Source organism: Hemiscyllium ocellatum, chromosome 7 (assembly GCF_020745735.1).
Source record: "Hemiscyllium ocellatum isolate sHemOce1 chromosome 7, sHemOce1.pat.X.cur, whole genome shotgun sequence".
NCBI classification, from domain to species: Eukaryota; Metazoa; Chordata; class Chondrichthyes; order Orectolobiformes; family Hemiscylliidae; genus Hemiscyllium; species Hemiscyllium ocellatum.
The window spans coordinates 93,451,659-93,593,644 of NC_083407.1; the positions used below are offsets into that span (position 1 = coordinate 93,451,659).

Here is a 141,986-nt window from a genome sequence, read left to right on the forward strand (position 1 = left end):
GTGCATGATTGGATGTTTGCAGGACCATGGATGGTTAGAAATCCTTTTTGTTATTACAGATGTTGTTTAACTACGTTCGAGGGAACTGCTGCTCATGGGAATGCGGCTGTGCGGTTTGGACTGGGATGAATTAAAAATACTGGAATGCAGTCACTGACAACTTATTTTAAAAATACTAGAGGGCAGGGATGATGCTGGTGTCATTTTTTAGCTGAGCTACAGACACTGAAACTGATACTGGTACAATTGTTACTTGTCAAGGATCTGCATAAATTGAAATAAGCTCGCAGCTTTAACAACAGGATTCACAAAAGGAAAAGAGAGAGAGAGAGAGAGAGAGAGAGATGAAAGGTAAACTGGCCATGGTACTGAGGTAGAGTGAGCCACCTAAGTCAGGGAGAGGGGTGTGAAGAAAGACTTTTTCACCCAGAGGGTGCAAGGAACCTGGAATGCACTGCCTGGAAGGGTAGATAAGGAGAGTAACCTCCCAACCTTTAAAAAGTGCTTGAATGAACACTTAAAATATCATGACATTCATGGCCATGGGCCAACTATTGGTCCACGGAGCTTTGGAGTACAGATTTGATAGGACCTTCTGTACTGCACAATTCTATAATTAATGTAATGTCAGACACTATTTCTCACAATAATAGCTGTTTTGAATCCTAGAATCATTTTCATTTCAACCTTAATATTGACTCCCATTTCTTGCAAGATGGGATGGAGGAGAATTAAAAACAAGAAATGGGAACTATATTTCAAACTCACCAGATACCAAACCTGCCACCTTTCTCATGGTGGGGGTTGTAAGCTCTATGGCCAGCAATGAACAGTCTCGAAGACGCTTGGAGGTTCTCTGAAAGGCCCAAACACCATCCCTGGGAAATGAAAATGAAATGGTCAGAGGGAGCTCAGAGTGAAAGCCCAAGTCTAGGTGAGTTTCCAGGCTCAGTAATCTGGCAGAAAGTTAACCTTAAATAAATTAGAAATGAAATTAAATCTATGGCACTGAATGACATAGGGTCAGATGATGTGGAGTTGGTATGGATGGAGTTGAGGAACCACAAAGGCAAAAAAACCATAATGCGAGTTATATACAGACCTCCCAGCAGTGGTCAGGACCAGGGGCACAAGATGTACCAAGAAATAGATAGGGCATGTCAGAAAGGCAAAGTCACAGTGATCATGGGGGACTTCAATGGATTCGGTGAATAATGTTGCCGGTGGATCCAAAAAAAGGGAATTCAGGATGGCTTTTGGGAACAGCTTGTAATGGAGCCCACAAGGCAGCAAGCTATTCTGGACTTAGTGCCATGTAATGAGCCAGACTTTATAAAAGATCTTAAAGTAAGAAAACACTTCGGAGGTAGTGATCATAATATGGTAGAGTTTAGTCTGCAATTTGAAAGAGAGAAGGCAAAATGGATGTAATGGTGTTACAGTTAAATAAATGTGATTACAAAGGCATGAGAGAGGAACTGAGGAAAATTGACTGGAAGCAGAGCCTTGTGGGAAGACTGTAGAGCAATCATGGCAGGAGTTTCTGGGTGTAATTGAGGACACAGTACAGAGGTTCATCCCAAAGAAAAGAAAGATTATCCAGGGGGATTAGACAGCCATGGCTGATAAATTAAGTCAGGAAATGTATCAAAGAAAAAGAAAGAACCTATAAAGTGGCCCAGAGCACTGGAAAATCAGAAGATTGGGAAGACTACAAAAACAAACAGAGGATAACAAAGAGAGAAATAAGGATCAAATATGAAGGTAAGCCAATAATATTAGATTAGATTACTTACAGTGTGGAAACAGGCCCTTCAGCCCAACCCGACCCATTCCCCTACACCTAACACTACGGGCAATTTAGCATGGCCAATTCACCTGATCTGCACATCTTTTGGATTGTGGGAGGAAACCGGAGCACCTGGAGAAAACCCACACAGACAGGGGGAGAATGTGCAAACTCCACACAGTCGCCTGAGGCAGGAATTGAACCCGGGTCTCTGGCGCTGTGAGGCAGCAGTGCTAACCACTGTGCCACCGTGCCACCCATTAGAAATGGGTTTAATAAGTTTCTTTCAATATATAAGAAACAAATGAGAGACAAAGTAGAAATTGGGTCACTCCAAATTGATGTAGGAAGGCTCATGTTGGGAGATAAGGAAATAGCTGAAGAACTTAATAAATACTTTGTGTCAATCTTCACAGTGGAAGACAATGATTAATATCCCAACAATTAAGGAGAGTCAAGGGGCAGAGTTGTGTATGATAGCCATTACAAAAGAGAAGATGCTAGAAAAGCTAAAAGGTTGAAAAATTGATAAAGCTCCTAGCCCTGATGGGCTACATGCTAGAGTTCGGAAGGAGGTGGCTGCAAAAATAGTGGAGGCGTTGGTTGTAATCTTTGAAAAATCACTGGAGTCAGGGAAAGTCCCAAATGATTGGAAAATCTCTGTTGTAACCCCTTTGTTCAGGAAAGGATCAAGACAAAAGATGGAAAACTATAAGCCGATTAGCATGACCTCAGTTGTTGGGAAAATTCTAGAATCCATCGTTAAGGATGAAATTTTTAAATTCTTGGAAGTGCAAGGTCAGATTTGAACAAGTCAGCATGGATTTAGGAAGGGGATGTCGTGCCTGACAGACCTGTTAGAATTCTCTAAAGAGGTAACAAGTAGGTTAGACCAAGGAAACCCAGTGGATGTTATCTACCTAGATTTCCAAGAGGTCTTTGATAATGTGCCTCACGGCAGGCTGCTGAGTAAGGTGAGGATCCATGGTGTTCGAGGTGAGCTACTGGCATGGAGTGAGGATTGGCTGTCTGACAGAAGGCAGAGAGTTGGGATAAAAGGTTCTTTTTCAGAATGGCAGCTGGTGACAAGTGGTGTCCTGCAGGGTTCAGTGTTGGGGCTGCACATTAATGATCTGAATGAGGGGATTGGGCACATTCTGGCCAAGTTCACCAATGATACGAAGTTAGGTGGACAGGCAGGTAGTTCTGAGGATGTGGGGAGGTTACAGAAAGATTTAGATAGTTTAAGAGAGTGGTCCAAGAAATGGCTGATGAAATTCAGAGTGAGCAAATGCGAGGCCGTGCACTTTGGAAAAAAGAATACAGGCATGGACTATTTTCTAAATAATGAGAAAATTCATACAAAGGGATCTAGGTGTTCTAACCCAGGAGTCTCTGAAGGTTGACTTGCAGGTTGAGTCCATGGTTAAAAAAGCAAATGTAATGTTGTCATTTATCTTAAGAGGGTTGGAATGTAAAAGCAGTGATGTGCTTCTGAGACTTTATAAAGCTCTAGTTAGGCCCTATTTAGAATACTGTGTCCAATTCTGAGCCCCACACCTCAGGAAGGACATTCTGGCACTGGAGCATGCCCGGTGGAGATTCACCCGGATGATCCCTGGAATGATAAGCCTAACATACAATGAACGGCTGAAGATCCTGGGATTGTATTCATTAGAGTTTAAAAGGTTGAGGGGAGGTCTAATAGAAACTTACAAGATAATGCATGGCTTAGAAAGGGTGGATGCTGGGAATTTATTTCCACTGGGTGGGAAGACAAGGACTCGTGGGCACAGCCTTAGAATTAGGGTCAATTTAGAATGGAAATGAGGAGACATTTCTTCAGCCAGAGAGGTGGGCCTGGAATTCATTGCCACCAAGCGTAGTGGAGGTCAGGACATTAAATGTCTTCAAGGCAGAGATTAATAAATTCTTGATTTGGCAAGGAAATAAGGGCTACAGGGAGAGTGCGGTTAAGTAATGTTAAAATGCCCATCAGCCATGATTTTATTAGATTCCCTACAGTGCTGAAACAGGCCCTTCAGCCCAATTAGACCATGCTGACCCTCTGAAAAGTAACCCACCCAGACCCATTTCCCTCTGATTAATGCACCTAATACTATGGACAATTTAGTATAGCCAATTCACCTGACCTGTACATCTTTGGATTATGGGAGGAAACCCATGCAGACACGGGGAGAATGTGCAAACTCCACACAGACAGTCACCTGAGGCTAGAATTGAACCTGGGACCCTGGTGCTGTGAGGCTGCAGTGCTAACCACTGATCCACCACTCCATCATGGCAGAGTGGTCTCGATGGGCCAAATGGCCTTACTTCCACTCCTATGTCTTATGATCTAAGTTCTACTCCATTAGGTAAAACACTGGAATAGTAACACCTGAAATGATGTGCTCATAGCTCTAGATTTTCCCCTCACCCTTCCTGTGTGAGTTATGAGAAAAAGTAGTTAAAGATGAACTGAACCTTATCCCATTCTTTCACAACATTTGCATTGGGGTTTACAAGGCTTACCTCCCATAATAGGCAGTTTTCAGCTGAATAAAATGTTAAAAGTGTGATTCCTGATCCCGACTCACTAACTCCAATCTTAGTGGAGCTGGGTTTAACTTAACAGGAAGGGGTGGTCGGAGTACTCAGCAACCAACCTGCAACAAGGAAGCAGGATAGCTTTTTAAATAGTAGAATTGGAGTCTAATTTATGTGTGCCATTTTAAATTGAACTCTAGATTTGACATCTGGGAAATCCGAAGGACTGTGGTATGCCTGATGTAACAAACTGCCCACCTAGTGTATTAACCTTGGCAGTGTCCCCATTGCCACAACCAATTATTGCCTTTCAGTATTTCTGATCTGCCATAATCTTGAGCATGTCCCTTCTTCTCACCATGTTTCCCCTCATCCTCCAAGTGTGGTCTCTGTTCCTACCCCATCCCCTCCACCAAGCCTTTCCACCTCTAACTTTGCCCATACCAGCCCCGAACCTCTTTCAGATGACTGAAACCTCCCTTTCCAGCTTGCACACTCAAAAAACTGGAGGAGCATCATGATTTCTGGGGTTGGAGAATGTTATTGCTTTGGTTTGAAATTAGTTTCAAGCTCAGGCAGACTGTCTGAATGCTAATGAGGGCTTTTGTTTAAGTTCTGTGATATTTGATGCCAAATTCTGACAGCATTCTGAGGATAAGGTGTTTTCCGTAACCATGCATCAAAACTAAACACATCTCATTCTGTCAACTAATTAAGTTTGCATTTCACAACATTGACCTAAACCTTAATTGTGAAATGAATGAATGAACGAATGAGTGAATGTGGAATTTACAATGAGAAAAACAATACAATATAGTGAAAAGCTTTTCCACTGGTTGTCATGATCTAGTTCCATTTTGAATAGTTTAAGGATAAGAAAAAATGAGTGGAACGATACAGCTTAAAGAGAATCCATATGCATTGGATTCATTATTAAGATGACAAATGTCCATGGTTAGAATGTTTAAGCAATATGCATTAATGTACAGACTGCATATTAATGTACTGTTTGACTCAAAATGGCATTAATATCTCTAATTAATAAGTGATGGGATAATTCATCAACTGAACTCTTCCCTGAGATGTTAGTAATGGGAACATGGAGTTAAATCAGCCAGCAGGGCCTAACTCCACATTTTATGCCTGATTGTTAATTATTCCCTGTTGCACGGTATCCATTAAAGCCCTTGGCTTTCTGTTCTATGTCTTCTGCATGCAGATGGTTGCACAATAGTCTGGATGCATGGAGAGCTGCATTCCCATGTGAGTCAGTGTCTTTGGAAAAGAGAAGGTAAATAGAAAAGAATGATTCATAATTTTAAAACAATTATTTGTAGGATGTGGACATCACTGGCTGTGTCAACATTTATTGCCTATCTTTAGTTACCCTTAAGAATGCAGCGATGAGCTGCCTCCTTTAGTCACTACAGTCCTTTGATGTAGGTATGACCACAATGTTATTATGAAGGAAGTTCCAGGAATTTGGTCCAGTGACACTGAAGGAACAGCAATAAGTGACCTGGAGGGGAACTTGCAAGTGATGGTGTTCCCATGCATTTAGTGCCCCTACCTTCCTAGCTGGTGATGTTTGTGGATTTACAAGAGGCCTTGGTGAATTTCACCTGCAGATTTTTGTCAAATATGTGATTTCTTGTGAAACTGGACACAACAATAAATTCTAGAGTGTAGTGCTGAAAACGGATAGCAGGTCAGGCAGCATCAGATTCCTGCTGAAGGGCTTATGCCTGAAACATTGATTCTCCTGCTCCTCAGATGCTGCCTGACCTGCTGTGCCTTTCCAGCACCTTACCCTCAACTCTGATCTCCAGCCTCTGTGGTCCTCACTTTCTCCTACAACAATGAGCTCTGTTAAAGGAGTTATGTCAGTCCACTGATAAACTAGTTGGTGTATCATCCTGCTACATTGTCAACATTTCAGTCTTATCCATGTTTACCTTAGATGTTGTTTCTCAGCACTGGCTGTTGATCAACATTAAAACAATAAAATATTTATTTTGCACCTTTTAGGCATTCAGGATTTGTTAAAGTGCTTTGCAGCCAAGAGATGCTTCGAGAAGTGTCCCAAGTGATGTAAAGAAGGAAGCGCAACATTTGTATACAGCAAGACGCCACATATGGCAGCTTGAAACATCCCTGCCTTGTATTGCCTTACATTTTTATAGTTTAACACTTACAATTAGAGTAACCAGGCTTGTATGAAGGGTCCTGATGAAGAGTTATGCCCAAAACGTCCACTCTCTAGCTCCTCAAATGTCTGACCCTCTGTGTTTTTTTCCAGCACCACACTTCATGGACTCTGACTTCTCCAGTATCTGCAGTCCTCACTATCTCCTATCAATACTGTCTTGCCATGCCATTTAGCACAGACACATAGTCAGGCAGCCCACCCTTGTTGGCAGCAGGCCTCAGTCCAATGCAGTCTTTGCTCAGGGTGGTCAGAGACAGGATCCTCTGCTTTAAACAAGTAAGGAACCAAATGGCAGACAACACACAGCCTATCTTGACACTTTCTACTCTACCGTGGGCTATTTTGCAGCTGGAGTGAGGGAGATGCAGAGGAGGAAGATGAGAGTGGGTGGCACAGCTATTGCTGTTCGTGTGGGTGGGAAGGTTTTCCATGTGAGGGAGCAGCTAGTACAGAGGGTGTGTAAGATTAGCGATGTTACAATTTGGAAAGGGTGGCAGTCACATGCATAAGTGAGAGTGGCAGAGCATGTGCCTTTGTGGAAGTTGGGTGCACGAGCAGAGATGGAGCAAAATTGAGGTATCAGTGAGCCAGTGATGGCACTTACCCTGGAGGGTGGAGAAGGGCACCAACTTTCTTCCTGCACTGCTAGGCATTCTTTCAGATGGTGGAAACTGCTTTAACGTGGGCAGCGGCCTAGGACCAGATCTGGACAGGACCTGGTCTGGTGTCATTGCCTCCACTGCTGGGCCTGGGGGAGGAGAAAAATCTAACTTTTGCACCAGCAGGACCTCCAGGACCCCGCTGAGGAATTGTTCCTGTCTGCCATGCCTGGGACAAATGTCAGGATCTGTGCAAAGAAGCTCCAGTCTGTCAGTGCTCGTCAATGGCCTTTTCAACATGGCTCCGGGTGCCATAATCCCCAGTGAATGGCGAGTTGCTCCAGGAATGGTGTGATATCAAGATGGGGCTGAAATAGGGTGTGGCTCTCACCGTAAAGGCTCAAACGGCAATTAAAGTGACGACTTTGGTAAAATACAATGAAAAAACTTGCTTGGTGTTGTGGTGAGAATCACTTCACCAAATGTTGCGTGACTTTCATTTAGCCACAAAATGGTTAGGTTCTTCCCAGGGTTTCCCACAGTCCCTTAGCATTGTGCCAGGATGTAAACTCACAACATAGTGTCTCAGTGGTGAGAGTTAGCAAAAAAGTCATGGTTAATCCATCAGAAAGGAATGTTAAATTCCTTTGACTACATATCCTGAAGAACAAATCAATGCATCATATTGATTTCTGTAACGTTCAGTCATCATTTTCCACAGACATTGATCCAATCATTACTTGTACATTTATTGTTTATTTGAATCTGAAGTTGATTGAAGCTCCACATTATTGGTTTGGGCTTTCCTATGAGCTCATGTGGACAACGCAGCAAGTGAAACCTAATTGCAGGTACTGGTGGAAGTGGCAATTATAATTCTGTTGCAATACTATTCATTTTGTTTTCCATTCAGACCAAATGTGGTCAGATTTTGGAAACCACAGCAATGTTGTCGGCTTGTTTCACAAGGGTTGTCTAGTGAGACTGCATAATCCCTTCCTGTCATTCCTGTAATAATATGGAAGCTTGTTTAGAAATTCTGGCATTCACCTCCTTACTCACTGACCAGTTTTCCAATGTTACTTGTTTTTTCTGCTGACATAAATCATGTCCCTCGAGTTTATTCCTTACATTCCTAGGTATTTCACTTTGCTGCAGTATAATTCCTCACTATTTGTATCCTTTACAAATAGTGTAAGCCTTTCCTGTGTGAGTTTACAGCACCATCTCCTTTCTATACAGTATTTAGTGTCATAGGGTCATTCAGCACGGAAACAGACCCTTCGGTCTAACTCGTCCATATTGACCAAATTTCCCAAACTAAACGAATTCCATTTGCCTGCATTTGGCTCATATCCCTCTGAATGTTTCCTATCCATACACCTGTTCAAATGTTGTAACTGTACCCCTATCTACCACTTTCTCTGGAAGTTCATTCCATATATGTCTCGCGCTGAGTGAAAACGTTGCGCCTCATGTCCTTTTTAAATCTTTCTATTCTCACCTTAAAATTATGCCCTCTAGTTTTGACAGCCCAACCCTTTGGAAAAGACCTTTGTTATTCGGCATACTTATTCTTGTCATGATTTTATAAACCTCAATAAGGTTGCTCCTCAGCCTCCTACTAGCTAGTGAAAAAACTCCAGCCTAGCCAGCCTCTAGACATAACTCTAACCCTCCAGTCCCAGAAACATCCTTGCAATTCCCTTCTGCACCCTCCCTGATTTAATAATATCCACCTTAGAGCAGGGCGACCTCACCCAACATCCTGTACAACCACAATGTTGACGTCCCAAATCCGACAGTCAAAGATCTGAGCATTGAAGGCAAGTGTGCCAAATGCCTTCTTTATCAACCCATCTACCTGTGATGCAACTTGCAATGAACCATATACCTGAACCCCGAGATATCCTTGTTCTGCAACACGCCCCAGGGCCATATCATTATGGTAGTTCGGTGGTAGACTCATTGCAGCAAACCTGACTGGGCCAGGCAAATGGGACTGAAGTTAAAGGAGAGAGCAACGATAATAATGGGTTAACTTAAAGGGAGAGTAAACCTAACAGTGCAATTGTCTGAAATGATTCCCAGAATGGTGGTTTGGTGGAAAAGAAAGGGCCGAAATGGAATTTAAAGGATAGAGGCTTGAAGGACTCCAAAGCAAATTCCTCATTGCTTCTAACTGTCTCTCCAACTGATCCATTCGATCTGGTAAGATTCGCATCCAACAGCATTTATGGCAGATATAATCCACAATAACCCTTAAACTCTCTTTAAATTCCACATCTGACATGAAATACATATCACTCTATTAAAGGCCATTCTGGCACCTTCACAATCTATAGACCCAGAAAATAACACCGTCTTATTCCTTTACAAACACAGCCCCAGGTTAAATTAATAGTTATGGCTTATATTTTAAGTTTAATCAAGGGACATGTCTCCAAAAACAGATAACCAAGAAAGAACCCACTCTACTCACTACTGAAGATTCACTGTAGGCCACACTTAAACAACAATTAACTTATATTATTATGTGCTGTGAACTTTGCCCAACAGTTCCTCCAAGATCAGTTGTGAATTTCACTGTTTATTCATTTTCCCAGATGACTCTGATGTCCAACAATACATGAATTCAAACAGCAAAGGCATTGTCAGTTTCTTTCTCTCTTTCTCTCCTGCACTGACGTCATCATATGCTTCCTTTGTCTGTTCTTCTCCCTTTTAAAACTGCTGTTGTTTTGACTTTTTTCCCAAAGTTCCAAAACAATGCAACAGCATATGAAATAGTAATCGCTGCTACTGGAATTTGAGGAAATCACCTCCAGCCCCTAAAATATCTCAAAAAAGGAGCAGCCTTTACAGCCAGAAATTTTTTCCATCCTCTATCTTGGATTACCCAGAATCCTTGTGAAAGGCTCAAAATTCACTCTTCTATCTTTTAACAAATCTTTTTCTGAATGAAGGTTTTGGAGAATGTGCAGTGCAAAAAGGAATGGATCCCAGATGTATTTGTATTCTTTTGGGCACAGACAGCACTGTCCTCAGATATTGAATTTGAAAATATCAAAAGCTCTTATTGCATGAGCAATCCATGAAGGCCTTTGGATTGAAGTTAAACATCACTGCAATGTCGCAAACAGTATACAAGAAATTGATACATATCTATATATATAGTTAGAACAAGCACATTAAATAGCCGCACAAAGATGACTGCTGTAATCATGTGGCTAAACATATCAAGAACCATCCAAAAACATAGCAGAAGTCAATGTTGGCCAGACCATCTGCAATGCCGTTTGCCTCCTGATAGGCCTGATTGCGAGCTATAGTGTTAAAATCTGTAACAGAGATGATTATTTCCAAAATAAAAACCCTAAAAGTAAAATGAAAAGTTGCCTCATCCAATAAGAAGATTTGTTGATGGCTTTTCACTCAATAGTAAGATTCTTGGTAGTGTGGATGAGCGGAGAGATCTCAGTGTCCATGTGCATAGATCCCTGAAAGTTGCCACCCAGGGTGATAGGGGTGTCAAGAAGGCATCCGGTATGTTAGGATTTGATGGTAGAGGGATTGAGTTTCAGAGCCATGAGGTCATGTTGCAGCTGTACAAAACTCTGGTGCAGCCGCACCTGGAGTACTATGTACAGTCCTGGTCACCGCATTATTGGAAGGACGTAGAAACATTGGAAAGGGGACAGAGGAGATTTACCTGGATGTTGCCTATTATGGAGGGAAGGTCTTGTGAGGAAAGGCTGTGGGATTTGAGGTTGTTTTCATTAGAGAGAAGAAGGTTAAGAGGTGACTTTAGAGAGACATAGAGGATGATCAGAGGATTAGATAGAGTGGACAGTGAGAGATTTTTTTTCTTCAGATGGCGATGGCTAACACGAGGGGACATAACTTTAAATTGAGGTGTGATAGATATAAGACAGATGTCAGAGGTACGTTCTTTACTCAGAGTAGCAAGTGCGTGGAACACCTTGCAACAGTAATAGACTCACCAAAGTTAAGGGCACTTAAATGATCATTGGATAATCATATGGATGATGATGGAATAGTCTAGGATAGGTGAGCTTGTTCTGAAGGTGTAAGGGGTACTGTACCTTAAAGAAAGTTGAAAGCTAGCAAGGACTTAGAGAAGCACACAGAGTGCTGGAGAATTTACAAGGTAACTTTTGGTTCAGAACAGCTAGCACTGGCTGGGTTGCCTGGAGACAAAAACAAATTCAAATTCGGCCAATTTGTTTAAATTATACCTCAAACTTTTGAATTCAGGATATTGCCAACATTAAAATAAAACGAAACAAACAGATGCTTTGGGGTTTAAGATTGGGGAAAATTGAACAGTTGTGGGGGGGGGGGGGAGAGAACTAACAAGCCACCAATATCTGCAGATGACCTGTGGAATAACTCTCTTAAAAGTACCTTTATCTATCAATAACCTGTGAAACAGAAATGCCTAAGAAAAAGAAAAGACGACTGAGGAAGATACAAAGAGAAGATACAAGAAGTTGGTTGGTTTTGAAATTTGAATTTTTCTGAAAATTTTACTTGGGTGTTTTATCAGAAAAGTATTGTTGAGGGGAAGATGAAAGATAGGTTTAGATAAATGAATAAATAGTTGTTAGTTAATTATTCTGTGTTAGACTTTAAAAAATTAAAGTTGCTAATATTTGCTTTAAATAGTGACTTTTGGGATAATTCTTTGCCTCTTGAATTTTAACAGATTACAGCACGGGTTAAATCATTTCTGTGTTGCAGGTTTGAATTAGTGGGGAGGCTTATCCCATGTCATAACAGGCTTCAGATTGGTTTCACAGGTCAGCACAACATTGAGGGCCAAAGGTCCTGTATTGCGTTGTAACGTTCCATGTTCTATATTCTATTAACCTCTGGAATGGGCCAGAGACACAGTTGGCAAGGCATTGTCTTAATCAAAACTGCTTCTCTTTCTCTAAAGGACTAGGTCACATTAGTCCCTCAGGACTGCATCCAAACAGACAATTTTAGAATAGTCAGTTTAGGGGTAAGTACTGCCCCATACAATATCTCCACTTCTGGCTACATTGGAAAAGCTAGAAGAAAGTGAGGACTGTAGATGCTGGAGCTTAGAGTCGAGAGTGTACTGCTGGAAAATCACAGCTGGTTAGGCAGCATCTGAGGAGCAGGAGAATCGACGTTTTGGGCATAAGCCCTTCATCAGGATGAAGCGTCGATTCTCCTGCTCCTTGGACTGACCTGTTGTGCTTTACTAGTACTACATTCTTGATGACAATGGAAAAGCCTCTGGTTTGTTAAAAGCAACCAAAATCTTGTATTTATGCCCTCTGCAAGTATAATGTTCTTTCGTCAAAACAGTGAAGCCAAGTTATATTTCAGCAGGACTTTTTCACAAGACATTTGAAGAGAATTTTAAAAAGAAGGTAATTCTTACAACTCCTCAACAGCTAAAGAGTCAATCAATCAACCCCAAAAGGAATTCTAGACTGCTAAACTCCACCTCAACAGCAAGAACATTGATAAACTGATATCTTTGTTTGATGTGGCTTGCATCATTGCTCATTGCATAATCTCTTTATCCTTTCTGATTTTATCTCTCCCTGCATGCTGGTATTGTTCAGTAACCCTTTCCATTCCCCAACCTGGTGTCTAAGAGCAAATCCTAGTTCTGGTTTAACTTCTCCACAGCATTGTTGTGGTACTGACAAAGCCAGAGTCGACAAACACAGAGGGTGGGATAAGTGTGCCCCTGCTGGCTAAAGAGGGGAAATTTAAATCACAAATGACTTAGTCTCAGAGGATTGGGAAAGTTGTCACCATAATACCCTTAATTCAAAAAGGGAAGGAGACAAAATTAAGTTACGAGACCCAATTATAACATGTCAGATTCTTCAGAAAAAGGATAGATGCTGAGAAGTTGTTTCCCCTGTGGAAGAATCCAGGACCAGAGAAGAGTAGGGAGATGCCCATTTAGCAGGGTAATAAGGAGGAATTTCTTTGCTCAGAGGGTCATGAATCCGTGGAAAACCTTACTGCAGAGGCCTGTCGAGGTGGGTTGTTTAGTTAATTCAAAGCTGACACAGGTTTTCTTTTTACAAATTAGCAAATGAACCAAGGTTTAAGGGGATAAAGCTGGAATGTTGATTTCAAGGTGATCAGATCAGCTGTGATCCAATTGAATGGCAGATGGACTGAATGGCCTACTTCTGTTCCTACAATTTATGCCCCTTAGAACAAGTGGTGAAAGTAGGGAGAGATATTTGTTTTAAAACCCACAAACCATCATGGTGAAAACCTTCTGCGTGAAACGTTTAACCCTGACCACATCGTCCCCAGGGCTGTCTTGTGGGTTAATGAGGTATCACCAGAAAGGAATGGCTAATGACCCCAGTGTGAGGCCATCAGACCGATGGTGGATGATGTTACAACACAGCACATATATCCACTATGGCCATTAATTAGTCTTCTGAAGATTTACTTCCATTGCTTGGAACACTTATGATTTGGAGGTGCTGGTGTTGGACTGGGGTGGACAAAGTTAAAAATCACACAACATCAGGTTATAGGTTTATTTGGAAACACTAGCTTTCAGAGTGTTGCTCCTTCATCAGGTGGTTGTGGAGGTTAAGCCTTTGCCTCCACAACCACCTGATGAAGGGTGGTTCCAAATAAACATGTTGGACTATAACCTGGTGTTGTATGATTTTTAACTGGATCACTTAGAAAGGGATTCCAGTACTGTCCAGACAGGATCTTCAGAATAGTCATGGCTTATACTCCAATTCAGTCTGAGAACCTAGCATACAGTGAGAATGTTTGGAGGGGGAAATGGATCAGCCTCCTGTCTCCTCAAGTCAGGAAGCAGGGAGACTCTGAAGGAGTGAAAACTGATGCTGAGGAAGACAGAACTATGGCAAGGGAAATAAAAAGTAGAAAGTGCTGGGGAAACTGAACAGGCCTGGCAGCATGTGAGGAGAAAGAAAAACAGAGTAAACATTTCAAATCCAATGATGCTTCTTTCGATATTTAGCTATCTCAGAGATATACAGAGGCACCATGATGAATGACCCACACAGCACAACCACATAGCCTCCCATGTTCCTGCTTCCCAGAGACTTTACTTCTTAGAGATGAGACCTGTGCATAACCCTATAACTGAAGGCTGATAGAGTCACAGAGTCATTCAGCATGGAACCAGACCTTTCAGTCCAATTAGTCCATGCTGAACATAATCCCAAACCAATCCAGTCCCACCTGCCTGCTCCTGGCCCATATCCCTCCAACCCTCTCATATTCATGTACATATTTAAGTGTCTTTCAAACATTGTAACTATGCCCGCATCCTCCACTTCCTCAAGAAGTTCATTCAACAGGTGAACCACCCTCTGTGAAAACTAATTGCCCCCATGTCTTTTTTAAATCTCCCTCCTCTCACCTTAAAAGTATGCCCTCGTCTTGAAATCCCCCATCCGAGGGAAAAGTCACTAACCAATAATGCTTTATGTACTCCTCATGATTGTATAAACCTCTGTAAGGGCACCTCTCATCCTGTGCTCCAGTGGAAGAATGTCCCAGCCTTTCTTTATAACTCAAACCTTCCAGCAACATCCTGGTAAATCTGCTCCAAACTTTCTCTAGCTTAATAATATCGTTCCTATAACAGGGTGACCAGAACTCAACACAGTACTCCAGAAGAGGCCTCACCAATATCCTGGGAGAAAGTGAGGACTACAGATGCTGGACATCAGAGTCAAGAGTGTGGTGCTAGAAAAGCATTGCAGGTCAGGCAGCATTGAGAAGCAGGAGAATCATCAGGAATGGCTTATGCCCCGAAATGTCGATTCTCCTGCTCCTTGGGTGCTGACTGCCTTGCTGTGCTTTTCCAGGACCACACTCTCATCACCAATGCCCTGTACAAACTCAGCGTGACTCCCCAGCTCCTATACTGAAAGGACTGAGCAATGAAGGTAAGCGTTCCAAACATTCTTTTAACCACCCTGGAGGGATTGTTGCCTCTCAAAATATATGAAAAGGAATGCAATACTGTTAGTGGTATCACCAGATTGCACATGACTAGTGGATTCTGGAAATTAATGGTGCATTTATTTACATGTAAGGTTTTTACAAAATGACACATACATGCAGCCAAAGTGAATTTTGTATTCTTGAACCTCTCACTTGCTACCATCATGTCTGAATACTCCCTCAGCAGCTGCAGCTCACCTGGTGAAAGCGTACTTACTGCTTTGTCACTTGGCTGACTTTGGCAGTCATCATCTGATAGCTCTGGGACTACGGGACCCTTGAGCTGATGGAAGTATTTGGAGTGTCAATAGGTTCTGAAGAGATCTTTTAAGGCCGTGTCTTTGTCTCAGTCAAGCCATTGATTAGAAGGCACATTTCGGATATGAATTGCTGTTTGGGTGCCTTTCCAAAATTTAGAGTGCAGCGATCCTGCTGGGGATAAAGTGAGGGGATTTGTTCTCCTGCCTATAGAGTTTGGAGCTTCGTATGCACGTGCATATGTAATGCGTTGAGAAGAGCATACAGTCTGTTCTAAAAAATGTGGTAGTTCCATTCCTGTGTGATCCCATATTTTAAGAAAATCACGTAATAGCAGCACCAAATAAACCAATGGGGCCAGAATTGTGTTATAGGCAATACACTTAAGGAAAGTTCACATTCTACAAATAACAGTCTAAATTCTTCAATTGTGTGAAAGCCAATTCGCATTGAAGAAATCTGTGTTATAGCAGAACCGACTGTAGTCACATGGGAAAATCTGCTCTGTCCACGAGCCTAAATCACTTCTACATTTCAGGCCTGACTTGATGCTTAGCACCAGAAGAGAGGGTTCTGCCCAAAGTCTTTCTTCATTTTTTAGCAAATTCCTGGATGACCAGCTCCTGATAAGAATGCAGTTCGTGAAAACTTTATTTACTGGACAGATACAAAGGAAAAAGACAATATGACCTCCAATGGGCCTGACTTTCCAACCTCCCACACCACACTCCTCTGATCCTTGGTTCTTGCTCAACACTGTTACCTCGCATCTACAGACAACGTGATATTAGGCCCCAGTTTGGTCCAAGAGGAAGGATTTACAGGGAGTTTCAAAAAAGGAATGTGAAATAACTCCACAGAGGCCAGTATCCCATCACCAAGTCACTCTTACATGTGCACTGTACTTGACACTGGCCCAGCATCCTCTGAGGCAACTCTCAGAATGAACAGAACCTCTGACACTCCTGTTTATCTCTGTCGGCTAGGAGTCCATGATTGGAACAGATTAACAGCCCCAATCAGGCGACTCATATTATATGAGATCCATCTGGCTGACCTTGTTACAAGCAGTACATCCATCCTCCTCTTTTTCTTGTTGTCTCTCCTGTGGCATTTTCACAACGGGTCCAGTTCCTTTGCACAGCAGATGAGTAAGTTACATGCAAATCCTAAAATAACAGAAGAGAATGTTCTAAATTATGGCTCATGCTACAAGGGATATACAAACTGTTCTGGCACCAAATACACTCTAACCAGATAGCAATGGTCATTTTATTACGTATAAGTTGATCTTCTTTGGTGAGCAATTCAGACAAATCCATTTAGATTACATTACTTACATTGTGGAAAGAGGCCCTTCGGCCCAACAAGTCCACACTGACCCTCCGAAGAGCAACCCACCCAGACCCATTCCCCTACATTTACCCCTTCACCTAACACTAAGTAAGGATGGCAATTTTCCTAGTCCGAAGGGCAGGTAGATTTTACTGATGGTCTCATGCTTTGCGATCATCATTAGACTCCTAATTTAATTAATAGCTGGCTCTACACAATGATAGTACTAAGTGATTAAGTTAAGAAAATATAATATTTCTACTCATCTAATTTATTATCTTCAGTTAGTTTTTACTTTCCCAGTGTATTGATACATTTTTAAGAGTTCCCATTTATTTTTGAATAATATCTTGGAGACCACAACCGATCCAGCTACGTTTAAACTTTGGGGAGCCCTGGGAAGGGTTATGTAGGGTCAAACACTGTGGAAAGACCAGGACACTACTATATCCTCTGATCTGCAAAACCATGCCCCAAATCTTTCTCTCCCCATTTTGCTGAGTAACTTGCAGTACATGGTCCCTTTTAGAACAGCTGATTAGATTTCTATATGCCAAATACAAACAAGCAGAGACCATATCAGTCCTGGGAGATTTATGGAGATTTTACTTCCTGAACCGATACAAAGGAAAGGAAAATATACACTCCAATTTAGTTTTATTCATTCGGGGGATGTGGGAGTCACTGGCTAGGCCAGCATTTATTCCTCATCCCTAATTGCCCAGAGGGTGGTTAAGAGTCAACCCCGTTGCTGTTGGTCAGGAGTCCCTTGTAGGCCAGACCAAGTAAGGATGGCAATTTTCCTAGTCTGAAGGGCAGGTAGATTTTACTGACAGTCTCAGGCTTTGCGGTCATCATTAGACTCCTAATTTCAGAGTTTCCTTGGATTCATGTTCCACCCTCTGCTGTGACAGGATTCAAACCGAGGTCCCCCCCGATCATTAGCTGGGTCTCCATATTAAAGTCTAGTGAAAATACCACTAGGCCATGACCTCCATTTTCAATTAGGATCCTGCAGATGTTCAAAAATCCCTCTTTGGATGAACTCGTGAGTCTCCCTCTCATCTTCCACCAGCACTTGATCACCCATTTCAGGGCAACAAATCAAAATAGGTTAATTTTGAGGTTAATGAGGTTAATGACAGGGATGTTAATGACCAAGAGGTTAATGACAGGGATGTTAAAGGCTGCATTGCCTTAATCAATTTTGGAGTCTGTCCAAATAACTCTATATTGAATTAATCTATGTACTGAACTGGCAAACTGCTATGTTCAAATTTTGTTTAAATTATTTAATTTTCCACCACACTCAATTAAAGTTCTCTTTATCGTTGACCTTTTGTCACCTATGGTCCACTCCAGTTGTCTTAACCATTTCCATGCTCCCTTTCATCAGCCTGAGTCAGAATGGCAGATTCAGATTTTATATTTTGCAATTGGCCAATGGTTCCTCCATCGAAGCCAAGGCTGTTGGCATTAACTTCAGTTAACTATCTGGCATTAAGACCTGAAATCTTTGCCAGATTAATGTGAGCAGTACCCAAGTTATGCCTTCTGACACCCACAAATATCCAAATTCTGATGAAAAGACGCTAGACTTGAAACATTAACTTTGCTTTCTATCTGCAGATGCTGCCAGACCCTGCTTACTTTCATCAAAAATTCCAGATTTGATTTCAAATCTCCAGAATCTGCAGTTCTTTGTTTTGTTAAATCCGTGTGTCTTTGCCTTCCACCAATCAAGGCAGCGTCAGGGATCTGAGTTTGATTCTACTCTCAGGTGACTGTGTAGACTTTGCATATTCTCTCTCTGTCTGCATAGGTTTCCTTTGGATACTCCGGTTTCCACCAAAGATGTGCAGATTAGGTGCAATGGCCATGCTAAATTGCCCATAGTGTCCAGGGACGTGCAAGCTAGGTGGATTAGCCATGCTTTACAGTTTACAGATATAGGATGGGGGGGGAGGTGGGATGCTCTTCGGAGATTCGGTGTGGACTTGATGGGCTGAATGGCATGCTTCCACACTGTAGGGATTCTATGATATCTCCCATCAGTACCCATGCTTGTTCAGCCTAAACTCAGACTAAATTGAGCTCCAGCTCCCAATCCTCCCTCACAATAATCACTCAACTTCACCTCCATCACATTGTCTGTCTCAACATGACACGTCCCAAAACACTAATGAGCTCTTGTTTTTAATCATCTTATAAATGGATTGTTCTAACCCTTACTATCTTATCAAAGAGTTATACCCATAAAACTCTTTGAAGGATTGCCATACCATTGAGAAAATAATCCACAAAGCAGACACTTTTTTCAATGTCATCCAAAAACTACAAATTGCTGTGAACTAAAAGGCTAATTATGTCTTTTACTCCAAGGACAGCGTCTGATCAAGTGCTGAAGGTGTTATGTCAAATGGAACTGGAGCCTGTGTCTGTAAGGCTTCAGGTGTATAGCCTCTCATGCTCTGAAAATAGCTATGTTAATAAAGATGTTAAAGTTCACTCATGGGAGTGTGGACAATATTCTGCAGTTCCTATATACATAAGACTCTTTGAAATACATTCACGTCTTTCAAAAATCAATGTTGGAGACAGAATCAGCATTAAGATACACAGTACATACCAAAGTCCTGCCAAAATCCACCCATGCTCCCTAGCAATTATTGTCTGTGCTTAGACTATCTTTGTTAAATTATGTTGCTTTTAAGATGCCTCTGTCCCACATTAAATTACTGCATTGGGGCATATTCATTGATTTGCTTGAACCAATATTAATGTTTTGACTAGTTGCTTTCTGACATAGTTTGTGCAGAGCCTGAAGTACATCCTAGAAAGTCCACACAACTTAAGAGTTGTAGCTTTCTTACAATGATCTGTTTGTAAACTGGGAAACTCAGTCAGGAGAAGGAACCCACAGGTCATGAACAGAAGGACTCCATTCTTGGGCCATTCCATATTGAGTTAGCTAGTGCTGAGTTCAGGCATGTTGAGAAATAGATCATTATTTTGCCCTGATTGTGTCATGGACTTCCAAGTTATCTGTAGCAGGCTAGAAATCTTTGGAGTGAACTTTTCCATGGATAATCCACCCTTCATACTCAATACCAGTTCTAACAACTCAACCAATTTCAGGTTTCTATTTTTTACACAGCCTGTGTTTATCATCTTTCTGACTGACTTTGAATAAGGGGCAGTTTGATTGAGAGTTCTGTGTAGGTAATTGGTTGTCTTTATGGTTGATGAGAGAGACATTAATTGTTCATTAATTTAAATTATTGAAAGCTTTATGAAGAATTTTATATATATATACATATATATATTAAAAAATCTAAAAATAGGATTTGCTTCTTAAATCAAAATGAGTGATTGTAAAGCTGTTGACATTTGCAGTTTTCAAATGGACACAATCCTTTAGTTCCACTTGACTTTTTGCTTGTAATGGACTAGACTGCCTAGTCTAGTCAGCCTAGGCTGCCTTTAGATGTGAAAAAAATCAGAACATTAATTCATGTGTTACTCCTCAGTTCTAATTCCTTTTAAATATTATTCCATCGATCTGTCATTTTAGTCGAACTGTCCCGATTCTGTAAAGGAAGTATTTTCATTGAATTCTTTCCACTATTAATCATACTTTACACAATAGTGTTACTGTTCGCAATGTTCCTCTCAGCTTGTTTATGTTTTGATTCACTTTACAAGTTCACCTATTAGCTTCAGACTTTCTGCTACTTCAGATGTTATCATCAATTTAGTTTTGGTCGACTGACCTGGTCCTAGCTTAATCAAGGGACAGTCTGTTCAGTTGGAAAATTTGCTCTTCTTTATTCTATGATGAGAAAATTTGAGAACATGCCAAACTATATAGAATCAAGTACAATTTCAATATTCACAGATTTCACCAAATTGGGATGACAGGTGATACAGGGAGAAAGTGGGGACTGCAGATGCTGGAGATCACAGTTGAAAAGTGCAGTGCTGGAAAAGCACAGCAGGTCAGGCAGCATCCGAGGAGCAGGAGAATCAATATTTCGGGCGTAAGTTCTTCATCAGAAATGATGAAGAGCTTATACTTGAAATATTGAGTCTCCTGCTCCTTAGATGATAGGTGATACGCACAAACTCTGGAACAGGGACACATTAACAAACCTGTAGCATATTTGTGAAACAGACAAATAAATGTGAATGCAAGCACCATTTTGGTGGAAGCATAAAAAAAATGTGTTTCTTGGGCAACAGTGATCTAAACAGCAGCCTGGCCAGTGACATCCACATCTCATGACATAATTTTTTAAAAAAAATCTGGGGCACAGAGAGAGTCAAAAGGATCTTACATATATGGAATAGACGTTGTGGTTCTGTTCGCCGAGCTGGAAATCTATGTTGCAGACATTTCGTCCCCTGTCTAGGTGACATCCTCAGTGCTTGGGAGCCTCCTGTGAAGTGCTTCTGTGATGTTTCCTCCTGCATTTATAATGGTTTGTCTCTGCCGCTTCCGGTTGTCAGTTCCAGCTGTCCGCTGCAGTAGCCAGTATATTGGGTCCAGGTCGATGTGCTTATTGATTGAATCTGTGGATGAGTTCCATGCCTCTAGGAATTCCCTGGCTGTTCTCTGTTTGGCTTGTCCTATAATAGTAGTATTGTCCCAGTCAAACTCATGTTGCTTGTCATCTGCATGTGTGGCTACTAAGAAATAGCTGGTTGTGTCGTTTCGTGGCTAGTTGGTGTTCATGGATGCGGATCGTTAGCTGTCTTCCTGTTTGTCCTATGTAGTGTTTTGTGCAGTCTTTGCATGGGATTTTGTACACTATGTTGGTTTTGCTCATGCTGGGTATCGGGTCCTTTGTCCTGGTAAGTTGTTCTGCAGCACACCGGAACTGCAAAAAGAGGAAGAAGAACACCTCTACAATGTATTCACCAAAAATGCAATTTCATCAACAGATGCCTAAGGGAAAGACAACGGAATGAGGACATGCCACAACTCAAAGGACTAGCCACTTTACCATACATTGAGAACATTTCTGAACTGACAGCCAGACTACTACGACCACTAGGACTCATAACAGCACACAAACCAATAGCCACACTCAGACAACAACTCACCAGGACAAAGGACCCGATACCCAGCATGAGCAAAACCAACGTAGTGTACAAAATCCCATGCAAGGACTGCACAAAACACTACATAGGACAACCAGGAAGACAGTTAACGATTCGCATCCATGAACACCAACTAGCCATGAAACGACATGACCAGCTATCCTTAGTAGCCACACATGCAGATGACAAGCAACATGAGTTTGACTGGGACAACACTACTATTATAGGACAAGCCAAACAGAGAACAGCCAGGGAATTCCTAGAGGCATGGCGCTCATCCACAGATTCAATCAATAAGCGCATCAACCTGGACCCAATATACCGACCACTGCAGCGGACAGCTGGAACTGACAACTGGAAGCGGCAGATTCAAACCACTATAAATGCCGGAGAAAAGATCACAGAAGCACTTCACAGGAGGCTCCCAAGCACTGAGGATGTCACCTAGACAGGGGACGAAACGTCTGCAACATAAATTCCCAGTTCGGCGAACAGAGCCACAACAGTGAGCACACCCGAGCTACAAATCTTCGCACAAACTTTGAATATGGGATAGACAGTTGGTGAAGTACTGACACATTGTCTATAGGACTTGTGGTACTGGGAACTCCCCAGATACGTTCGAGAAACCACGCCCTCCACCTCCTCCAAGACTTCCGTTTCCCCGGCTCCCAACACCTCATCTTCACCATGGATATCCAATCCCTCTACACCTCCATCTGCCATGACCAGGGCCTTCAAGCCCTCCGTTTTTTCCTCTCCAGACGTCCCCAACAGTACTCTTCCACCGACACTCTCATTCGTTTGGCCGAACTGATCCTCACCCTTAACAATTTCTCCTTTGAATCCTCCCACTTCCTCCAGACCAAAGGGGTAGCCATGGGCACCTGTATGGGCCCCAGCTATGCCTGTCTCTTTGTTGGCTACGTAGAACAGTCCATCTTCCGTAATTACACCGGCACCACTCCCCACCTCTTCCTCCGCTACATTGATGACTGCATTGGCGCCACCTCGTGCTCCCGCGAGGAGATTAAGCAATTCATCAACTTCACCAACACATTCCACTCTGACCTTAAATTTACCTTGACCATCTCTGACACCTCCCTCCCCTTCCTGGACCTCTCCATCTCCATTAATGATGACCGACTTGACACTGCCATTTTTTACAAAGCCACCGACTCCCACAGCTACCTGGATTACACCTCTTCCCACCCTACCTCTTGCAAAAATGTCATCCCGTATTCCCCAATTCCTCTGCCTCTGCGGTATCTGCTCCCAAGAGGACCGGTTCCACCACAGAACACACCAGATGGCTCCTTCTTTAGAGACCGCAATTTCCCTTCCCACGTGGTTAAAGATGCCCTCCAACACATCTCATCCACATCTCGCACCTCCGCCCTCAGACTCCACCCCTCCAACCGTAACAAGGACAGAACGCTCCTAGTGCTCACCTTCCACCCTACCAACCTTCGCATAAACCAAATCATCCACTGACATTTCCACCACCTCCAAAAAGACCCCACCACCAGGGATATATTTCCCTCCCCACCCCTTTCCGCCTTCCGCAAAGACCGTTCCCTCTGTGACTACCTGGTCAGGTCCCCACCCCCCTATGACCCACCCTCCCATCCTGGCACCTTCCCCTGCCACCACAGGAACTGTAAAACCTGTGCCCTCACCTCCCCCCTTACCTCTCTCCAAGGACCTAAAGGAGCCTTCCACATTCATCAAAGTTTTACCTGCACATCCACTAATATCATTTATTGTATCTGTTGCTCTCGATGCGGTCTCCTCTCCATTGGGGAGACTGGGAGCCTCCTAGCAGAGCGCTTTAGGGAACATCTCCGGGACACCCGCACCAGTCAACCACACCGCCTTGTGGTTCAACATTTCAACTCCCCCTCCCACTCTGCCGAGGACATGGAGGTCCTGGGCCTCCTTCACCGCCGCTCCCTCACCACCAGATGCCTGGAGGAAGAATGCCTCATCTTTCGCCTCGGAACACTTCAACCCCAGGGCATCAATGTGGACTTCAACAGTTTCCTCATTTCCCCTTCCCCCACCTCATCCTAGTTCCAAACTTCCATCTCAGCACTGTCCCCATGACTTGTCTGGACTTGTCCTACCTGCCTATCTCCTTTTGAACCTATCCACTCCACCCTCTCCTCCCTGACCTATCACCTTCATACCCTCCCCCACTCACCTATTGTACTCTATGCTAATTTCTCCCCACCCCCACCCTCCTCTAGCTTATCTCTCCACACTTTAGGCTCTCTGCCTTTATTCCTAATGAATAGCTTTTACCCGAAACGTCTCAATTTCGCTGCTCCTTGGATGCTGCCTGAACTGCTGTGCTCTTCCAGCACCGCTAATCCAGAATCTGGTTTCCAGCATCTGCAGTCATTGTTTTTACCTCATTCTGTAAGTAGTAACTGTTCCTCCAACCCAGAAGCTCTGGTCTCAACTCCCACTGTCACACCTGTTCACCATAGAAAGAATGGTCTTGATGGGGTTCAAACGGATTGCTAATCATCTGGCCAAACCTTTCCATACTTACCAAAGGGTATGATTTGGAGATGCCGGTGTTGGGGTGGACAAAGTTAACAATCACACAACACCAGGTTCTAGTCCGACAGGTTTATTTGGAAGCTAGTGCATATAACCTGGTGTTGTGTGATTTTTAACTTTGTCCCGATGGGGAAAATGGACAAGAAGCAAAGAGAAAATGGTTGTTATAAGGTCATAAATAGGGAAACTTGTTTCTAGTGGAATAGAATTTTAAAGCAGAAAAATTACTTTAATCATATATAGGACCTTGGTTCCATCCCATTGAGTGTACTGTGAACATTTTGGACTCTATGTTATGAAAAGGATACAGAAATATTGGACAAGGTGCAAAAATGATTCAAAAGGATGGTATTAAAACTGAGAGGTTAAAAATACTTGAATACATTGAGCCTTGGGTGAATTGTAAACCATTTTTGTTGCAAAGCTCACAATTTTCAAAAGAAAATCTGGATAACACATTGATAGCAGTCATTAGGTCCAAATGTAATTCATCAAGGAGAAAATGGGACTACATTTTTTTCAGGTCAAGAGTGTATTATATCATCAATATTATCTCCAAGGCAGTAAGATCACACTGAGCCAACAAAAGCAAACCTTGTGTTGATTAAGTCAACAACTAATAGCAGGATGTAAGGCCACAGGAATATCCACAACCCACTCACCACTATTGGAGGTCAGTAACGTGGGAGTGGACAAATAAGGACAGTGGGAGTAAATTAGGGCTCGTAAAACTTTGAAGCTCCTTATTATCTCTTGATATAACCTTGCAGAGCTAAGTGAAGTTATGATGGATTATATGAAAACTGGTGTCAGTGTCTTTCTGTCATCGGTCATTGAATTGCCTTCTTTTGCAAGGCTGTTGCAAGTTCTCCAGTTCTTCTTTTCTCACCTCCTTCCTCTTTCTGTACTTTGGGAAGTGAAATAATTAGGGCGTGCTTCCATAGGTAACAGTAAATAAGTTTACCTTACAGGGACGGCTGGATTCCTCTCAGTCAGAATTGGCTTCACCCTCACTCACAACTCTACAGCATGCTTGTGAAAGTATAAAGTATAGAATAATAAAAACTGTAGGTTGATGACAGTTTTCCCAGCATAAAGGGAAACAGTCAGTCCAGGATTCATCACACATTGATTCACCTCACTCTCGGCTGTTTGGGAAACTCCCCCCACCAGAAGGGAATTGGAAGAAACTATTGAGTCACTCACAGTCTGTCTTGTAGCATGCTTCTAGGAATTAGCTCAAGCGTGGCATGACCTGGTTGAGTATAGATCAACTTCCAGCTCACTCAACTATGCTCAATAATTGATTGTGAGCAAAACATCAAACAAGGCAAAAAAATATAGACAACATGTCATTTTAGACATATTTCACTGTTTCGCTTTTTCATCCATTAAGCATTTTAGTGAGTGCGTTCTGCATTTACAAGGCACATATTTGCACCTTGACATTTTGATATTCCATAAGGGACGTAGCCTATAGTGTTGTAAAGAAAGAACGTATTCTGAATGTGTTTTCTCCTTGTTCAAAGGCAAAACTCAAGGATTGCAAGTAAAATGATTATCAAGGCCCAGCAGAAATTGATTTGACTGTCATCATTTCAGGTGTTAACATACTGGTTCAAGATAGATAGAAAAAATGTAATAAACAAAAAAAAACGTTTCTTAAGTTACACTTGTCATTCCTAGAATGTAATGAGTAGTGGATAAATCACATGGAACTGAATCCAGTGTGGATACATTCCCAACTCAAGACCAAAGCCTTAGTTGTTGAATTGTATTATTTCTATTGGGAATAAATATCACTATGTTGTGTTCTACAAAATTCTACATTTCCATTACTATCAGAATAGCTGTATGAGTTACCGGGGAATGAATAATCATGAATCACAGACTTGATACTGCAGAAACCAAGGATATTGGTTTCTGACAGCTTTCATTGTCGTAGATTGAGCAGTTGTTTTTCTGAAGGGATATGACTCGCCTTTCAGGACTACTGTTTTGCAATAGACTGAACCATGTGCGCAATGAGTCAGTCTAGTAAATACAGGCATCAGACAAATTTTAGCTGTGAGAGCAGTGAACATACTTGCTCTTACAAGAGTCACATATACCTTTCTCCCAGAACAAAGTCACATTCAAAACGTTTAACTAATCAAAGAACATCAACTGACTCTCTCTCACACAAGCTAGGGAAATAATGGAGAGCTGGAGTTTGCTGCTAACAATTGTATAAATTTCTACCCTGATACTTGAACTGAAGGACATATCCTAGAACTGTTTAAAAGATGATTAACAGAAGAATATAAGAATAGGGAAAGTAGAAGTGGGATCAGATCATGTAGCCCATTGAGCCAGTTTCACTATTCAGTGCTGTCATGGTTGATTTTCTGCCTGAGCTCTGGCGTGGACAATCAGATTCTAACCTCATTTCCATCTTGCTCCAAATATAGGCAAAAGAGCTAAATTCAAAAGGAAAGGTAAAGGCAATTGCTCTTGATATCAAGGCAACATTTCACTGAATGTGGCAGCAAAACATCCCAACAAAACTGAAATGAATAGAAATCGGGATAACCTCTCTACTGGTTGAAGTTATACCTAACACAAAGGAAAGTGGAGTGACTGTTGCAGGCCAGTTATCTCCACCCAAGGACATCGCTGAATGATCTCCTCAGTGTTCTAGGCCCAACCGTCTTCAGCTGCTCCATCAATAACCTTGCCTCCATCATAACATCAGAAGTGGAAATTTTCACTTACGACTGTACCATGTACCAGCACCTTTTGTGATTCTTTAGTTAATATAGCAGTGTTTGAGCATATGCAGCAAGGCCTGGACAAATTCAGGTTTGGGCCGATAAATAGCAAGTATCATTGACACCATGCAAGTGCCAGGCAATGACCATCTCAGACTGGAGAGAATTTAATCACCTTCCTTTCATGGTATCACCTTTGGTAAATCGCCCACTATCAGAATCTTTGGGATAACTACTAACCAGAAACTTAATTGAAACTAGTCCTATGAATGCCCGTGATGACAAGACCGGGTCAAAATGTCCAATAGAAACTTCATATCTTGAATCAGCAAGGCTGTCCACAGTCTACAAGGTACAAGTCAGGAGTGTGATTGAATACTCTCCTAATGTCTGGATGAGTGCAGCTTCAACAACACCTTAGTAGATGGGGAAGACGTTGGACAAAGCAGCCCATTTAATTGGTATCAATTCATCACATTAAATGTTCACTTTTCCACCACTGACCACTGTATGCTATATGTAACCTGCACTACAGAAAATAACCAAGACTCCTCCAACAATACCTTCCAAACTCATAACTTTTACCAGTTAGAAGGACAACAGTTGAGAACACCTCCTGCAAGTCATTCACCATACTAACTTAGAACTATATTATCATTCCTTTGTTATTGTTGGGTCAAAATCCTGGAACTCTCTTGTTGTGAATGACCAGACCACATTGACTGCAGTGGTTCAAGAGGTGGCTTACCATCAGCTTCTCGAGGGTAACTAGGAATTGGTGATAAATGTCAGCAACATTCATATCCAATAAATTATTTTTTTTAAATTCACGCACTGTTGTGTTGTGTCTCATGCCTAATAAGCAAAATACCTCAAAGAAACATGCTCATGTTATGATCAATGTATTATGGCTTATGACTTGATGGTACAAAGGGCTCATTCTCCATCTCATAGGGGCCATTTGAAGCATGACATACTGAGGGAAGAGGGTTACATTTTATGACCAAATTGCCAAACACCAGCCAAGTCACAGTAGGGCCTGTGATTCAATAAATATGTTGATACCAGTAACTGTAATAAAGATCTCTTGAGTCTTTCAGCATTATGATACCCATATCTCATTCTTATGTTATGGAAGCGAAGTTTTACCGCATCAGGTACAAATGCTCTGTTAAAAGAAAAAAGTTAGCTGCTGGCATATGGTTGCCCCAACTTCTGATTGTGTTCACCCGTGAGCTATTCGTGAGAGTTCACAACTCACTAGCTTAATGAAAATGAGGTACCCTGAGTCTATCGAGGCAGAATAATTTCTTCTTTTGTTCTTTTTCCTGTGTTCTTACATGCAATACTTTGATTCCAATAAGCCTTTGGTGAGATGTGGTTAAGATATAGACTGTTATGTTGCTCTATTTCATAATAATAAGAACAACACGTATCATTGCAGTCAAAACACATTCCGCTTAATTATCTTAACCGTGTCTTCTCAAAGAAATGATAAACCACACATGGTGTTCTTTTCACAAACTGACTGGCTTGTTTTTGACATTACTTTCCACCTGGAAACTTTCCAACAGCAAATTTTGAAATTTGGAGATTTTAGTCTGGGCTCCTGGCATGCTCTGAGCTTGTTCTTGTTTGACGGCTCGATTCCATTTGCCCATTTACTTTGTGATTTTCTATCATGGGCAGCGAAGGTGGCACTCTGGTCCCGATCTCTTCCATCATCGAGCAATCATCAACAAATGCATTATTAAAAGCAATGATGCTTCCACAGACGTATGGACTTAAAGACAATGGGTTCTGTTGCTCATAACAACAACTGACATTAATCTAGCTGTTAAAGTAGTAAAACATCTTCGTGGACTCATGCACAAGCATTTTCAAATAAACAGTCACACTGAAATGCTTAAGGGGATATTACGATACAGGGCTTTGTCAACTAGGTAGTTTTGTTTTACTAAGGTGAAAAGGAGGGTGAGAGAAATAGAGATGGAGAGTATTGGAGAAGGGTTCCACAGCTTAGATAGCGTAGAGGTACGGTCATCAATGACTCGGTGATTAAAATCAACATCTTTCCTCTGCCAACACGCTACATCCCACTACCGTCAGTCACCTACACCCCAAGTATAGTATAAATGCTGTCTCCTTCCACACCACTTCAGCTCTGATGAAGAGTCATCTAGCCACAAAATGTTAGCTTGCAGTGTCTCCATGGATGCTGTCTGACTCGCTGTGAATCATAGAGTCCCTACAGTGCGGAAACTGATCTTTTGGCCCAACAAGTCCACGTGGACGCACTAAAGAGTGGGTCTTTCAACCCAGACACATTCCCCTATCTACTACTCTACATTTCCCCCTGACCTAATCCACACATCCCTGAACATATGGGCAATTTAGTATGGCCAACTCACCTAACCTGCACATCTTTGGACAGTGAGAGGAAACCCACACAAACAGTCGCCTGAGGCTGGAATCAAATGTGGGTCCCTGGTGCTGTGAGGCAGCAGTCCAAACCACTGAGCTATCACGCTGCCCCTATTGTGATCACCAGCATTTGTTGTTTTCAGCACACATTCCAGCATCTGCAGTAATTTGCAGATTAAAACCTGATTAAAATCTGATATGCTGAAAGGGTGAGAATTAAAGGAGTTTAGGGATCTCAGAGGGTGGAGTGGCTGGAAGTGACTCTAGAGGAGTGAGGTATTGAACTCAAGGAAGAGAATTCTAAAATCAAGACTTTGCTTAACTGGGAGCCAATTTTCTGCACACACTGAAAGGATTTACAAATGGGACTTAGTATGAGTTACTCTTGCACTGAGACAGCATGGATATGACATCCTGAATGATCTCTGTACTGTATCCATAGGCTGCTGCAATTCAATGAAAATAGCTATAGTAGTTGTCTTGCCTCACAGAAATATATGCATGTAGCATATTGAGTGCTTTTAGTGCATTTTATATTATTGCATTTGTGTGTCCTCTAATCTATTTTTGCCTTCTCTCTCAACATATTTTTAAAGAAAACCAGTGTTACAGGTTAATCTTTGTTTTGCCAAGGTACAGTTCTGCTTGTGGTAGTCCACAGATTGCAAATAGCATTTACCTTTGATAGTTGGAGAATTGGGCACAGCAGTGAGAGTGAGGGAAAGGGGATTGTGATGTATCATGGCGAACTGGTCCAATTCTGCTAATTTAATGCTCCCATTAAGGTTGAAAGTCACCTCTCCACACTTCAAAGTTTTCTCTGTAATACTTGTTAAATTTGTGACATTCTTATTTTGTCACTTCCCCTCCACCCAGCATGTTACAGCCAGGTGCTAAATATTTATCATGTGACTTGATTCATCGCCAGCGGTGAGTGACTACACCCCATTCCCACACATAGTGTAGCCAATGTATATCTGTGTGTACATGTGTGTGTGCATGTCTGTCTGTGTGTCTATGTGTGTCGAAGTTCTTGTATGCGAAAAGCTGTTCAGGTTGCGATTGTATTGCCCCCGAGTTTGGGATGAGCTGCCTTTTGTTTCTGACAGCACACGCCGTGCGAGGAGAACAATGCACCAGTGTTAGAGGTAGATCGGCCAAAATTAGAATTCAGCTCCTAATCCAATAATAACAAAATCAAGCCTCCCATTTCCTCAACAATTTAACACCCACTGAACTTGGCAGCAGTGCTTCCCTCAGTTACTGTAAATGTTGGAAGTTCAAAACACATTCCAGATGAAACTTCGCATCAAGTTCAGCCAAATCCCCAATCAAAGGCAAGGAAATTACTTCATAAATCGTCATGTGTAAATATTTTCAGAGATTTTTAATCAGGATAAAGCTGTTTGTAAGCTTTTCAGAGCTGGGGCCTGCATCAGCGCACATTCAATTCGCACAAATCAAATAACCAATTAATCCTCCAGTTTATAACATGCGCTGAAAGAATCCAGAACTCATTAGTGACCCACTTACTCTTTCCTTTTTAGTTATCCATTCATGGGTTTTGGCATCACTGACAAGACCAGTATTTATTATCCATTCCAAATTGACCTTGAAGAGTTGATGCTGAGTTGCCTTCTTGAATACAACAGGGTGGCTTGCTACAAGAGCAGAAATTGCCAGAGAAACTCAACAGGTCTGATAGAGAAAACAGTCCTAACCAGTCCACACCGACCCTCTGAAGAGAAACCCGCCCAGACCCCTTTCTCTCTGACTAATGCACCTAACGTGATGGGCAATTTAGCATGGCCACTGTGCCATCTTAGCAAAAAGGCAGCAAAAGAGGGCCATAAGTAGACAATAACTGGCAGTGTGGCAGGAAGTCCAAGTGGGGGGTCTTCCTTATCAGGGTGGAGGCAGGGTCCTGATCTATAGACCTCCTACCCAATTAAATGTGCTGCAAGGAGGGCATAACGTCACTAGTACAGACATAAAACTACAAAGCTGCTCTAATGAACTTGTCGTGATGATGCTGCCCCTTTAACAAACAAATGCTGTCCTTGGTTTTTCAAGAGTGGTCGTAAAGGCAGTAATACCGATAAGTTTGGAATGTCTACTTGCAAACAATGGCAAGGGAGTGGCCAGTTCTCCAGTTCAGGCTTTTTTTCTACTTTGGTTTAGTTTTAGCAGGCAGTCAAAAAGCTGGTGGAGATCTAGAGAAGCAGCTGGAGTGAAAAGCTGTTCCATACTTCAACAGAGGTTTCTTGCCGGAATGCTCTCTCTCTCTGTTTCTCTCTTTCTCAATATCACTCTCCCTCTCTCTGTCTCTCTCTGTTTCTCTCTCTCTCTCTCTCTCTCAGAAACCTCTCCTGCCATCAAGAACCTGTGTTTGAATTTACCTTTTACCAAGGGGTGTGTTTATGGGATGTGGTGGGGATCCTTTGCTAAGTTGCGATAGAGTCGGTTGGGTTATCAAATAAGTTGTTATTCTAAATTTTGTTTTCTTTTGTTCATGTTTCATCCATATCGTTTAAGTAAATTCTGTTTTGTTTAAAGTTAAAAAACACAGAACACCAGGTTACAGTCCAACAGGTTTATGTGGAAGCACTCGATTTTGGATAACTACCTGATGAAGGAGCAGCGCTCAGAAAGCTAGTGCTTCCAAATAAACGCATTGTACTATAAACTGGTGTTGTGTGATTTTTAAGTTTGTACACCCCAGTCCAACACCGGCATCTCCAAATCATGTTTTGTCTAAAGCTGAGTGGTTTGACCAGCTACATCTCTCCTGAAATATCCACTCAACATCTGCTTAAAAATACTAAAACATTAGGGTCTAGGCTACCTTCTTAAAATGTTTTGAGGGGGTCTGGCCTGGTCCATAACATTGTATATTCATGTATTTGTTTTTAAGTCATTGGATACATAAACATATTAATTTCTACTTTGATCAATGAGCTGGTGTATTTTGAAAATAAGGAGGTCACATACTATTTGGAAAACAAGAAGGTAAGTAGACATTTAAAAAGAGCATAGAGCGCAGACACACAAATCATACAGTATAGTATCACAGGTTAACAAAGCCATCTCATTACAGACAGGCACGTGGGGGTTAATTTCTAGAGACTCCCCCCATGGAGCATAAACAGTAAGGGGTGTATGTCAGCCCTCGGGCTACTGACTGTGTGGAGTTTGCACGTTCTCTCCGTATCTGCGTGGATTTCCTCTGGGTGCTCCGGTTTCCTCCCACAGTCCAAAGATGTGCAGATTAGATGAATTGGCCATGCTAAATTGCCCGTAGTGTTCGGTGGATTAGTCAGGGGTAAATAAAGGGGGTGGGTATCTCTTCGGAGGGTCGGTGTGGACTTGTTGGGCCAAAGGACCTGTTTCCACACTGTAGGAACCTAAACAAACCTAAACAATTGACCTCCTTCTGGTGCTGGATGTACTAGATCATAGAGGAGCAATCTTAACTCTCTACTATCAGCAGGAAAGCAGAGTTGAAGTTTGTGGCTTGTAGTTAAAATGCAATGTTTCCATTTCTCACGCTATTATTTATGGTACCGTGGGTGGTTTAGGCCATGGGTACTGTTACTTTTGCATACAGAAGCCAGTTTTCTGTTTTCCCAATTTACTCCATGTGATATCAGGAACAATTGAAGGTGTTGGATGCTGCAAAGACCGTGAGCCCTGACAACATCCCAGCAATAGTACTGAAGACTCATGTTTCAGAACTTGCTGCATCCCTAGTCATGCTGTTCCAGTGCAGCTCCAACACTGGCATCTCTGCAGAAAACACAGGTATGGCTGTACACAAAAAGAAGGACAAATCCAACTTGGCCAATAACTGATCCGTTTGTCTACTCTTGATCATCAGTAGAGTCATCAAGAGTGCTGTCAATCAGCACTTGCTTAGCAATAGCCTGCTCACTGATGCTAAGCATGGGTTTTACCAGGACCAGCCAGCTCCTGACCACTTACAGCCTTGGTTTAAGGAATAGAATTTCAGAGGAGAAGTGAGAGCGACTGCTCTTGACATTGAGGTAGCATTTAACTGAGTGTACAAGAAGGAGCTCCAATAAAACTGGAGTTGATGGGAATCAAGGGAAAACTTTGCTGATTGGAGTCAGACCTGGCACAAAGGAATATGGTTGTGGTCGTTTGAGGTCAATTTCTCAGCTCCGGGATATCTCTGCAAGTATTCTTCAGGGTAATGTCCTAGGTGCAGCTGTCTTTGCTGCTTCATTAATGATCTTCCCTCCATCACACAATCAGAAGTGTGGATGTTCTCTGATTCACTTACTAACACCCTATCTCTAACCACCTTGTTCTCTCTAACATCAGTGAATGAAGTATGACCTTCCAGATTCACACTCATCTTTCCCACAGTTCCACATTGGAGGTTGCTATGTGAGTCTACCTTCCTTTCTACAAAACCTACAGCCCTAACCAAATATGCATTCTCTCAGGCTGAAAATATTATCCACTATTTTTGTATAAGCTTCTTGTACTTTCTGTAGCCTTTGCCATTGTTGAATGCATTTTCTTCTGGCTTTGCTTTATACATTACCAGCTCAGGGAGGTTTCATCTCTGACCAGAATATGCCCAATAAAGGCTTGTCTCTTGCATATTATTCCACAACTTATGAAGTCCCCTAAAATTTCCTTCTCCTCCTTACCTATGTGTTGTCTCTTGGTAACATCATTTGCAGACATCTTATACAGTGGGCAGATGATATCCAGTTTCACCTAACAAACACACCTACTTTGGACAAACTAGCTACCAGGACACATGAACATCACATGAGCCACAAAAAGACTTGACCCACTCTCACCAGTAACCTTACATACAGATGCGGAATGACACCACTTCGACTGGGACAACACATCTATCCTGGGCCAAGCCAAACAGAGACATACACGAGAATTCCTAGAAGCATGGCATTCCAACCAGAACTCTATCAACAAACACACTGGCTTGGACCCCATTTACACCCTCTTGGAAAAAGAACCGGAAATGACATCACCACGGGAAATGTCATCAAGACCGGAAATGATGTCATCAACCCAAGGAAACCTAAGCACATAAGTAGAAAGCAGGTCAATAACACCAGTGCTTCAACAGAGTCTCACTGATGATGTTACCTAGTAAGGTGACAAAACGTCTGAAAATGAAACTTTCAGCTCAGCGAGCAAACTTACATCCAGTTTCAACTCTCCATCATTTCTCCCGATCCGACCACCATCTCTATGCTGCTAGATTATTTATCTAATTTACAGCCTTGATTGAATTGGAACATTGCATCATTACCAGAAATTTAATTGGGCTCCCTGGCCATTGTTTGAGACTGAACCAGGCAGTTTCTAACTTCCGACTTGTCCCTGAGTTGAGCAGCTGACATCACACAATGCCTAACGCCAAGGCTGATTTCTTTAACTTTTTACCATTTCCTCTCTCTGTTCCCACTTGAACTCATTTAAGTCTTGAAACACTCATCCATGATGTTGCCACCACTCTATGGATGATGTCACTTTTCTTCCTCCCATCCTTCATGCCATGTATAATTGAGCTCAAAATCTCTGTGGTCCATATCCTATCCCATTCTAAGTCCAGTTCACCCATTAGCACTGTCCTTTATTGACTTAGATTGGCTTTCAGTTACTCCAAGTTTCAATTTTAAGAAATGCAACATAATGTTTAAATTCCATCTTAGCCGCCTCCTTATCTCAGTAATCCTTTCATTTTCTATAACCTTCCCAGAACTCTCTGTCCTTCTGACTGCAAAATCTTGTTCACCTCCTTCCCTATTTTCCCCACTATTGGTTGTCACAGCTTCAATCATTGACTTCCTGGACTCTACCTTAATCCCTTTCACCTTTCTTCCTTAGATAATAAGATAAGAGATAGGAGCAGGATTAGGCCATTCAGACCATTGAGTCTTCTCTGCCATTGATTAATAGCTGGTATGTTTCTCAACCTCATTCTCCTGCCTTCTCCCTGTAACATTGATTCCCTTACTTATTAAGAACCTATCTATCTCTGTCTTAAGGGAACTCAATGACTTGACCTCTGCTGTAATGAGTTCCGCAGACTCATCACCCTCTGGTTGAATAAATTGCTTACATATCAGTTCTGAAATGTCATCCCCTCACTCTGAGGCTGTGCCCTCAGAGCCTCATCTTTCCTACTAGTGGGAATATTTGTTCACATCCAGGCCTCTCAGAATTCTGTGAGTCTCAATGAGATCCTCCCTCATCCTTCAAGAACAGACTCAGAGCCCTCAACTGCTCCAAATATGACAAGACCTTCATTCCAAGAATCATTCTTGTGAACATCCTGCGGACCCCATTCAAGACCAGCACATCCTTAAGGTGGAGAGAGGGTAGTAGTGGAATGGTGATTCACAGGCTGGAGATCCATGACTAGTGGTATTCCATACTGGGATATCTGCTGTTTGTTTACATAGAAATAACTTGAACAAAATTGTAGATGAGTAGGTCAGTAAATTTGCAGATGATACAAAGATTTGTGGAATTGTGGATAGTGTAGAGCATTGTCAAAGGATACAGCAGGATATAGATCAGTTGCAGATATGGACAAAGAAACAACAGAGGAGTTCAATCTGGGTAAGTGTGAGGTGTTGCACTTTGGGAGGTCAAACATTAAGAAATGTATGCAGTTAATGGCAAGACCCTGAAAAGTATCGATGTACAGAGGGATCTTTGGGTTCAATTCCATAGTTCCCTGAAAGTCAGCACACAAGTCCACCCTTCCTCCTGCAAAAATTCTATCCTGTATTCCCAACTCCTCCGCCTCTGCCATATCTGCTCCCAGGAGGACCGGTTCCACCACAGAACACACAAGATGGCCTCCTTCTTTAGAGACCGCAATTTCCCTTCCCACATGGTTAAAGATGCCCTCCAATGCATCTTGTCCACATCCCGCACCTCCACCCTCAGACCCCCCCCCCCCCCCACTCCAACTGTAACAAGGACAGAACCCCCGGTGTTCACCTTCCACCCTACCAACCTTAGCATAAACCAAATCATCCGCCAACATTTCCGCCACCTCCAAACGGACCCCACCACCAGGGATATATTTCCCTCCCCACCCCTTTCCACCTTCCGCAAAGACCATTCCCTCCATGACTACCTGGTCAGGTCCACACCCCCCAACAACCCACCCTTCCGTCCTGGCACCTTCCCCAGCCACCAGAGAAATTGCAAAATCTGCACCCACACCTCCTCCCTCACCTCTATCCAAGGCCCTAAAGGAGCCTTCCACATCCATCAAAGTTTTACCTGCACATCCACCAATATCATTTATTGTATCCTTTGCTCCCGATGCGATCTCCTCTACATTGGGGAGACTGGACACCTCCTAGCAGAGCGCTTCAGGGAACATCTCCGGGACACCCGCACCAATCAACCACACTGCCTTGTGGCCCAACGTTTCAACTCCCCTTCCAATCAGCTGAGGACATGGAGGTCCTGGGCCTCCTTCACCTCCGCTCTCTCACCACCCGACGCCTGGAGGAAGAATGCCTCATCTTCCGCCTCAGGGCATCAATGTGGATTTCACCAGTTTCCTCATTTCCCCTCCCCCCCCACCTCACCTCAGCTCCAAACTTCCAGCTCAGCACTATCCCCATGACTTGTCCTACCTACCTATCTTCCTTTCCACCTATCCACTCCACCCTCCTTTCTGACCTATCACCTTCATTCCCACCCCCATTCACCTATTGTACTCTATGCTACTTTCTCCCCACCCCCACCCTCCTCTCATTTATCTCTCCACTCTGCAGGCATTCTGCCTGTATTCCTGATGAAGGGCTTTTGCCCGAACCGTCAATTTTTCTGCTCCTCGGATGCTGTCTGAACTGCTGTGCTATTCTAGCATCACCCTAATCCAGAATCTGGTTTCCATCATCTGCAGTCATTGTTTTTACCTGGATGGGGTGGGAAAGAAGGTGTATGGCTTGCTTGCCTTTATTGGTCAGGGGAATGGAGTACAAGAGTCAAAATGTCATGTTGCAGCTTTATCGGACTTTGGTTAGGCCACACTTGGTGTATTGTATTCAATTCTGGTTGCCACATTACAAGAAGGATGTGGAGGGTTTGGAGAGGGTGCAGAAGAGGTTTACCAGGATACTGCCTGGATTAGAAGGTGTGAGCTATAGGGAGAGGCTAGAAAAACTTAGATTTTTTTCTTCAGAGCAGCGGAGGCTGAGGGGAGACTTAATAGAAGTCTGTACAATTATAAGATGCATAGATAAGGTCAGAATCCTTTTTCCAGAGTTGAGATGTCTAATACTAGGGGGCATGCATTTAAAGTGAGAGGAGGAAAGTTCAGAAGATACATGAGGGACAAATTGTTTACATGGAGAATGATAGGAATCTGGCACTGCCAGGAATGGTGGTGGAGGCAGACACAACAGGGGCATTTAAGGGACTTTTGGATAAATGCATGAATACACAAGGAAAGGAAGGACATGGATCAAGAACAGGCAGAAGGGATTAGTTTAGTTTGGCCTCATGTTTGGCACAATGTCTTGGGTCGAAGGGACTGTTCTTGTGCAGTTCTGTCCTATGTTCTATCCTTTCTTAGATATGGGGCCTAAAACTGCTCTCAATATTCCAAAAGCATTCAGACCAGACTCTTATACAGCATCAGCAGTGCATCTCTGCTCTTGTATTCTAGCCCTATTGAACTGAATAGTCGTATTACATTTACCTTCTTAACTGCCAGCTGAACTTTCACATTGACCTTATTGGAATCCTGAACTGGGACTCGCAAGACTTGTTGTGCTTCAGATTCCCAACATTGACTCCTGCAGAATGCAACTAGTCAGAGGCTGCCATCCTGAAAAAGACCCCTTCCTCCCTATGCTCTGCCTTCTGCCAGTCAGCCAATCTTCTATCCATGCCAGTACCTTGCCCCTAACACCATGGCTCCTATCTCATTTATCAGTCTCTTGTGCAGTACATTGTCAAAGGTCCTCTGGAAATCCAATTAGATCAGGCCGACTGGCTCTTCGTTGTCCAACTTGTGCACTATCACCTCAAAGAAATCAAACAGATTTGTCACTTATGACCTCCCCTTGACAAAGCTGTACTGACTCAGTCCTATTTTACTATGCATTTCCAAGTACACCGTAATCTAATCCTTCCTAACAAAACCTTCCAAAACAATTACTTCCTTGACAGAGCTTTCATCAGCTCTCCGATATCTTCTAGTTCAGGGTCCATTTGTTTCTGATCAAGCTTTTTCAAAACAATGTGGCACGCTGATTCAAACTTGATGCATGAATGAATGCAGGTTTGTTGGCTGCCCTAATATTTACGTGAGTCATCCAAATAAGTCATTAAGGTAATTTGTTTCGTACCTTCAGTGATGATTACCATATTGACGGATTGGGAAGATTTTCTTTTTGATGTATATGATGCATTAAGTCTCATGGCTTCATGTCCAGACCTGATTCAGGAAAGTACAGCTTTACTTAACACATACCATTGTTGCACCATTATCCAAAACAGCACTAGTTTTCGAGAATAAAGTATCACAACACTAAGTTGTATGCAGTCAGAACTTTTCCATTTTATGTCTTCAATTCATCCAAGCACCTTCATCAATAAAAGCAGCTGCACTACTTTCTGAAGTTTTCATACTTAGTGGCTGACAGAAGATTCTTTTTGCTCAGAAGGGAGCAGGACCTTCAGGAAATGTCTGTATCACTCTTGCAAACCCACACAAAAGGCTGACACATCTGCAGTGGCTTAGGGCAGGACGGTGGCTCATTGGTTAGCATTGCTGCTTCACAGCGTCAGGGAGGTGGGTTTGTTTCCACCCTCGGGTGATTGTCTGTGTGGAGTTTCCTCCGGGTGCTCCGCTTTCCGCCCAAAGATGCACAGGTTTGGTGGATTAGTCATGCTAAGTTACGCATAGCGCCCTGGGACCAAAAGTTAGGTAGATTGCCCATGGGAACGGCAGGGGTATAGGGTGGGGGTGGGAGGGGGTGTGTGAATCTGGGTGGGATGCTCTTCAGAGGGTCAGTGTGGACCCCTTCCACAGTGCGATCTGCTTCCACACTGTAGGACTTCTAATTGCTAACCTTATGTTGTCAACGTATTATACAGTGAGTTCAGGCTTTTAACCGTTGACAGTTAGCGAAGCACCTTGTCCATCTCCATGCTGTCAAACCCTGTAAGCATTTTGAAATTTCAATGATATCCCCTCTCACTCTTTTTATCTCTAGAGCAGACTCCCAGACATATTCCTTCTACCACGCCATTCCAAAGCTTGAAACATGTTGTGACTTCCTTTGTGACATCTGTGAGAGTGTGTGACAGCTGTACTTGGTCAGGGTTCCAGTACAACCACCGCTGCTTTAGAGTATGTGACACCAAAATTCCAGCTTGCAATGTCAGTCTCGGTCCCAACACACACTTTGAGCTGTTGTAGAGAACACAGAAAGGGCTTTCTAGAATGGAGCTTCTGCATTTTCTAAAAGGAAAGCAAAACACTGGGTCTGAAATAAAGTCAGCAAGTGCCTTCTTCTTTCATTCTTAGTTCTCGACTGTTTAACATCTACTTCATGAAAAACCTGGAGCAGACTCTGTATTTGCAAAACCACACTTTCACATGGCTTGTGTCAACATGCTTTTCTCCTGAGTTTATTCTCTCCCAAGAATATATTAGGAACTTGTCGAGCTGTTTCTCACATGTGGTGCTGTCTGGCAGCTATTTTAGATAAAATTTGATCCCTCAATCAGCAATGTGAGCGGCAGATTGTTCATCAGCGTTTTGGTGAGGGGAAGTTGCTAGTTGGAATAACACATCACATTTCCAATCCTCAGGTAAACAACAGACAGTAGAATCTTGGCCATTCCGTGCTGTTCCACTATGCAAAACATAGATTATTTCTTCAAGTTTTTGGAAGCCAGATAAACACCTGTGATCTTATTGAATTTGAGAGTACACCCACTGATTCAAACAGATGCAGGGTTCTGAAGAAGGACCCAAAATGTTGTCTCTGCTTTCTCTCCACAGATGCTGCCAGACCTGTTGAGTTTCTCCAGCAGCTTCTGTTTTTGTTTCAGATTTCCAGTTCTTTGTGCTTTTTTGCTGAGATATAAACCAGTCCTTGTTATAATATCAGGTGGAATTAGGACAAGCAGGACAGTTCATAGAATGTATTTGGATCTGCTAACTGGCTTGTAAAATCTGAGCTATGTTACTAGCAGATACACCATTTACTTCCAAACACTCAGAGTGCAGCCAGATATTTCGATAGGTTTGATCAGAATGGTTTTGGGGTAAAGACCTTCAGGCTTATTTTCATTGAACAACACAAAGACAGAAGATATTACCAGTTCTTGAATTAAATGTTATTTGTTCACCTTCAACACCTCCTTTCATCTCTCGATGGGAGTCTTTCATGTTTTACTGAACACAATCTGTACCACCCAGGATGAAGTTGTCCAAATAATACAACCGAATACAGCCCTGCTTTTCTTATTTTGAGAGATTGCTACCTGCCTGATGAAGTTGAAAACCCACTCTGGCATCTGTGAGATTGTAGCTCCAATATTTACAAACGGGCGGTCGAGTTGCGGGGAAAGGGGTCTTGGAGGGTGGGGTAGTGAGGGAGGAGATGAGGACACAGGCTGAAGGAATTCTGAAGAGGGGAAGGAAGGTGTGGGGTGGGAGGGTGTGTGTGTGGAGGATGGGAGAGTGTGGGTAATGGCAGGGCACTAGGGGCAGGGAAGGTGAGGGGATGAGGTGCTCAGAGTGGAGAAAACTGTATAAAAGCAGTCATGCTGTGAATGCACTGGGTCGTACAGGAACTTCATTTTCAAGTAATGTTACTTAAGTGACATGGTGGCTCAGTGGTTAGCACTGCTGCCTCACAGCACCAGGGACTCGGGTTTGATTCCAGCCTCGGGCAACTATCTGTGTGGAGTTTGTACATTCTTCACGTGTCTGCGTGGGTTTCCTCCCACATTCCAAAGATGTGTGAGTTAGGTGAATTGGCCGTGCTAAATTGCTCATGATGTTCAGGGATGTGGAGGTTAGGTGCATTAGTCAGGGGGAAATGTAAGGTAATAGGGTAGGGGAATGGGTTTGGGTGGGATACTCTTTGGACGGTCCATGTGGGCTTATTGGATCAAACAGCCTGTTTCCACACTGTAGGGATTCTATGAAAATATGTGTGATGCGCAGGTTTTATTTTTGCTGGGATGGTGTGGGGGTGGAGGGGTTCAGATGGGGAGAGCTCATTGTCATATTTTTTATCTATTTCTCACTTGGCAGCAGCCAAACCAACAGCCTGAGTAGCAGGGGCAGGAGAGAGACGACCTGTGGCACTACACTGTGGCCAGGGAACCAATAAGACAGAATGTGACAAGTGGACTGGAGGAGGGGTAGGGGCTGTGAGTTTGAACAGAGAAGGAGCGGTCAATAATAGGGGAGGGCGGATTAAACTCCTTTGAAGAAACTGGGGGAGGCACGCCTGCTACTGATGACCCACAGGGGGCACCACTGGGAAAGATGATCACTCTGGAGATCCTAAAGCTTTCTATCATGTCTCCTGACCCCTGAGGATCTAATGCAGTAACAGTGAACCTTGAATTCGGTACTCCCATTACCCTCTCAGAGTCTGATTTAAATACGTTAATGAATCTTCTCCATGATGCATCACCACTTGCTACCATCTAACTTCTACCCTGTTCCTCGATATTTGATTTGATTTGATTTACTATTGTCACATGTACTAAGATACAGTGAGAAATATTGCCTTGTGTGCTATCCAGGCAAACCTTACCTTACATAAGGACATCAGAGTAATAGAACTGAATGCGGAATAGTGTTACAGCCAAGAGAGGGTGCAGAGAAAGATCAACTCTAATGTATGAGAGGTCCATTCATAAGTCTAATAACAGCAGGGAAGAAGCTGTTATAGAGTCATAAAATCATACAGTCATACAGCATGGAAAATCCTTGTCCATGCCGACCATAATCCCAAACTAAACTCATCCCACCTACCTGCTTCTGCCCATATCCCTCCAAACCATTCCTCTTCATGTATCCATCCAAATGTCTCTTAAATGTCTCTACATCCACCACTTCCTCAGGAAGTTTGAACCACCCTCTGTGTACAAACTTTGCCTCTTATGTCTTATTTAAATCTCTTTCACCTTAAAACTGTCCCCCCCCTCGTCATTGTTGAATCTATTGGTATGTATCTTCAATGCCTGATAGAAGAGGGTGGAAGAGAGCATAACCAGGATGGGAGGGGTCTCTAATCTGTTGGCTACTCTCCAGACAATGGAAAGTGTAGACAGAGTCAATGGAAGGAAGGCTGGTTTGTCTGATAGACTGGGCTGTGTTCACAACGCTCTATAATTTCTTGTGGTCTTGGCAGAGCAGTTGCCATACCAAGCTGTGATGCAGCTGGCTAGGATGTTTTCTAGGGTGCATCTATAAAAGTTGGAAACAGTCATTTAACTTGATTTACTATTGTTGTCACAGGTAGCAGGGTACATATTCCCCCCATTAAAATGACTGAGGGTGCATGTGAGTCACAGTGGGGACATGAGTTCTGTATTTAACTGTCTAATCCCAACCTCCCCTGCAGTGCCTCTGCTGCAGCCTCAGAACCATCTTTGCAGATTCTCATTCTACATCTTCTAACACAAACCCTCTCGCTGATTCCTCTCCCCTGGATAATCACCCCAATACCTCTTCACTGACCATCTCCTCAGAACTATTCTCCCCACACTCTCACACACACTTACCCTCTCCACACTCATACTCTCACACACACTCACCCCCCCACAATCTCACACACACTCATCCCACCCACACTCTCACACACACTCACCTCCCCCACACTTTCACAAACACTCATCCCCCACACACACACACTCACCCCCGAACAATCTCACATACACTCACCCCCCCGCACTCTCACGCACACTCGCCCCTCCCACACTCTCACACACACTCACCCTCCCCACAATCTCACACATACTCACCCTCCACACACTCTCACACGCACTCACCCCCCCCACACACAGTCACCCTCCCCACACTCTCACACACACTAACCCTCCCCACACTCTCACACACACTCACCCTCCACACACTCTCACACACACTCACCCACCCATACTCTCACACACGCATTAACCATCCCCACACTCTCACACACACTAACCCTCCCCACACTCTCACACACACTCACCCTCCCCACACTCTCACACACACTCACTCACCCCCACACTTTCACACACACTCACCCTCCCCACAGTCTCACACACACTCACCTTCCCCACACTCTCACACACACTCACTCACCCCCATACTTTCACACACACTCACCCTCCCCACAGTCTCACACACATTCACCCCCACCACACTCTCACACACATTATCCCCCCATACTCTCACACACACTCACCCCCCACACTCTCACTCACACTCATTCTCCCCACACTCTCAAATGACACTCACCCTCCCCACACTCTCACACACACTTCCCCCCCCACACTCTCACATGCACTCACCCTCCCCACACTTTCACACACACTCACCCTCCCCACAATCTCACCCTCCCTCACCCTCCCCACACTCTCACACACATTACCCCCCATACTCTCACACGCACATTACCCCCCCATACTCTCACACACACTCACCCTCCCCACAATCTCACTCACACTCATTCTCCCCACACTCTCAAACGACACTCATCCTCCCCACACTCTCACACACACACTCGCCCCCCCACACTCTCACACACACACTCACCCTCCCCACACTCTCACACACACTCACCCCCCCACACTCTCACACACACTTGCCCCCCCACAATCTCACACACACTCACCCTCCCCACACTTTCACACATACTCACTCTCCCCACAATCTCATCCTCCCTATCATCTCACACACATTCTGTGTGCGCTTACCTGGACCCCCACCTCAGATCCTCGTCTCGAGACCCTAAACCTGAGATCCTCTCCCTCGATGCCTTCTCTTACTCAGATCTTCTTCTCAAACCCTCTTTCTTTGGTCCCTTGCCTGGAAACACTCTGTATACCCTCTCACCTGTTATGCACCCCCTCCCAGACTGTCTGTCCAGGTTCCCGCCCTAGTTGTATCTCTGGTCTCCCTCTTCCAGATCCTCTCAGACCAGAACATTTCCCCAGACCCTCTCTTCTGGATGTTATCACTGAATTCTCAATAGGACTCTCTCCCTGAAATCTTTTCTATACACGGTGATAGTTTACCATCAAGACATATGTCTGTAAGTGTGTATGTATGTAGGAAACTGTATGGAAGTCTGCATGGAAAAATAATTGGTATTGTCAGTGTGAATTTAATACTAACTAATTGCGACAGTGAGAGGACAGGGAGAAAACAAATCTGATGTTTGATCCACAAACATGATGTTGACAAGTGTGATGTATATATCTATATATATATAGACTCACTCATGGTGAATCTATATTTAGCCAACTTGTATAAAACCAAGCAGAATCCATTATGGGCTGGTCCTGTTCCAGTTTATCAGTGCAATAAATCAACCATATCGAGTTCCTTCCTTGCAGAATGGTGACTAAATGTGGAAATTTATAAACTCTGCTTTTCTGTCCATTTGGCAAAGCAAAATATTTTCCACTGGCTTTCAGCCTCTTCATCTGTGTCTTTACTCACTGCATTGTGGTTAGTTTTATTTCAATAACATTTCCATTTCTGAAATAATTTCATCCGCCAGCCGTTTGGGTTCCTTCATCCGAGTTCCGTCATCCTTCCTCCTGATGTGCATTCTTCTCCTAACCCTCACCATAACCCAGCAACAGTCTTACTCCCTACAGTGAGTGAAGGTCACCAGACCGCCCACTCATATGCTGCTTTCTGCAGTAACAAGCCAATGGCTGTGCAACTAGACTGCTCACACTCCTAATGCTTGGCACTAGTCAGGTTATCCATTGTATGTCAGATTCGCCTGTCCTGAGCACACAGAGCATTAAGAATGTTGAATATGACCCAAACAGGCTGCGAACCCCAAAAGTCCCAACAGAGAGACATTGGGTATTTTACTAACATGTATTAAGCCCCCACAATATAACCTGGATCCCATGTTAAAAGTCATTGGGATGGATCTTGAACTTTTTGGCTAAGTGTGAGTTTGTCGTTTTTTTGGGGAGATTTTTCACCACTGGGTTTTCTCACCATGTCTTACCAAACTCACTGCTCTTATCCCTCTCACCTCATTCCAGCCTCATCTTAGCACAAGTCAGGAACAACTCACCACTCACCAGACATCTCGGAGTTGACCGACATCCCTGGCACTGGCACAGAGAGTGGCGAATCTACGGACTTGGTTGCCACAGAGAAGGCTGTGGAGGCCAGGTCATTGGGTATATGTAAGATTGAGATCGTTAGGTTTTGATTGTCAAGGGGATCAAGGGTTACAGGGAGAAAGTGGAAGAATAGGGTTGAGAAACTTATCAGCCATGATTGAATGGAGGAGCAGACTCGATGGGCTGAATGGCCTAATTTCTGTTCCTACGTCTTATGGCCTTATATTTATAATGGTGTTGTGTACTTGGACAAGAGCTGTCAGACAGGAACCCCAGATGGGGCAGATGACAAATATTTGATGCCTGGTTTTCTAGGACCTGGAGAGGCACAAACAGGACACTATCTTTGCCCAGGACCACTAGTGGAGGTCATGAGCCTCCAAAGCCAGTCCCAGGTTGCTACCAGGGTCAACACAGTCTCTGCCATCTGGAGGGATATAAGAAGAAGATCAACGAACTTCTCCACCCAGCCAACATAAGTGCCATTGTCTTCTGTCCGAGACCTCACATTCAAGCTCTGTCTCTGCTATTGTACCCGCCTCCAACTCAAGCCTTTCTTCCCTCCCTAACTGGCATGCACCTCAAACCTCAAGACCACTAGTCCTCTGCGCAGCCTACTCTTCACTTCTCACTTGCATGGTAAATAACAATGGTGCCACCTCCTTTCGTTTCTCTTAATATCCTATCTTTCTCTCTCTGTCTCTCAATTTATGATGGAAACAGCCTGCAATAGGGAAAAGGGAGTCGAAATGGACGACGACCACCCAACACTTGACTCCTCATGCTTTATGTGGAGGGTATCTTGTCTCTGATCACCTTGAGTAGCTGGCTGACAGTGATCCTTAACAGAGGACTACTGACAAACATGGCAAGTTTCCCAGCATTTTGTTTGCACCAAATAGTATGGCACTGTGTAAACCTTGTGTCTCTGTTGGGGACGGGGATTGCATGAGCACCCAGTTAGGCTCAAAGAGAGTGAGCTTGAACAGTTCAAGCAAAGAGATCATAATGCAGCCTAGTCCAGCCCATGAGGTTGGTGCATGTGTCTAAGCATAGAATCCCTACAGTGTGGAAACAGGCCATTTGGCCCAACAAATCCACCCAAAAGTATTCTACCCAGACCCATTGCTCTACCCTATTGCTCTACATGTCCCCTGACTAATGCACCTAGCCTACATATCCCTGAACACTATGGACAATTTAGCATGGCCAATTCACCTAATCTGCACAGCTTTGGATTGTGGGAGGAAACCTTAGCACCCAGAGGAAACCCACGCAGACAAGGGGAGAATGTGCAAAGTGCACACAGACAGTCACCCGATGTTAGAAACAAACATGGATCCCTGGCGCTGTGAGGCAGCAGTGCTAACCACTGAACCACCGTGCCACTGAGCACACAGTGTCCTTGGAGAAACATCACAATGATAGTCACAGGTGCAGCTCAATGTGTAGCTTTGAAATGCAGAAGCAAAGCAGAAGTGTAAGTGGACTGAAGATGTGCCATAAGGATTTTGGTACATATCGGATGCCAATGTTTGTGGATGCTGGGTGCCTGTGCCCAGTTGCAAAGAAACATGCCCTGAAATGTTGATGCCCAGTGTCCAACAAGGAACAAACTTATCTCAAGAGGGTTGGAATATAAAAGCAGCGATGTGCTAATGAGAATTTATAAAACTCTGGTTGGGCCCTATTTGGAGTACTGTGTCCAGTTTTGGTCCCCAAACCTCAGGAAGGACATACTGGCACTGGAACGTGTCCAGCGGAGATTCACACGGATGATCCCTGGAATGATAGGTCTAACATATGAGGAACGGCTGAGGATCCTGGGATTGTATTCATTGGAGTTTAGAAGACTAAGGGGAGACTTAATAGAGACGTACAAGATAATACATGGCTTGGAAAGGGTGGACGCTAGGAAATTGTTTCCATTAGGCGAGGAGACTAGGACTCGTGGACACAGCCTTAGAATTAGAGGGGGTCAATTCAGAACAGAAATGTGGAGACATTTCTTCAGCCAGACGGTGATGGGCCTATGGAATTCATTGCCATGGAGTGCAGTGGAGGCTGGGACGCTAAATGTCTTCAAGGCAGAGATTGATAGATTCTTGTTGTCTCGAGGAATTAAGGGCTATGGGGAGAATGCTGGTAAGTGGAGTTGAAATCCCCGTCAGCCATGATTGAATGGCGGAGTGGACTCGATGGGCCGAATGGCCTTACTTCCACTCCTATGTCTTATGGTCTTATGGTCTTATGGTCTTAAGCCAACAAGCTGAAGTCTTGATATGGAAGTCTAATCTCTGACTTCCATATCAAGAATTTTTGATGTCCATCCTGCTCAGTGCATTTGGCAAGATCAAAGGTTGAATATCAATGAGGGATGAATTTTGGCATTCAGGAGGATATCATACGCCCCCTTAAGTAGCAACTTGCCTCTGTCTAACAACAACTCACCACACTGCTCAGCGAATGGATAAGTGAGTTGCTACTTACGCCAAAATTTGCCTCAGCAAAGTTCTTGCATGATTTTGCCACAAGTCTTTTGATAACTCATGTTGCTCAGGCTCCTGTAAGATTCAGTTTATTATTTGTGTGCAGGAAACTCAGCAGTGAAATGAAAATGGGAGATCTCAACCCCTGAGGGGTAGTGCCTTGCCGAGTGCTCCCTATGCGTCTACATAAATGTTGGCACCTCCTTGAACTCCCCAATGAAGCTTTCCAGCTCCACTCTGAAGATTGACATCCCGGCCTCTAACCCCATTCCAATCACATAGCCCCTTACCAAGTGCCCTGCCTTGTTTGAGCTACCACAGTCTCCCCCTCACACACCCATCACACAGTCCAATTGTTAGGCAAAAGTTCAAAAATTGGATGATTAGGTCCTGTCTCTAAGGTCACAAGGACTTCTGCATCTCCAAGCCTTATTCAGTCCTTTGTGTTCTACCACAATCTCCTGTCCTTGCACCCTCCTCTCTCATATCTTATTCTCTCTCTCCTCTGGCTTTATCCCACACTCTCCCCACCCCCATTCTCTCCTCTTCCCTACATTCTCCCCTCCTCCAGAATCTCCCCATCCCCACACTTTCCCATTTCCCACACTCTCCCCATCACCACATTCTCCCTTCCTTCAGGATCTCCCTTTCACCACAATCTCCCCAGATGCCCCTCCCCACTCCACAATTTCTCCTTCCTCACATTAACCCCTCCTCCACTCTGTCCTCTCCTCCACACTCTCCTCATCTCTGTACTCTTCTCTCCTCCAGAACTCTCCTTCCCCAGGCACTCACTGTGAGGGGAATGGGGAAGAGTAGGACAGAAATGAGGGTGATGAGTAGGATAGGAGGCTATGATGTGGTTGAGGGAGAAGTGTGAGTGTGTTTGAGAGAAGCACATTTAAACTTTAGCATATTCTTGAGATAGCTTGAATATGGGCTAATAAGGGGGAGTCAGTTTGCTCAGTTAGCTCAATAACTAGATGGTGGTGGGGAATAAAGCTCATGGTTCAAATCTTCCCTACAAGCTGTAGTACGAGATGGGGCCACTGTTTCATTATCTTACCTCATGCCTATAGAGTGGTGCCCCTCAAAATGCCTATTAAAAAATAGTCTCTTGCTCCAATGGAGAGAGATACTCATGGTCTTTTATGGACTATGGTTGACCATCTTAGCTCTGGGTCCTTATATTCAGGATTGAATGAAAGTTAAAGCAGGTCTTTTAATCTGACCCCTCTGTAAATGGCCTGCATATCTCTTGCATCTCAGGTCTGGCGAGGTTCTTGTCAGATCAGCCCCGAGACAATTATGAGTCTAGAGACCGAAAAATCATGTTCTCCAGCAGCCTGGCGGCAGAGATGGGAACAAAAGTTGGGTGGGTTCTGAATCATTATTCCTGCTGCACAAGGCAAGATCGCCACTTCAACTCCAGCGGTTAAAGTGCGAGAGGAGTCTACACAAACTAGGCTTATATTGCCTGGAGTTTGGAAAGTTCAGCATGGTTTTATCGCTGCTTTCAAGACATTAAGAGAAACCAACAAGATGGATAAGGAGAAGCCATTTCTGATAGATGGGAGCTGAGGTCTAGACTTCAAAATTAGTCCCGGAACTTTCATATTGAAATTAAGAAGTATATTTACATGGAATGAGTGGTAGTGACTATGCACTCTATTTTTCCCTCAATGCTTTTGACTCTTGGCCAATTGTTAATGTTACACATGAGATTGATGCATTTTGTTCAAATGTAATGAAAGATATGGGACAAAGGCAGGTGCTTGCAGTTAGGTTCAGGTGTACAACAGCTTTAACAGGATAGCTGGCCTGCTCCTGTCCCTGTATTTCAATGTTTCCATTTTTCCTTCCTGTGCATTCATATGATCTCCTGCCTCTGCACTCTCCCTTCCTCATACCCTTCCCACCCTGCCACCTACACCCTCGCTCTTTTGCTTTAATACCTTGATCTTCAAGCCAACACTACATCATCTCCAGAAGTAGGTAATTTTGCCATCTGAGAGTGGACGCGGCCTCCTCTCCAAATACCCAAATTCCCAACAAGGCAAAGTGTGAGTAATGCTGTAACACAGCCGAGTATCATATAGCCTATCTGAGCTAAACCCTGATCAAAATAAAGTTTTGTAAGTCAATGCAGCTCCAAGTTTACTGACTGTTGTATAACTCTGCAAGATTATTTGGGGAATGTTTGCCTGTTCTGACCTGATATACACTTGTAGGACATTCCATCTCATGAATAGCTAGTATCCAAACATGCCTGGACAGTCGGTTCTTTGAGCCAGACATCTTAACCAAGTCTTACAACATTTTCTTGGCTGTGTACAGACCTGACAAATAACTTTTGATACTGATAAAGACACATTGAGGCTTCAAGCCTTTGAAATATGTTCCAGCTGTTTGCATGAAATTGTTTTTGCACGGAATATCATATATCTGGTTTTATCATTTTCCTCAAAAAACACACAATTTTTAGCAAACTTTTAACTCCCTTGATCTTGCTGGTGATATAGAAACTAAGAATGCCCTTTCAGTGAATCTACTCCATGTACAATTTATTTTCCAGCAATGTGACATGCACCATCTATTGTAGTGCTCAGCAATACTGACATGAATGGTTTCAGTTTGCTCAAATGACTCTTTGTCATACTTCTGTTTTTGTTAAAGGTAAAGGGTATTCACACGAGAAATGGGGCATCCTTAATCGCAGGAACTCAGCCCCACTTTCTGAACTATGACAAATCACCTTTCAATCCTTATACTTGGTGGAATAGTCTGAAGGATAATTTACCATTCTGTGCTTTCTGATGTCCGGACAAGACAATTAAACAAAAAACAATTTGCACTTATATGTCCCATTTATGCAAATTCAGTTTTGAAAAACCTATCAGTTGAAAAATAAATAGATAAACAATAAGCGCCTCTATGACTGCCTTGGGTCACTGTATTTTAATGATTTGGACAGTGGTGCGAGGTTATTACGTGCCCACTTGTTCTTTCATCGACGTGCCATGATTAGAGTACTTGGTGAGTTGACGAGAATGGGGAGATAAATCTCCAGTTTTGCTTAAAAAGTTCCTAAAAAGCCGAAAGTGGAAATTTAACAACAAATCTGGAGGGGACTAATAATCACATGGAAACACGTGGATTAATTTCAGAAGGGTCAGCATGGATTTGTTAAGCAAATCTTTTGTCTTGCTAAGTTGCTGGTATTTTTTGATGAGGTAACAGAGCAGTGATCAGTGTTATGCTGTTGATATGGTGCGCATGGACTCCAAAATGTGTTTAATGCAGTGCCACTCGATGTCTTGTGAAGAAAGTAATGGCTTATGGAAATAAAAGTACATTAACAACAAAGCTGTAAAATTGGCTGACTGAAAGAAATCAGACAGTGAATGGGTCATTTTTTGGCTTGAGGAAGGTTTGTCATGGTGTTTCTCAGGATTGAGTATAGGGATCCCTCCTATTATTGATGAATAGTCTAGATCTTGGTGTGCAGGGGACAACTTCAATATTTGGGGTGACACAAAACTTAGAAAAACTGTTAGCTGTGAAGAGGGCAGCGTATACGGTCAAAAAGACATTGCGAAGTTGGTGAAGTGCAGATTAAGTTCCATATGGAGAATGGGAGTGATACAGATTGTTTCAAAGACAATGCACAATAATATAAAGGATACTACTCTAAAGAGTTTACAGAGGCAGAAAAACCTCGACGTATATGTACGTAACATTAAAGGTAGCAAGGCAGGCAGAGTGGAATGGACAGCTGGCAAATGTGATGAAGGTATGCTTAATTGAGGCATTCAAAGGGATGTTACATTTGAACGGAAACAAAGAGCAGGTTTTGGGTAAACTTAGGAAATTGACAAAATTAAAATACTCTGGCAGTAAGTGCAGATGCAATGGGTCGAATGGCCTTCATCTGCTCGGCAATGTTTCTGTGATTTTTTTTACAGTGTAGAAACAGGCCCTTCGGCCCAACAAGTCCTCACCGACCCACTGAAGAGCAACCTACCCAGACCCATTCCCCTACATTTACCCCTTCACCTAACACTATGGGCAATTTAGCATGACCAATTCACCTGACCTACACATCTTTGTGACAGTGGGAGGAAACCGGAGCACCCGGAGGAAACCCACGCAGACACGGGGACAATGTGCAAACTCCCCACAGACAGTTGCCTGTGACCTCTGAAGTCAATATACACTTTCCTCAATGTCTCCTTTTAGTCCCCAGCATGACAACATTTGATGAAAATTTGGGTGCAAGGTGATGGAACTTATCAGCCAATTACCCAAATTTATATTCTTTCCACATGAGTCCCAACATTGGATCTTATCAAGCTATTTGTGCATGTTGGTGCTCACCTAGAGCTGGTCCTTAAACACCACCAGAATTGTACACTTTCAAGGGGAAATGTTACTGCCTCAGAGAGAGAATGCTGGCTATTTCTTTCCACTTCCACCTTCTGGCATATGAGATCCGTTTTAATACCATTTTCATACATTTTAGTGTCTACTTAAGGGGCACATTTGGTTTTAGGGCAAGATGGCAGTCAACAAGACTTGCCACTCCAGGCTTAATCAGGAAGGCAATTATATCCCTGACACTGCACATTCAAGCCCAATTAACTACCATTCAAATGGGAAGTGCCAGGCTGCAATGGACAGGACACTACATTCCCATTTCTCTTTTTGTACTCAAAGAAAGCTCTTCTTCAAAACCAAAAATGGGAGTGATCAATCTAACATCTGCTGCATTTTACACTTGCCTCTAGTGAGCACCCAGAGTCCCTTTTGCAAAAGAAATTATTAGAAACAATGAATAACTTCCAGACACAAATGCACTGAACACAATAAGAAAGGAAAGCAAAGAAGTAATCCTTTTTGAGTTTGGTCCTTTAACTGTGGGATGGTCATCCTGTGTTTTAATCTGTGACAAACAAATGGATCAAGTGTATACATTCTTTCCAAAAACATTGGATTGGTAACGTCACTAATTATCAAGCTGGCAGCAAAATCATTTCAGCTATTAAAATGTTGTGGTTTCAATGTCTTTAAAATACTGTTTGTGAATACTGTGAGTCATTACTCAAAGTGATCAAAGCCTATAAAAAGCAATCAACGGATAAGGATTCAGTGAGGGAGAGGTAGAGGCATCATCCACAACTGATTACAATCAAAGTTCCCAGTCAGCCAAGATGCATTCATTTCTTTTGGCTCTAGTTGTGTTGCAGACACTACGATACTCTGCTGGTATGTATTGAAATCATTTTAAAAGATTAAACTTTAATTATTTTTAATTTAGATACTATTGTGGCCTATTTTGGTTGTATTCTTTTTCAGGGAAAGTACAGGCTGTTTAGTAAAACTAGGCACAGTGTATTGTTGTCATCATATTATTCCCTCATTTTATTTTCCAGGGATACCAATGACTGATTTCACACCGGTTGTTCAAGATGCCCTGAAAGAATCCATTCTTCAATTGAACAGAAACACAGTTAGTGATTACCTCCTCAAAGCAACAAGCAATGAGTTGCTTTATGTAAGTATTATTTAATCTTACTTGATCTAATTTATTCCACTCGGTTTTTTCTTATGTTGTTCGGTTTTCTGTTGCTAACGTTCCATTCCTAGGTAAAAACAAGGACTGCAGATGCTGAAAACTAGGTTCTAAATCAGAGTGGTGCCGGTAAAGCACAGCAGTTCAGGCAGTATCCGAGGAGCAGGAAAATCGACATTTCGGGCAAAAGTCTTTAATCAGGAATCGAGGCAGAGTGCCTGCAGTGTGGAGAGATTTATCTCACCACCCTTCCTTTATTCCTGATGAAGGGCTTTTGCCAGAAACGTCGATTTTCCTGCTCCTTGAAGGCTGCCTGAATTGCTGTGCTTTACGAGCACCACTCTAATCTAGAACCTTTCCATTCCTGTTTGCTCTAGTTGTGTCTTTATTTCTGCTTCTGTCATTTTCTTTGTCTCTAACACTTTCTTTCGTATGTCCCAGTCTTTCTTACTGATCACTCTCTCTCGCTGTTTTCTGTAAGGTTTTCTCTATAACTCTTTATTATTTGTCTGTCTTCTATCCTTACTATTAAAATAAAACTTGCATTTATTACCCCACTCTCTCTCTCTGTACAAGGTGCTTTCTCTATTTTTCCATTTCTCCCTGTCTTTCTTCAATAGTTTACTTCTGTTTCTGTTCTTTTCATTTGCTTTTTGGGATGCTTTTTTGAGGCATACAAAGAGTTAATTGGGTCAGCACTTATTCAACTAACTCAGAAGGTGTGGCTTCAAGTCTCACACTGGAGTTAAAATTGCAGGTTCACTCTCAAATGTAGCACAGAGGGAGTTCATTTTAAGTGCCTTTTTTCAGATCGGATAATAGACAGCAGTACCCTCTGCTCTCTCAGGTGCACAACAGACATCGCATGGCTCCACTTTGAAGAGTTCTGGGAGAATTCTACTAACAGTATGCTCAAACCAATATCGCCAAAAATAAAATTATACCTGCATTTGGTCATTTCTGTTTGCGGATTTGCTGTGTCCAAATCGGTGGCTTGTTTCCTACATTACACCAGGGACCTCCCTGCAAAACTGCGTCATGGGTTGTAAAGCACACTGCGATGTCCCATGATCATGAAAGTCATTGCAAGATTAAGTCTTCCTTTCGGTGGGTGATCCATGGAGGCTGCTTCTCAGATGCAGTCACCTTGACCTGAAATTTCAGGCGGGGCTGCTTCTGTCTTTTGAAAATGAGTCATATTTGAATCAAATGTTAAATTTGCTTTCATTTTTGCAGATGGCTCCAGACCTACTGAGCTCTTCTGTTTTTATTCCACTAGGTACACTTGCCCGATTGAGGCAGGAGACTGCATTTAAAATGTGTTTTGGGCTCCATGACACAGGCCATTCCTTAATCCTAATGTTTGGATAGGAATGGATTAGGATTGTGGTTTTCAACCTCCACCCATTTGTACCAAACACCGAGCTGCTTAATGCCTGCAGGCTGCTCGTAAGAAACCTTTCTCCTCAGTATAATGTGAGACTCCCACCCCTCCCCTCAAGAGAATTATCCATTCAGCCACTGGCTTGTGCAAGACCTTCTCTCGGCTTTCCAGGAAAGAGTCAACCAATTTTCACTGTGCCCCATTCCATATTGGAGATGCATTGGAATGCTTCTTTTGTGCACATCTCCGGGGATCATTGCAAATGTCACTGGTTCTGAAACTGATGTTTGCCTCATGTCAGTTCCTGTCAAACTCTGTCCTCTAACCAACTGAGTCTGACATATTGTCATGCACCAGCACCCCTTCATAATTTTACTATTTCCTCTTTCTCATGTTCCCTTTCTCACTGCATTCATTTTAAGTTATATTTAACTAATTCATCTCTCTTATTTGGAAGTGGTCTTCAGCTGCCTGAGCCCCAGGGTCTGAAATTTCATCCCTCAAACCCCACCCTTTCTTTTACCTCACTTTCCTCCTTAAAAACCAGTTCATTGGCCAAACATTTGGTCATCTACACTGATATTGCCTGTGGCCTGGCCTAATTTTATCTGGCAATATTCCTGTGAATTGTGTTGAGAACTTAGGTTGAAGTAAAGGTGCTATATAAATGTATGCAGATATTATAAAGATCTATGCGTATTAACAATTACATAAGAAACTAAAGTGAAATAAATTGTTGTCGTCTTCAATAATTTGCTATACGAAAATAGATACATATGTCCAAATAAATTTCACCTACACAACCAATTAACAATGGGTGAGAGGAAGCTCTCCTTTATTTTAGTTTCCTTTGTTATGAATTTTAGAGTTTCTTAAAAGTAATCGCAAAGACATTTTATGTCATCACAGTATTGTGAATGTCATGACTGCTATCTTTCAGTCATCTGAAGTTTAGAATCAGTGCTCAAAGTGATAATATTCACAAACTGCAGGCTAGTGTGTTGATATTTCAATCTCGAGTGCATTAGTTAACTTACTAAAGTGCTGATTGGTTCTGTTAGTCAATGTGATGGTCAGAATGCCCAAAAACAGAATATATGCCTAGAGTGCCATGCATCAGGATGGTGCAGTACAGAGTGAATAGGGTTTTGGATTCATACCCAAATCACTACACATTTTCCCAAAAAATATTCTTTATTCTGCATTGACCATCCAACTAGAATAGGAGAGGAAAGAGCAGTCTCAGCTCATTGGTGGACTGAGACCGCTATGCAGCCATAAATACATTCTTAGATACATTTTCATGGATCTATCTGATGTTATAAAAGTATCAGGCCTTAAGTGACTGTGCATTGAACTGTGCTTGCTCTTTTAAAGGAGCATTATTTTGTGAAGCTTTAGGGCTGGTGAATGTTGAATTTTTTGACTTGTCTCCAAAATCAAGGATTGGGTAAGCAATAATGTGGGTTCTATAAGTCTATTTGCAGACCATGGCAACTATCAGGCTACGCAGACTTATCTGAGCTATATGCCTGCTGCTGTGCACTATCTACATGTATTAGGTATCACCTTTTGTCTTTTACAGCTGGTGTGGATATTCCCTCTTAAAGATAGATACATATCACATTGCAACAGTAAAGCTGGCGTGCATCAAGCTTCAAATCCTGTTCACCTATCACTCTGATCCACATTGACACAAAACCACATCAATGATACGGGGCCAGTGGTCAAAACAATGGCAGGCTTTAAAGAGCATATTTAGAGCTTTGCCAGATAGTTCCAGATCTACACTGATTAAGTAATACCTTGCTTTTAAAATTTTCACCCTTGTTTTCAAATCCCTTCCTGTCTGTGCAGTCTCTTCTTGCCTCACAATCCTGAGACTCTTACACATCTTCAGTTTTGATAGCTCCACTGTTGGTCGCCATGCCTTCAAAACCCTAAGCTATGGAACTATCTGGCCAAGTTCTTAATACAGTCTTTAAAGCCTGCAATTGTTTTGATCACTGGCCCTGCATCATTTATGTGGTTTTGTGTCAAATTTTGTGTGGTGACATCCCTGTAAGCTGCTCAGGACATGTTACTATGTTAAATCTGCTGTCTATATATGAGTTATTCTTATAATCCTACAGCCCATATTCCTGATACCCAAGATAACCCACTCATGGTATGCCTGTGTCAGTGTAGGAGTCTGACAAAAGTAATCCTTCATATGCTGTGGAGGACTATGCTATTTTAATCACTAGAAAATTGTTCAGGAGTGACTGAGATTTTGTGGTCTGTGGGTTTCAGGATTTCCTTCATATTATAATCAAGCTGGTGCTTTATTGTTTTAAAGAAGTCTTAAAATAAACTGCACATTTTGTTTCCCAGATTACTCCAACAGGACCAAATGAGTTTGCAGTGGATTTAAGATTTACTGCAAGGGAAACCCTGTGCCCGAAAACAGGTGGATTCGATAGTGAAAATTGCGAGCTCAACAATGACCCCTTAGCTGTGAGTATTGATGAAAAGTGTCTAAAATTTGTTGCGATGTGTATGCTATACAAAACCAGACTGAATGGGAAGAAACCATATATTCAACCTCGCTGGGTTCGCAAGTTGTAAAATCCAGAAATAAGAATCTCACAGAAATCTGTTCATTCACTTCAGCACAAACCTTGTGAGTTGAGGAGAACATAACAATATTTCTAAAATGTGCTTAATTTGTTTTTCTCAGACATTTTCCCATTCGGCCTATTCACAGTTGTTGTAACAGACATCTGGAGCAGGTGGGATAAGAACATAGGTCGCTTGTCTCAGGGATAGGGAGACTATCACTGCACCACATGAGCCTTGTGTTTTTCCAGATAGTTTCATTGGAGGGGACGCTCAGGTTCACACATAGCAAGTGACTAATTGGTTAGTGGCCATTTTATGCCATTGGGAAAAGCTAAATTTATTCCATTGTCATTAGTTTGATGGGAAATGTGACTAAATAATGACAGAGTAATGGAGTCTTGCAGTGTGTTGAAAATGTCATGATGTCAGGCTTCAAAGGTCTGGGTTTCAGTCGCACCTTCCAGAGGTGTGTCTTGACATATCTAAACAGGTTAAATAAAAAAGAGTTGCAAGACCGTAAACTGTGAGACATTGTGGAGGCTTAGCTAGAATTTAACTTTCTGTTTTTTTTAAAGACTCATTTTAAAAAGCAGAAAGAAACTCTCATAAAAGAAGTATTTAACATTAATTATGATTTACTTACAATATTATCAATGACTAAAAGATAAAAGTATTGATGCATAGTTGCCAAACAAAAGCATGGTGGTTTGGTGGTTAGCAATGCTTCCAGGAACCTGTGTTCAATTCCAGCCTTGGGTAACTGTCTGCATGGAGTTTGTATGTTCTCCTGGTTTATGTTGGGTGCTCTGCATTCCTCCCAGGAATTCTAAATTCATTATTAGTGAGGTTAATGGGAAATGATGATTCAGAGAAAATAACATTGCTTTTAGACAATGATAAATTTGCTAATTGCAACCAGTAATGACACTACAGATGGAGAGATACGATTAGCCAGGTTTCATGTTCTCATGACTGTACAACATCCTCTGCCAACAGTGAATTATTGTAATTGCAGAGTAAGGACAGAATTGGGTCATGGTCAAAAAGTCAGTGAGCCACTAGATAGCTGGGCTCACATTTGAAGAGTCACTATTCATGGTGTAGTATTGTACTATCACTGTCATGTGTCTATTCTTAAGTGTACAAGTATCATTACTCTGCATTGGTATGTGTTAGAGAATAGAGTTGGACTGTTGATTTTTGCAGCTAATCTTTTCATTTGCTTCCCCCCCTGTTTTCCTGCTCATGGCTGCTTCACCAGCCTTAAATGTTCGTATTGTGTCCTCCTCAATCCTTCTACTTTTTTAACTAAGAGGCTGGTGTGATTGGATGGGAGAGATGCCAGTTGCTGCAGGCTGTGCTTAAAGAATGCAGTGAAAATGTGACTCTTATCCCTTTCCCTAATCATCTGCTCATTCCCTTCACTGCTTATTCTGATTTACCTGCCCCACCTCTCACTTTACATCACCTCTTTACCCTTGTCACATCTCCTAGCTCTTCTTCTCTCAATGATATATTCCACTCCTGTGACCTACCCTCCTTCATTCACTGCCTGCACTTGCCCTACGACCTTTGCACTCTGAATGTTGCATTACTACTTCCTCCTTTTGCTCACTCCCCACAGTGTGGGTAATGTAAGGTCACTCTCTCACTGGCACTCATTCTCAGCCTGCCTTGTTTCTCCTCTCACTGTTTTGGCCCCCACCCTTCCTATCTGTTCCCCTCAAAGTAGCAATTCTATTACATTGAAAATTCAAAAGCCTCTTGACAATTATTTCATAAAGTTGATTTTTTTAATATCGGGAAGAGAGAGAGAGAGAGAGAGGGAGACAAGCAGTGAGGAAGGATGAGAAACAGCTTTCCTCTTAAATCCAGTGATGAAGATAAGACCAAGATGAAATAATTTAATGAGATTATAGTTAATCCAAACCTTAATGTTCACCTTTGTTCAATGTTTCCTGGTGACCTTGCCAAACAGAAATCTAATAATCTCAGTTCTGAACCTCCAACATCCAGATTTGTTGAGGTGTTCCAGATATCAGATATCCTTTTGTATAATTTTTGATTTTAAAAATGAAGGCACTTCCAATTGAATATAACAAAAGCATTTATTAATCTTTATTTGCCAGAGATAATTCTTTAGGAAAATCTTTCTTTTGATTCAAATAATAATTTATGTCGAGATCATTGCTGCTTCGAGGTGTTTAACAGTGGTGAGAAGCAATTAAACACCGGCGTGCAGAGGGATCTGGGTGTTCTTGTACATAAAAGGTTTACAGGTTTACATGTAAGTACACCAAGAAACTAAAGAAACAAGTGGTAGGAGGTTGGTTTACTAGAATAAAGATGTCTTGCTACAGTTGTGTAGAACTTATAAAAGTCTCTAAAATTTTGAGATGCATAGATAGGGTTGATGGTCAGCATCTTTTTCCCCAGAGTTGAAATATCTAATACTATTTAAGGTGAGGGGGGAAAGTTCATAGGACACATGAGGGACAAGTTCTTTACACAGAGAGCTGTAGGAGTCTGGAACGTGCTGCCAGGGGTGGTGGTGGAGGCGGATACGATAGGGGCATTTAAGGGACTTTTAGATGAGCTCATGACTGTGCAAGGAAATGGACGGATATGGACCAAGGGCAGGCAGAAGGGGTTAGTTTAATTTGGCATCAAATTTGGCGCAACACTGTGGGCCAAAGGGCCTGTTCCTGTGCTGTTAATTTTATTGAAATCTTGCCCGAATCACTGTGTTCATATCTGGTGCTGATACCAAAAGGAGCATATACTAGCTTTATAGATAGATGCACCCATGATTCACCACAGGATTCTTGGGTTAAGATCACTTTTCTATGCAGAGAGTCTGAGAAAAGTAGGCTTTCACACTCTGGATTTCAGAAAAATTCAGGTGAGCTTAGTGATAGTACCGTTGGTTAAAGTGGTTAGCACTGATATCTCACAGCACCAGGGACCTGGGTTTGATTCTAGCCTTGGGCAACTGTCTATGTGGAGTTTGCACATTCTCCCCGTGTCTGTGTGGGTTTCCTCCCACAACCCAAGGATGTGGTGAATTGGCCATGCTAAATTGTCTGTAGTGTTAGGTGCATTAATCAGGGTAAATATAAGGTCAGAGTGGGTTACTCTCTGGAGGGTCAGTATGGACTTGTTGAGCCAAAGGGCCTGTAATCTAGCATAATATTCTGAAGGGGCATGACAAGGTGCGGAGTTTGGAACACAGTGAGAGATAGTCTAAAGGCAAAGGCTAATTATTTAAAATTGAGATGAGGAGAATTTTGTTTAGTCAGTGAATATATTGCGATTCTTGGAATCATCTATCCTCGAAACCTGCCAGTTCCATCAGTGAATAAATTCAGGATAGCAGCTGACAGATTTTTTATGATGTCTAAGGGAGTCGAGATCAATGGGGAGGGTGAAGGAAAATGGAGTTAAGGAAGAAGATCAGCCATGATTGTATTGAATATGGTCTACGCTGACTCTTATTTGTTTTATTCTCATGTTTGACTGTGAATTCACCTCCAGTTGCCAAGTAAGTTAAACAAACTGACTTATATTTCACTGCTGCAGAAAATGACCACATGCCGAAGCAGTGTTAGTTATTCCTATGGTGCAGTTGTTGATGTGTATCTTCAGTGCATGGACAGCAGAGATACCTTCATGGACAGCAGCAGTGAATCAGCCTCCTTCGAAAGCAGTGAAGAGGTAATCTTTTATTTTAAGCTCTTATTGTTCTGATTAACAGTAAATGTTACCCCCCACCCCCCCATGCCTTATAGACAATGTAACGATTGCAATTGAATTGGCCCCAACAAATGTTTCTTCCAAAAATCGAATGTCATACTGATTCAATTGTTGGTGAAGCGTGGCTCTGGAAAAAGCACAGCAGGTCAGGCAGCATCTGAGGAGCAGGAGAGTCAATGTTTTGGGCAGGACCCTTCTTCAGGAACTATTCAATTGACCCAGGTTTGGATAGGCTCAGGTTTTAGCTAATCTACACATTCCAAATGTTTGCACATATTCCGATTTACTTCCTTATATATTTAACTAGATTTTTAAAAAATTCATTCATGGGCCAACATTATTTAACCCATCCCTAAAGGCCCAGAGGGCAGTTAGTGTCAACCATATGGCTGTAGGTCTGGAGATAAGGATGGCAGTTTCCTTTCTGAAAGGACATTTGTGAGCCAGGTGGTTTTTCTTCCTGACAATTGGCATTGGTTCCATGGCCATCCTTAGACTCCTATTTCCAGATATTTACTGAATTCAAACTCCGCCATCTTCATGGTTGCCCACCTAGAGCTCAGTGAGATTGCCATGTTGGGATGGGGAAATGTTGGAGGACATTTTCGTCATCGATATTTGAGTCTTCAGCTGTCATTGGGAGCATATGGGGAGTAGGTGGTTTGACCGCATCACTGGGGTGAAAAGCAGCACAGTCGTGGGAGGAGGTCTGATCTGCAATTGGGTAAGGTCTTCAGAACTATTGTTGGAATAGTGTCATGTTCTGTAGCCTCTGTATTATCCACTGCCTTCAGTCTTCCTCGATATAACATGGAGAGAATCAAATTGGCTGAAGACTGACATCTGTGATGCTGGGGACAGCGAGAGGCTGAGATGCTTCATCCATTCAACACCTCTGGTTAAGTTTGCTGCGATTGCTTCAGCCTTATCTTTTGCACTGAGGTGCTGTGCTCCCCCATCATTGAGGATGGTGCTATTTGTGGAGCCTCCTCCTCCCAGTGAGCTGTTCAATTGCCCACCACCATTGGATGTGGCAGGACTGCAGGACTTAGATCTGATCTGTTGTTCATGCATTTGCTTAGCCCTGAAATGAAAACAGAAACTGCTGGAGAAACTCAGCAAGTCTAGCAGTAAGTGTGCAGAGATAGCAGAGTTAACTTTTTGGATCCACTTATCATTCTTTAGAACTGCTAGCAGCTCAGAAGATGTTGGTATATAATGCTGAAGCTGGGGCTGGTGCGTGGTGAGTGTATTTGTAAAGGAGTAAGTGAAAGCTGGAAATTGAGTGATAGATTGTTATCTCATGTATCGAGGTACAGTGAAAAGTGCTATTTTGTCCTATACAGGCAGATCATACCATACGAAGTGCATCAGGATAGCAGAACAGAGTGCAGAATACAGTGTTACAGTTGCAGAGTAGGTGCAGAGAAAGAGAGACCAGAATTAACATTTGAAAGCTCCATTCAGAAGTCTGATAACAGCGGGGAAGAAACTGTTCTTGAATCTATTTGTTCATGTATTCAAACTTTTATACCTTCTGCCCAACGGGAAAGGGTGGAAGAGAAACTGGGGTGTGAGGGGGGTCTTTGATTACGTTTGTTCCTTTCCTGAGGTAGCAGGAGGTGTAGCTGCAACTAATAAATGGAAGGCTGGCTTGTGTGATGGACTGGGCTGTGTTCATGGATCTCTGCAGTTTTTTGTGGTCCTGGGAACAACAGTTGGCATGTCAAGCAGTAATGCATCCAGATAGGATGCTTTCTATGGTGCAAGTGTAAAAGTTGCTAAGAGTCCTTATGTGCATGCTGAATATTCTTAGCTTCCTGAGAAAGTAGAGATGGGACCAGAAGGGGGCAACAACACTTAGTTTTGACTTCATTCCAGCCTTGGGGAAGGTATGTGACTGTCCCAATATCACATTTCTATTGTCTACATTTGTTTTGGAATTTTGCTGCATATTTTTGCGCTATTTGTACCGATTTATACAGACTTTACTGTCATGTTTTCCATTTTTAGTTGTGTCCGGAGCTATTACACCAAGGAGTATTACTCACAGGAATAGAGCAATGTTGCACCTTGCAGGACTGACAGAACCCATTGGCCCTGTCACAATGTTGCATTAATTCTCACAACTGCAATCATGAGAGGAGGTTCTGCCTGGACTTAAGCTTTATAAATGTGAAGCTTTACTGTGAGTGTTTTCAAATGCCTTAAAAATTGAAGTTTGAGAAGACGGAGAGTAATCTTTTAAGGCGGATTGACTTGGTCGTGATTACAAATCACTGAGACCAGATCAACAAAATAATTAAAGTTGCCAGCAATAACCAGTATTTATATAGCATCACCAGTTTAATAAAACATCCCAAAGGTACTTGGCAGAAACATTCTAAAACAAAACTGAGCAAATGAGCCAGGCAAGGAGATAATAGGACAAGTGAGTAACAGATTAGTCAAATAGGTAACATTTGCAAGGTTGAAAGGAAAGTGAGGCAGAGAAGGTTTAGGGAAAATAAATTCCAAAGGTCTGAGGCCCATACAGCTGAAGGCATTGACCCCCAAATGTGGAGCAATGAAAATCAGTGATGTCAAAGAGGCAGAATTAATGTAGGTAAATCAGTTGGGCTTGTGTTAGTAACTCAGTCACAGTAGATCAGATACTAATATACTCAGAACTTACACTCATCTTAATCTCTGGAATTCAACAATAATGAATGTTAATAAATTCTGTCTTGGAGAATCATTCTGTTCCCAAAATAATTTCTATGGCTTTGTGTGGGAATATTTACATGAATTGCATTTGTTTATATTGTAGGTGAGGTACCTGAGAAGGCGACCACCATTCCAGGATGAGCACCATTCATCAGTAGGTCTTGATGACAATCTGAAATCGGTACCTTCAGTATGTAGCTGTGACCATTGCAGTCTGTTCCCATTGTAGCATTGGATTTCCAATGGGATTTCCAAGAGCCGCTAAGGGACAGGGCATCAGCCAGTTTTGGTGAGGCTGACCGAGTAAGAGGGTGGGGGTCACTCAGTGGGACCAACTGTGATATAAGTGTATGGGAGGGGCGGGGGCGCATGGCAGTGCCACTTAGATTGGCGCTAGAATTCACCTCAGTAAGTATTATTAAATGGGTGCTTTTGTATTAGTCTCCAGTGTGAGGTGCCCCCTAACTTTAACATGTAATTTTATCAACTATAAAAGAACGGAATGCTGGATTGGTCTTTAACAGGAGGCTGGTGCAATAATGTTTGTTCTGTGAGAACAAGCCCCCACTGAACTTGTACCCACTCTGCTGCCAACCATGAGTATTGCTCACCTCAGTTGTCCAGGTTAGAGGACAACCAAGACTCCTCTCGAGAAAGCAGCTTTTCCCAGCCACTTGACGTTCGTTTCTTGAGCTGTGATGGTTATTGGCCATGCCCAGCACCTCACCCCAGCCCCAAACTGAGTGGTGGCTCTCACCCCCATAACCGGTAACCTCTTTGATGAACATCTGCCCAGACACTCAGCCTGAATGAGCCATTCCAAGTAAAGGAGCGAGCCATGAAACGGTGATAGGGTCAGTGTCAGATTGCATTCCCTCACTTCTCATTCCACTGTCTGTGACTTGCCCATCCTTGAAAATGACACAATCGGTCAACGGGAAGAGCTTGGAAGTAAAATTCTCTCCATTCTATGCTAGGTTGACTGGGAATACCAGAATAACAGGCAATTTCCTCAGCGCCGTGGAAATGGTGTTGCCCCAAGAAGACCCAATAAGCAGGCCAAGCCTTTGAGCCAAGGATTATCCTCCAGGAAGAAGCCAAATCGTAAACCGAATCGGGACTCCAAAGTGGAGTGAAGGGGGTTTGGAGTTCACAGAACGCACAAGGCGAGACGTTCGCCATTATTTCACCTGCAAGCATTGCAAGCTAAAGCATTCTTTCCTATTTCGTTAGTTCTGTCACTGTAACGGTAGTCTCCACTCTCCTGCTCAAGAAGTTGGAAACATGAAAATAAAACAAGCTGATTATAATATAGCTTGTCCAGCCACCTGTTTGTTACACATCAGCAAGCTGCAATTGCTGTAAGAATGACTGAGATTTGTGTGTTATGCTTTGTCCATCACCTTGAGAAGAATTTTCACAATAAACCAATCCAGGGTTTAACAATGTAGCTGGGTGCTGAGCACAGAGCAGGCAGTGACTTGGACAGAGGTTTGCCACATGGTGTTTATGGCTGTAAATTTAAAAACCTGTGGAAACAGTTCATGTATACATGGTCTGTATGAGTACAATGCCTAAGAGGCTGGGAGAGAATTTCTTTCAGGTCTGTTTTCATTATTTTGACCTTCTCATTCTTGTTTACAGTTAAGCCCCTCTGTGTCCTTAACCCTCCCTTTTCTGCAATCTCCATCGACCTCACAGCCCTCTGACATTGGGCACTTATCAAATTCCAGCCCCTTGATCATCTCCAATTTTAATCACTTCTCTATCATTGACCATGCAGTTCTGAGGAAGGGTCACTGGACCTGAAATGTAACCTCTGATCTTTCTCCACAGAAGCTGTTGAACTTTTCCAGCAATTTCTGTTTTTGTTTCTGATTTATAGTGTCCGCAGTTCTTTCAGTTTTTATTGACCATACAGTTGCCTGGCTCCCAAGCTCTGGATAGCTCTCCTGCAAACTCTCAGTCTCTCTCTCTCTCTCTCTCTCTCTCCCCCCTTCAAAGACACACAGTAAAATCTATCTTTCTCACCAGGTTTATTGTCATTTTGTCTAATATCTCCTAATGTGCCCCAGTATCAGATTTTGGATTACGATGTTGCTATGTCTTGCCTTGAGACTCTTTGCTCTGTTACAAGCCCCTGTTGATGTGTTGGGGGAGACAGTGGAAATGATTGTTGCAAGACCTTCCTCCTATCTACCATCCAAACCCTAATGTGTTTGAAATTTTTACAGAGGGCAGATAAGGCCTACAGTCAACTGAGGTCTTTATGTAGATTCATAGAGTCTTACAGTCCTACAGCACAGAGACAAATCCTTTGGCCCGAACCAGTCCATGCCAACAAAAATGTCCGTCCATGCTAACCCCATTTCCCTGCACTTGGCCCACATCCTTATAAACCTCTCCTACCATGTATTTATCCAAATGCCTTTGAAATGTTGATAATGCTCCTGCCTCAACCACTTCTGCTGGCAGCTATTCACGACCCTCCGTGTAAAACAAGATGTCCCTCAGGTTCCCTTTTATTCTTTCCCCTCTAACGTTAAACTGATGCGCTCTAGTCCTCGATTACCCAACCCTGGGAAAATGGCTGAGTGCATTCACCCTATCCCTGCCTCTCATGATCTTATATACATCTATAAGATCTCCCCTCAGTCTCCTATATTCGAAAGAAAAAGGTCCCTATAAATCAGACCCTTGAGTCCTGGCAACATCCTTATAAATTTCTTCTGTGCTCTTTCCAGTTTAATAACATCCTTCCTATAGCAAGGTGACCAAAACTGAGCACAACACTTCATGTGCGGCCTCACCAACATCCTGTACCACTGCAACATAGCTTTCTAACTTCCATACTCAGTGCCTTGGCTGATGAAGGCCAGTGTGCCAAAAGCCTTCTTCACTGCCCTGTCTACCTGTGACTCCACTTTCAGAGAACGGTGCACCTGAACTCCAAGATCCCTCCGTTCCACTACACTCATTAAGGCCATACCATTCACCATGAAATTTTACCTTGATTTGACTTTCTAAAATGCAAGACATCACTTATCAAGATTAAACTCCATTTGCCATTTCTCGGCCCACTTCCCCAGCTGATCAAGATCCTGCTGCAATTTCTGATAACCTGCCTCACTGTCCATGATACTACCTATTTTACTGTCATCTGCAAACTTACTAATCATGCCTTGTACATTCTCATTTAAATCATTGATATAGATAACAAACAGCGATGGGTCCAGCACTGACCCCTGAGGCACTCCACCAGTCACAGGCCTCCAGTCCAACAAGCATCCTTCCACCATTATCCTCTGCTTCCTATTATCAAGCTAACAGTGTATCCAATTTGCCAGCTCACCCTGGATTCCATGTGATCTAACCTTCCAGAGCAGCCTACCGTGTGGAACCTTGTCAAAGGCCTTACTGAAATCCATATAGACTACGTCTACTGCCCTGCCCTCATCAACTTTCATGGTCACTTAATCAAAGAACTCTAACAAACATGCACAAAGCCAAGCTAGCTACTCTGAATCAAACCTTATCTTTCCAAATGTATGTAAGTCCTATCTCTCAGAATCTTCTCGAGTAACCTACCTACCACAGATATTAGGCTCATGGTTTTTCTTTGCCGCCCTTCTTGAATAAGGGCACAACATTCACACTACTCCAGTCTTCCAGGACCCCACCTGTGGCTAACCATGATGCAAATATATCAGCCAGATCCCCCACAATTACTTCCCCAGCCTCTTGTAGTGCCCTTGGATATATCTGGTCAGGATCAGGAGATTTATCCACCTCTATACATTCTAATTCATCCAACATCTCCTCGACTGTGACCCCAAGATATCACAACTGACTTCGCAATGTTCCCAACTCTTCATGTCTTTCTCTATGGTAAACGCAGAGGAGAAATATTCATTGAGACCCATCTCCTGCAGTTCGACACATACATGTCCACATTGGTCCTTGAGAGATCCTATTCTCTCTCTAGTTATTCTAAATCTATTAATATACCCTTATCTTCTCAGCCAAAGTTACCTTGTGCCCCTTTCCGCCCTCCTGGTTCCTTCTTTAGAAAACTCCTATATCCCCTAAATGTATCCAGGGGTTTCCTTGATCCCAGCTGCCTGTACCTGAACCATACCTACTTCTTTTTTCTGGTGAAAGCCTCAACATCTTTTGTCATCCAAAGTTGCTTATTTCTGCCGACCTTGCCCTTCACCCTCACTGGAACATATAGACCTTGAACTCTAGCTATCTCACTTTTAAATGCCTCCCACTTGCTGGACGTCCCATTATAAGCAAATGAACTACTCCAATCAGCCCCTACAAGCTCCTGTCTAATTCCATCAAAATTCGCCTTGCCTTCATTTAGAACTTGTAGTTGTCGATCAGTTTTGTCCCTCTCCATAACTATTTTAAAATGAATATATTTTACTGGTCCCAAAGTGCTCCGCCACTGTCACCTGTCCTGTCCTATTTCCCAAAAGTAGGTCAGGTTTTCCCTCCCAGAAGTCATAAAATGGTAGACTCATAGAGATGTACAGCACGGAAACAGACCCTTCGGTCCAACCTGCCCATGCCGACCAGATATCCCAACCCAATCTATTCCTACCTGCCAGCACCCAGCCCACATCCGTCCAAACCCTTCCTATTCATATACCCATCCAAATGCCTTTTAAATGTTGCAATTGTACTAGCCTCCACCACTTCCTCTGGCAGCTCATTCCATACATGTACCACACTCTGCATGAAATTGTTGCCACTTAGGTCTCTTTTATATCTTTCCCCTCTCACCCTAAGCCTATACCCTCTACTTCTGGACTCTCCCACCTCAGAGAAAAGACTTTGTCTATTTGTCCTATTCATGCCCTTCATGCCCTCCACCACCACCATCTGTCTTCTACCTTTGAGCCAGTTCTGCATCCAAATGGCTAGTTCTCCCTGTATTCCGTGAGATCTAATCTTGCTAACCAATCTCCCATGGGGAACCTTGTCGAACGCCTTACTGAAGTCCATATGGATCATATCTACCGCTCTGCACTCATCAATTCTCTTTGTTACTTCTTCAAAAAAATTCAATCAAGTTTGTGAGATATGATTTCCCACCACGGTGGCTCAGTGGTTAGCACTGCTGCCTCACAGCGCCAGGGACTTGGGTTCAATTCCTGCCTCAGGCAACTGTCTGTGTGGAGTTAGCACATTCTCCCCGTGCCTGTGTGGGTTTCCTCCAGGTGCTCCGGTTTCCTCCCACAGTCCAAAGATGCGCAGGTCAGGTGAATTGGCCATGCAAAATTGCCAATAGTGGTAGGTGCATTAGTCAGGGATAAATGTGGGGGAATGAGGCTGGGCGGGTTACTCTTCGGAGGGTCGGTGTGGACTTATTGAGCCGAAGGGCCTGTTTCCATACTGTAGGGAATCTAATCAAAGCCATGTTGACTGTCCCTAATCAGTCCTTGCCTTTCCAAATACATGTACATCCTGTCCCTCAGGATTCTCTCAAACAACTTGCCCACCAGTAACAGCAGGCTCACTAGTCTATCGTTCCCTGGCTTGTCCTTACCGCGTTTCTTAAACAGTCCTTAAGGATAATTTTCCACCAGGCTGTAATTTTGACACTGACAAGAGGAGCTCAGGGTGGGCACAATATGGGGAGGTTCGTTAATTGCTGCAGAATTTTCAGGCTCTTGTAGCTGCAGTATTTATACTAGCTTGTCCGGTTAAGTTTCTGATCAATGGTGACACCCAGGATATTGATGTTCTCCCAGGGGCATTCACCAATGGCGATGCCATTGAATGTTAAGCAGGGATGGTGAGATTCACTCTTGGTGGAGAACCTGTTTTGCATGAATACTATTTACTAGTTATCAGCCCAGTGCCTGAAAGTAGTCAGGGTCTTGCTGCATGTGGGTATTGGCTGAATTTCATCATCATATGTCCAACCTTAAAATGGGCTTCCATTGTTGAAAGCATTCCATACCCCAAAGAATATTGCCTAAGACATTTGCAGTCTATTTCTAATTTCAGCAAATAAGTGTTAAACCTTTAGGCATTATTCTCACATATCAGACACAACATCTGCCATCTAGGAATTATTTCCATATTCTTCATATTTTCACTAGGAAGATCCTTTCAAGGAAAATGCAATGATGAAAAATCTTTTCAAAAGGTTTGGTCACAAGAGACTTGGCTTGCATTCCTGACTACTCTGAGTATCGAAAGATCTTTCTGATTAAACCAACTGTGGACGCTCACATCCACGAGTTGATGAGTGCTCAACAATTATCTTAAGCTTTGATTCTCTGTTACTGTGCTTTTAAACATAATTTCATACCACACCAAACTCTCAACTTCTGGCCTACTTATCCTGTAATTGAGTTAATTTACAATCAGCAAGTGATGGTTTTCCCTGGTCCAAGGCCATTTACTCCTACTGACAACAGAGTCTTAGCCAACGTCAATATTAGTCACTGAGGGTTTGGTTGTTGACTCCGAATTTCGAGAATAGACCCACAAACCTGAGAGTTTTTTCAGTGTCAGGTTTGGGGTTTCAAAGGTTGACCACGTTTGCTCAATGACCTTTTGATGCTCTCAGTCTCAACATTCACCCTAACAACAGCACTGGCTGTGCTTTGAAAACAATTCACACCACCAAGACGCTCTGAGATGTTTGATGTCGAAATTTTGGGAGAGGGGTAATGGATTTTATTTTTACCGATTGGCTCCTCCCATCTATGAAAACAACGCCCCCATCCACCGCCACTCTCCTCCGCCTGGCTGAACTTGTTCTCTCACTGAATAATTTCTCCTTTAATACGTCTCACTTCGGACATTCTCACTTAATCTGAACTATCAACATTTTTTCTCCCCCTGCACTCCAAATCCCCCCTCCTATTATTGCGTAAATGCTGACCCTCTACACTTCACTTCAATCCTGATGGAGAGTCATCTAGACTGAGAATGTTAGCTTGCTCTCTCTCCATGGATACTGCCCTCGCTGCTGTGATATCTAGCATTTTTTGTTTTTAGCTGTAGAAATTTATGCTCATCCTTACTGTATTTTTTTTTCTCTCTGTGGACATTATCCATCCTGTTTACAAAATCCTAAATCCTTTTCAGCGATGTGGCTCTCTAATGTTCCTCTCCGCCACACACACACACACACACACACACACACACACACACACACACACACACACACACACACAAAATCTTGATGATGGCAAATTTTGACAATCCTGAACCATCAAGAAGACAACTCACAATGGCCCCCGTGTGGCCAAGCAAGGAACAACCTAATCTCTGCATGTGTCAATGAGAGAGAATGCTGTGTACCTCTCTGATGATTTGGAGATGCCGGTGTTGGACTGGGGTGTACAACGTTAAAAATCACACAACACCAGGTTATAGTCCAACAGGTTTAATTGGAAGCACACTAGCTTTCGGAGTGACAATCACCTGATGAAGGAGTGTCGCTCCGAAAGCTAGTGCTTCCAATTAAACCTGTTGGACCATAACCTGGTGTTGTGTGATTTTTAACTTTGTACCTCTCTGATGTCATTGTGAAGGGTTTGCTGTGCTTGCAGTTTCAAAATCTCAAATCTCAATTCAGGTGTATACAGTAGGTGAGACAGATGGTGGAGTAGCATTATTGTCTCTGGACTGATAATCCAAAAACCGAGACTAATAATTTGGTCAGAGCTGAAAATGTGTTGCTGGTTAAAGCACAGCAGGTCAGGCAGCATCCAAGGAACAGGAAATTCGACGTTTCGGGCCAGAGCCCTTCATCAGGAACGTCGAATTTCCTGTTCCTTGGATGCTGCCTGACCTGCTGTGCTTTAACCAGCAACACATTTTCAGCTCTGATCTCCAGCATCTGCAGACCTCACTTTTTACTACTTAATAATTTGGTCATATGGGTTCAAACAACAGCTGATGGAATTGAAATTCAATGAATAAATCTGGGATATAAAGCTAGTGTCAGTAACCATGAAACTACCATGAATTGTTAGAAATGTTATCAGGTTCATCTGAAGAAATTATACTGGACTAGCAGCATTAACTCTGTTTCTTTCTCCACAGATGCAGCCAATTCTGTTGAGTCCCTCAACATGTATTTGGTTCATAAATGTCCCTTAACACGCTGATGATTAGAAGAATGAGGGGAAATCTAATTGAGGTATAAGATATGCTAAAGGAACTGGGAGAGTAAATATAGAAAGGATGTGTCCTGATGTGGGGCAATCTAGCATCAGAGATCATAGTTTTAGGTTAAGGAGTTGCAAATTCAAAACAGCGATGAGGAGAAATTACTTCTGTCGAAGGGTCGTGCATCTGCAAAATTCCCTACCCCAGAGTGCAGTGGATTCTGGGACATTGAGTAAATTTAAGCACAAGATAGACAGGCATTCAACAATGAAACAAAGATAGATGCAGCAACAGGTAGTTTTGAGGAAGTAAGTGGGTGCCCAGCCTCATTGTTGAAGGCTGGAGAGGAATTGGAACTCTCCACTTTATGACCCACACTGACAGTGTGACTGAATGTGACTGAGTCCACCAAAACCGTAGACCAGATGGTAAACCTCCTAGAATGTTAGAGGGAGATAAAGTGGAGTTGACTGATCAGACAAGATGATTATAATTGATAAGAATCTTTAGACAATTCTACCAAACAATTGGAGGATGGGAATGGAGGTGGTCATTCCTTGGTAATTGGTTGCATCTGTTATGAGCTGAAGCCATTGTGAGCTGTGTAAGTTAATGGAGTAAGGCCATTGTTGCATATGAAACATCTCAGATAGTGATGTATTGGAAGACAGGCATTTATATCGGGCCTTTCATAATCTCAGGATACTTAAGAGTGCTTTGGAAACTAAGAAATATTTTTGAAGTTTTGCAGAAATGTACTGAAGGATCCCATAAAGAGCAACATGATATTAACAAGAGACGCTGCTTTACTGATTACCATTGGCCAAGAGACCAAGGAGGATTTTCCTGTTCTTTTCAAAATGATATCAGCTGTGTCTCTTATATATTTACATGAAATGTCAAATGGGATCTCGGTCTGACCTGATGTCCAACAGATAGCTCCTTGGGCAGTCCAGCCCTCAGTTCAGGCAATATGCTTGACTGTTTTTATGTTTCGGAGAGTGTTAGTTCTGCTTGGATACTGTTTGGGTATTATTTGAAGTTACTGATGACTCACATATTTTCAGAGAAGAGTGCCGCGTTATAGCTCTTCTGTTTCCAGAAGAACTCTTGTTATGGGTCCAATGTGGCATCTTGAGTCTTGGTCCAATGTGGCATCTTGAGCCCTTGTCCAATGTGGGATCTTGAGCCCTGATCCAATGTGGGATCTTGAACCCTGGTCCAATGTGGCATCTTGAGCCCTTGTCCAATGTGGGATCTTGAACCCTGATCCAATGTGGGATCTTGAACCCTGGTCCGATGTGGCATCTTGAACCCTGGTCCGATGTGGCATCTTGAGTCCTGGTCCAACTGTTCTCCCACGAAAACCCCTGGAAAAGTCTATCAATACCTACTGAACAACTGCTTCTGCAAAGGGCCCAGTGACAACTGCTTGTGTTCGGCAGCATCATCTTTGTGTGTCAGAATAACTGACTGACAACCATCAGAACATTTCAAACTTTATTGCCATCAGAAATGAAGACTTATAGGCTGAAAGGGATTTTTTTATTCTAAGTGAATCTCTGCAGATAGAAAGCTTTCTCCCCCTTATCTAGTGTATTTGTATGCTTAACTATGTGTCTTTGGATTATTTAGAGGGTAACATTTATATTTTCACATATTTAAAAACTGAGTTAACAATTTTTGTACCTTCATTGACCAAATTCTAAACTAATAATTCAAACGATCTGGTTGGTGGATATTTTTCCTCAAAGTTTAATATGGAGAACTCATATAATTGGCCACACTGGGAACAATTAAATTTATGTTACGCTGGGAGAGTAACAGGGCCAGTTAAAGACTCCTCCCATCTCAGTCAGCATGAAGGAAGACAAAGAATTAAGATAAATACAATGAAGATGTTCTGACATGATCCTGGGTGTAAGTGGTTCGAACTACTATGAAGAAAGAGAGTAATTACATTTACAGAATGACTGTTGCAATACCAGACGCTGATCCATGATAAATACAGGTACTTTGAGCCAGTGTTGTCAATCTCTGGCTGACTGCAGTGAAAGCAAAACATATACATTGAGCAACCACTTACCCAGGATCTAATGTATATTTAATATAGCTGGGGACATAGATAGCAGCCGTGGTTTTGGGCCTAGCTGCAGCCGAGTAAAGATGAAGCCAATAGTTCTATTCTTACTTATTGTACCTGCGTTCTGAATCCTCAGTCCTTCAGCTGTTGTCCTTACGGACTACAACCTTGGCACCAATCTTAACTGGGAGGTGTTAAGGAGGGGAGGATTCCTGTATACCTCACACACAACAATTGTTCTACCCTCCAAATTTAAGGGAATACTGCCAAACCACAAAATGGCCAAGACAGGCAGAACAAGCGGTAAGTGAATAATGGGCATAAGTGGACATTCATATGGCAGGAGATCAGTAAGAACATGAAAGGATGTGGGCCTTGTTTTTCAGGAGGGCAACACAGGTAGAGAATTTCAAACTTGATGGGGACTTCTGAGGTGTGGAGTAAAGGGTTAACATTCAAACAGGTAACTAGTCAGCTACATCAATAGTGACGTAAGAAATCACATGACAGAGAGACTTTGGAGAGAGATGATTCTGTGTGGAATCTTGTGTTAATTCTGACAGTGTGCGTTGTTAATTGAATATGAAATAAAAGGCAATCTTGCCAAGTTTTTAGGGTTACACCTGAAATGTTGACCTCATCACCTCCTGATGCTGCCTGGCTTGTTGTGTTCTTCAAGCCTCCTGCTTGGATTTCAGCATCTGCAGTTTTTATTTTATCTCTAAGACTCAAGCAGTGTGTCTCAGGACTTTCCATGCAGCCAACTCTTCCAAGATGTTAAATCACATGGGATACAGGGAGAACTAGCCATTTGCATATGGAACTGGCTTGAAGGTAGAAGGCAGAGGGTGGTGGTGGAGGGTTGCTTTTCAGACTGGGATCAGTGGTGTGACACAAGGATTGGTGCTGGGTCCACTGCTTTTTGTCATTTATATAAATGATTTGTATGTGAACACAGGAAGTATAGTTAGTAAGTTTGCAGATGACACCAAATTGGAGGTGTAGTGGGCAGAGTACAATGGGATCTTGATCAGAATGGACCAATGGGCTGAGGAGTGGGAGATGGAGTTTCATTTAGATAAATGCAAGCTGCTGCATTTTGAAAAGGCAAATCAGAGCAGGGTTTATAAACTTACTGGCAAGGTGTTGCTGATCAAAGAGACCTTGGAGTGCAGGTTCATAGTTCCTTGAAAGTGGAGTCACAGGTAGATAGGATAGTGAAGAAGGCGTCTGGTATGCTTTCCTTTATTGGTCAGAGTATTGAGTATAGGAGTCAGGAGGTCATGGTGCGGTTGTACAGGATATTCATTTGGCCACTTTTGGAATATTGTGTGCAATTCTGGTCTCCCGTCTACAGGGAGGATATTGTGAAACTTGAAAGGGCTCAGAAAAGATTAACAAGGATGTTGCCAGGGTTAGAGGATTTGAGCTACAGAGAGAATGTGAATAGGCTGGGGCTGTTTTCCCTGGAGCATTGGAGGCTGAGGGGTGACCTTATAGAGGTTTACAAAATCATAAGGGGCATGGATAGGGTAAATAGACAAAGTATTTTCCCTGGGATGGGGAAGTCCAGAACTAGAGGGCATAGGTTTAGGGTGAGAGGGGAAAGATATAAAAGAGACCTAAGGGGCAACTTTTTCACTCAGAGAGTGACGCGTGAATGGAATGAGCTGCCAAAGGAAGTGGTGGAGGCTGGCATAATTACAACATTTAAAAGGCATTTTGATGGGTATATGAATAGGAAGGGTTTAGAGGAATATGGGCCAAGTGCTGGCAAATGAGACTAGATTAATTCAGGTTATCTGGTCGGCATGGATGAGTTGGACCGAAGGGTCTGTTTCTGTGCTGTACATCTCTATGACTCTCTGACTCTATGATCCACCACCATTATAAAAGATGGTGACAGCAAATGAGAGATTCAGCAGCAGCATTAGGCAAACGTTGAAGGAAAAGCCTGGCAATATAAAAGCAACTAGCAGCCCAACAACTGTGAGGATGGAGCTGTGTGAAAAGCAATCTCCAGGGAACAGAGAAATTAACATCTTCAGCCTGGGGAAGGCCCAGGATCAGCCAGAGAATTGGCAAAACGCGTGCAGTCAATTTACCCCCAAGCGCAGGAATGCTTTGGGATTTTTAAACAAAGCACAGAAGTAAATGATCAGATCCCTAGCCCAGGCAGCTTCAGTGAACGTGTCTGCTGAGTCAAGTGCATTTTTGGATTGACTGGACTCCATCTGGTGGCAGAGGATGGTCACTTCAAGGAGTTGCTGAGTCCCAGTACTACCTGCACCAACCAGCACCAGCCACTAGATGGAGGAATTCGGCACATGACCAGCATGACAACCAAGGGTTTGAACTGACACAGGGAGCAGCATCAGGCTGGAGCAGAGGGTGGGAGGCATGGTCAGTGGAGGGAGGAGGAATCAAGTCGGGGCGCAGGGGACGGGGAGAGCGGGATGCAATGCTGGGAGGCAAGTCCTGGGGAGGCAGTGATGAACAGGGGAGGCAACAAGGTGTGGGGGGGGGGGGGGGGGGGGGGTGGGGGTTGGGGTTGGAGTTTAGGTGTTGGGGCAGTAGTGTTGCATGTGGGAGGAAAAGCTGCAATGGGGGAGGTGTGATGGCATATGGCAACACCAAAATACGTGGCTGAGGGAATGTGGTGGCAAGGCTGTGCCAGGAGGCACAAGTGGGTGGTGAAGGAGAGCAGGCGTGGAAGTAGATGTTGATTGAGTCAACATCAAAAAACAAGGTCTGTGTGGGTGGGCCCAAGTGAAGAGAAAGGGAAGGCAATTTTGTCATCCAGGAAATACAGACACAATTTGAAGAGATGGACCCTAAAATTGAAACAAAATGACATTAAACAGCGCAAAGCATAACATAGACTACCTGTCCTTTTATTTTCTTCACTTTCCTGCCTGTTCCTTTTGGTTAATCTTTCCATGTTTTTATTTCTCTTTCTTTACCTGATTGCATACCAAATTCACTCACTTGGACTCACATGCCTAATGTCCCAATTTGCTGGAATTGATCGCTTCGGGAGGTACATTGCGAGCTGACAGATTCAGCAGGGTCCTGGATGCCCTACTGCCGTACGCTGTGACATTATCAGTCCCTCCACCACTTTCAGCGACTTCGCAAACATTGGTTTGAGCCGAAAGGTGCAGAGGTGATGACCGTGCCACCCGCTGCAGCAAACCCTAACTTCTGGAACGTTCTGCGGTTTCGACAGCTGTTTCCCTGTGGGATTTGAACCTCTTCTTAAGCTAATGTTTACCTTCTCCCAACCGTTTCTACATTTCCCACCTTTCCTCCATCCTCCCACACAAACCCTGAGGCCTACGCAGAGCTCGGAGGCAGGAAACCCAACCACAGATCTCTGCACCACTGTCAATAAATCCCCAGTCCAAAGTAAATCCCTGCGTGCAGCTCCTACGCTTGTGGGTGCTAAATGGTCTCTGTTGTCAGGGACACACTACAGAGAAAAACCTGCTAACTCCTGCAATTTTGTTTTTTTTTTCTAATTTAGTTGAACAATCTAAGTTCAGGCAAAGCTCAGGATTTAGATGTTGCCATCACCATTTTAGACTGGGCATCACTTAGTTCACTGGACATGCACTGGGTACGCAATGGGCAGTAAGCTCTCCGTATCCATGCCAAATGGACTATGCCCGAAGACATCATTACGACAAACATATTATTTTTCTAAACTTTCCCTTTGCCCGAAGGATGGAGGATGCCACTTCCTGTTGCTCTCGAAAGTGTGATGTTGAGTGTCACAGAATCATAGACATGGACAGCACAGAAACAGACCCTTCAGTCTAACTTGTCCACGACAACCAGACAGCCCAATCTGACATAGCTAGCACTTGGCCCATATCCCTTTAAACCCTATACCCAAATAGATGCCTTTTAAATGCTATAATTGCACCAGCCTCCACCACTTCCTCTCGCAGCTCATTCCATACACACACCACCCTCTGTGTGAAAGGGTTGCCCCTTAGGACCCTTTTATATCTTTCCCCTCTCACCTTAAACCTATGCCCTCTAAGTTCTGGACTCCCCCACCCCAGGGAAAAGACCGTGTTGATTTACCCTATCCATGCCCCTCATGATTTTATAAACCTTTATAAGGTCACCCTTCAGCCTCTAACGCTCCAGGGGAAACAACCCCAGCCTGTTCAACCACTCCCTCAAACCCTCCCACATTCCTGTAAATCTTTTCTGCACAGTATAACATATAACAAACCCCAGACTGGGACTCTACTATCTCCCATTTGACTTGGCATTTCAAAGAAGGCCATTGGCTGGCTGATCTGCCCTCAGAAGGCAGGTCCAATATTTTTTAAAGAGGCTGCCACCTCAGGTTTGATCCTGTTCACACCTTCACTGCAGTCGACTGGTTCTCCTGAGCTTCAGCAGCTAAAGAGGAAGAGAGATGTGGGTGGCTGTGAGAAAGAGATTTGTCCTTGCAACACTGTTGGTGGGCTAAGAGGAACACTCCTCTCTGTGACTCCACCTCTTCAAGATGACCTGTGCACTCCTCTGGGATCAGTCCTGTCCACGATCACTGAGTCAACCAACTCTGAATCCCAACATTTCACCTTCCAATCTCTCATTTTGTTCCTCATCTCTCTCCCTCTGACTCCTTGACAGCTCTAGCTCTCCCTATCATCTCTCTCTTGTTTCTCCATCTCTTTCTGTCTCTCTCTCTCCCTTTCTCTCTTCCTTTCTCTCTGTCTCTCCATTGCTGCTTCACCCCATGAGAAAAGCACCCTCATCTCCCTCCACCATCAATCTTAACTCCCCAGTTCTCAAATTCACCATCCCTTCTCCCACATATATCCCCATTTCGATCTTGAGCCTGAGCAGTGCAAGCGTTAATGTTCCTGGTATGTACTATTAGCTTCTGTATCTCCACCCTGAGACGGAGTTCTGGCTGTCCATCAGACATGCACGTTCTGTCAAGCTAGCCCTGTCCAGAACTTGAACAGCTCTTCCTGAATTGGTGAATACACCTGAGTAAATATCAGGGCCAGCGCCTGTGGAAGTGGGTTCAGCACGGACCGTGCAGTGCCCAACGTTCAGGAATTAAAAACTGCTGCTGAATTTGATACCCTTAACACATTGTAGTGAGACTCCTTTGTGAAATAGTTCCAGGCTTTCTTGGTCCTCTTTCTCTTGACTGATACCTTTTTGAGGAGAAAGTGAGGTCTGCAGATGCTGGAGATATCAGAGCTGAAAATGTGTTGCTGGAAAAGTGCAGCAAGTCAGGCAGCATCCAAGGAACAGGAAATTCGACGTTTCGGGCCTGATGAAGGGCTTATGCCCGAAACATCGAATTTCCTGTTCCTTGGATGCTGCCTGACCTGCTGCGCTTTTCCAGCAACACATTTTCAGCTCTGATACATTTTTGAAGCTTGAATATGAGTTGAATGTAATCTAATGGTTAGATCACACCGTGCACAGATTGGGAGCTTACACTGTGTCTGTTGAAAGGTTTAATTTAATTGCAATCCATTAAGGGTTCCATTTGTCATATTGTAAAAGTAAACGGGAGCTACGGCTGTACAGAAGCAGTCTAGAAGTGGAAAAGCCACGCTATCACCAGGTTCGGGTTGATGTGATGTGGAGGCGCTGAGTTGGACTGAGTTGGACAAATTTAAAAATCACACAACACCAGGTTATAGTCCAACAGGTTTATTTGGAAGCACTAGCTTTCAGAGCGCTGCTCCTTCTTTTGGTAGCTGTGGAGTAGGTCCAGGAGAAGGAGCAGCGCTCTGAAAGCTAGTGCTTCCAAATAAACTTGTTGGACTATAACCTGGTGTTGCGTGATTTTTAACTTTGTCCAGGTGAGGACCGGCTTGGGGTGAAATACACAGTCAAAAAGTGTGGCTCTGGAAAAGCACAGCAGGTCAGGCAACATCTGAGGAGCATTAAAATCGATGTTCTGGGTGTAAGCCCTTCATCAGGAATGGCTTTTGCCCAAAGTGTCGGCTGTCCTGCTCCTCAGATGCTGCCTGACTGGCTGTGCGTTACCAGCACCACACTCTGGACTCCGACTCTCCAGCATCTGCAGTCCTCATTTTCTCTCTCGGATGAAATACAGGCAAGGTCTGTGCAAATATGAGAAGACAGTAGGCGATGTAAGAAGCCTGGATAAGGAAATGCAGAAATTGTAATACGTAATAATGTGATATTTTGTATCAAGCTTGGGGGTGTCTAACAAGGCAAGGTTGGTTTTAGACATCATAATGATAAGATTAGGTCTCCTTGACATGCATGAAATTAAATGATTGACCTACTTCCTGATTCCTCAGAAAGTTTGTCAAGTTGTGAGTGAAACAGTATTGATAGGGACAGCACTGCATGAGAATGGCAGAACTTTTGGTGAGATAATGTTGCAGGAAATAACCCAAACACCAACACCATCCTTTAAGATTAAAGTTGCCAACTCTGGCTGCACTTATATCTGGTGATTTCATCACATAGTCTCTCTCCACACACCCAGTCACACAGCCTCATCTTGTCATCAATAACCTTACAGTAACTAATAAACTACTGCACTCATATAAAATTTTAAAAATTCACGCTTAGTGTTAATACCCCTGTGATATTGTCCCCGGCTTTGAAGAATGGTGTCCATGATTTGGGCGGCATGATGGCTCAGTGGTTAGCACTGCTGCCTCACAGCGCCAGGGACCCGGGTTTGACTGCAGCCTCGAGCGACTATCTGTGTGGTGTTTACGCATTCTCCCTGTGTCTGTGTGGGTTTCCTCCCACAGTCCAAAGATGTGCAGGTCAGGTGAATTGACCATGCTGAATTGTCCATAATGTTAGGTGCATTAGTCAGAGGGAAATGGGTCTAGCTGGGTTACTTTACGGAGGGTCGGTGTGGACGTGTTGGGCCGAAGGGCTTGTTTCCACACTGTCGGAAATCTAACGAAACCTTCCACTCAGTGGTGGCAGCCCAACTGCTGTGCAATCATTTCAGGACGTATGTCCACAGGGACTGAGTGTGACCTTGTGTAAATGTAATGCTGATTGGCGCCTGTGTTGAAAAATGTGGTTTCCTGAAAAACACAGCAGGTCAGGCAGCATCTGAGGAGCAGGAGAATCGAAGTTTCGGGCATAAGCCCTTCTTCAGGAATGAGGCTGGTGTGCCAAGCGGGCTGAGATAAAAGGTAGGGGTAAGGGAATTTGGGGGAGGGGCGCTGGGAGTATGATAGGTGGAAGGAGGTGAGGGTGAGGGTGACAGGCCGGAGAGGGGGTGGGGGCGGAGAGGTCAGGAAGAAGATTGCAGGTCAAGAGGGCAGTGCTGAATCCGGGGGTTGGGACTGAGATAAGGTGGGGGGAGGGGAAACGAGGAAGCTGGAGAAATCTACATTCATCCCGTGTGGTTGGAGGGTTCCTAGGCGGAAGATGAGGAGCTCTTCCTCCAGGCATCGTGTGGTCAGGGTCTGACCTGCATGTCCTTGGCGGAGTGGGAGGGGGAGTTAAAGTGTTCAGCCACTGGGCAGTTGGGTTGGTTGGTGCGGGTGATCCAGAGGTGTTCCCCCACCTTATCTCAGTCCCAACCCCCGGATTCAGCACCGCCCTCTTGACCTGCAATCTTCTTCCCGAGCTCTCCACCCCCACCCCCTCTCCGGCCTATCACCCTCACCCTCACCTCCTTCCACCTATCGTATTCCCAGCGCCCCTCCCCCAAATTCCCTCCCCCCAACCTTTTATCTCAGCCCACTTGGCACACCACCCTCATTCCTGAAGAAGGGCTTATGCCCGAAACGTTGATTCTTCTGCTCCTTGGATGCTGCCTGGCCTGCTGTGTTTTTCCAGCACCCTATGTTTCAGCTCTGGTCTCCAGCATCTGCAGTCCTCACTTTCTCCTGGCTGAATGGTGCCTGTCCACTTCAAATTCACTTTCTGAGAAACACTCTCTGACCTCAGCAAACTCAGCAGAAAGAGAAGCTTTGAACTGCTTTACAAAGATCTTTCAATTTCTGTGTCATTGGCAAGAGTTGTTGTCATAGACCATCAGGGCAGTCAGGAGTGGAGTTCCATCCTCTTGGAATAGTTGGATGAGCCTTCTGCATACAAGTTCAGGCTATATTAGTGCGATCTAGTGCAGGATATGAATCTTACCTGTCATTTATAGACTGCAATTGAATTAAACATGACCAGGAGAGTTATCCCTTATAGATCCATAATGTCCCTTAGGGAAGGAAACTGCAATCATTACATGTGACTCCAAATCCACAGCAACGTGGTTGACTCTTAACTGCCGTCTAGACAATTAGGGATGGGTAATAAATACTGGCCTATCCAATGACATCCTCATCTCATGAATGAATTTTAAAAATCCATCACTGCTGCCTCACAGCGCCAGGTTCCTGGGTTCAATTCCAGCCTTGGGCAACTGTCTGTGTGGAGTTAACACATTCTCCCCGTGGCTGTGTGGGTTTCCTCCCACAATCCAAAGATGTGCAGGAGGATTGGCCATGCTAAATTGCCCACAGTGTTAGGTGCATTAGTCAGGGGGCAAAATGGGTCTGGGTGCGTTACTCTTCGGAGGGTCGGTGTGGACTTGTTGGGCCGAAGGGCCTGTTTCCACACTGTAGGGAATCTAATCTAATCATTACTGTAGACCATGGAGTGTGAATTTGTACATATAAAGCAACAACTCCATTTTCTTTTCCTCACAGGATGTTGTGAGGGTTGATGGAAGGATTAACATTTCTGATCCATTTATGCCCAATCTCCAATTGCCTCGGGAAGATTACAGTGATTGGCTTGTAAGGTCATTGCAAATGATGGTTATGAGTCAACCATGTTGCCACGGACCTAAAATCACATGTAGGCAAGACCACCAGACAAATTCACAAGAGAAGATTAGCGAACCCAATGCATTTGGAGATGTCACCATTGTTTGTTAGAATATTCCAGATTAATCCAAGAAATCCCCTTGCTGCTATAGAAGGATTTGAACTCATGTCCCTGGATCAGGCATCTGGATTATTCATCCAGCAACATAATCCTATACTTCATCTCCTTTGAGAATATCCAACTACCCGGAAAGAATTCTGAACAAACCCACTGCCACTAAATCTAAACATGATGATGGTACTGGGAGGAAGCTCTGCCCATATTACAGCCACTTGGCAACAGCTTCCCCTGCCCAGGACCAAACTGAGTAAATATGAGTCAGTGTTTGATTGTGGTGAAGGCGCGAGAATATAAAGACTGAACGCAGCAAGGAAAGGGCAGAGCAAGAGAGAGAAGCAGCTCCTTTACTCTGAGAAAGCAGCCAGCTGATCACACAAGAGGCAGAATGAAAGCCTTCCTCCTCACCATTGCTGCAGTGCAGATTCTCCACTGCTCAGGTAGGTCCCAGAGAGAGCGCGGCTCCTCCTCAACCAACGAGTTATTGCCAATGAGGTTCACTCCCTCAGATATCACCGAGGTGGAAAAATAATTTGCTGAAGAGTTCTGAAATGTTTTGCACAACTTATCCTTTTCTCTACTGACAGGAATACCGAGCCCTAAGGATGCTCTGAGAGCGTCTGTTATAAAACTGAACCAAATCACCGAGACCAGCAATCTGTGTGGGATAACCAGGAGAAGGGTGAAGGATGTAAGTGTGGCCTGGCCTCAGTCTGTTTCACTCTCTGAACTCTACAAGAATATAACTGAGTGCATTTATTCCTTTTCTCTTTCATCCTAGTTTTCCCTTATTCTTCATTGTTTCCTCTCCTTTGTCAAGCCTCCTGTGCCTCACGTCTCTGTCCTCCCAATTCTCCTCCATTATCCCAGGCTTCCCATCCTGTGAGATCAGTTTACTGCTCCCTCTGTCTCTCTCATGTTATCATTGGGTGAATTCACTGAGGCACTGACCTACTTCGAGCTGCAATTCCACTTGGCTCTTGCCAGTCTCAACACAACTATCTGAGGTTCAACCATCCCTTTCGAACACATTTGGCCTTGAGATGAGCTTCCAGACAGAATTCCGCCTCATCACCCAGTCCGCTCCATTCCATCTCTGTAACATCACTTGTCTCAACTCCTGTCCCAGCTCATTTGCTGCTGAAGCCCTTGTTCTTACCTCTCAACCTCTAGTTAGGGAAAGCAGGCAGTGATGTGGAAGTTAAGGCGTAATAATATCAGCCATGATCTTCAGGAAAAGTGAGCAGATTTAAAGGGCAGAATGGTCTACTTCTGATCTTACTCAAGATGTTCTCATATCGCTATAAAATAACAAGGAACTGCAGAAGTTGGAGGTCTGAAATTGCTAACAAAACTAAGCAAGACTGGCAGCATCCAAGGGAAGAAAGCAGAGTTAACGTTTCCAGTGACTTTGCATCAGTTTCATCAGCAATTATCCGTTTTTGATTCTCGTACTGTTGTATCAATCTGGCAATGCGGCTGCACATCTGACTGGTATTTCAAACTCTATCCTCCATAAACTTGAGGTCATTCAGCATTTTGCTGCAGGTAGGAGAGCAAGGCCCATTCCCTTGTTCACTTCATAAGCTGCCAGTCAAGCAATACTGTCCTTGATTTTAAATTTTTGGAAACTCTCCTTTGTCTTCACTCCCAACTCCCAGATCTCCAGTCCTCATTTTTGCCTTCATGAATGTTGTAAGATGAATCCTCACCACAGCTCATCATGGTCGGTTTGCTGATAGGGATGATAGGACCTGCTTGGTCTATTGTGGTTGAGAAAGCAGCAGATTGTAGTATGAAGGGAAGACACTCTTATCTAAAACAAGATGAAGTTTATTGTGTGATAATGGTCAGTAACATTAGTATGATGGGCACTGCTACTGAGTCTGTGATACACCTTGATGTTAGCTCTTCCTCCTTCTTCAAGGCCCAAAGCTGACTCCCACCCAAGTCCATGCGACATCATTTTATTGCTGCTGGTGCTAAATGCATTTCTTATCATTACACCGATAAGACCGTTAAACCCTTACATAACAATGAGTATTCCTGATTTTCATCTCTCCATCATTCATGGCTTTACCTTCAGCTGCCTGGGCTCTAAGCTTTGAAATTCATTGCCCTGCACCTGTCTATCTCTCTACTTCTGCCTTTAAGATCTTCCTCAAAACCTGCATTTGATTGAGCTTTTGGCAACTACTCAGCCATTACCTCATTTGGTTCAGTGCAAAATTTACTTTATAACGCTCTTATGGGTCGGTTTGTTACATTCAAGGTGTTATGTAAATTTACATTGTTGTCTCTTTGATTATTAAACAGAAGGAGAAAGATATGTCACACTCAACGCTGATTGGTCAGTCAGCTCAGAGTAAGAACACCAGATACAGTCAGACACTCATTAACTGTTTCTCTCTCATTAGATTTACCGCACTGGAAAATTATCGTACAATGTGGATTTAACATTCTCTGTGAAAGAAACTATCTGCTCCAAGAATTCTGGACTGGAATTTGATGATCCCAGCTGCAATTTCCGTCCCAAAAAGACTGCAGTGAGTTCTGAATTATATTTTGTCACATTCAAACTTCATGTATACAAACGACTATCATTGAAAGGTATTGTATATTGAGCTGTATTACAGAACATGTCATGCATATTGAGTAATATCAGATAAACAGTGAGACTCAGAGGTTCAGGCATATAATAATTCTTTGAAGTTTGCATTACATATAGCGAGGGTGGATAAGAAGGCACTGAGCATGCTTGCCTTCATTGAAGAACAGGAGTTGGGACATCATGTTGAGGTTGTACAGGACATTGGTGAGGCCTCTGTGTGCAGTTCTGGTCTCCCTGTTACAGGAAGGATATTATTAAGGTGGAGAGGGTTCAGAGGAGTCCCGTGAGTTATGGGGAGACGCAGGATGGGTGGGGACCTTTTTCACTGGACTGCAGGAGGTTGTGGGGTGACGTTATAAAGGTTTATTAAATCATGTGTGGTATAGATAAGGTGAATGGCAGGTGTCTTTTCCTAAGGGCAGAGATTTCAAGACTGGAGGTGTATTTTTAAGATGAGAAAGGAAAGATTTGAAAAAGACATGAGAGGCGAATGTTTTACACAAAGATGGGTCGTGTGTGGAATGAACATTCCAGAGAAAGTGGTGGATGTGGGTACACTTACAAGTTTTAAATGAATTTATATCAATACAGGAATAAGAAATATTTAGAGGGATATGGGGCCAAAGTTACAAGGTGGGGCTAGTTTAGTCTGGGATAATATTCGGTGTGGACTGGTTCAACAAAAGGGTCTGGCTCTGTGCTGTATGACTTTATGGCTCCTATAGGAATGATGTTGTGAAATTTGAAAGGGTTCAGAAATGATTGACAAGGATGTTGCCAGGATTGGCAGGGCTGAGCTATAAGGAGAGGCTGAATAGACTGGGGCTGTTTTCCCGGGAGCAACAGAAGCTGAGGGGTGATCTTATAGAGGTTTATAAAATCATGAGGGGCATGAATAGGATAAATAGACAAGGTCTTTTCACTGGGGTCGGGGAGTCCAAACCTGGAGGGCATAGGTTTAGGGTAAGAGGAGAAGTATTTAAAAGGGGCCTCAGGCAAACGTTTTAACGTAGAAGGTGGTGTGTCTATAGAATGAGCTACCAAATGAAGTGGTGGAGGTTGGTACAATTACAATATTTAAAAGGCATTAGGAAGGGTTTAGAGGGATATAGGCTAAATGCTGGTAAATGGGACTAGATTAATTTAGGATATCTGGTTGGCACGGACAAATTGCACTGAAGAGTCTGTTTCTGTCCTGTACATCTCTATGGTTCTGTGGCCCTATGCCTCTAAACGTCATATCTACATTCAAATTACACAGAGGTATATAATAGAAAGCATTGCATATACTGAAGATTATCACAGAAAGTGTAAAAGGGGTCACTCCAATGATTTATATCAGAGAAACATCATGTGTGCAGGGTTATATTAGAAAGGGTCGAGGGTATTGATATGTGAATATCATAGAAAGGGTCATGAATACTGAATTATATTACGGAAAGCACTATGAATCTTAAAGTGTGTCATAGAAAGTGTTGTATGCCACGAAAATAAACAGAAAAAAAAGGCCTTGTATGTCATAGAATGGACTGTATGCATTTGGTCATATCATAGAAAGGACTGTGAGTTTTGATTATGTCAAAGAATGGCCAGATGTTTGCTGAGTTATCTTATAGAAATATCATAGGAGCTCTCCTCAGCTCTCAGTGCTTAAGATGATGTAATCAATAACTTTAATACTCTCCCATTGCATTTGACAGGTGAAGGGATTTTGCAAGAGCCATGTTGAATATTTTGCGGATGAGGTTGTTGACGTTGACGTGGAGTGTCGGGGGTTGAAGACGTTTGACAGCAGAAGTGGATCCTTCGAGTCCAGTGAAAACAGCATCGAGGTAACCTCACCAGTAAACTCACCGGGGCAATGGGATCTCTGACTTTGTGTTTTATCCTAGACTCAGATTTTGTCAGACTCAAAGTCGTATTTCAAATCTTGAAACTCTTCCTTCGGCGAATCTTTGTTGCAGTGGAATAACGATCAGAGCAGCTCCTGGCTTTTCACCACCAATAAGTCTGTGCAGAAATATTATTACTGCTTACTGCTATTCAAGGAGATTATTACTCTATTATTTGAGGGCTAACACATTTAACCTTTTTTGGGTTATTGATTTAGTGATGATTGCAAAACTAATGCTTCAAAGAAAGATCACATATATCCCTGGTCTATACATATATAAACATACATTTTTCTACTTAAATTCAGGTGAAAATGAGAAGAACTCATCACCCAAGAGTCTACAAACGTGAGTATAAATCTGGATTTTTATCAGAACCTTATTGACAACAATAAAGTGGATTTCTCTGTTTAGAGTGGAGCCTGTGACAGTAACTGTGCTATGTTTTTATTGAATTCAGTATTACCCAGCATCAATAGGGGAGGGAAGACAAACACGTGAATCTTGCCGAGTCTTTCCCAAAGGATCTTGGGAGGAACTTAAAGTAGAGATGCTTATGTTTGCCCATGAAGATTATTTCACACTAGAACAATGTAACGCAATCGACTTTTAGATGTTCAGTATTTACCAGACAATAATTCCTCTCTCTTTGAGAATGTACAACAGGGACAATCTGATCAATAATCTCCATCAATTTATGGAAGAGCCCCACAGCGCCCCCTATCCAAAGGTTGAATAATTATTGCTGCACTGGTGAAGGTTTCTTACTGAGTCACTGAATCCCAATTTTGAAATCCAAGGAGTTAGCACTTCATCATCTTTTAGAGCGAGTGATTTGTAATCTATTATCGTTGAAATTTGTTTACAGATGAATCTAAAAATTTAGAAATGTTAAATAAAAACTGATGTCTGATTTTTTTTTAAAATGCAGGTGTTAAGCAAATCAAAAGACTGGTCACTGCAGGAGGTTTCAAAAGTGAGTATAAACTAGGATTTTGTACCAAAGAATTGTCTCTTGATCATGATCATCTATAACAAAAAAACATTGGACACAGTCTATCGGAATATGATCGTTGTCTTCATTCCGTTCATTCCAGGAACACCATGGTGATTCAGGATCTCGACACTAACCAGCAATGAAACTCCTGTAAAGCCAAGCTTGGTGTTAATACAAGACCTCATTCCAATTAAACAAGATGTTATCAATTGTACTTTACTTGTTCATATATAAACCTGGGCTTCCTGATTGTATATTTCACTGTACAGTAACTGGAAGATTCTCTAGTTTGTAAATGTTCTGTCTTTTGGTATATGTTGTCTTATGTTCTGTGGACCATATTAAAATTTAAAAGAGAATACTTCCTGATGTTTCTCTAAAAGTTGTTTGTTATTTCACTGTTAGGGTGGGAGTCCAGAGAGACAGTGCTCAAACCAACCTGTCTCACACTGTGACCACATTCCGCGCATCGATTACTAGCTGCTGGGGAACTGGAATTTCACAGTTTTAAGTCCCAACTTGGGAGTTGGTTAATTAACAACATAGCAAAATCTTATTAAAGTGGAGCTATCATTCCTGACGAGGACATTTGAATGTCTCATATATCGTCTGCAGGAAATGTGTTTTTGGTGTGAATTCTTGTAGCTTGTGATAGTTGTGAATTCTGAGTGGTGCTGATCACTGTGCTTTTGGACATGATTCAAGCAGGTGCATTTGGTTTTGGCAAAGGCCGGTCTTTAGAGACATCAGTCTCAGAGTCAAAATAATCATTTGAAAACTTATACATCGAGCAGTAACTTTGTCTCAATTGGTCACAGACTAAAAATAAATGCTGTCTTCCCCTCTTCATTGTAGTACAGACCCTTCAGATCCTGCATTTTTTGGCTGTTTCTTGCTTCATTCCTTTTGCATTCTATTAGCTTGTTCTTTCTTACAGCAGCTGTTTCCATTGGAGAATGTGATTTCATTTATTACTCAGTGTGCATTTTCCAGAATCCACATTCTGTAGCTGCGACCAGAGGGTCCAGTGTGAGAAGCATTAAGCTACCCAGAAATTACTGCCTCATACTTTACTAACTGGAGTCTGGCACATATGTGATATTCACAGCATTGTCTGTGACTCCTCTACATGGGAACCAATTCTTTGATTGTAGCTCCCAGAACTTTTTAATCTCTCTGAATTGAGATAATCGGTCAGACAGACCAGACGGATGTTTCTGAATCCAGCTCCAAACGTTGCCTGCATTTGTTGTTGTAAAACAAGGATTTATTTGATTTCATATCAATCCAGAGCATCAAATATTGATGATCTTTTGAGAGAGAGGTATAGGTAATCTCTCAAATTCAATTTAACCAGACCTGAAGAATGAAAGGGAGGTTCTTTAAACTTTTTTATTGCAACTAGAGTCATAAACTTGGACAGCACTGAAATAGACTCTTCGGCCCAACTCGTCCATGCCGGCCAGATATCCTACATTAATCTAGTTCCATTTACCAGCATTTGGCCCATATCTCTCCGAACCATTCCTATTCATATAGCCATCTGATGCTTTTTAAATGTTGTAATTGTATCAGTCTCCACCCCTTCCTCTGGCAGATCATTCCATACATGCACCACTCTCTGCATGAAATATTTGACCCTTAGGTCCCTTTTAAATCTTTCCCCTCTCACCTTGAACCGACGTCCTCTAGTTTTGGACTCCTCTATACTGGGAAAAGAATCTTGGTAATTCACCCTTTTGATGTCTCTTATGGTCATGTGAACCTCTATAAGATCACCCCTCAGCCACCAATACTCCAGGGAAAATAGCTCCAGTCTATTCAGCCTCTCCCTATTAGCTCAAACCCTCCAACCCTGACAACATCCTTGTAAGTCTTTTCTGAACCATTTCAAATTTAACAACATCTTTCCTGTAGCAGGGAGACCAGAATTGAATGCGGTATTTCAAAAGTGGCCTAAATTAATGTCCTGTACAGCCACAACATGACCTCCCAACTCCTATACTCAGTGCACTGACCAGTAAAGGCAAGCATGACAAATTCTTCTTCACCACGCTGTCTAGCTGTAGCTCCACTTTCAAGGATCTCTGCACCTGTACCCCAAGGTCTCTTTGCTCGGCAACACTCCCCAGAACCTTATTAACTATAACTCTTGTGTTCACATCCAAATCATTTACATAAATGACGAAAAGTAGTGCACCCAACATCGATCCTTGTGGCACTCCACTGGTCACAGGCCTCCAGTCTGAAAAGCAACCCTCCACCACCACCCTCTGTCTTCTATCTTTGAACCAGTTCTGTATCCAAATGACTAGTTCGCCCTGTATTCCATGTGATCAAACCTTGTTAACTAGTCTACCATGCAAATTCTTTGTCAAATGTCTTATTTATGTCCATATGAAACTGTCCACTGCTCTGTTCTCATTAATCACCTTTTGCACTTCTTCAAAAATCTCAATCAAGTCAGTGAGACATGATTTCCTACATACAAATACATTAATGTATTTGTAGAGTCTCTTTGGATTCTCCTTAACCTTATTTGCTGAAGCTATCTCCTGTCCCCTTTCTGCCCTTCTGACTTCCTCTTTAAGTATATTCTTACTGCCCTTATACTCCTCCAGGGATTCACTCAATCCTAACTGTCTATACCTGACATACTTGCCCAAACCTGTCTATACCTGGCACACTTCATTTTTTTTTCTTGACCAGAGCCTCAATTTCTCCAGTCATCCAGCATTTTCTGCATCTACCAGCCCTAACCTTCACATTAACAGGATCATACTGTCGCTGGATTCTCATTATCTCATATTTAAAGATCTCCCACTTTTCAACTATTTCTTTTCATGCAAATTGCCTCTCTCAATCAATTTTTGACTGTTCTTGTCTAACATCGTCAAAATTGGCCTTACTCCAATTTAGAACTTTAACTTTTCGGTCAGGTCTATCCTTTTCCGTAACTATTTTAAAACTAACAGAATTGTGATCACTGGCCCCAAAGTGCTCCCCCACTGACACCTTGTCCTACCTTATTTCCCAAGAGAAAGTCAAATTTTTCTCCTTCTCTTGTTGGTACACCCACATACTGACTCAGAAAACTTTCTTGTGCACACTTAATAAATTCCTCCTCCAAGCAAGTCCTTAACACCATGGCAATCCCAGCGTTTGTGTGGAACGTTACAATTCCTTACCAACACAACCCTATCCTTTGTACAGATATCTGAGATCTCCTTAGAAATTTGCTTCTCAAATTCCTGGTTGTATAGTACAATCCCAATGAGGTGATCACCCCTTTCTAATTTCTCAGTTCTACTGAAATAACTTCACTGGACATACTCCCTAACTACAGCTGTAATGTTATCCCTAACCAAAAAGACCACTCTCCTCCTCCCTTGCTCCCCCCCCCCCCCCCCGCCCCTTACTATCCTTCCTGTAGCATCTATACCTTGGAACATTCTTAAGCTATAAGTCCTGCCCTTCCTTACCTGTCAGGCCTTTTGCATTGAAACAAATGCAGTTTAATTGATCAGTGTTACCCTGTTGTCTGCCTTGCTTTTATCTGCCTTGACTATTTGACTTGCTCCTCTGTGTGGTATGTTACTGTGGAGTTTGATGAACTCATTGTAATACCTTGATAGGAGTTAGATAGAATCCAAATGGTAATCCTTGTTCCATATCATCTGTATGTTAGTGGAGTGTCATATTTTGAGTCATTTGTCTAGAAGAGGAGGAAGTGTGAGGAAAGATATCAGTAAAAAATGTGCAATCTACTCTCCACTCTGTGGGTAATGTATGCCAATTAACATTGAGAATTATAGAATAATAGAATCATAAAATCACCGCAATACAGAAATTTGGCCCATCAGGTTTACACGAAACCTCTGAAGAGCATCCAACACAATAAACTCCCATTCCATACACACCCTCACCTTTTCCTTTTAAAGAGTGGGAAATCTTTTCTTTTAATATGGACAACAATTCACATAGATACATTATTTCTCCACATTTAGATAACACTTTAACATGACTTATGCAGGTTTCATAAGGACTTGACTATATAGCTTCATTCTACAATGTGCCATCATCATGGATAGATGTGTATCATTTGTCAAAGTTGTGTGGGCAATGTCTGGCATTATATCTTTAGTATTCAAGGCATCATCCTGTGTGATGTTTGATTGATGATGCAGCATTTGAGTATAGAACCTATTTCATAGAATCATTGAATCCTTACAGTGTGGAAACAGTCCATTAAGCCCAACAAGTCCACACCAACCCTCTGAAGAGTAACCCACCAGACCTATTTCCCTATCCTATTTCTCTATATTTCCCAGACTAATGCACCTAACCCACATATCCTGAACTCTCTGGGCAATTTAGTATGGCCAATTCATCTAAACTGCACATCTTCGGATTGTGGAAGGAAACTGGACCATCTGGAGGAAACCCACGCAGTCGTGGGGAGAATATCCAAACTCCACGCACTATCACCTGAAGCTCAATTCGAACCTGGGTCCCTGGCGTTGTGAGAGGCATCAGTGCTAACCACTGTGCCCCCCCAAAGACCAAGTTTGTTGCTCATTACAATGATTTGGATGGACATGAGGGCATATTTCTCCAAGAAAACCATTTGCTAGAATGAAATTCACAAACTCTCATGCTTTGAGCTGGCTTGAATTGGAATAACGGACACACGTACATTGATCATGTTGTTGGTACCATTTACTCCATTCTTTTTAACAATGCATCATGTACATCTGATTGATTGGTAAGAATATGAGAGGGAAGAACTGTGTGGGTCTGTCTTTGAGACATGAGAATGGCCAGTGAGGTGACACCATTGCCTTGACGAGTAGTACGTACATTCAACAAAGCATCTGAAAATTGCATGCCTTACAGTGAACTTTTCTGTATTTTACAGTTCAAAGCGTGTGTATTGCGAAACTACTCGACATGTTTTGATGCACTGGTATGCTACAGTCTGTTGTCAAGCACAACTTAATGAGGTAGTCTGAGCATACAAAATATGGCAGCTAATGCATTGACAACCATTTTACCAATGCATCATTAGTTTGCCTCACAAAACGGAATCTGGTGAGGTAACTCAGGTACCAGAATGCAACTGTTTTACTGAACATGTAAAATATCAATCGCAGTCTTGTACCATTGCTCAGAAGGAAGCTTGTTTTGGATAAGAGGCTTTCTGAATTGTTCAGGTGAATGGAGTTGACATGCTTCATGCAACCTGATTAGCTAATTGACATTTTTACTGTCGCTGGGCCAACAGATGGATTCACGTGTCTAGCCTGTAATCTTGATTCCTATTGTCAAGAATGTCTTGATGCAGAGCTGGCAGAAATCTGATTTGCCTGTCTTCCTGACTAACACTTCTAGAGAGGCCTGGCTTATCTCTTAATGACCAGAATGAATACACAACCTCAGAGGCCTGTTGAATGCATTCATGCCACCATCAATGAAAATCCATTTGAGCTGTTGAGGCTGGTCATCATCTGATCTGATTTATGAATCTGCTGGATTTGGTTGTGACTAAAATGATTGAGATTGATGTGGAAACATCATTTGAGAAGATCCTGGAGAAACTCAGCAGGTCTGGCAGCTTCTGTGGAGAGAGAACAGAATTAACATTTGGAATCCAGTGTGACTCGTCTTCGGAATGGGATTAATATTGCAGTTTAGAGTCTTTGTTGTTGGAGCTGATCTATTTGTTATGAAGACTGGTGGTACAATGAAGAGTGAAGAAGGTTATCTCAGATTACGAAGAGATCTTGATCAACTGGGTCAATGGGCTGATGGGTGGCAGACGGAGTTTATTTGGATAAATGTAAGGTATTGCAATTTAGTAAAAGAAACAAAGACAAGACTTGTACAATTAAAGTGTGGCCTTGGCTAGTGTTGTGGAACAGAGAGGCCTACAGGTTCAGTTACATTGTTCTTTGAAGTTTGCCTCACATCTAGATATGGTGGTTAAGAACGCATTTAGCATGCTTGCCTTCATTGCTCAGGCCATTGAGTACAAAAGTTGTGACATGATGTTAAAGTTGTACAGGATCAGGTTGAAGCTTCTTCTGGAGTTCTGGAGCCCAGTTTTCGTCCCCATGTTATAAGAAGGATATTATTCACCTGGAAAGGATTCAGAAGAGATTTACCAGGATGTTGCTGAGCATTGAGGGTTTGAGTTCTAAGAATGACTGAATAGGCTGGGACTTTTACCACAGGAGCATAGAAGATTGAGAGTTGACCTTATAAATGATTATAGAATCATGAAGAGTATAGCTAAGGAGAATAGCAGGTGCCTTTTCCCTAGGGTGAGAGATTTCAAGAGGAGGGGGACTATTTTTAAGGTGAGAGAAGAAAGATTTGAAAAAGACATGAGGGGCATTTTTTTAGACACAGTCAGGCGTTTGTGTATGGAATGGACTTCCAGAGGAAGTGGTGGATGTGGGTACAGTTGAGTACATCAACAGGAAATGTTTGGATAGATATTGGTCAAGTGCAGGCAGTTGGGACTAGTTTAATTTGGGATTAAAGTCAATATGGACTGATTGGGCTGAAGGGTTTTTTTCGGTGCTGTATGACTCTATGACTCTACCTTGTGAATTGTGATAATATGTAGATTTGTGCATGCTGATAGACCAATAATAGTTGGACTTGCTCTCTCAGCGATGTGAAAAGTTTTGGGTATCCATCCCAATAATCCATGCTGCCATTTAAGACAGATAATGCCAGTGCAAGGCTCAACTCATTGTAACCAGTTAGCTTATCATGTGTGGACTGAACCACACAATGCCAATTTCTTGAGGATATCTCTTGTAAGATGTTTAGAGGGATGATATTTAAAGCTATGTTAGTGTAAAGCATTTAGTGGATGTGGTCCATTCCTTTTGTGGGTTTCTCACTTAGATGATGATGTGCAATTTTGCATCTCAAAGCGATCAGCGCCCTCCCCTCCCCCTCCACCCTTCTCCCCCCTTCCCCTCGCATTCCCACCCCTTTCCCTCCCTTTCCCCCCTCCCACCCCTTCCCCACCGCTTCCCCCCTTCCCCCTCCCTTCCCCTCCCCTTCCCCCCACCTCCCCCCTTCCCCACCACCCCCTTCCCTCCTTCCCCTCCTTCCCCCCTCCCCCCTCTCCCCCTTCTCCCCACCTCCCCCTTCCCCCCTCCCCTTCCCTCCATCCCCCCACCTCCTCTTCCCCCCATCTCCCTCCTTCCCCCATCTCCCCCCTTTCCCCCCACCTACCCCCCACATCCCTTCGCCATCCCCCCTTCCCCTTTCTCCCCCTTCCCCACCCCTCCCCCACCCTCCCCCTTTCCCCCTCCCCCCTTCCCAACCCTTCACCCCCTTCCTACCTCCCCCTACCTCCCGCCTTCCCCCTCCACCCCTTCCCCCTTCCCTCCCCTTCCACCTTCCCCCTCCCCCTTCCCCCACCTCCCCCCTTCCCCCCTTTCCCCCACCTACCCCCACCTCCCCTCCGCCGTCCCCCTTCCCCTTTCTCCCCCTTCCCCACCCCTCCCCCACCCTCCCCCTTTCCCCCTTCTCCCTTCCAACCCTTCACCCCTTCCCCCCTCCCCCTTACCCCCTACCTCCCCCCTCCCCCTCCACCCCTTCCCCCTTCTACTTCCCCCACCTCCCCCTTACCCCCTTCTCACCCACCACCACCTTTCCCCCACCTCCCCCCCTTACCCCCTTCTCCCCCACCTCCCCCCGTACCCCCACCTCCACCCCCTTCTCCCCTTCCCCCTCCCCCCACCTCCCCCCTTACCCCCCTTCCCCCCTCCCCCCACCTCCCCTTCACCCCTTCCCCCTTCTACTTCCCCCAACTCCCACCCTTCCCCACAACGCCCCCAACTCCCCTCCGCCGTCCCCCTTCCAGCCCCTTCCCCACCCCTCCCCCACCCTTCCCCCCTCCCCCCTTCCCCACACCTCCCCCTTCCCGCCCGTCCCCCCTTTCCCCCAACCTCACCTCGTTACCCCCTTTTCCCCCAACCTTCCCCCTTCCCCTCCACCTCCCCCTTCCTGCCATCTCCCCCTTTCCCCTTCCCTCACCCTCCCCCACCTCCCCCTTCCCCCCACCTCCCCCCACCTCCCCGTTCCCCACCTTGCCCCCCTTCCCCCCTTCCCCCCACCTCCCCTTTCCCCCTTCCCCCTACCTCCCCACTCCTTTTTCTCACCCTCCTCTCCTTTTCCCCCTTACCCCCTCCTTCCCCCTTCCCCCACTCCTTACCCCCCTTTCCCCCTTCTCCCCCCCTCCTCCCACCTCCCCCTCCTTTTTCCCCCTCCTTACCCCCTCTCCACCCCTTCCCCCTCTCCTCCCCTTCTCGCCCTCTCCTTCCCCCCTCCTCCCACCTCCCCCTCCTTTTTCCCCCTCATTCCCCCATTCTCCCCTTCCCCTTCCTTCCCCGCTCCCCCCTTCCTCCCCCTCCTTCCCCCGTCCTTTTTCCCCCTCCTTCCCCCTTCTCTCCCCTCCTTCCCCCCCTCCTTTTTCCCCCTTCCCCCTCCTTCCCCCCTCCTTCCCCCCTTCCCCCCTTATCCCCCTCCTTTCCCCCCTTGCCCCCTCCTTCCCCCTTCCCTCCTCCTCCCCCCTCCTTCCCACTTCCCCCCTCTCCCCCTCCTTTTCCCCCTTCCCCCATTCCCCCCTTCCCCCCTCCTGCCCCCCTCCTTTCCCCCTTCCCCTTCACCCCCTCCTTCCCACCTCCTTCCTCCCCCTCCTCCCCCCCTCCTTCCCCCACCCTTCCCCCCCCTCCCAGGGCCCACGTTCGCTTCTACTACACGGCTCTGTTCTCTCCGGATCCGTCCAGCGAGGATGGTCGCAGAGTTCTGTGGGAGGACCTACTGCAGCGCCGGAAGGATCGATGCTCCCGTCACCTTAGAGTAGTTGACCAGTGCCCTCGACCGGCTCTCGAGGGGCAAGTCCACGGGGCTGGACAGGCTGACTGTGGAGTTCTTCAGGGCGTTTTGGGACATCTTGGGGAGTGACTACGCACAGGTCCTGGGGGAGTGTCTAAATGCTGGAGAGCTGCCCCTTTCTTGGCGCAGGGCGGTCAATCGTCCTGCTGCCAAAGAAGTGGGACCTTCGTTCTCTAAAGAACTGGCGTCTGGTCTCCCTCCTCAGCACGATCTACAAAATCTTCGCCAGGGTGTTGTCTTCTTGCCTGGCTTCCGTGCTGGCCCACATGATTCACCCGGACCAGTCGGAGGATATACAATAACATCCAACTGATCCGGGACCTGATCCATTTCTGTCGACGGGCTGGTCTGCCGAGCGCCTTCCTGTCTCTCGATTGGGAGAAGGCGTTCGACAGGGTCAATCACGAGTTCCTTCTCGGGACTCTGCGGGCTTTCGGGTTCGGGATGCAGTTTGTCGCCCAGATCCGACTTTTGTACGCCGCCGCAGAGTGTCTGGTTAAAGTTAACGGGTCCCTGACGGCGCCCCTTTGCTTCGGGAGAGGAGTGCGTCAAGGCTGCCCCCTGTCCGGCCAGCTGTATTCCCTGTGCGTGGAGCCTTTCCTGCGCCTCTTGCGGAGGAGGTTGTCGGGGCTGGTTCTGCGCGGCGCGGACACGGGGGTGGTCCTCTCGGCCTACGCCGACGACGTGCTCCTCACTTTCACAGACCTGGCTGACCTGGGGAGGATGTGTGAATTTCAGGCCGTGTACTTGGCAGCATCTTCCGCCAGGATCAACTGGGCCAAATATTCCAGACTACTGGTGGGTCCGTGGCGGGTGGACTCCCTGCCGGAGGAGTTACGAGCGTTCAGCTGGAGTACCACCCGTCTCCTCTACCTGGGGGTCTACCTCAGCCCGGCCGAGGAATCCTGGCCGGCCAAATGGCAGGAACTGGAGGCCAAAGTCTCGGCTCGCCTAGGCCGCTGGACAGGACTGCTCCGAGTGCTATCTTACAGGAGCCGAGTGCTGGTCGCTGACATCCAGAGAACGTTGGTCGACTTCTTCTGGGACAAATAAATCGCTGTGCAGGTTCTGAGTCTCCCTATTGAGGAGGGCGGTCAGTCGGTGGTGTGCATCTGCACCCTGGTCGCGACATTCCCCCTTCAGACCTAGCAGCGATACCTTTACGTCAAGCCTCCTCCTAGGTGGTGTGCCCTGGCGACGTATTTTTTCCGCCAGGTGCGTAACCTCAACTACGACATGCAGCTCCTGTTCATGACGGTTTGGAGATCACCCTCAGGACACTACCTGTCTTTTACCAGACCTGATCACTGTCTGGAACATGGTTGAATCGCGTCATGCCTACGCTCCGGCAGGAGTAGCGGCGTTGCTCAGGAATCCGCACCTCCATACCCATGGGTTTGAGTGGCTGTCGGAGGGGAGGGCCGTGGCGGCGAGGGTGACCAGGGTCGGGGACATGCTGGGTGCCGGAGGCCTGGGCTGGACGCTGCCACAGGACATAGCGAGCAGGGCAGCGGTAGACGTCCAGTACGTGGCCACCGCCATCTGATGCCTTAAAACGGCAGTGCTCGGACCCGACATAGTGCACCAGTTGGAGGATGCTCAGGTGTGTGGTGGAATCCCGTCCATGCTCACCCCTGCCCGGACAGAATTTCACATTGGCCCCACGGTCCTGTACTTCCCGTGGGAGCCTGTGCCCCACAACCTCAGCCGCCTCCGGAATTTTAGTTTTGTCCCTTTTAAGGACATATAAAGACGGGCCCTGTATCGACTGCTGCTGCACACCTTCCACCTCTTCTCCCTCATCCACTGTCCGGACACGCCTTGGCGTGCCCATTTATCACCGGGCGGTGGGGATCCCCAGTGGAGGGCTTTCTACGTGGAAGTCCTCCCCCTTTCTCTCGGGGATCTGGGGTGGAGGGTGCTGCATGCAGCAGTCCCCTGCAACCGCAGATTGCGGTGGTTCACGGACTCCCAGCCCAAATGCTTGTTCTGTGGCACTGTGGAGTCTGTGGACCATGTGTATATTGGGTGTGGGCATTTGCACTCCCTGTTTGATTTTCTCAAAAACCTCCTCCTCTGCTTTTGGTTGCACTTCAGTCCCACGCTCCTGATCTTCGGGCACCCGGTATGGAGGAGGGAGGGCAGGTCTGAAGATCTCCCCGTGGGTCTGCTCCTGGGCCTGGCCAAACTGGCCATAAACAGGTCCAGGCAGCGGGACGTGGAGGGGATCATTAGGACCGACTGCATGCCCCTCTTCCGCGGTTGCATTAGAGCCCAGGTATCTCTGGAAAAGGAGCACGCAGTATCCACCGACACCCTGGAGTTGTTCAGGGAGAGGTGGGTGCCGCAGGGAGTGGAGTGAATCATTTCCCCCTCCAACTCTATTTTGATTTAATCCCTGCCCTCCCCTTCACTGTTTGATCACGCATCATTGCCCTCTGATATGAAGGGCACTGCTTGTCACTGGCCACTCGGGTGTTTCCTTCCTTCCTGGTGGTGGAAATTTGAATAAAGATTCATGCACCTTGTGTCTTTCACTGTGTCTCACACCTGCACACACACAACATGGGTGCTGGAGAAAAATATTAGCACTACCGCAGTTAGGCGGTAGTGTGGGGGTAAAAGAAAAAAAAACCTTCAGACTAAAAATTAAAATCATCTAAACAAAAACCAGGAAATAGAGACTTGTAAATTCCTCTTAAAATAATGAAATTCCTGATCTTCCAAATTTGGTAACCATTCCTGTTTTGATCATTTTTACGATCACAGGATGTTCATTACATTGTTGAACAAATATCATGAATAATTTTGTGCAGATGTTGACACCTGTTCCCCCATGGGACTTATCATTTCCTTAAATTAAAGCTAGTTTATCCCAAACATTTCTCTATATGCTACTGTTCCTCCCTCCTCCCCCTCCCACACAAACCCCAAGGCCTACACTCAACTCAGGAGGCAGGAAGCCTAACCACAGATATCTACACCACAGTCAATAGCCCCCAGGCCAAATCAAATCTCTCTCTCTGCAGCTCCTACGCGTGACGGAACTGAACAGTCACTGTTGTCAGGGCCACATCGCAAAGGAACCTGCTCACTCCAGCAATTTTTCTCTGGAGCTCCTTCACTGACGCAGCACAAGTTGCAGATGCTTATCTGGATTCGTAAAGTGACTGAACTTTGATCAAATATCCAGCTTGTGAACTGCAGTCACACAAACTTAGGATACAAGTCACCCCCATTGTGACCACTGGTCTAAAGCATTCTTAGATTAATGTATCAGTTGATGATGCTGAACATGGGAGTGGTTTATGTTAGGGGTTTGGTGAAGATGCTGAGAATGTGTTGCTGGAAAAGCGCAGCAGGTCAGGCAGCATCCAAGGAGAGGAGAATCGACGTTTCCGACATGAGCCCTTCTTCAGGAATTTTAAATCCTTGTAGAGGGAGGAAGAGAGCTTCTTCAAGGAAGGCATCCTTGCAAGAGGATTCGCAGTAGGTTAAAATCAACAAGGAGAAAGTGAGGACTGCAGATGCTGGAGATCAGAGCTGAAAATGTGTTGCTGGAAAAGCGCAGCAGGTCAGGCAGCATCCAAGGAGCAGGAGAATCGACATTTCAGGCATGAGCCCTTCTTCAGGAATTTGGTGAAGATGAGCAATAATAACATTTCTAGCCTTGCCAAAGGTGTCCACATCCCTTGAATGAATATAAACATAGCTGCACCCCTGACTGATTTTGGAAGAAGTGATTCTAATACAGCAGATTAAAGAATGAAACATGATATTCCCAGGGAATATGTTAGGGATTTAGAGTGTGGTGACAGCCAGTCACAGTGTGGGTGCTTAAGTTTCTGAGTTAATGTTGCTTTTATTCTTTTGAAGCTTTAATCTGTTGCCAAATGAGAAATCTGGAAACTGTTCTGCTGTTTACTGCATGTGACTGAGAACTGGGAAATGTATCCCATAGACCTGAGGATTCAAACAGAGAGTCTCAGTGGAACAGTTGGAGAGGGAATCCAGCCAACAAACCTTCATAGGAGCAGGCACTGTAAACACCCAGCCTCCAGAATACCAGAGGAAGATTACATCCACACACAGCACTGCGAGTCAACTCAATGACCCTTATAACCCAGATATACACAACTGGGTATGTTCTCCAGAGTGTGTCCAAAACAACGTACATTTACTAAATGCTGCTATTTTAACTCCAGACTTAAATAATTAAAAATGTAGGAGTTAAATATAATGGGTAGAATTCTTTTGTGGCAGAATCAGATGAAAAGTCTAGCAAGGCCTAATTCAACATCGCGAGTCAAGTCGCTGCAACTTTTATGTTTTTGACGAGGCAAGTCTCTCAATATGCAGCAGCAAATTGCCAAATAAGTGGGAGTAGAGCTTATTAAATGCTTTATCAATGCCATAACTCATTTACAATCAGCTTCCTTACTTACCAAACTTGCTGAAGAAGCTAGCGTTGAGAGTTTTCAACATGGAAGTCAGAGTGTGTACCTGGCGAATTCAGCTTGCCACTTGCTGTGAAGGAAATCAGCATTAGGCACTGGGTCACAACAGCAATATTCCCAAAAGAGTTATGATAAGGTATCACACATTGGGCTATTCAATAAAATAACAGCCCCATGTTGTTGATGGTATGATATTAGCGTGGATAGAGGATTGAGTAAATAAAAGATAGAGTTGGGACAAGGGAGGAATTTTCTGTATGGCAAACTATAACTTATGGAGTGCCACACAGCGATCAGCACTGGGGCCATAATTGTTTACAGTGTATATTAATGCACAGGACAAGGCAAGTGCATGTACTGTTGCCAAGTTCGTGGATGACACAAAAATATATTGGAAGATGGGAAAGCAAGTGGCAAGGATGGCATAAGGAGTCTGCAAAGGGATAAGGTTATGTAAGTGGGCAAAAAACTAGCAAATTGAATATAATGGGAGAAAATGTGTGGCTATACATTTTGGCAATATTGGGAACAGGTTTGACCCCATATGATTAGATTAGACTTACAGTGTGGAAACAGGCCCTTCGGCCCAACAAGTCCACACCGACCCGCCGAAGCGCAACCCACCCATACCCCTACATTTACCCCTTATCTAACACTAAGGGCAATTTAGCTTGGCCAATTCACCTGACCCGCACATCTTTGGACTGTGGGAGGAAACCGGAGCACCCGGAGGAAACCCACGCAGACACGGGGAGAACGTGCAAACTCCACACAGTCAGTCGCCTGAGTCGGGAATTGAACCCGGATCTACAGGCGCTGTGAGGCAGCAGTGCTAACCACTGTGCCACCGTGCCGCCCACTGAAATCTTTATCTCAGTAAAGATATACTGGCATTGGAACGAATCCCAGGAGAGTTCACTGGGTTGATCCTGGATTATAGCAGGACTGTCTTATGAGGAGAGGTTGAGTTGTTTGGGCATGTACTCATTGGAATTTAGAAAATTGAGGGGCAGCCATAATGAAACCTACAAGGTTCTTAGGGGGTTCGATAGGGTAGATGCAGAAAGGTTGTGTCCCCTTCTCGGAGAGTCTACCACCAAAGTACATAACCTCAGAGTAAGGAGTCACCCAGTTAGGACAGAACTGAGGGGGGATTTCTTCTTTTAGATGGTAGGGAATCTGTGGAATCTTTTTGCCACTGAACGCTGCAAAGGTTGAGTTGTTGCAAATGTTCAAGCCCGAGATAGATTTTTAATCAGTAAGGATATCAAGTGTTATCGAGAAAAAATAGAGTTGAGGATTATCAAATCAGCTATTCAGTGGGTTGCACAGCAGCTATTTCTGATGTGGGTGATGACATGTCTGAGGGAGTGACTAATCATTCACCGTCATAGGTGTGAGAGGTTGGGACTAGTGAGAGTGAGTGGGGAAGATGTCATAGGCAATACTGAGAGTGGCAGAGCATGTGCTTTTGTGGGAGGCGGGTTCAATAACAGAGGTGGTGTGAGCGTGAGGAATTGGAAAGAAGAAGACAACGCTTAAGATGGTCAAGTGGAGAAGATCATCGATGTTCTTTCTGTAGTGCTCCAGCTGCTGAGACTGACTGACATGAGTGGCAACCTTGGGCCAGACTGGCATGTTGCAGGGGAAGAGGATATTCTCCATCTGCACCATATTATCCAATAGGAGTTCCAAGTCTCTACCCCAAAGTGGGAATCCAACGTGATCCAATGCTTCAGGAACCATACAGGGCAATCTGAGTGCACAACAGACTTTTAAAGATGGCGTGGGCACAAGGGAGGCTGGTCTTCCAGTTCATCTTTTCTATGGTGAATACCTCAGGGAATGACACGTGAGGCTTGAATTCAACACGAGGGATACTGTAGGGCTTGGATCGGAAGGCAACGATTTGTGTTTGATGAAATATGGCAGGAAATCCCACTGGACCTTGCACGCCACACCCTTCAAAAGAAGTTCACAATTTGCACTTGTTGAAAACAATTTTTTAAGATTTGGCCCAAATTTAAAAGCTCACCACTGGAACAATTTTGGCTCCTCTCTGTAATGTGTAACACTGGTGAGAAATAAATTGCAATGAGAAGGGAAATAAAGATATGGAAAAGCACCAATGTAATGGAGTTAGTTCTGTCCCAGCACAGAGCTTGCATAGGTTTGATGAGTCCAATGGCCTCCTTCAATGTTGCCGGAGACTTTTGTAGTTTTTTTTCTAGTTACTGTACACTGAGGTCAGTCGCCCTGGATCCCAATGTCAATGTGGGAGGTAGGCTCACTTCTGCTTTGCTTTCTCCCCCATTTTTAATTTTCCAGCTGATGGACCTTTAGTTATGATTCCCTTCCTCTCCAGGAGGAGGTTCCACAGTATAGTAATGCTGGACAGAGTCCAGCAGCTTCGCAGTCACAATAGTTTTTTCTCTATTTAAACGCGCAGGCGAGTAACCCGAGGCACTTCGGCAGAAGAGCCTCCCACCCGCCCTCCTCCTCTAACCTAAATAATAAGACCTGTTGCGGCAAGCAGGTAAGTGCTGCGTTTTGCTTGTTTGGTTTCTTTACATTTAGTTTTTTTTTAAAGAAAGCTAGCTTTTTAGAGGGATGGCAGTGCAGGCAGTGCAATGTTCCTCCTGCAACATGTATGAGGTGAGGGAAGCCATTAGCGTCCCTGCTGAGTACACTTGCAAGAAGTGCACCCATCTCCAGCTCCTCCAAGCCCGTGTTAGGGAACTGGAGCTGGATTTGGATGAACTGCGGATCATTCGGGAGGCAGAGAGGGTCATAGATCAGAGCTTTAGGGAAGTAGTTACTCCGAAAGTTCAAGATAGATGGGTGACAGTGAGGGGGAGTGGGAGGAGGAAGCCAGTGCAGGGACCCCCTGCGGTCATTCCCCTCAAGAACAAGTATACCGTTTTGGATACTTGTGGGGGGATGACTTACCAGGGGCAAGCAACGAGGTTCAGGCCTCTGGCACGGAGCCTGGCCCCGTTGCTCAGAAGGGAAGGGTGGAGAAAGGTAGAGCGATAGTTCTTGGGGACTCGATAGTGAGGGGTACAGACAGACAGTTTTGTGGAGGCGACAGTGACTCACGTTTGGTATGTTGCCTCCCAGGTGCAAGGGTACGTGATGTCGCTGATCGTGTTTTCCGGGTCCTTAAGGGGGAGGGGGAGCAGCCCCAGATCGTGGTCCACGTTGGCACCAACGATATAGGTAGGAAGAGGGGTGAGGATGTCAGACAGGCTTTCAGGGAGCTAGGTTGGAAGCTCAGAGTTAGAACAAACAGAGTTGTAGTCTCTGGTTTGTTACCCATGCCACGTGATAGAGAGTCGAGGAATAGGGAGAGAGAGCAGTTAAATGCGTGGCTACAGGCATGGTGCAGGAAGGAGGGATTCCGGTTTCTGGACAACTGGGGTTCTTTCTGGGGAAGGTGGGACCTCTAAAAAAGGATGGTCTACACCTGAACCTGAGGGGCACCAGTATCCTTGGGGGGAGGTTTGCTAGTGCTCTTTGGGAGGGTTTAAACTAACTCTGCCGGGGCATGGGAACCTGGACTGTAGCTTTAGGGTACAGGACCTTGAGTGTAGGGAGGTTATGAATAATGCAGCGATCTCGAAGGAGGGTGCCTGTAAACAGAAGGGTGGATTGAAGTGTGTATACTTCAATGCCAGAAGTATAAGAAATAAGGTAGGTGAACTTGCAGCGTGGGTTGGTACCTGGGACTTCGATGTTGTGGCCATTACAGAGACGTGGGTAGAACAGGGACAAGAATGGCTGTTGCAGGTTCCAGGGTTTAAATGTTTTAGTAGGATCAGACATGGGGGTAAAAAAGGGGGAGGTGTGGCATTACTTGTCAAAGATAGTATTACAGCAGTGGAATGGACGATGGAAGAGGACTTGCCATCTGAGGTAGTTTGGGCTGAGGTTAGAAATAGGAAAGGTGAGGTCACCCTGTTAGGTGTTTTCTACAGGCCTCCTAATAGTCCTAGAGAAGTAGAGGATAATATTGCGAGGATGATTCAGGAAAAGAGTGAAGGTAGCAGGGTGGTTGTTATGGGGGACTTTAACTTCCCAGATATTGACTGGGAGAGCTATAGCTCGAGTTCATTAGATGGGTCGGTGTTTGTCCAATGTGTGCAGGAGGGTTTCCTGACACAATATGTAGACAGGCCAACAAGAGGTGAGGCTATACTGGATTTGGTTCTAGGTAATGAACCAGGCCAGGTGTTAGACTTGGAGGTAGGTGAGCACTTCGGGGACAGTGACCACAACTCGGTGACTTTTACTTTAGTGATGGAGAGGGATAAGTGTGCTCCGCAGGGCAAGAGTTATAGCTGGGGGCAGGGAAATTATGATGCAGTGAGGCATGACTTAGGATGTGTGGATTGGAAAAACAGGCTTCAAGAGAAGAACACTAATGAGATGTGGGGATTGTTCAAGGAGCAGCTACTACATGTCCTCGATAAGTATGTACCAGTCAGGCATGGTGTAAAGGGCCTTGTGAGGCAGCCGTGGTTTAGTAAGGAATTGGAATCCCTTGTGAAAGGGAAGAAGGCGGCATATGTAAAGATGAGGCGTGAAGGTTCAGTTGGGGCGATAGAGAGTTATAAGGTAGCCAGGAAGGATCTAAAGAGAGAGCTAAGAGAAGCGAGAAGGGGACATGAAAAGTCTTTAGCTGGTAGGATTTGGGAAAACCCAAAGGCTTTCTATAGGTATGTCAGGAATAAAAGGATGACTAGGGTAGGTATCGGTCCAGTCAAGGATAGTAGTGGGAAGTTGTGTGTGGAGGTGGAGGAGATTGGAGAGACACTAAATCAATACTTTTCATCAGTATTCACTCAGGAACAGGACACTGCTGCTGATGTGAATATGGAGTCACAAATGATTAGAATGGATGGCCTGGAAATATGCAGGGAAGAGGTTCTGGGAATATTGGAAAGGATGAAAATAGATAAGTCTCCTGGGCCTGATGGCATTTACCCTAGGATCCTATGGGAAGCTAGGGAGGAGATAGCAGAGCCATTGGCCTGGATTTTTATGTCGTCATTGTCAACGGGAATAGTACCAGAGGACTGGAGGATAGCGAATGTGGTCCCCTTGTTCAAGAAAGGGAGTAGGGATAGCCCTAGTAACTATAGGCCAGTGAGTCTGACTTCAGTGGTGGGCAAAGTCTTAGAGAGAATGGTAAGGGATAAGATTTATGAACATCTGGATAGGAATAACGTGATCAAGGATAGCCAGCATGGTTTTGTGAAGGGCAGGTCGTGCCTCACAAACCTTACAGTTCTTTGAGAAGGTGACTAAGGAAGTGGACGAGGGTAAAGCAGTAGATGTTGTGTATATGGATTTTAGTAAGGCGTTCGATAAGGTTCCCCATGGTAGGCTAATGCTAAAACTACGGAGGTATGGCATTGAGGATACATTAGAGGTTTGGATTAGGAATTGGCTGGCTGGAAGGAGACAGAGGGTAGTAGTTGATGGACTATGTTCATCTTGGAGTGCAGTTACTAGCGGTGTACCACAAGGATCTGTTTTGGGACCATTGCTTTTTGTTATCTTTATAAATGATCTAGAGGAAGGGCTTGAAAGCTGGGTAAGCAAGTTTGCGGATGACACAAAAGTCGGTGGAGTTGTGGATAGTGAGGAAGGAAGTGGTAGGTTACAGCGGGATATAGATAAGTTGCAGAGCTGGGCAGAAATGTGGCAAATGGAATTCAATGTAGCTAAGTGTGAAGTCATTCACTTTGGTAGGAGTAACAAGAAGATGGATTACTGGGCTAATGGTAGGCTACTTGGTAGTGTGGATGAGCAGAGGGATCTTGGTGTCCATGTACACAGATCTCTGAAAGTTGCCACCCAGGTAAATAGTGCTGTGAGGAAGGCATATGGTGTACTGGGCTTTATTGGTAGAGGAATTGAGTTCCGGAGTCCTGAGGTCATGTTGCAACTGTATAAGACTCTGGTGCGGCCTCATCTGGAGCATTGTGTGCAGTTTTGGTCGCCACACTATAGGAAGGATGTGGAGGCATTGGAACGAGTGCAGAGGAGGTTTACCAGGATGTTGCCTGGAATGGTAGGAAAATCTTATGAGGAAAGGCTGAGGCACTTGGGGCTGTTCTCATTGGAGAAGAGAAGGTTTAGGGGAGATTTGATAGAGGTGTATAAGATGATTAGGGGTTTAGATAGGGTCGACACTGAGAACCTTTTACCGCTAATGGAGTCAGGTGTTACTAGGGGACACAGCTTTAAATTAAGGGGTGGTAGGTATAGGACAGATGTTAGGGGTAGATTCTTTACACAGCGGGTTGTGAGTTCATGGAATGCCCTGCCAGTAGCAGTGGTGAACTCTCCTTCTTTATGGTCATTTAAGCGGGCATTGGATAGGCATTTGGAAGTTATTGGGCTAGTATAGGTTAGGTAGGATTCGGTCGGCGCAACATCGAGGGCCGAAGGGCCTGTACTGCGCTGTATCCTTCTATGTTCTATGTTCTATGTTCTGTGTAATAGTGTAAATGGGAGCAGTGGCCACTGCTGGTACTGCAGCTGGGTCAAGAAGAAGCAAATCGGTATTCAGACTCATAGAGTGCTACAGCATGGAGGTAGACCCTTTGCCCAAACTGGTCCATGCTGACCACATTAACCTGCACTTTTGGCCCATATCCTTCTAACCTTTTCCCCATCCATGTATTTGTCCAAATGCCTTTCAAATGTCATTAATGTACACGCCTCAATGAATATTTCTCCTCCGTGTCTACCTTAGAGAAAGACATGAAGACTTGGGAACTTGGGTAAGTTAGTGGCGATATCTTGGGGACAGTTCAGATCACAATAGAGGAGGTGTTAGACATAGTACAATGCATGAAGGTGAATAAACCTCCTGGTCCTGACCAGATATATCCAAGGACCCTGAAAGAGATTAGAGAAGAGATTGTGGGAACCCTGGCTGATATTTTAACGTCATCATTAACAATGGGTGAGGTCCTGGAAGACTGGAGGATAATGTTGTGTCCTTGTTCAAGAATGGCCTTAAAGAAAAGCTTGGGAACTATAGACCAATAAGCTTAACAACTGTGGTAGGTAAGTTACTTGACAAGATTTTGAGGAATAAGATAAAAATGCATTTGGAAAGGCAGGGTTTGATTATGAGCAGTCAGCATGGCTTTATGTGTGGGAGTCTATGCCTCAAAAATTATTCTTAAGAGATCTTTGATGAAGTGACCAGGAAAGTTGATGAGAGCAGGGCAGTAGGCATAGTCTATATGGGTTTCGGTCAGGCCTTTGATAAGGTTCCACATGGTAGGCTGCTCTGGAAGTCAGATCGCATGGAATCCAGGGCGAGCTGGCAAATTGGACACATAATTGGCTTGATGGTAAGAAGCAGAGGGTAATAGTAGAAGGATACTTGTTGAACTGGGGGCCTGTGACTACTGGTCTACTTCAAGATTTGGTGCTGGGTCCTTTGCCCTTTGTTATCTATATCAATGATTTGAATGAGAATGTACAAGGCATGATTGATAAGTTTGCAGATGACAGTAAAACAGGCGGTATCATGGGCAGTGAGGCAGGTTATCAGAAATTTAATGGGTGGCACGGTGGCACAGTGGTTAGCACTGCTGCCTCATAGCGCCTGAGATCCGGGTTCAATTCCCGACTCAGGCGACTGTGTGGAGTTTGCACGTTCTCCCCGTGTCTGCGTGGGTTTCCTCCGGGTGCTCCGGTTTCTTCCCACAGTCCAAAGATGTGCGGGTCAGGTGAATTGGCCATGCTAAATTGCCCGTAGTGTTAGGTACGGGGTAAATGTAGGGGTATGGGTGGGTTGCGCTTCAGCGGGTCGGTGTGGACTTGTTGGGCCGAAGGGCCTGTTTCCACACTGTAAGTAATCTAATCTAAAAAATTGCAGCAAGAACTTGATCAGCTGGGGAAATGGGCTGAGGAATGGCAAATGGAGTTTAATCTTGATAAGTGAGGTCTTGCATTTTTGAAAGTCAAATCAAGGTAGAGGTTTCGTGGTGAATGGTAGGGCCTGAAAGACTGTAGTGGAAAAGAGGGACCTTGGAGTTCAGGTGCACCGTTTTCTGAAAGTGGAGTCACAGGTAGACAAGGCAATGAAGAAGGCTTTTGGCACACTGGTCTTTGTCAGTCAGGGTATTAATATAGAAGTTGGAAAGTTGTATTGCAGTTGTACAGGACATTGGTGAGGCCACACATGGAGTGTTGTATTCAGTTTTGGTCAACTTGTTATAGGAAGGATGGTATTAAACTGGAAAGAGTGCAGAAGAAATTTACAAGGATATTGCCAGGACTCAAGGGTCTGAGTTATAAGGAGAGATTGGACAAGCTAGGACACATTTCTTTAGAGCATAGGAGACTGAGGGGGTGCCCTTATAGTCGTGTATAACATCATGAGAGGCATGGATAGGGTGAATGTACTCAGTCACTTTCCCAGAATTGGCGAATCATGGACTAGAGGGCATCAGTTTAAGGTGAGAGGGGAAAGAATAAAAGGGAACCTGAAGGGCAACTTGTTTTAGATAGAGGGTGGTACACATATGGAAGGAGCTGCTGGTGGAAGTGTACATTCGACTTGGACCTTCAGGGGTCTCAGGCAGGACTCAGAATGGTGAGGGCATGTAGCAGGGATGTGGAGGGAACGGTGGTGTAATGCAGGAGAAACTGTTGGCATGGAGAGCTTCCAACTGGCAGCAGACACTGGAGAACAGGCATCCGACACTTCACTTTCCAGCAGCACACAGCGACGAGCCTGCCAAGGCTGAACATTGAACAACGTCATTAAACCTGTGGGTGGCAGGATGTGACCATGAATAAGCTTTAACTGCCCATTTAATGTCCTGCACAGGGACAAATGTGGGCATCCACCTGATGTCTGCACCTACCTGCAGGGGGGCAGAACGAATGGGCCATTGATGGGCATGCTGACACAACACTCAAGTAGGTCAAACTACTTGATTTCCTGTCCCATACCTAGTCCATGAAATCCATGTTTTAACTGAGGTCCAACCTGAACTCCGTGAGAAACTCAAATACCTAATGATTCTTCCTTGATGAAATACAGTACTGCCTGGATATTAAACTCCAATCCCAGGATATTCCAGTGCAATTTTTGGAGAGATGCCAACTGCACTACAGTGGAACAATTCAACTTATTATAATTATACACTGCCTTTAATTTAATAACATTGCCAAGGTGCTTCACAGCACTGAGTTACAAAAATAAATATCAGATTAGGTAAGCAAATGCTTCCCTAAATACAATAGAGAATCCTAACAGGAAAAAGTGACCAAGAGAAGGACAGAGATGTGGAGAGAGAATTCCAGAGTTTATCTAGGCAATTCCATCGATAGACACTTAAGACAGGATGGAATGCATGCAGAGATCTCACAGAGTTGTCGGGCTGGCGGAGATTACAGAGGTAAGCACGGCAAGAATTATGAAATCCAGGATTCAAATTTAAAAGTCTGAGCACTTTGTAAACTGGTTGATAATGTAGGTTAATGAGCACAGGGGTGAATAGAATTGGATGAAGTTAGGCCCTCCACAGCAGATATCTGGATGGTCTCAAGATAACTGAGATTTAAAAGCAAGAAAGTAACCAGGTCTCCAGGTTGGAAAAGTCACTTCCGGAGGAGCTAAATGGATGAATTAAGGTGGGAGCAGTAGAAGAGCTGAGGTGAGGTGAAATCGGGGAATGTTACAAAATAGTTAATCATAATGATATCCCGTATATGTGGTTGGAAACATAATCTCGGTGAAATATCTAGGGATCTGAGTGTGTTTGTCCAAGTAACAGGTGATCATTTCCTGTGCTCTGACAGTTGATTATTTCACATTCTGTGGAATAATTCCTGATCTCACTAAATCTAAACATGATGACGATACTGGGAGGAAGCTCTGCCCATATTACAGCCACTTGGCAGCAGCTTCCCCTGCCCAGGACCAAACTGAGTAAATATGAGTCAGTGTTTGATTGAGGTGGAGGCGCGAGAATATAAAGACTGAATGCAGCAAGGAAAGGGCAGAGCAAGAGAGAGAAGCAGCTCCTTTACTCTGAGAAAGCAGCCAGCTGATCACACAAGAGGCAGAATGAAAGCCTTCCTCCTCACCATTGCTGCAGTGCAGATTCTCCACTGCTCAGGTAGGTCCCAGAGAGAGAGAGCAGCTCCTCATCAACCAACGAGTTATTGCCAATGAGGTTCACTCACTCAGATATCACCGAGGTGGAAAAATAATTTGCTGAAGAGTTCTGAAATGTTTTGCACAACTTATCCTTTTCTCTACTGACAGGAATACCGAGCCCTAAGGATGCTCTGAGAGCATCAGTTATAAAACTGAACGAAATCACCGAGACCAGCAATCTGTGTGGGATAACCAGGAGAAGGGTGAAGAATGTAAGTGTGGCCTGTTCTCAAACTGTTTCACTCTCTAAATTCCACAAGAATATTACTGAATGCAGTTTGGTACTGATTATTAAATAGGAGCAGAATGTTATATTAAAGGTAAATGTAATGTCATACAGACCCAGAGCAACATAAGGCTGGTCTCTCTTTAGACAGATGAGTCTGGTTATTGCTTAACCTGATGACCACTTACCTCAGACGAGGGGTGAGGTCAAGGAGGTGTGACCTTCATGTTGACCTCAGTAGTGCGGGAATTGAACCCATGTTGTTGGCATCACTTGGACTCACAAGCCAGCCATCTAGCCAATTGAGTGCTTTTTTACATTCACACTGATGGGTGAATCCCCCCTGAGTAAGAACACCAGATATCATCAGGCACTAATGAACCATTTCTCTTCTCATTAGATTCAACACACAGGGAAATTGTCATACAATGTGGACTTAACATTCTCCGTGAAAGAAACCGTCTGCTCCAAAAATTCTGGACTGGAATTTGATGATCCCAGCTGTCACTTCCGTCTCAGAAAGGCTGCTGTAAGTTCTAAATTGTTTTGTCACATTCGAATACTCATCGATACACAGGTATATCATTGAATGAGCCATTTATTCTGTGCTACATTTTAGAAAGGGCCATGTGATTATTTTTAATCAATCCATTCAGAGATGTTATGAATTGGGAATATGCACCTGTTATATTACGGGAAGGAGCCATGTATGTTGCATTCCATCGTACAAAGCAATATGTTTAATGAGTATTGTTATAAAGAGTATTGACTGTAAATATAATCAATTTTGTTATGACAGGAGAGAGGTTTGTGCAAAAGCCATGTTGCATATTTTGCTGATGAGGTTGTCGACATTGATGTAGAGTGTCGAGGGTTGAAGACAGTTGACAGCAACAGTGACTCATCAGAATCGAGTGAAAACAGTGTAGAGGTAACCTCACAATTTTACCCATCAAGGATAATGGGAGTTCTATCATTTCAGAAATTTACATTTCTCATTGCGTTAATTATTTCAATGTTAATATCTCATTATAGGTCAAAACCCAGCCAAAACCCATGTCAATTGAGGAATCACCAAAGGTGAGTAGAAACTTGAAATTTTTGTCAGATTATTTTCTTGTTGTGCAGAATTATCAAAAAATACTAATAAATTCTAGTGTGTAAATATGCCAGAAAGGAGAATGAGATGTTAATTTGTTCTGGTTTGAGATTTGGCAGGACAGCGGGTGTTGGTGTAAATGAGGGAGAAATCCAATGTAGGGGAAGCGTTTATTCTTCCCTGAGGATATTATCAGCTGCACGTTCACATGACGGTAGATAAAAATGTTGGCATTAGGAGGACACAATCTCTCACTAATGATAGACATTATTTATTGGTGTGACTTAGAGGGGACCTGCAGATACATCACAATAAGTTCCAACTGTTGGAGGATAGTCTGCATTATTATAACCATCAACATTACAGCTCCACTGTCTTAGAACTGGATTGCGAGGGATTGCTCCACTGCAATACAGTGTCAAAGAATCATGACTCTGAAATTCAAAATGTTATCATCTCCTTAGTTATAATCTGATATCATTTAAAGCTTTTGTTTGGAAATGATTGTACAGCTCAAAATTATTTGCACAGTGCTAAATACATAACTTAAATATTTTATTCCAGGTAAAAAGCGAGTCAACAGAACTATCTCTTGAGGACTCTCCAGATGTAAGTATTTTACATTGGATGTTTATCTCTTTCTCTTCATCCTCATTAAACGAGACAGGGAATTATGGGTCATGCCATGAGGCAAGTTGAGGGCAGTCTCAAGAACTACCTCAGGAATTGATTCCACACTGGTGCAGGAATTGATTCCACACTGTTGGCATTATTCTGTGTCAGACTGTGAACACTGAGCTAACTGATACGTCACTGGATAATTATTGACCGCCAATAGCCTGTTGAAACCTGGGTTCATCACTGTAGAGTCTAAAGAATTGATGCATTGAATACCCACCTAAAGGTTGTGGTTGAGGGGATTCTGATACTCAGTTCTTGTTGGGTTGTTCATGGATTTGTTAGATTAATGCCTAGTAGCTCTTAGTTACTTCTTAGAATTTTTTAGATTCACAGAAAACACTTGCCACTGACAAGAACTGTGATTACAAGACAAGCACAACTGATGGTTTCATGAGGGTGTTACATTCTCCTCATCATTTCTTTATGTGGAAAGGTCAATACAACTTCCAGTAGTTTAACCATCAACATTACTGTCCCACTGCCCAAGAATTGGTTAATTATTGCTGTCTTCACTTTCGGAGAATAGGAGTGAATATTCCATTACTGAGGTTGTACTATTACCCATCCCGGAAGAATGTGGTGGTTGGGGCAAATCACTGAGTGAATTGAGGTGGTAACACACCTTCTCCCATCTCACCATCTCAGTAATTAGTGCTGGATAAATAGCTCCCTCTCCATTTGCCAGCAATTGTGGACCTGAAGTGGTCAATTACTGGCCACAAGGGCCTCAACATGCCACCTTCCCCCTCCCAATCAGCTACCTTCCTGGCAGGTTAGAAAAGTTGGCAACTGGGAAACCCAAGTGACCTGATGCCTGATTGGGGAGGCCTCCAATTGCTTCACTCTGGGGACAAGTAACAACAGGGATGGAGGCTGGGAGTGAGGGCAAGGGGTGGTGACCACTGAAACATCCCTTAACTCTGATACCCCTTGACATCCTGCCCTTCGAAACCACACCCCCTGGGAACTGAAGCATAAAGACTGACCAGCTTGCTTCCAGAATGACCTCTAAGACCAAAAGGCTGATGGCCTCTGATTGGCAGCAGCTTTTTGAGAGGCACGGCTTCACTGTTGAGCCTTGCAAATCACCAAGAAGCTGACCAGTCAACTCTTGGAACCAAGTTTAGCAAGCTTTCTCGTCACCATGGAATTCACCTGGGCCCAGTCACTAAACCCTAATCCAGAAATCTAAACTTTCACCAGTTCTTCATTTGATAGTTTTTAAAGCTTTTGCTTTGTGGTGATCAAGATTATCGACAAAAGTATTAAATTATAAATTATAAATATAGTTATTACAGATGAAAAGCGAATCAACAGAAACGTCAATTGAGGAGTCTCTCAATGTGAGTATAATTTGAAAGTTTGTGTCAGATAATTATTAATTTGAATAAATTAATGATGACTGGGCCCAACTGCATGACAATAGCATCTGAGGCAGCTTTGTGATTTTATTTATTTACTTTAATGTGGAGAGCATAAATATTAAGAGTTAATATTTTCCCATTTATCATTTAATAAATTCAATATTAGTAACAAAAAAATCTCACCTTTCCTGATGATAAACTGATAAATCTGAATATTTTAATACAGGTGAGAAGCAAGTCATCAGAAACATCGCTCGATACATCTTCAAATGTAAGTATAAACTGGGGAAATTATGCCAGAGAACCGTCTCTCGATCATGATCATCATTAACAATAAACACTGAACTCAGACTGAACTCAGCCCATCCGATGATGACCATTATATTCATTCTGTTCATTCCAGGAATACCATGAAGATTCAAGATCCCGACACTAACCAGGAATGAAACTTCTATAAAGTTGAGCTTGATGTGAACGCAAAGCCTCATTCTGATTAAAGAAGATGTATCAATTGGACTTTATTTTTTCATACATAAGGATGAGGGGACCTGGGGTTCCTGACTGTACATTTTACTGTAACTGGGAGATTTTATAATTTGTAAATGTTCTGTCCTTCGGTGCATGTTGTTATCTTGTGTTCTGTGGATCACATTAAAATGTAAAGAGAATATTTACTGATGTTGTTCCAAATATTGTTTCCCATTTCATTGAGTGGATGGGAGCTTAGAAATGCACTGCTCGAACTAGCCTATCACAAAATATGACCGAACTTGGCTGGTAGCTGCTGAAGGACTGGTGTTTCACACTTAAAACTGATGACTGAGGGCAGTCATGGGTGATTGTATGAAGAATGCTTCCCTCACTCTGTGGACTTTTAAATCATGGGGTTTTCTGGCCCTTAAGTCTGCGAACGGACCCTTGGTCTTGGGGAGGTACAACAGTGAATGTCATTTGGGATCTCTTAAAATTTTAGCATTGGATATTTGACCCCTGTTTCTTGATTAACTGGAGTGACGTTGGGGAAGAAATCATTGAATAGCATATTAAATGTATCTGGAATTGATTTTCTCTGGTATTTACACTGAAGTTATTTTTTTTAAAAACAGACTTAAAATGTAGCAGTGACTGTGAAATTATCAAATTCCCCTTCATTTTATTCCATTACTTGTAGGTGTCAGCATCACCATTGACTTAATATCCATTTTAGAGACATGGTGAAAAATGCTGGGAACTAAATATGTGTTCACATAATACATTTGAAATGGTTTCCAAGCATAATAGAAGTGATTTTTGATCCAGAGATCGATTAATTACTCATCACAGAGGAAAGGATTCTTTGGGAAGACTGATCATAGCTTGTCTTGTGGAGTTTGAGAATAATATGTATAAGTCCATCAGAGAATTAAATTTAAATAGACCTTAAACAGAACTTAAATAAACTTAAATGGGAACGAGGGACATGTTGGTTATTGTAGCTGAGAACATTTGAATAATTCTGTGAAGATGGATAATCAGTAACTGACAGTTTTTGGAATAGTTAATAATAGTTAATAATACATATTCATTGATTTATAAAAACTGAGAAAAGAGATTGATCTAACTGAAGAGGTTAACAATATAATGAGATTAAAATAAAGGTTTTTTTTAATATTCAATAAATGTTAATAATCTGCGAATATGGAGTGTCTTAGAAATCAGCAAAAGATTACCAAGAAATATCATACAGTGCGGAAACAGGCCAATCAACCCATTGAGTCAACACCGAATCTCTGAAGAGTGTCCCACCCAGACTCAAACCCCCTAGCCTCTCCCCGTTATGCGGCCTTTCCCATGGATAATACACTTATTCAGCACATCCGCTGGATACTATGGGCAATTTAGCATGGCCAATCCACCTAACCTGCACATCTTTGAACTATAAGCATGCTATGACGTTATGTTAACTGGAATATGAATATGAAATATCATTGATAGGATATATATCAGTGATTTAGGCTTTTTGTTAAAAAAGTACTTCACCAAGCAAGGAAGTCTGAGAGTAGCAGGAAATGGCATTAAAAAGAACATCGTTGAAAATGTGTTGCTGGTTAAAGCACAGCAGGTCAGGCAGCATCCAAGGAATAGGAAATTCGACGTTTCGGGAACATCACCTACTTGAGGTGCATAAAGTACTAAAGGGGTTTGATAAGGTTGAACACGCGCTCTTCCTTGTGGGACAGTCTCAAGCAAGAGGCATAGATAGAGAATGAAAGGAGAGAATGAAAGGAGAGGAGAAATTAAAATGAGGAGAAACTACTTCTCTCAGAGGGTTGTGAATCTGTGGAACTCATTCCCCCAGAGTGCACTGGAGACAGAACCAATCCATAGATTCAAGAAAGAAATTGATATGTTTTTAATTTAAAGTGGGATGAAGAGCTATGGGGTGTCAGCAGAAAGGTGGAGTTGAGACCAGGATAAGATCAGTCATGATTATGTTAAACAGCTAGGTGCATACAAAGGGCTGAAATGCCTATTCTCACTCCTAATTCCTGTGTTCCTATTTTTGGCCCTATGTTACCAGTGTCATTGAGTTCACAATATTTTCAGAGAGAGGTCACAAGACTCAATTTGTGTTGTGTAAAAACCGTCAGATTTGAACATACAGCCGGAAAGCTATTTTTCCTGGAGTAACAGCCTTTTCCCTCTCTGCCTTTTTATCTCCGAAAATCCTGTCACCAAATTTTGTGGTGTGTAACCTCACTGAAATACCTCCTCACCACTAATGGAGACTTCCTTCAAAAGTAACCCAAGAATTTTTGAAGGAGAATCCAGAATCTACCAGCCCTGTCCAGGGTGAAACCCAAGTGCCAATAATTTGTGAGCAAGTGACTTTGGCAACAAAGCAACATTTGGTCAACGTGAATATTAATTTATTTCTGAATTAGCGGGTACTTGGTCAAAGTAATTTTAAAATAGCACTTTGTAGATTCTTTTCCTCTAGATTTGTTGGTTTCATGTCTGTACATATTTTATTTTACAGGCAGGGTAGATTAGATTCCTACACTATGGAAACAGACCATTAGGCCCAACAAGTCCACACTGACCCTCCAAAGAGTAACTCACCTCGACCCATTCTCCTACATTTATCCCAAACTAATGCACCTAACACTATGGGCAATTCAGCTGACCTCCACATCTTTGGATTGCTTGGAGGAAACCCAAGCAATCAGAGGAATCCCACACAGGCACAGGGAGTATGTGAAAACTCCACACAGACAGTCACCCTAGGCTGGAACTGAACTCAGGTCACTAGCACTGTGAGGTAGCAGTGCTAACCACTGAGCCAGCACGCCACACAATAAATGCAGCTATATGCATTGTTTAAACCTCTTGACATTAATTTTTACATTGTTGTGTGAGTAAATTTTGTGTGCAAAACACTTGCCCTGTATTTATTACTTAAGGAACATGGATAAATTTGATCTCATACAGAGCTATATACAGTCCAATATAAGTAATAATGTATATTACAATTGGTAATATCCCCTCCCTTTTTAAATTCAAACTTTATTTCCTACAAGAGAAGAGAGGGACAAGGAAAGAAATCAATTCATTCTTCTCACTCGATTGTAACAAATCGATAAAAGTGTTAGAAATATAATATGGGAGTAAACTAGTAAAGACAATAAAACAGATTCTAAGAGCTGAATCTTATATTCTTTAGGTTCACAGTCCATTCAGGGGGGTTTCATGAAGGGTTTCTCTCTGCTAGATCCAACAAAGAACTCTTGCCACAGCTTAACACATTTGCCTCATTAACTAAATTTGCCACTCCTCTGTCTGAGTCTAACTCCATTATCCCATTCGCCATACCCAGAACAATTTGCCACTGCTTTGATAATCAGAAATCTGGCAATGCTGTCAACTTTAAAAGGCCATGGTGCACCCCGACAAACACAGTTAGTCTGGAGCTTCCCTGTATAGTTCCTGACCTTAGTCCCAGATGTATCAGAGAATGCAATATTGGTGCTTTGCTTTGTGGGCAGGGAACTGGCGTTGGAGCTGCTGGGTGAGTTGGTGCAGGGACGGCATATCCTGCACCCTCAGGACCAACAGGGGAAGCCATAAGACCATGCCATCTTGCTTCGAGATTCCCACCAGGAACAGTGTAGTCTCATCCACCAGGAGGTATGCACAGCCAATCAGGAAGGAGCTCAATGATATTTTCCACTTTTCTCTGACCTCTCACTCTCACTTTGCCCCTGTTCTTGCACCCACCTTGCGTGGAAGGGAATTCTCCAGCATTTTCACCATTCTCAGCCTCCCCCTTCCTCAATTGCTGTCACTTGTCCCAACTCCACCCCCCACCTCCGATATTACTAACCCCGCATGCCCTCTGTACTGCTGACTCACTCACCCGTGACACCTCCCCAGCTGAACCAAAAATAAGGGCTGCACCAACCACTTTCATCTACCATAATACACACCTTCCTCTCAATTCACAAGGAAAGCAGACCACCACAGGGCAGAAAAAGTGGTGGTGGGCTGCCTGACATTCAGCTCCTCATCCCTCACACAGAACAGAGCCTGACCCTGAAATCTCAAGTGGCTGACTGACCACCATACGTGACCGTGCCCAAGTCCCTGGTGTGTTATTGGAGGCTGCCTTTGACTTGACTGAGGACCACTGACAGCCATGACTGGCTTCCTGGCTTTGTTCTGCAATAAATGGTAAGGTTTATAGCAACACTGTGAGCCTGATGTCTCTGGCTGAAGGGTAAGGTACAAAAAAGCAAGACAAAACAAGGCAAGGCAGGGATGGTAATGACCAGGCAAAAGTGAGGACTTAAGTGAGAAGCTTAAATTATTGGATAAATTAATGATACTAAAATCCAACAAATCTTAGGAATTTCAAGGCTGATATTCTAATGATTTATTAGGGAGCAATTGCATCTGTGAACTTTCAATATCATCTAGATTCTAGAACAGAGACAACAGATTTTTTGGTTGCAAATGTAACATTGTTATACAAGAAAGGAGAAAGAGAATCCAGAGTTTAGATCAGAGTGGTGCTGGAAAAGCACAGCAGGTCAGGCAGCATCCGAGGAACAGGAAAATCAACGTTTCAGGCAAAAGCACTTCATCAGCAATAGAGGCAGGGAGCCTCCAGGGAGGAGAGGTAAATGAGGGGGGTGGGGCTGGGGAGAAGATAGCAAAGAGTACGATAGGTGAATGGGGGTGGGGATGGAGGTGAGAGGTCAGAGAGGAGGGTGGGGGAAGGACCATCCAGGTAAATGAGTGAGTACTAAGACAACAAGTGTAGAGGCTGGGGATTGAGCCTGGTCCAGTCCATGAGCTGAGTGCAAAGTGTCCCTGAGTGCTAAGTGTCCGAGCTACAGCATTACGATGAAATTGCTTTCACACCCTGTGATACAGCATTGAAGTGCAAAAGTGTACTGTAAGTGAATTGAAGATGTACCACAAGGGTTCTTACAGGCTGGCACACATTGGATGCCAATCTCTGTTTATCTGGGATGCACATGGCTGGTGCTGATGGAGTGTACCCTGAGAAGTTGAAGCCTAGTGTCCAACATAGAGTTCTTTTGCAACAAAAGCAGTGAGCTGAATTTGCCAAGTACCTGCTCTGATTTCCATGCTGAGAAGTCTCAATGTTGAGTTTGGTCACAATGGATGGTACAATAGAAAGCTGCAAAGTATTTAGGTTGTTAACAACAAATAATTCTCCTTAATAGTCAACTTGTCACTATGTACTGACAATCTTGGCTTAATGTTCAGAACTTAGTTTAAAAAGGCAGCAAAGTGTTCCTGATGTCAAGATAATCCTCAATGGACCTTTTGCATGATTCTGCCACATTTTTTGCCATAGACCCTATAAAATTTGGCTCTAATAGTTTTTGCAAGCATAACAGGAGAGTAGCAAAAGACAATATTGTTCCTTCCAGACAAAGACAGGAGCAATTATCATTGTAAAGGGGGAAATTGCAGAAACAATTCACAAATATTTGGCGTCTCACTTCACAGTTGAAAAAATAAGAATACAGAAAAATATTGAAGAATTAAGAATCTAATCAGAATGTAAAAAGAAGCTTAAATTATTGGATAAATTAATGATACTAAAATCCAACAAATCTTAGGAATTTCAAGGCTGATATTCTAATGATTTATTAGGGAGCAATTGCATCTGTGAACTTTCAATATCATCTAGATTCTAGAACAGAGACAACAGATTTTTTGGTTGCAAATGTAACATTGTTATACAAGAAAGGAGAAAGAGAATAGAGAACTATAGGCCACAATTGGTAGGAAGAGAAAGGGAAACCATGGATGAGTGAATTTGACTTCTCAGTCGTTATTTCATAATGGACCACATTAAAGGATGCACACAAGATAAAGATTCATGGAGATGGAAGTAATGTACTGGCATGAATTGAAGATTGATAGGACTAGTCACCATTTATAAATGGTGAATTGGAGCTTTGATTGGCTGAGCTCAGGTAGAGTGAAGCCTTTTGGATAAATGAGGGAAACAGCCTGCACACATTGCTGCTTAAACAATTGCTGCTTAAGTAACTGAATAAACCACAGGAATGTAAGGAAAGGATCACTGTAGGAAAAGGTCCAGTGTTTCAACGATTGGAGTGTGGCAGCAATTTGTCAAATTGAATTTGTATTCAAGGGAAAGCAGTTGCCACATTCTATAAGGACTTGTATGCTACCCTTTGGCAAAGAACAAAGTCTTCACAGATACAAAGCTAAAAATCACACAACACCACGTTATAGTCCAACAGGTTTAATTGGAAGACTAGCTTTCGGAGCGCTGCTCCTTCATCAGGTGGTCGTGGAGTATAAGATTGTAAGACACAGAATTAACAGCAAAACGTTTACAGCATGATGTAACTGAAATTATACCGTGAAAAATACCTTGATTGTTTGTTAAGTCTCTCATCTGATAGAAAGACCATGTTAGTTTCACTTTTTTCATATGTAAATCACAAAACATTTTTTTAAAAGTTGCATTCTCAAGTGAACTTTAACAATTGGTGGAGGACCATTTCCATCACAGAACACACCAGATGGCCTCTTTAAAGATCGTAATTTCCCTTCTCACGTGGTTGAAGATGCCCTCCAACGCATCTCATCCACATCCCAAAACTTTGCCCTCAAACCCCACCCCTCCAACCGTAACAAGGACAGAACCCCCTTGGTCCTCACTTTCCACCCTACCAACCTTTGCATTAACCATATCATCCGCCGACATTTCCGCCTCCTCCAAACAGACCCCACCACCAGGGATATATTTCCTTCCCCACCCCTTTCCGCTTTCCTCAAAGATCGTTCCCTCCGTGACTACCTGGTCAGGTCCATGCCCCCCAACAACCCACCCCCCCATCCTGGCACCCTCCCCTGCCAACGCCGGAATTGCAAAACCTGTGCCCACACCTCCTTCCTCACCTCTATCCAAGGCTCTAAAGGAGCCTTCCACATCCATCAAAGATTCACCTGCACATCCACCAATGTTATTTGTTGCGTCTGTTGCTCCCAATGTGATCTCCTCTACATTGGGGAGACTGGTCGCCTCCTCGCAGAGCACTTCAGGGAACATCTCTGGGACACCGGGACCAATTAACCCCACTGGCCCGTGGCCCAACATTTCAACTCCCCCCATTCACTCTGCCAAGGACATGCAGGTCCTGGGCATCCTCCACCACCTCTCCCTCACCACCCGATGCCTGGAGGAAGAACGCCTCAAATTCTGTCTCGGAATACTTCAACCCCAGGGCACCAATGTGGACTTCACCAGTTTCCTCATTTCCCGCCCCCCCCCACCCCCCCCCCCCCCCCCCCCCCCCCCACCTTACCCATGTTCCAACCTTCCAGCTCAGCACTGCCATTATGACCTGTCCACTTGTCAATCTCCCTTCCCACCTATCCACTCCACCCTCCCCTCTGACCTATTACCTCCATCCTCACCCCCATTCGCCTATTGTACTCCTTGCTACCTTCTCTCCAGCCCCCCGCCACCAGTTATCTCTGAACACTGGAGGCTTCCTGCCTCTATTCCTGATGAATGGCTTTTGCCTGAAAAATTGATTTTCCTGCTCCTTGGAAGCTGCCTGACCTTCAGTGCTTTTCCAGCACCACTCTGATCTAAACTTTAACAACTGGTGTCAGCCCAGACAATGTATTGGATATTAGCACCCTTGAGTGCTGCTGTCAGTGCCGTAATGTTTAGACTGATTATAATCTAAAAAAATGAATTAACAGACTCTTACATGGATTCATGCAGTTTTTGAGCAAAGTACAATGTAACTGAGCAATTGCAAATTCACCCACAAACTTATATGTGTATGTGTGTGAGTGCGAGTATGTGTGTATGCGCCTGTGTGTGTGGTGGGGGGAGTGGGGTTGTGAGTGCCTGTGAGTGTGTGTGTGTGTGTGTGTGTGTGTGTGTGTGTGTGTGTGTGTGTGTGTGTGTGTGTGTGTGTGTGTAGGAGTATGCATGTATAGTGCAATGGTGGTCACCTGTAATGTGACATGAACCCAAGGTCCCGGTTGAGGCCCTCCCTATGGGTACCAAACTTAGCTATCAGCCTCTGCTTGGCCACTTTTCGCTGCTGCCTGTCCCAAAGTCCACCTTGGAGGATGGTCACCTGAAGGTCCAAGATCAAATGTGCCAGACCACTGAAGTGTTCTCTAACTGGGAGGGAACACTCCTGTCTGCCGCAAAGGCTACACCAACGGATGAATGGGCACTGCAAAACAATCAACAGACAGAAGTGTTCCCTCCCAGTTGGAGAACACTTTAGCGGTCCAGGACATTCGACCTCAGACATTCGGGTGACCATCCTCCAAGGTGGACTTCGGGATCAGCAGCAGCAAAAAGTGGCCGAGCAGAGGCTGATAGCCACATTTGGTACCCATAGGGAGGGCCTCAACCGGGACTTTGGGTTCATGTCACATTACAGGTGACCACCATTGCACTACATATACACAAACAGACACTCCTACACACACACACACACACACACACACACACACACTCACACTCTCACACACACAGACACTCTTACACACACACACACTTGCACACATTCACATGCAAGTTTGTGGGGTGAATTTGTACTTGTAGAGTTACATTGTACTTTGCTCAAAAACTGCATGAATCCATGTAAGACTCTGTTAATTCATTTTTTAGAATAGAATCAGTCTAAACATTATGACACTGACAGCAGCACAGAGGTGTGCTAATACTCAATATATTGTGTGGCTGACACCAATTGTTAAAGTTAACTTGAGAATGTAACTTTTAAAAAATGTTTTGCGATTTATACATGAAAGAAGTGAAACTAACATGGTCATTCTATTAGATGAGAGACTTAACAAACAACCAAGGTATTTTTCAACGTATAATTTCAGTTACATCACACTGTAAACTTTTGCCATAAATTTTGTGTCTTACAATCTTATACTCCACAACCACCTGATGAAGGAGCGTCACTCCGAAAGCTAGTGCTTCCAATTAAACCTGTTGGACTATAACCTGGTGTTGTGTGATTTTTAACTTTGTACACCCCAGTCCAACACCAGCATCTTCAAATCATGACTTCACAGACACAGTCACTCTAACCCCTGGATCTCTCCACAATCACCTTCCCTTGAATCCCTTTCTTGTAAATATTCAAATTGCACCTCAAAGCTGCCACAGAAATCAGTAATATTCATCCTCAAGAAGTTCACACTTAGGGTTTGTTTCCACACTGTAGGGATTCTATGATTAATGCAAAGGAAATGGAATTTGTGAAAATTGTTACATGTAATGCGATGTCACTATTCCCTGACCATGGTTGGATAGTTTGATGCCATCAAGCGTGTCTTAACAAGTAGAGGTTGATAGTGTCATAGGGTCATAGAGATATACAGCATGGAAACAGACCCTTCAGTCTAACTCACCCATGCCAACTAGGCATCCTAACCTAATCTAGTCCCATTTGCCAGCACTTGGCTCATATCCCTCTCAAACCTTTCCTATCCATATACCCATCCAGATGCCTTTTAAATGTTGTAATTGTACCAGCCTCTACCACTTCTTCTGGCAGTTTATTCCATACATGCATCACCCTCTGCATGAAATCGTTGTCTTAAATGAAATGTAGTTTATTTGCAGATTGCAATTAGATGTAAGTTACATTGCTAAGATTGACAATGTTCCTAAGCTTATAAGGATACCTAGGACATAGACTGTCTCTCTACAATATCCTAAACAGCTCTGTCTGTAATGAGATCATTGTAGGATCATTCCTTTTTAAAACTTTAATCCATTGACACCTTTAGTGAAAAAACTCATTTTTGATTAAATTATAGAAACTTGGACACATCCAGTTTCTCCTCATTTCTGATCAATGGACAAATTAAGTAACACTTTCTATATTCAAACTACCAGCCGACAATAATCTCCATTGGCTACTACATTCAATCATTCATCTTCACTTTGAAGATTGACCACAAGTAATGGTCATATTGAGAAGAGGTGGGATGTAAATATTGAACTTCAAATTAAATAAACAGTGGGAACGTGCTGACACGTAACCTCCACATATGAGATTTGTTCAAATATTGTGAAATAGGGCATGGTCTGTTTAAATCTCCAATCCGCTACAATATTATCCATTTCAATGATTGCTTAAAGTCTTGTGAGATTCTGTTTTGAATGTTTGATGTTGTTAATTGAAATCTAACTCCTGTTTTTGTTGAATTTGGCACATTTTCAATTTCACAACTTTCTTCTTTATTGATCTGCTGAATGCTTGGCTTCTCTTGATTTTTCCCCTCCTCCTCATCAACCCTGTTCCCCTCCCACATTAAACCTTGAGCCTCCTCAAAGCGTCATGGAGCCGGGAAGGCAGGAACCCCTAACCATTGACTTTTCCACGTGTCAATAATCCCCCAAACTAAAATAAATCTCTGGATGTAGCGCCTACACATGTAGAGTTAAATGGTTTCTGTTGTCAGGAGTAAGTTACAGCTATAGAGAAGCTCTGGCATTTCACTCAATGGTTTCTTTTCAGAAACCTCCTCAGATTCAGAAAATGTTGATGTTGATCTGAAGTGTTGCTCATGACATTAAGACCGCAAAAATTAATGGCCAAAACCTACTGTACCCGCAACATTGAAATGCACAAGTCAAGTCAAGACAAACCATTAACTGTAGATGTTATTGATACTAGATGCCCACAATGCTGTGTATATTGCTTGCTTATCATTAAATTGCATTGGCATGAAGTGATATGCACAGAGTTTGGCATTAACTCAGCAAACATATTCATTGAATGAAAGCAAATATAAGAAAATTAACTACAATGTGATGCAGCAGTCAATTTGTGCTCAGAATATCAGGCAATGGAGGAGATTCACTTGATTTGTCTATTGCTCACAGATAAGAAAATTAAGTGTTCAACTCTGTCTCTGAGGGTTGCTGTAAAGCAACATAAAATCCTCAGAGCAGTGTATGAGATGACACATGTTGCACAAACCATGAACTCATGAGTTCCAGGACCATATTTGGTTATGACTAGCTAGAACATTACAGACAGTCCCCAGTTGGAAATGGGTTCTGTTTGAAAGTCAATTTGTACACAAGTTGAAACACAATGCAGAAGAACCTAAAGTAGCCATTCATACATACAAGGAAATTTTCATACAGCGGATATTTAAAGTTACATCCCTGTATGGGATTATGTTCATAAGTACAAGCATTTGTAAGACAGATGTTTGTAAACTGGGGAAACCTACATCAGCTAGCATTTATCTTGCATCATCTGCAATATAATTTGCTGCTGAAAGTTATTAAGCATATACCATGACAACAGAATAACAAGGACAGTGGCTTTTGGGGACCATGATGCATGATGGGAACAACTGTCTATCTGCTAAAGCGATGATACATAAGAGATGAAAGAAACAAATTGATGACAGAGAAGGAGTTCTTGTGAATGTCAAAGTCAATTATCAACAAGAAATATAGAGAAGAGAAGAAAGTTAGCATATGAGAGAGAAAGGTTAAATCCATGAAGAAGCTTAATATTTTAAGTGTTACATTTTAAAAATCTCCATAGCAATTGACTACTTGCATGAGTAAAACTCAACGTTATAAATCACTTCCCTGCTAGGATCCAGAGATTGATGAACATTGTGGTCATAATTATCTCTTTGTTTAACAAAAAAAGGTAAATCGCACCTTCAAACTCTCTGCTGTGTTTAACAGGTAATTGATGTGCAAGTCCAACAAGTTATTAAAACTAACTAGAAGATTGGCATAATGACAGATCAACACCTTGGATATTGTTAAGATTTAACTTGAAGTTGCGGCTTTTTTAGAAAAAAATACTACAATCTCCTTCCACTCAGCAGAAAGTTAGCTCTTGCAGACATTATGTGTTTTGGTCTTCCAGGAATGTGCAAAAGCAGGATGATGAACGAAAGGCAGTGTTGACAATCCAGAGTGTGCATTAGTGTGCTTTGAAGGTCACAAGTCTAAGGAAAGGCATTTAAGCACTTCTGCCAGACAGGTAAATAAAAAGAGAAAAACACTCTGATTCGAAGCACTGGAAACTAATTAGCTAGCAAGCTGGGCAGAAAGAAACAAAAAAACTGTCTCTGTCTGCTCAAAACCAAATGACTAATAACTATGATGGAGGATGAACAGGACAAAAGAATTTTGTTCAACTTAACAAAGCCAAAAGACTTGAAATCAACTAGTGAACTATCAATGTCAACAATGCTAATAGGATTCAACAACCATAATATTCAACTATCTGCTCTTCATGAACAGACACTGATTCTTATACTTCATTTTTAACTCTTATTTTTGAGAACTCACCTCCTATTTTGATTCTGCATGTATGTATATTGTGTTGCTAAACTGTTTTTTTTAATTCATGAAAGCCAGTTTAAATCTGCTCCTTTTTAAAGATACATTTATTTGGGTCTGGGAGACAGGTATTCACAAGGGAATGGATCCTTTCCATGTTCAGCCTTGCTATAAAAAAACAAGAGGGGCTGGTAAATAATGCAGGGGAACCAATTCATTCCACCTCACCTGGCAGATTAAAAGTTTGAAGTAGAATCATAGAATCCCTACCATGTAAAAGAGGCCAGTCAGTCCATTGAGTCTGCACTGATCTTCCAGGATCACCCCAACCAGACCCTGCCCCTCACCTTATCCCTGCAACGCTACATTTCCCAAGGTCGATTCACCTAACCTTCTCATCTTTGAACCCTGGAACTATAACAAATTGGGTACCTCGGCTAGGGACCAATTGCAACAAGATTGTAGCAATATGGGATGGCACGGTGGCTCAGTGGTTAGTACTGCTGTCTCACAGTGCTAGGGACCTGGGTTCGAATCCAGCCTTGGGCGACCGTCTCTGTGGAGCTTGCACATTCTGCCTGTGTCTGCGTGAGTTTCCCCTGGGTGCTCTGGCTTCCTCCCACAGTCCAAAGATGTGTAGGCCAGGTGGATTGGCCATGGAAAATGCAGGTTTACAGGGATAGGGTAAAGGAGCTGGGACATTCTTTGAATGGTCAGTGTGGATGCAATGGGCCGAACAGCCTGTTTCCATACTGAAGGGATTCCAAGAAGTACAGGAAAGTGGAGTCAATTGACCAACATGTTCTACAAATTCACAGTACATGGTGCATGCTTTCAATACCTGAGCTTGAAAAATAATTTGTGCAATAAAAATGATGTGCATTGTACAATGATGATTTTTGCAATAACAATTGATTGAACATTAGCCCCATATGTTTTGTGTACTGAATGTGTACATCACATTTAGCCATATAAATATTGGAGAACTGACATGCAGTTTGTGCAAATTATAGCAGATAATTTCCTGTCCTCCTGTCAATTCATAATTTCACATACTGAGAAATAATCTGATCTCACCAAATCTAAACATGATGACGGTACTGGGAGGAAGCTCTGCCCATATTTGAGCCACTTGGCAGCAGCTTCCCCTGCCCAGGACCAAACTGAGTAAATATGAGTCAGTGTTTGATTGTGGTGAAGGCGCGAGAATATAAAGACTGAACGCAGCAAGGAAAGGGCAGAGCAAGAGAGAGAAGCAGCTCCTTTACTCTGAGAAAGCAGCCAGCTGATCACACAAGAGGCAGAATGAAAGCCTTCCTCCTCACCATTGCTGCAGTGCAGATTCTCCACTGCTCAGGTAGGTCCCAGAGAGAGAGAGCGGCTCCTCATCAACCAATGATTTATTGCCTCAGATATCAGTGAGGTGTAAAAATAATGTGCTGAAGAGTTCTGAAATGTTTTGCACAACTTATCCTTTTCTCTACTGACAGGAATACCGAGCCCTAAGGATGCTCTGAGAGCGTCTGTTATAAAACTGAACCAAATCACCGAGACCAGCAATCTGTGTGGGATAACCAGGAGAAGGGTGAAGGATGTAAGTGTATCCTGATCTCAGTCTGTATCACTCTGTGAACTGTACAAGAGTATTACTGAGTGGAGAGTGACACAGATATAATATGCAGAATATTATATTACTCTCACACTTCTAGGTGAATAAGTACATTAGATAGAGTAGAAAATGTGTTGCTGGAAAAGCGCAGCAGGTCAGGCAGCATCCAAGAAGCAGGAGAATCGACGTTTCGGGCATGAGCCCTTCTTCAGGAATGCCCAAAACGTCGATTCTCCTGCTCCTTCTCCTGCTGCACTTTTCCAGCAACACATTTTCAGCTCTGATCTCCAGCATCTGCAGTCCTCACTTTCTCCATTAGATAGAGTAGGTCACTAATGAACTGCTTCCTCTCATTAGATTCATCGCACAGGAAAATTGTCATACAATGTGGATTTAACATTCTCTGTGAAAGAAACTGTCTGCTCCAAGAATTCTGGACTGGAATTTGATGATCCCAGCTGCAACTTCCGTCCCAGAAAGTCTGCTGTAAGTTCTAAATTACATTGTCACACTCAAACCATCATGTGTGTATGACAAAGGGTTGAGTTACATCTAGAGTTGAGTTACACATATTGAGTTACATCTAGAAAAACCTTGTGCATTTGAATTCTATATCATAGATAAAACTGTTTATAGTGAGATATATGGTAGAAAGTGCATTGTGCACTGCTTTGTAGTATGGCAATATTGAGTGTAATTTTAATTAAATCTGTTTTGACAGGAGAAAGGCTTTTGCAAAAGTCGCATTGAATATTATGCTGATGAGGTTATCAACGTTGATGTGGAGTGTCAAGGACTGAAGACATTTGACAGGAAAAGTGGATCATTTGAGTCAAGTGAAAACAGTGTTGAGGTAAACTCAACATTATATACAACAAGATACTGGAATATTTTACATTTCAGATTGTGTAGCATTGAGTTTCTGCGCTGATTATAGAAATGTTAATATTTTCTTACAGGTCAAAACTAAATCAAAAGGCAAAGAGATGAAGAAATCATTGAAAGTAAGTAGAAACTGGGAATTCTGTAAAAGTAATTTCTTCCTGGTCCAAATTATCTACAAAACTGCATCAAATCCAGAATCCAGATATAATACATGAGTTAGTCATGACTGACAGTTAATTCCAATAATTTGTACTTTTACCAAAATTGCAGACTGAATATCTAAGAGTATTTAGGAAGGGCAGACTAAAATAAAAAAGAATTGGGATGGGATTGTTACTAAAATATGGAATCATTGCAATTGTGAGAAAGTGTGAGTACAGAAAATGTTGATGTGGAATCTATCTAGGTGGAACTAAGAATCTACAAAGAACAGAAAATTATTAGTGGGTGTTGTCTGCAGACCTGCAAACAAAATGATGAGATAGGTGTTGATATTAAAGCAAAAGTTAGGGATGCCTGCAACAAAAAGGGTGAGAGATTAATTGTGGCTGGCTTTAATCAACATATAGTTTGGTCAAACCAATTTAGCACTATTGATGCGGTGGGTGAACTCAGAATGAGGAGTGAATTGCCAATTTACTTCAGTCTGAAAAATTGTAGGTGGGGTGTCTGATGTTTGAAATCACATACACATAAAGGGTCTTGCCCTTCCATGAAGGTATAGTCAGTAGAATATCCACAGCTCTAGGTAAGATGGCATCAGGAGAACTATCTTTCTTACATTATCAACAGTAGTAGCTTCTAATTACTGGCACTTCCACTAGGGGACAATGTTGGGTGGGGGGGGGCACTGCATATTCAATGGAGAATCTCATTCTTCGTTGGTTTACCCATCAACACCAAAGCCCGACTGTTCTAGGATGGGCTCAGTTCTTGCAGCACTGGAGAACAGGAGCCATTTGGTTCATTCAAGTACTGAATCCCGATTCCAAAATTTACAAGTGCTGTCACTTCCTCAGTTACAATCTGACATAATTTAGAACTTACATTTTGAGGTGGTTCTAAAACTCAGGATTTAGAAAGAAAATTAAACATTTAAATCTGAATGTTTTACTCCAGGTAAAAAACAAGTCAACAGAAACATCACTTGAGGACTCTCTGGATGTGAGTATCTATATTAGTTATTTACCTTTCTATCTCTTCATGGAGAATCCTCATTATAGTTTATCCATGGGGTAGGCTGAGGAGGTTGTTCACAAGAACTACCTCAAATGGATCAGGAATTAAGCCCATGTTGTTGGCATTATTCTGCATCAAATTCTTGACAATAAGCTGATATACCATCAGATAATTAGCAACCCAACCTGTTGGAATCTGAGTTCAGGTGCATCACAATATAGTCTGAGGATTGTTATTGACTGAATGCCCACCCAGAGGCAGTAACAGACAAAATCCTGAAGATCATTTACTATTAGGCTGTTCATTTTTGTTTGTGGATTGCTGGGATGATGCTTAATGGATATTAGTAGTTTCCTAAATCACAGAATTTTCTAGAATCATAGGAAATACTTTCCTGTGACAAGAACTAGAATAGCAGGATGCATAACTGATGGTTTCATGAGGGTAGCATAATTTACTGTCTCTTCATGTAACTGAAACACAGATACATTGAAAATATTAGCAGAAGTAGGCCACTCAGCCCTTTCAGTACAACCTGCCTCAATCTCAACTCCATGTTCTCAGTCTCCTGTTAGCACTTAGCCTCTGGAAATCTATCTATTGATTTCTTAAGTATGTGAGGTGACATCTCTCTACTGCCTGCTGTGGTTAGGAATTCCACAGCTTTACAATCCCCTGAATGAAGAGATTTTTCCTCATCTCAGCTCAGAATAGCCGATCTCATCTCCTGAGACTGTGATCCCTTGTTTTGGACCTCCCCAGTCCTGAGAAACATTATTCCTATTTCCAGTCTCTCCAAGCAGTCAGAAAGGTATTTGCTTAATGAATTTCTCTCTCATTCTTCCAAACTCCAGTGAATATATGTCCAGTCGACCTAAGCTTTACTCATATGACAAACTTGCCATCTCAGGAATCACTGTCATGAACCTTCACTGCACTCCCTCAAGGCCAAGTATATCTCCTTAGGTAAAGAGACTAAGACTGCACCCAACACTCTAACTGTGCTCTTACCAAACTATAGTAAAACTTCCTTGCTCCTGTACTTAAACCCTCTTGCAAAGAAGGCCGACAAATCATTTGCCTTTCTAAATGATTGTATGTTTGCTTTCAATGATTGGTTTACAAGGATAGCTTGGTCTCTTTGTTCATCAAGTTTTCCCAATCTATCATAACTTAAAAAAAATTGGCTAATTTTTTTAAGAGGTTAGCTTAGTAAACTGCATTTGCCTTGCCTTACCTTCCCACTCACTCAATTTGTTAAAATCACCCTGAAGTGCCTATTCCTCCTCCCCACTACTCACATTTTTGTTAGCAAATTTGGAAATATTGCATTTGAATCCCTCATCAAATCATTGATAGATATTGTAAAAATCTAGGAACCTAATCAAAAGGATAGTAGGAAAGATAATACTTACTAGTTTCTGTGACAGTGTCAACAAAATACACAACAACCAGTGGAGAATCTCACTCTCCCTTAGCTTATCATCAATAGCACAGTTCCAGTGTCCCAGGGTTGATTAAGTATTGCTGCATTTAAGAACACAAGACTCCATTCCAGCACTGAGTCACTAAATCGCAACTCTGAAATTCAAAGCGTTGTCACTTTTCATTTATAATCTAATACCATTTAATCCTCTTGTTTACAGACTATTCTATAAATCAAGTTTATTTATTAAGTGCTGAACGTTTCAATCATAATTTTCCAATCTAGGTGGAAAGCAAGTCTACAGAAATGTCACAAGAGGATTCCCTAAATGTGAGTATAATCAGTGATTTTGTGTCAGATGCTTATTAATAAAATGAAGTGTGATATATTTCTGAATTTTTATTAAACTATATGTGTCTAGAGAATAAAAAGTTCAAGAGTTAACATATCCTCATTGGTGAAATCAGTGGTTTAAAGATAATCCGATAACTCAATATTAGTTATGAAATGTTTCACTAATTATCCATGGTAAATAGATAAATCTGAATATTTTAATACAGGTGGATAGTAAATCAACAGAGATATCCTTTGAAGTGTCTTCAAACGTGAGTATAAATTGAGATTTTATGACAAAACATTGCCTCGTGATCATGATCGTCAATGAAATAAAATACTGAACTCAATCTGAACCTAGTCCATCTGAAAATGACCATTATCTTCATTCTGTTCATTCCAGGAACACCATGATGATTCAAGAGCCCGACACTAAGCAGGAATGCAACTTCGGAAAAGTCAAACCTGACGTGAACACAACACCTCATTCTGATTAAAGAAGATGAATCATTGTACTTGAACATTTATAAAAGTGATGGGACCTGTGGTTCCTGACTGTATATTTTACTATAACTGGAAAGTTCTAAAGTTTGTAAATGTTCTGTTCTTCATTGTATGTTGTCGCCTTGTACTTTGTGGATCACATTAAACATGTAAAGCGAATATCTCCTGATATTTCTCCGAATGTTGTTTCTCATTTCACTCATTGGATGGGGACTCAGAAAGACATAGCACCTAAACTAAAGTGTTACATACTGTGACCAGACCTCTCAAGTAATTGGTGGTCAGGTTTTCTCAAATGGCTGGGGGATTGGAACTGCTCAGTTGAAACAGGATGAATGAGGATGGTAACATGGAATTGTATGAAGTCCGCTTACTTCATTCTGTAGACATTCAAATCATTAGGTTTGCCTGGTCCTTAAAACTGTCACAGCCGAGCTTTGTTCAGGCAGAGATATGAACAGTCAGTTTATTTGGATTTTACCTTGTTGGATTCTCATCTTAAATTCAAGGAGAGGTATCACTGGATAATTGATGATTAAAAGAAGCACAAATCAGGATCGACAAAAAAGAAAACAAAAATAAAACATATCCAGAACTGTTTGCCTCCAGCATTTGCCCCGAAGGAATTCACAGTGAAGCAATAAGTAGAAGATCCTCAAACTCCCCACAACTTGCTCCAGTAGGATCGGTATCAGCAGCATCTTTTACTGATACAGTACTTGAGTATTCCTGATAAAGATATATTCTGTTGAAGATTTTAAGCTTGCACTCATTAGAAAAACTTGCAACAAATCTTAATGTAAAGGGAAACCTCAATACTGTATAGATTGAGAATGCTGATTGTTTTCCAAGTGGACTCTAACTGGTAGAGATGTTGCCAGATATAATACACCAGTTAGTAATGATTGACGGTCAACTCCAATACTTTGTATTTTGACCAAAGTTGCAGACCGAATATCTAAGAGTATTCAACCTTTAGGAAGAGCAGACTAAAGGAGAAAAGAATTGGGGTGGGATTGTTATTAAAGTATGGAATAATTGCAATTGTGAGAAAGAGTGACTAAAGAAAATGTTGATGTAGAATCTATCTAGGTGGAACTAAGAATCTACAAAGAATGGAAAATTATTAGTGGGAGTTATCTACAGACCTGCAAAGAAAATGATGAGATAAGTGTTGATATTAAAGCAAAAGTTTGGGATGCATGCAACAAAAAGGGTGCGTGATTAATTGTGGATGACTGGAATCAACATATAGGAGGAGAAAGTGAGGACTGCAGATGCTGGAGATCAGAGCTGAAAATGTGTTGCTTTTCCAGCAACACATTTTCAGCTTGAATCAACATATAGTCTGGTCAAACCAATTTAGCACTATCACTGCAGTGGGTGAATTTCTGAAGAAAGTACAAGGTGATTTTAGGGATTGAAATGTTGAGCAACCAACTCAAGGGCAGGCTATTCTATACTTGTTCTCTGCTGTAAGAGGGGGTTTACTTAATAATCCTACTGTGAGAGGTCCTTTAGGAAAATGTGAGCATGATAGAATTCTTCATTAGGATACAATGTGAAGTGATTTGATCTAAAAGCAAGGTCTTAAATCTAAATGAAAAAAACTACAATGTATGAGGCATGAGTTGGCTGCAATAGCTGGGCAACTTCATTAAGAGATATAACAATGGATTGACAATAGTTAGTGCTCAAGGAACAAATGCATGCATTGAAACAGTTGTATGTTCCTTTTAAGTGAAAAAAATTACAGTAAGGAAAGTGGCCCAACTATGGCAAAAAATAAATTACCCTTCCTAGTTATGTTCCCATCCAGATGCCTTTCAAATGTTGTAACCATACAAGCCTTCACCACTTCCTCTGCCAGCTCATTCCATACACACACCACCCTTAAAGTTGCTGGAAAAAAGTAGCAAGCCTGAAGATGGGAAGCAGTTTAGGATTCAGCAAAGGAGGCTCGATAGGTTAATTGAGAGAAGACAAAGAACATATGAGAGTAAGAAATATAAAAGGAAACTGTAAGAATCTCTGTAAGTACATAAAAAGAAAAAAATAGTCATTGAATTATCTGATCTGAAGTGGGAGAATAAAAATGGAGCGTAAGAAAACGACGATGCTATGAATCTTGAAAGGGTTTAGAAAAGATTTACAAGAATGTTGCCAAGTTGGAGGATTTGAGCTATAAAGAGAGACTGAATGGGTTGGGGCTATTTGCCTAGAGCATCAGAGGCTGATGGGTGACATTATAGAGGTTTATAATATCATGAGGGGCATGGATAGTGTAAATAGGCAAGATCCAGGTACAGGAGTCTAAAATTAGAGGGCATCTGTTTAAGGTGAGTGGGGAAATATTTAAAAGGTACCTAAGGGGTAACTTCTTTCATGCAGAGGGTGGTGCGTGTATGGAATGAGCTGCCAGAGGAAGGGATGGCGGCTGGTATAATAAAAACATTTAAAAGGCATCTCGATGGCTAGATGAATAAGAAGGATCTGGGCCAAACAATGGCAAATGAGAATAGATTTATTCAGGATATCTGGTTGGCATGGATGAGTTGGAGTTTTCCATGCTGTTCAGTTCTATGTGTCCAAGACAAGGTAAATAAACAACTACTTTAGTTCTATCTTCACAGAAAAAGACATAAATGGCTTTCCAGATATGGTAGATACAGAAGAAACAGTCTATTAGGAAATAGGAATTGAAGGAAATTATTCTTAATATAAAAATAGTACTGGAGGAATTAATGAGGCTGATAACTAAAAGATCGCCAGGGACTGATAAATTACATTCCCAAGGGTCTATACGAAGTGGCCATGGAAATAATGCATACAATAGTTGTTATTTTCTAAACTCTGTAGATTCCGGAACAATCCAGGCAGATTGGAGGGTGGCAAATATAACCCCTCTGTTTAAAAAGGAGGAGATGGAGAAAAAAAATTACGGACTAGTTAGTCTGACATCAGCCGTAGAGAAATGCTGGAATCTACTGTTACGGATGTAATAGCAGGACACTAAGTTAATACTAACAAGATTATGCAAAATCAGCATGGATTTATTAAAAATAAATCACGTTTGACACTCTACTAAAGATTGTTGAGGATGTAACTAATAGAATAAATTCAAGCAGAAACAGTGGCTGCGATCCATTTGGATTTTTGCAAGGCTTTAGATAAACGTCCACATATGAAGTGGTGTGCAAAATCAAAGACGTTAGGATTTTTGGCAATATGCTGGCATGGATTAAGAATTGGTTTTCGAACAGGAAACAGAGAGTAGGAATAACTTGTTCATTTTTCAGAGTGTAAGGTATTGATTAGTGCAGTACCAGCCCGATCTAAGCTTAGGCCCCAGCTATTCACAATATATATCAACAATTTGGATGAGGGAATCAAATATACTGTTTCAAAATTTACTGAGGATGGAATACTTGGTGGGACTGTGTGTTAAGGAAGGGACAAAGAGACCTCAAGGTGACTTAGGTAAATTGAGTGAGTGGGAAGTTGCATGACAGTTGCAGAAAAAACACGGATATGTGTTAGGTCGTCCATTTTAGTAGGAAAAACATGATGGCAGAATATTATTCAAATGGTGATAGATTGAGAAATGCTGATGAACAAACTGACCAGGGTGCCCTTTAACACCAGTCACTGAAAGTAAGCATATACATTGCAGGAAACAGTTTGGAGGACAAATGGTATGTTGGTCTTCATTAAATGCAGGAGCAAGAAAACCTTATTGCAGCTGCGCTGAGATTTGATAAGACCACACTGGAAGTACGGTATACAGTTTGATCTCCTTACTTAAGATATATCTAAAAATATAATTGCTAAAGAGGGATTGCAGTGAAGGTTCACTAGACTGATTACTGAGATGGCAGGTATATTGTTTGAAGAGACATTGAGTTAACTAGACGTAAACTGGTGTTTAGAAGAATGAGTGGAATCTTATAGAAACATATATAATCTTGACAATGTTGGATTGACTGGATGTGAGGATAATATTTCCCCTGGTCAAGGGGTCTAGAAGAAGAGATCACAGTCTCAGGATGCAGAGCAGTCTTAGTCAGACTAAGATGAAGGGAAATTTCTTCCCTCATAGGTGATGATCTATACAATTTTCTATGGTATCTTTGGGAGCCAAATCTCTGAATATGTTTCTCCCATGCAAATGTAGATATTTCTAGAGACTAAATATGTCGCATGATATAGAGGATCACACTGAATGTCTGAATGATTCGATGGACTGAACGGCTTACTACTTCTCATATTTTCTATGTTTTTGGACTTGTTTAAATTATAAACCAGTCAGGTTACCTCTGATTGGCCATTTCATTGAGAAATGAACCAGAAGTTGGCTATCTCCTGTTTTGTTAAGTTCAAGTAGATGCAATGGGCTTACATATTCTCTCTGTCTTCAAAGAACACAATTCTATTCCTAATATGAGAACATTATAGAATGTAACAGGTACTGCACTACAAGCCTAACTGGTGCTCCTGAAGTAATGTCAACATAGAAGATAGCACATTCAGGATTATTTAGTAAATGCTGTCCAATTAGAGAATTATAGCTAATAAACTGCAAATCATGCTGAACATTATGCAATCATTAGATAGCATCCCCATTTCTGACCTTATGATGGAAGGGAGGTCGTTGGTGAAGCTGCTGAAGATGGTTGGGCCTAGATCACTACCCCGAGGAACTCTTGCAAAGATGTCCTGGAGGTAAGGTGACTGACCTCCAACAACCATAACCATCTTCCTTTGTGCTGGAAATGCTTCCAACCAGTGGTTGGTTTTCTCCCTGATTCTCCTTGACTTCACTTTTTCTAGGGAACCTTGGTGCCATACTTGGTCAAGTACTGCCTTGAAACCAAGCAGTCATTCTCACCTCACCTCTGGAACTCTAATCTCAGTGCTGGAATTCAGCTCCTTTGTTCACAACTGGAACAAGTCTGTAATGGGATCGGGAGCAGAATAACACTGACAATATACAAATTGGACATCAATGACCAGGTTATTGTTAAGCAAATGCTGTTGGATAGCACTGCTGAAGACACCTTCCATCACTTTACCTATGATTGAGGGAGGAGAGATGGGATGGTAATTAGCTGGGTTGGATTTATCCTGCTTTATGTGTGCAGGACATATCTGGGCAAATTTTCACATTTTCGGATAGACATCAGTGTTGTGGCTGTGTTGGAAAAGTCTGGTTAGGGGCATGATAATTTTAGAACATATCTACTTTTTGTCATTTACATAAATGATTTGGATGCGAGCATAAGAAGTGCAGTTAGTAAGTTTGCGGATGACACCAAAATTGGAGGTATAGTGGACAGGAAAGAGGGTTGCCTCAGATTATAACAGGATCTGGACCAGATGGGCCAATGGGCTGAGAAGTGGCAGATGGAGTTTAATTCAGATAAATGCAAAGTGCTGCATTTTGGGAAAGCAAATCTTAGCAGGACTTATACACTTAATGGTAAGGTCCTTGGGAGAGTTGCTAAACAAAGAGACCTTGGAGTGCAGGTTCATAGCTCCATGAAAGTGGGATCACAGGGAGATAGGATAGTGAAGAAGGCATTTGGTATGCTTTCCTTTATTAGTCAGAGTATTGACTACAGGAGTTGGGAAGTCATGTTGCGGCTGTACAGGACATTGGTTAAGCCACTGTTGTAATATTGCATGCAATTCTGGTCTCCTTCCTATTGGAAAGATGTTGTGAAACTTGAAAGGGTTCAAAAAACATTTGCAAGGATGTTGCCAGAGTTGGAGGATCTGAGCAACAGGGAGAGGCTGAGCAGGCTGGAGCTGTTTTCCCTGGAGAGTCGGAGGCTGAGGGGTGACCTTATAGACGTTTACAAAATTATGAGGGGCATGGATAGGATAAATACACAAAGTCTTTTCCCTGGGTTTGGGAAGTCCAGAACTAAAGGGCATAGGTTTAGGGTGAGAGGGGAAAGATATAAAGGAGACCTAAGGGGCAACTTTTTCACGCAGATGGTGGTACATGTATGGAATGAGCTGCCAGAGGATGTGGTGGAGGCTGGTACAATTGCAACATTCAAGAGGCATTTGGATGGGTACATGAATAGGGATGGTTTGGAGGGATATGTGCCGGGTGCTGGCAGGTGGGACGAGATTGGGTTGGGATATCTGGTCAGCATGGACAGGTTGGACCGAAGGGTCTGTTTCCACGTCTGATATATCTCTATGACTCTATGACTCTATGCCTTTGGTACTATTGTCAGAATCTTGTCAGGGTCCACATCCTTAGCAGTATCCAGTGTCGTCCGTCACTTCTTGGTATTATTTGGAGTGAATTGAATTGGCTGAAGACTGACATCTGTGATGCTGGGGACCACTGGAGGAGGCTGAGTTGAATCATCCAATCGATCATTCTGGCTACAGACTGTTGCGAATGCTTCACCCTCAATCCTTTGTATTGATGTACTGAGCTCCCCATCATGTCAGATCAAAGAGAGGAGTGTTAATTATGAACCACATGCACGTTTGCTAATCTTGTGCACTGCCTGTGTTGGTGTGTTACTTATACTTTAAGTCCTAGCAGTTGGACCATGTATTTTCACCTCGGTCAGCTGTTACTTCATTACTTCAGCTATGGTACCTGACCAGACAAGTGAGTGCCACTTGTTCCTGTTATAAAGCTTAAAACAGACAAAATATCCACTTGAATAAATAAACTCAGTGAGAATCAAATCAACTGTATCAATATTTTTGATCAAAACAGTAATTTCTCTGAGCAATGCCTCTGGTACCTTTCCTAATGCAATTACAACATCTATTCTAGATATTTCGTCTGATGCTGGAGTATGCTGTACTATACAAGCCGCCTTGTGTGCATCACCACCAGATTTTCCGCTATTCTGAAACTCTTGGTAGAATTTTCCTGGCCCTGAATAATACATACAATGAAGAGTCAGTTGAGAAAATATGGCAAAGTTGAAAATTTAGATTCATGACGTTGAGAGAAAAACATTTCCTAAATTTTCTACCCACTGTTTTAATAGTCAGACAAGATATTGCTTGTGCATGGAGGGAAGAGTATCTCTATCAACATCTC

The 141,986-nt window shown here is 43.2% G+C and overlaps 4 protein-coding genes and 1 long non-coding RNA gene across 7 annotated transcripts; 4 read left to right on the forward strand and 1 right to left on the reverse strand.

Moving 5' to 3' along the window:
• Window positions 1-800: 800 nt before the first annotated feature.
• Window positions 801-55,012, reverse strand: LOC132817215 (uncharacterized). 2 transcript variants are annotated; one of them, XR_009644861.1, is made up of 4 exons: window positions 54,990-55,012; window positions 39,000-39,088; window positions 16,491-16,602; window positions 801-878 (listed from the first exon to the last, which is right to left on the reverse strand). It is a non-coding gene; the product is annotated as an uncharacterized LOC132817215 (long non-coding RNA). The 2 variants fall into 2 exon arrangements; XR_009644860.1 differs by lacking the exon at window positions 54,990-55,012 and having other exon boundaries at window positions 39,000-39,330.
• On the forward strand, window positions 53,605-65,799 carry LOC132817214 (secreted phosphoprotein 24-like). Its single transcript, XM_060827510.1, has 6 exons — window positions 53,605-53,738; window positions 53,906-54,027; window positions 57,803-57,925; window positions 61,610-61,744; window positions 64,593-64,643; window positions 65,467-65,799. Exons 1-6 carry the CDS (start codon window positions 53,684-53,686, stop codon window positions 65,623-65,625), a joined length of 645 nt encoding a protein of 214 aa, XP_060683493.1. The 5' UTR covers window positions 53,605-53,683; the 3' UTR covers window positions 65,626-65,799.
• Window positions 65,800-83,951: 18,152 nt separating this feature from the next.
• Window positions 83,952-89,482, forward strand: LOC132817552 (secreted phosphoprotein 24-like). Its single transcript, XM_060828055.1, has 7 exons — window positions 83,952-84,091; window positions 84,239-84,342; window positions 86,069-86,197; window positions 87,963-88,094; window positions 88,463-88,502; window positions 89,086-89,130; window positions 89,252-89,482. Exons 1-7 carry the CDS (start codon window positions 84,040-84,042, stop codon window positions 89,263-89,265), a joined length of 516 nt encoding a protein of 171 aa, XP_060684038.1. The 5' UTR covers window positions 83,952-84,039; the 3' UTR covers window positions 89,266-89,482.
• A 23,079-nt stretch (window positions 89,483-112,561) lies between these two features.
• On the forward strand, window positions 112,562-116,762 carry LOC132817553 (secreted phosphoprotein 24-like). Of its 2 annotated transcripts, XM_060828056.1 has the most exons (9): window positions 112,562-112,690; window positions 112,840-112,943; window positions 113,358-113,486; window positions 113,757-113,888; window positions 113,993-114,037; window positions 114,621-114,665; window positions 116,027-116,080; window positions 116,328-116,372; window positions 116,505-116,762. In XM_060828056.1, exons 1-9 carry the CDS (start codon window positions 112,639-112,641, stop codon window positions 116,535-116,537), a joined length of 639 nt encoding a protein of 212 aa, XP_060684039.1. In that variant the 5' UTR covers window positions 112,562-112,638; the 3' UTR covers window positions 116,538-116,762. The 2 variants fall into 2 exon arrangements, with proteins under 2 accessions (XP_060684039.1, XP_060684040.1); XM_060828057.1 differs by lacking the exon at window positions 116,027-116,080.
• Window positions 116,763-130,186: 13,424 nt separating this feature from the next.
• LOC132817554 (secreted phosphoprotein 24-like) lies at window positions 130,187-135,064 on the forward strand. Its single transcript, XM_060828058.1, has 9 exons — window positions 130,187-130,326; window positions 130,460-130,563; window positions 130,936-131,064; window positions 131,300-131,431; window positions 131,538-131,582; window positions 132,583-132,627; window positions 134,354-134,398; window positions 134,629-134,673; window positions 134,805-135,064. The coding sequence occupies exons 1-9, from the start codon at window positions 130,275-130,277 to the stop codon at window positions 134,835-134,837; spliced, it is 630 nt and encodes a 209-aa protein (XP_060684041.1). The 5' UTR covers window positions 130,187-130,274; the 3' UTR covers window positions 134,838-135,064.
• Window positions 135,065-141,986: the final 6,922 nt, after the last annotated feature.

Coding starts and splice junctions, on each gene's coding strand:
- LOC132817214 (XM_060827510.1), top strand. CDS start 53,684: ATGCATTCATTTCTTTTGGCTCTAGTTGTGTTGCAGACACTACGATAC. Junction 61,745..64,592: donor CCTTCGAAAGCAGTGAAGAG/GTAATCTTTTAT, acceptor TTTATATTGTAG/GTGAGGTACCTGAGAAGGCG. Junction 64,644..65,466: donor AGGATGAGCACCATTCATCA/GTAGGTCTTGAT, acceptor ATTCTATGCTAG/GTTGACTGGGAATACCAGAA.
- LOC132817554 (XM_060828058.1), top strand. CDS start 130,275: ATGAAAGCCTTCCTCCTCACCATTGCTGCAGTGCAGATTCTCCACTGC. Junction 130,327..130,459: donor GCAGATTCTCCACTGCTCAG/GTAGGTCCCAGA, acceptor CTCTACTGACAG/GAATACCGAGCCCTAAGGAT. Junction 134,674..134,804: donor CCTTTGAAGTGTCTTCAAAC/GTGAGTATAAAT, acceptor TGTTCATTCCAG/GAACACCATGATGATTCAAG.
- LOC132817553 (XM_060828056.1), top strand. CDS start 112,639: ATGAAAGCCTTCCTCCTCACCATTGCTGCAGTGCAGATTCTCCACTGC. Junction 112,944..113,357: donor CCAGGAGAAGGGTGAAGAAT/GTAAGTGTGGCC, acceptor TCTTCTCATTAG/ATTCAACACACAGGGAAATT. Junction 116,373..116,504: donor CGCTCGATACATCTTCAAAT/GTAAGTATAAAC, acceptor TGTTCATTCCAG/GAATACCATGAAGATTCAAG.
- LOC132817552 (XM_060828055.1), top strand. CDS start 84,040: ATGAAAGCCTTCCTCCTCACCATTGCTGCAGTGCAGATTCTCCACTGC. Junction 88,095..88,462: donor CCAGTGAAAACAGCATCGAG/GTAACCTCACCA, acceptor ACTTAAATTCAG/GTGAAAATGAGAAGAACTCA. Junction 88,503..89,085: donor TCACCCAAGAGTCTACAAAC/GTGAGTATAAAT, acceptor TTTAAAATGCAG/GTGTTAAGCAAATCAAAAGA.